The 128,630-nt window shown below is 40.4% G+C and overlaps 1 protein-coding gene across 6 annotated transcripts; it reads right to left on the minus strand.

Annotated features, from left to right (window-relative positions):
- Positions 1-29,258: 29,258 nt before the first annotated feature.
- On the minus strand, positions 29,259-114,466 carry gria3b (glutamate receptor, ionotropic, AMPA 3b). Of its 6 annotated transcripts, none has more exons than XM_023268779.3 (16): positions 114,203-114,465; positions 113,590-113,748; positions 88,949-89,188; positions 70,042-70,229; positions 57,110-57,163; positions 55,951-56,112; positions 55,135-55,302; positions 54,650-54,754; positions 52,552-52,656; positions 50,382-50,588; positions 47,299-47,672; positions 46,558-46,756; positions 38,277-38,524; positions 34,470-34,584; positions 32,767-33,014; positions 29,259-31,053 (listed from the first exon to the last, which is right to left on the minus strand). In XM_023268779.3, the coding sequence occupies exons 1-15, from the start codon at positions 114,279-114,281 to the stop codon at positions 32,769-32,771; spliced, it is 2,649 nt and encodes an 882-aa protein (XP_023124547.1). In that variant the 5' UTR covers positions 114,282-114,465; the 3' UTR covers positions 29,259-31,053; positions 32,767-32,768. The 6 variants fall into 6 exon arrangements, 4 of the variants coding, with proteins under 4 accessions (XP_023124547.1, XP_023124548.1, XP_035803389.1 ...); XM_023268780.3 differs by lacking the exon at positions 34,470-34,584 and adding an exon at positions 37,376-37,490; XR_002746073.3 differs by lacking the exon at positions 29,259-31,053 and adding an exon at positions 37,376-37,490 and having other exon boundaries at positions 32,874-33,014; positions 114,203-114,466.
- Between the last annotated feature and the right edge of the window lie 14,164 nt (positions 114,467-128,630).

A 128,630-nucleotide genomic window follows, 5' to 3' on the forward strand; every position in this document is an offset into this window, starting at 1 on the left:
AACTTCCCCACCTCAAAGAAACAGCAGTTCTGCCTCTGTAAGCTCTTCAGTGGAAATCTTAGAGCCCCTTACGACTACCTGTCCAGTGTGTCCTGACTCCATGTTTTTCTTTGTAGCTGAGACAGATTGGATTTGATTTTTTGAGGTTCAGTTCAGTAGCCTGTTACATCTGAGCCAGCAAAGGCTGTGGTTATTTATATATGACTTTAACTGGCATCATAGGATGTATTACCAACAAAATTAACAATCCAGTAAGTAAACCTTTGTTTCAGATTTATTACAGGTGCCACGATACATGAAACCCAAATGATGTAGCTCTCAAACTTTGGAGATTTAGTTCTTCTGAGCCCTGAGAGCCTGTTAGTGAACTGCAATGACCATAATTCATTGTACCTTCATGACAAAGTGCATCTGTACGTCAGAGCAGCCTCTGCTTTCTGCTGCAACCCAGGCTGAAGGGAGAGCAAGTTTGAAATGTGACCTGATGAGCAAATGGAAGCACAGCAGTCAAACTGTGTAGCAGTGTCATTAGCTCATACAAGTGGGCTTTGGCTGGAGCATTATGGGAAAATGATGTCATGTAGTTGCAATCTGACATTCCCCAGTGTGATTGAACAATGTCCTACTGGTTTCTTTTTTTGCTATATGGCCATTTTTTTAAAGGTTAGATTTGATGTAAATGTGTTCATTTTAGATGGAGAAGGTTAGGAGGTGTTATCAGCAAATTCCCAACCACAGCTTTGGGTGGATATTTTCAGATTTTCAGAGTTTTTTCTGCCTCAATATCTCAGCTTGACCTTGAAAAGTGCCTCAAACCCCAACTGTCACGTTGTGTTAAGACTTTTCTGCTGATGATCTCAGCTCCTTTACGCCCTCTATCTCCTTCCCTCCATCTCATTATCTCTCCAAATATCATAACTTATTCAGAAGCCCTTAAAAGGCAGACTATACCCTGACACAGCAATATCCACCAAGAGTCTGCCAGTTCATTAAAAAACCTCATCAAACATGCACAACACAAACACACAGAGACACGCACACCAACACGCACACACGCACACACGCACACACGCACACACGCACACACACACACACACACACACACACACACACACACACACACACACACACACACACACACATAAGCTAATTCAGCTTTCTGAGTGGCGTTGCCCCGTGGTGCTAACAAGTTTCTTTTTGCTCTCATATAGTGTCTTATCAGGGTGCCAGATCTTGTCCTTTCTGAAAGGCCTGAGTCGGAACACACTGCATGAAGTTTCGCTTGGCTTTAGTAAAACCTACTGTACATGTGGGCAGAGTGTGCCGTCCACAAACCTGTGAACAACCTGTGCAGCTCTGGTTTGTCAGAAACAGATCTGCTGACCTGAAAATTTTTTAAATTATGTTGTCAACTGTCACACACTGATAATTTTCCCTCCTGGCATCCAGCCTTTAAATTACGTGCACCTGGTTGCCATGTTTGTTGCATGTTTTTGATGAAAATCACTTGCCAAGAAGGAATGCTTTTCAATAGTCTCTCAGTAGAATAGCTCAGGGCTTTATTAGGGACCATACGCCTGTCTGACAACACACTCCTGATGTTGTGTTAAATCCCATATGCAGCTGTGTGTTACTCAGAGCGTCTTATGGTATGTGTGTGTGTGTGTGTGTGTGTGTGTGTGTGTGTGTGTGTGTGTGTGCTGTTGGGTAAACGGCCCTCTTCAGCTTTATTACCTGGCTATGAATCATGAGCCTTCATTACGGCCTGCTCATTGTGCTCTGAAGGTTAAGCAAACCAATTAGAGTTCCCCACACGCCGTTGGGGTTCTCAGCAACAACTGCATCCCCACGTCTTGCATTTTAAACAGGCAGATGAGTGCTAGGATTAAAGAAAGAAAAGGAAGTGAGAACTCGGAAAGAGGAGGTGGGCAAGGGTTAACCACTGGCAGCATAAGAGAGGAGAAGGGGAAGGCAGAAGAAGAGGGAGAGGAGGAAACAGACTATAAGAGAAAGAGAGCATGAAAAAGAAAGCGGCCCTATTAAAAGAAATGACACCGTCATGGTTCACTGAGCAACTGCACTGGGCGGCAGTACCCCTATGCTTAATGCTCTCTGGCTGTCAGCAGCACTGCCTGGCTGCTCCCAGGGGGAAGCTGTGTTGGTCTATGCTCTCGATTAACTCTGCTGCTTATTAGGATAGATACTGGGAAAGGACTCAGCCAACCAAAAAGCAGGTCCGATAGAGTGCATACGTGGCACACTGTAATCAAACTGTGAAGTGTAATTTTGAGAGTCCCCAAGCAAGTCAGATCTGTGGCTTAGATACAGCAACGATGTCATCAGATTCTTGTTACTCCCCAAGTTTGAACTCCTTATGCACTAGTTTTGACTGACACACCAGAGGCCCCTTTTAATTGTCATCACATTCATTTTCCTTTGGATGAATGTGTGGATGTGTCTGTCAGGGGGATAAAAAAGCCTGTGCACATCTGCATCAGGAAGATTTTGGCACCATGTGTTAAGACTGTGAAAGCACGAGTGTCTCTCATATTCTACTGAGAACCCAGGGGATTCAGGTACACTGAAAGAAGTGTCAAAGGAAGTTTTGAGAAACAGCTGAAATTGTAGCTTTCATCCACGCATAAAGCGGATAAAGGTGCCTGAAATTGGCTCTTTTCAGAGCAGCACAAAGAAAGGTCACTGCGTTGGCGAACTGTGACGAGGAGTAGTGTTAATAGTATGTGGCAGTTTTGTCTTTCTTGTCTTGGAAGATGCAAAATTTACATGATCGCTGACCTTCTCCTGCGTTTGTAGATATTTTAAATAAGCCGGAACTAAACTCTGCTTTTGTGCACACCTAGAGGAGGAGACAGAAGGACAGAGAATGGGAGAGAGCGTGATCTCATCCATGAGATATGAAGATGTGAGGCTGGGAAAGGCTGACGCTGGCGCACTATGTTGCCATATTAGCATTTCAGAGGGAATAGCAGAGGAATCAGCTAGGAAACTAAAAGGCTGGTTCAGCACTGACTGACAGAACCAAGGACTAATGTTCAGTAGGAAAAAAACCCTCCTCCGTCTGCTTTTCCTTCCAGCGCCAGTCAGCCAGAACACCAGCTAAAGATGAATGACTGTCGGGTTTTCATTGTCTGGTCCTTTTTAGCTGGAATCATTGTTGCTGCAAAGACTTATTCATATTCCACACATTCACGGCCATTATTGTTGTCATGAGGAAATTATGTTTTCTCCAATTTTTCTGTCTTTAGTGGTCACGAAAAAGTCAAGACCAGTTATCAGTGGTGAGAAGAACATTCACTGCTTGTGTAATTGCACTTAACTTGAGCGTGTTCATTTTATGGAACCTTATGTTCTTATTTTCTCTGGTGGCACAGAGTAGTACAGTGGTTAGCACAGTTGCCACACAGGGTTGGAATCCACTGGTCGGCTTGGGTTTTTCTGTGTGAACATGCATGGTGGGTTAACTGGTGATTCTCAGTTCACTGTAAGTATGAGTGTGCATGGTTGTCTGTCTCTTTGTGTTAGATCTGTGATGAACTGGTGACTTGTCCACAGTGTAGCCTCCCGCTTTGTTAGCTGACAAACGCTCCAGGCCCCTGAAACCTTCTACAGGATTAAGTAGGTTTAGCTAATGGATGTATTATACTATACTCTACTGTATTTCAAATGCAAATACTGTACTTTTTGCTGCATTACATTCTGTTATGTTTTTTTCTTTTTCTTTAAAAAAAAAGACAAAAAAAACAGCATGTGTAATTTCAGGTTTTCAGACATCCTTGTCTGAATGAATGAGGAGAGAGCAATATCTGCGATTCCAGTTGTCACCAAGAACATTACAACTGCATGTGTAGAATCAGTAGTTAAATCTGATTAAAAATAATAATAAGAAATAAAAAATGTGATAAAATGTGCAGATTTTGCTTGAAAGTAAGATATAAAAATCACTTTTCCTTACTGATTATACTTGTGCTATGCCTGGACACAGTTTCATGACAGCGTGTTTGAGTCTGTGCAACAACACGGTTAGTTGAATGTTTCCCTGTTTGGCTGTTACAAAAAATACAACTGTGTTTTTTTGGGCCATGTAACCGCCTTTTTTGGTGTTGGAATACATACTCTCTCACAGTGACAATTTCTTTCCTTATAACTTCTCTGCAATTAAGACTTCACACACAAATCATATGATCATCTATTTAAATATAATGCAAATGTTTCCAGAACAAAATAACCATCAAAAAATATAATATTACCATTAACAGTAGCATTGCCTTGACCAGCTGCAGCATGAAAATGCTGCTTACATGGCAATTCTTCAGTGATAATAATCTAATGTGATATGAATCTGAAGCACTGGTTTTAATGAGATCCTCATCATAATTTAGTCATCTCTTTGCTCTCTGCACCAAGTTTAATTAAAATCTGCTCTTTTAGTTTTTATCTTATCCTGTTGACAGACAATGAAAACTAGCCTTCTGTGCAGTCATTCTGCACAAAAAAATAGAGACTTTGTTATATGTTTAGGAAATTTGATTCATTTTACACCTCAGCATTATTTCTAAGTCGCTATATCGTGCCATTTTACTGTTGTTTTTCTTTATTGCAACCAGAAATGTCCTGCTCACGCCAAAATTGCATACCAGGGGAAGAATGTCTCTGTCTGTGTTTGTATCCACAGCTATTTACTGTGGCTGTATACATCCCTGTATGTGCGTGTTTGCAGAAGTATCTCTGGCTGAACATGCTGTTCTGTTCCCTGATGTGTGTAATGTGGCTCCAGGAGATGTCCTGGCAGTTAGACAGTCTGCTTGTCCCCTCATTCAGTCAGATTTCCTTGAAGCAGATCGGGGCACAGGGGTCCTGGCAGCTGCCCTGTCAGCTTGACCTGCTTTAAAACGCCACCATCATCAGAGCAAAAGAGCCTTGAAATGCTGTTGCTGTTAGTGCTGAGCTCTGGCTTCCCATTCACAGCCCTCTGAAAGCCCCACTCACTGCAACCTGATAACAGCTCCAGGTGTCTGGATGACGTCCAAATAGCTGCCTATAGTCTTCTCTTTGGTTACAGGGGCTCAGTCATATGCTTTCACTGTCTCCATCCTTCACTTCTTCTCTTTGCATTTTTTTTATTTTCACTCCTGCTTCCTTTTTCCATACAGCCACTGCTATTCCTGTCGCCTGGTTGGGAAACCTTTGTCAAAAGCTTTTTTTTAAAGGTTCTGCATTGATAAATATGGCTACTGTGTTCCTTGTCAAAGTGCCTTCAGCCTGTACAACATTCAGTTCGGTGCCTTTCAGCATCAGCTAAACTGCAGCCTGAGATGGGAGTCATATTTACTGGAGTCAGCAAGTTTTATTATGGCTTATATTGCTCTGGAAGCTGCAGTTTCCATATAATATTTTTTGTAATGTCACATCTCTTGGGGTGGTTTGTATAAGGCTAGGTAAAACCATTAAAGCTCTTTCTTTGTTATTGTATGGCTTTTGTGCATTATTCATGCATGGGTCATTTTGGGTAAATTACTTTGGGGCTTCCCTGTTCTCATAGTGAACCCATAGGATGTGGATATTCGTCTTATTTTTGCTCTGTGTTGAGCACAGCACAAAGTTCTGTTGCAGTTGTAAAATTTTGCATCTGATAACCTTGAGGCAGTGAGTCCTGTGGCAGTGGTAATGCTTACAGGTTTTTCACCCTCTTCTCCTTCCAAACTGCAGCTAAGTGGTCAGACTAACTCCCATGTCGTGCTGGATAACAGCATTCACTAAAGTTCATTTGCTGAATTTGAATTTTCTTTTTGCTATCTATCACGTCGCAGTACAACATTAAAAAAACATAATATAGCAAGGGATTTTAGAATCTGAAACAAAGCCCCCATCCTTCCGATCACTAGCAGAGTTTTGCTCAATTCCTGGCTGTCTATGAAATCATGACTGTGTTATTTGATCACTCAGGCACTCAAGTGATGAGTCAAGATAGTCTAATATTACTGTTTGGTATAACGTCAGACTACAAACATACAAGGCATTTATTAACTTCTCACTCTGGGAAAGTGGAAAAAATAATAAAGTTCTTCATAACTGCTGCATCTCTGAATTATGTCTTTAATCGAATAGCTGAACAGCCACAACATTAAAACCACCTGCCCAAAGACATCATGACTCAGTCAGTTCAGAGGTACATCAGTAACTCATTTAGCAGCTTAAACAGTAAGAGGACAGTGCAAGTCGGCCTATCGCACAAAAATTATGTTTCTGTACAACTATGCTGTATTCTCAATCAGGGAAATTTTGAGGGAAGCATACAGTGCCTAGAACAAGTATTGAACCCCCTTGAAAGTTTGTGTCTTTTATTGTTCCATTGCGTTTCAACACTGAATCATGGTCAATTTAATTTTTGACAAGAATTTTACACAAAAAGATTCACATATATATACATATATATATATATATATATATATATATATATATATATATATATATATATATATATATATATATACATATAGTAAAAACTGCATAAGTATTCACAATTTAAAGTGGCTCATCTAATTCTGCATAAGTGCAACAAGTAGTTTTCCAAAATGCAACCATGTTTTGGTGCCTAAACCTAACCAAACAGCAAGTGAAAACCAAGAGTGGCCTTAATGACGAGTGAAAAAGTGCAAGAATAATGGTCCCACACAGGACACAAATCCCAATCTCCTTATGCAGGCTTTTTGGCTGTTTCTATACCACAGTCTTACATTTTAAACAACATCAAAACATAAAACATAAATGAGAATGCATTTAGCTGTATCGGGCAAACTGAACCTAAACTGCTGTATGGGATCTCCTTTTGATAACTGAGCTTCCCCTGGAACTGATTTGAGCTAATCCAGGAACTTAGTGGGACCCACTAATCTGTTGTCATTAACTTAACATAAATATATACATTTTACTGACTTCAGGTTAATTTAACTTTATTTGTGTTGTTTTTTGTCCAACTACTTTAGAACTTTTTAGCACAACTTTTTCTGACTTTGGATTTTTTTGACTTTGAATGATGTTAAAAAGATTTAGATTAGACAGAGTGAATTTTTTCAAGAGGCTCTTCTTTTGGAATTTTGCAGAAATTGTTATACTTGCTTTAATTCATGCCAAATTGTTTGTTTCTAATCATAATTATGGAAATAAAGGGAATCATAATGAGGACTATTGAACTCAGTTCCTACCCCGTACACTTAGAATTTAACAAAGTCAAAAGGAAGTTCTTCATTTTTAATGAAGACCTCTTCAAACTCAAAATGTGAATGGAAAGCAGATCTGCCTGTAAAGATTGTCAGTGTGACTGAAGAGCTGCTGATTAATGTTAACTTTATTATTTCTCAAGATCAGTTAATTTTTTGCTCAGCTGCTTTTACTTTTTTATTTTTTGTGTTTTTAATTGACAGACTGTGAACTAATTATTCAACCTTCAGAATCAGTTGACTAATTTCTTAAAGGCAGCAGGGGAACTTGTGTTTTCAAACTGAACCACCTTGAAATTATTTACAGTGAATGCAAATGCTCAAAAGTTCTCCCTCCATTGAAATTATGAGAGTGGAATGTGAGAGTGGTAGTTTGACCCAGTTTCTCTATTATTACAAAATGTTGAACATGCAAAAATGGGAAGATGAGCCTTAAAATGAGAAGACCCAGTATATCCCTGAGGCATATGGCTGGAATGAAATCCACCCAAGCCAGGCAATCTGTTTGCCAAGGAAGGAGACATTCAAATATTTCTGATATATTCATGTTCCACTCATCCACCCAGCCCCTTCCTTCATCTTGTCCCTGCCTTCACTTGCTTCTTGGCTTCTTGTGTGGCTGGCTCTTGTCTCACGGGCCCTCTGGCACGCTAGGTAGTGGAATGGTGTTCTCAGTGTGCCTAAAGAGTCTAATGAGACGTGTCCTCGGCTTCCTGTCAACTCCTAACCTCCACAGTGTCATCATCCTTGAGAGGACACCTTCAGATGGTGGATAAGCTGATAAGGTAATGTCATTACCTATCTCATAATGTTTGGGCAGGAATAACACATTCTGCCAAGTTAAAGCAGCTGCCAGCTTTTTAATTTTGGGCTGTCAGTTCTGACTCTCAGCAGCACAATTAGGAAATGATTTAATGGTGCAATTAAAATACCGTCAATGATTTCCAGTTGTGTGCATTTGAATTCCATAATTGGCAGCTTAAAAGACAGTCGGGGCTCATTTGGGAGGAGACTCTTCTGTCATAAAGCTCAGCAAATTTGGGGTCAAAGCAAAATGATAGAACGGTGACTTTCCAGTTACAGCGTAGAACAACTTTAAAGGCACTGCATACGTTGGATTTCTCAGCAGTGGATGGTGTGTGTATTTTTTATTTCATTTTATTTTATTCTTTAGCTTTTTCTAGACCTACAACACAAACTCTACAAAACAATTATTAATCATTAGTCTAACATAGTGTTACTACCAAGGGAAAGAGTATTTCAATTGCTGGGTTACAGATAGAAGCCCTGTTTATGCTAGCACAGCCACAGTTCATATGTCTGAGTATAACTTTAGCGCCTTGGTCTGGATTGTTATTGGTTTTAGACCATATTATCAACACATTAACAAACACAATCCTAAATCCAATCTTAAAGGCGGGATACAGTTTTTTAAAATATTTACAACAAATAATAAATTTAATATCTAAATGAGTGATTTCAGAATGAGTAAAGACTCCCTTCTGACAGTGAACAGAATTACATAAACACTGTTGATACACGCTTATGATTTATGCCTTTCCCTCAGTCGATTTCTTTTCCAATCCTTCATCTGAATGCAGACTTTCTCTGTCATCAAGATCAAGATCTTCACACACTTTTCATGAATGCTTCCTAGTTTTTTTCCACCACACACTTCACTACACTCCTAGCTGTTGCAGCCAACTCCGTCTCTGTCACTATGATTGCTCTCCTCTTTAGCCGCTGCTGATTAATGCATCCTTACTGGTGTGCCAGTGTGGGCATGTGGAAAATCAGATTTAAAACTCTGGTATACTATGAAATACAAAGAGATTCACTGGGTGCTGACCCTGACTCATTTTGCATGGGCTTTACATTGATTTACAGATAGATAGATAGATAGACAGACAGACAGATAGATAGGTAGATTAAACCTTTTATTGATCCCACAGTGGGGAAATTTATAATGTAACAGCCGCAGCAAATAGAACAGAATAAAAAGGAGAGCAGCAGAGTCCTAAACGCTTGCTTTGCTTAATATTAGATGTACAATAAAACACAAGATCAACGCTGATTAAAATAAGACAGCTGTCAACCTATAGAAACTATATAAAGATGCATGTAGACCTGCATTCTTTCTAACAAACACTAGGGGGCTCACCTCTTGTTGCAAAAAGAAGTCTGACTGTATAGAAATTTATGAGAAAGTAACCCTACTTCTCACTTGATTTGTTACCTTGGTAAACATTTTCCTAATAATTTTAAGATTACAATCTGTAGTTTCAAGTCTTCTTTAGTACAGTATGGTGCTCATTGTGTAAATTATAGTCACATTTTGAGTAGAATTGACAAGAAAGCAGAGAATATCTTTGGGCCTGGCTCCTATGATAAGGTATCTTTTTACACTGGAAAAATGCCCCTCCCAAAACAAGAAAAAAAAACTCATTTCAAGAAACTTTTACCTTGAAATAAGTGAAAAATCTGCCGTTAGAACAAGTGAAAAATGGCTTTGTAAGATTTCTTGAAATAAGATATGATATAATAATATAATATTGAGATCTTAAAATTAGCTGGGAAAACTTATTTTAAGCTATATTTTACAAGGATTGTCAAGCTTAGGTGTCTTAAAATAAGCCAGACATGCTACAAAAAAGAGCAGTTTTTCACTCAAAAATAGATTTTTGCTTTCGTGTAACCTCCTGATTTCAGATGTATTAACCCTCCTGTTGTCCTCATTTACGGGCACCAAAAAATATTGTTTCCTTGACTGAAAAAAATCCAAAAATTCAGCAAAAAAAAATTCCCCAAATTTCTGAAAATTTGCAAAACCTTCAGGAAGAAAATTCCAGGAATTCCTTAAAAGTTTCCCTTAAAAGTTTATTTTTAAAAAAAAATCCCCCAAATTTGGCAGGAAAATTCTTGTAAATATTTTCAAAAAATGAGTAAAAATCTTCCAAAAAAATCCTAAAAATATCTAAAGTGATTCCATATATATCAGTAAAACTTATAATATTTTCTTTAAGAACATTCACAAAAATATCAACCAAAATCCAGCGAAATTTGCTGGATTTGGGTTGATTTTTTTGTGAATGTTCTCAAGAAACATTTTTAACATTTCTTTTTTTCCACCAAAAAATGTTCAAAGATTTCCCAAAAATGCTGAAAATGTGGACATCAGAAGTTTCACTGTGAAAATATATTTTTTCCACATTTTCAAACTTTAAAATTAGTTTTTTTGACTCACAGGACGATATGAGGGTTAAATTTATTCTGAGTTTTCTTGTAAAATTCAACTCAAAACAAGATAATTTAAAGATTGTTTGACTTAACAAGATTTTTAAGATGCATTGTCTTAAAACAAGTCCCTTCATCTGCTAAAATGTCACTTGTTAAATGAATTTATCTTAAATCGAGGGGGGTGAGACATTTTGACTAAAAATAAGACAAATAGACTTGGTAAGATTTAGAGTTTTTGCAGTGCAGCATACAGTGTCAGTGTTAGCTGGTTAGTAATTAGACGGCTGCTTTTGTCTACTTGTTTGAAATTATTGAACAGTTAATTAAAAAGTTACCAAGAATTTACAGTCATCAATATCCAAACCGTTGTGGCCCAAACAAGTATAAAAATGACAAACTAAAAAGATGAAATGCTCCTTATTAGCAGTGTCATGTGTGAGATTTGTGGAGTTTCAAGTTATTAGATGAAAATCCAACATTTATACTGAAGTAATGGATGGAGCTTCAGTTGCCTGGGAGAGATGGAAAGTCAATGTAGGCTAATAAATATGTGCAAAAAAAAAATCTAAAAATACCAAATCTCTGCCTGCGAATGTCAGCGCATGCACACACACACTCATATTTTGCTTCCTGTGATGCCAGCTGTAGGTCTCAGTGTGTGTTTCTGCTGCTGTTTATTCCCCCATCCCTCTCACTTATCTTATGCCTTTCACTGCAGATGGTACAACAAACAAACTGCATCCATTTGAGTCATGTTTCATAAATGCAAGCCAATTATTGAAAACATATTCTTTCACCCATTTGCTATGAATGACTTAAATTAAAGCGTTTCTGGTGCCTAGTTCTCTCTGCATCATAGAAATTTCTGTCTCAGGGTCCAATTTACAACAGGGTGTACCGATGGAGGCATTAGGCTTCCTTTCCGCAGTAGGAGGGTGGTATCATGATTAATTTAGGCTTGTTTTGTCAGCGCAGGAAGCCACAAAAAAGCTCATTACAATCAGCTGGGTTTTGTCACAGTCCGGGCTCCCTCTTATCTCCCATAGAGAAGCAGAGCAATACAGCCCCCCTGAATATGCATTGATGATGATTGCATGATTTATGCATGAGCGTCATGGCACCTTAAGACTATCCCGCCCAATAGAAGTCCTTGAAATCCTGAAATTAGAGCTTTTGACACTGTTCTTATAATGTTTGTTTTAGGCACTTAACTACAACACTCAGGCCATTCTGAAATGTGTGGGAACACAACTGAATAAATAGAAATATAAGATAACAGTGGCTTGTTTGTTTTAATATTTACTAAGTGCCTGTACAAAGCCATTAGGAAGCATGCTGTAAGCTGTCATGTTTCTGTGCAGGCTACATTCAGTATTCAGTTTGCTGCATGTCTCTGTTTGACTTTGGGCTTTCACTGACATTACCTGCAATTACGCTGTCATAATTGCATAATTGGCTGTTATAATTGACTTGGCAGCCATAGACTTGAATCGGGGCGGTGATTGATGGTTATGTGAGAGTCACAGGAGTGATGTGTGTGTTGACCTTCCAGGGAGCTCAGCTCATGTGGGTGTTGACCCTTCGATAAACACAGACAAGGCCTCCCAGACAGCCTGAGTGTGTGCGGCTGCTGCAACGTGCCCTAGAGTTTTCCTGTTAGCGCTGATAGACGATGATGCCATGGCCTGCTCGCTTGTCCTCCCAAGTTTTCTGCACAGTTTTTGCCCTTTACTAACAACATCTGAATGTGGTGCGTGTGCAGCTTGTGTGGAAGGAGTACTCAGACCTTATTTAAAGCAACAATACTGCAATATACGAGTGTAATAAAATACAACGCTTGTATTTAATAGTGTATTTACCAAAAAAACCCAAAAACGCTTTAACCATCAAAATTAAAAGTAATTGTTATGTAAAACTCATAATTTGCTAATTTTAGTAGTAAAGGCAGTAAGCATAGTAAAAATTGTCACTGTGAACATGCTGGAGTTAGCACTTAGCTAACTCCAGCTGGTTGTAAGTACAGTGCTATTACAGTTGGGTTTTTTTTTTTTTGTTTTTTCTGACACCAAGTACTAAGAAAGCAATAGGACTAGTAATTGGGTACACTGTAAAACATCCTAAAGGAAATGAGTCAGATCAACTTATCTTCTCTCGTTCACTTAATTTGACTCAGTTTTGCTAATGTCTAGTTAACTGAACATAAAATATAACATTTTTACTTTCAGGCCATTTTAGAACTAAAAAACAGAAGTTCTTATAACTTTTTTGACTGAAAATGATGAGTTGGTTGAATGAATAGCTGAGAGTTCACTCAACTCATTAATTTAAGTTCAGAAGGATAGAAATTGCACATAAGCAGACTTCCTGGGATGTATTGTTTGAGAGTTTAATCTCCACAGAGACTGCTTTTTGTAGCTTGAGAAGACAGACATAGTGAAACTTTGCTGTGCATCTTCTAACCCAGACAAAAGTCAGCACTGAATTCACCCACAGACTTATAATTTATAAATTTATGTAACTACGAGCAGCCTCATAGATTGTCTTTGTACTAACTTTGGTCAATAATGGCTTCAACAGCTGTAATCTCTCAATGTTAAATGGAAAAGGAATTCTTTAAACTTGGAAAATGTATTAAGAAAGAAAGTCTGTCACCACTATTATTGTTACTGGTTGATTCAAGTTCTCAACAAGTTTTTTCGAGGTCATTTAACTTAGTTAATTTTGACACTTTCACAACTTATACGATGACTTTTAACAAATTAATCATCCAAAGAGCAGTTAACTCATATCTTTAAGACAGCTTTGGGAACATTTGTATGCTGAATGAACTTAAAATGATTTACAGCGTGTGCCTGACTGTATTAATGCACTCAACTAAGTCAAGTTACAGTACAAAGAATTTAGTCTCAGATCTCTGGCAATAGTATCCACCCATTTGTTTCTGTCCAGTCTGTATCCATTATATGAATAAACAAGTAGACTCAGGTGGGCAGACACATAAGTCACTGACAGATTACTGAACATTGATTATTGCGACTGATAGCTCACTCCCAGCTCAGGATGAGTGATGGAGGGAGGCTTTCCCGACATCCTTGAAAAAGTTCAGCCTCTCAGCTAGCGTTCCGTCCATCCGTAGAGGAGCCTGTGCCAGTTAGCAGATTAGAAGCAACACAAAAAAGAGTACAAACCAATCCTGAGCCTTTGATGTCCGTTTGCATAGGAACTCTCTTGCCTCTCAGCGCAGACTCTTATTTTCCCTTCCACCCGATTTTCCCCTCCCACTCTCACTTTGCTCTCCAAACTTTCTTCTCTCTCTCTCTCTCTCTCATCTCCCTCCACTGAGCCAGATCTCTTTCATATTCCTTTTGCTCAGGTCCGCAGGCTGAGACAGACTTATTTAACAAGCGCCTGGCAGGCTGGGCGGTGGATGTGGCAGCTGTGGAATAGACGTTGATGTGGCCCTTTCTACCACAGGAGAGTGAATCCCAGGGAGGGAGCCTCCAGATGGGCTCGGTTTGAAGCAGTTCACCCCTGGTTCCCCTGGATGAACACCATACGGGACAACACTGCATATCTGAATACTAAATGCAGACTGAGTGTAATTAATTACCTGACAGCATTTAGGTCTGTATTTACATAATGAATCAGATTTCTTTTTTTTTTCTCTTCTGAATGTGCAATATTTATACTACATTTCTTATCAACGCTAATACGCTCTGGCACATAAATTGTGATTTTTTGTATATTCATGCACACAAGAAGCTGACCTCTGTCACCATGCATTCACAATGAGCGACAGATGCTTTGATCTATTCCTGCTTCAGTGCTCTTCTCTCCTCTAACTTGTTCAGGCTGCTGGTATTCTCCCTGCGTGCCGCTGTGCTGACACTGCTTTCCTCTGCATCCCATTGATTCAAGAGCCCTGAGTGATAGATGGGTTTAATAAAGCAAGGTGCAGTCCCCCCAAATAAATGAGCTTACGCAGGATTTATTACCAACATCTGCATTTTAAGGGGAGTAAACAGGCCCTAAGCTGGGAAACAGCAAGTATTTGGGGACTCATCTGGTCATGTACATAAGCACTCATGCACTAACATGCCTATTACACACACTCACCGATGCACATACTTCCACTCATTGCCTTTTCCCGTCCCCCTGTCTTTCGTTCCATCTGTCGCTTCATTGTCACGTCTTTTGCCGTTCATCTTTTCCCTTCAGTAAAAGGAGACCCCTTGGTTTGCTGAAGCTCTTCTTCTCTTCAGTCTTTTGTCTTTTGTCTTTCCACCCTCATCCTGACAACCATTCCCTCGTATTTGAAGATGCAGAGTAATTTCTCTTTGAACCAAAGTGCTCATCACTAGTTTGTCATCATATATAATGGACTTTTTTGTCACAAACAGCAGCACATTTCATTTCGCCCTCTCCATTTCTTTTTTTTCCCACCATGGCAGTGCTACAGGCTGCTTAGTGGTGGTGATTTATCCATGCACAGTGCCAGTGGAGCTAAATCTCTACTCCCCTTGGCACTGGAACAGTAGTGTGCATGGTTTAATTTCGGCTTTGAAAGACTGTCGTGCTGCAGTGATAATGCAGGCCTGTTTGCCAGTGATTGGACTAATTAATAGGCTCACAGATGATCCGTGACTGTCTTAACCAGTCACAGTGGAGGAAGGTGAAAAAAGGAAAGGAGAGGAAAAAGAAGAGTGCAAAAGCAAAGTAGCTTGACATGTGAACTCTAGAGCCTTTTTCAAAATGATAGGTCCACTCCAGAGCTAGCCTGGGCAATACGTTAACTAAGTAGAAATATTTGTAACTGTATACTTGTGCATTTTCCAACTCAAAATGTGAGTTCCATGTGATTTTTTAATTTTTTTGTGCATTCTGGTGATTATTAATTCAGTTTAATCATAATGTAACCTACAACTGAAATTGATATTTAAGACAAATATTAAAAATGTTCCAGAAAAAAGTAGTAGTTGATACATGCATAGAGAATTGATACACTCTAAATAATAGCAATAAAAGTCATCTTAAGTAGGCATTTTTAATATAGTCATACTATATTATAGATACAATACAATCAAAATATTGGTAATATTTGAACATCATCATTTCTAAGTCCCTTAAAGTGAGTCGTAGCACAGTCTTGTACTATTTTTCTTTCATTTATTGCAAGATTTGATGTGCTTGAGCGCTAATGATGTAAAATGTAGAATACAAACTCCCAAGGCATTTTGAATTTTTCCTGTAAAATCATTCGGCTGGTTCCCTTTTGTTGAGCCGGATGTTTCCAGTTATGGACACGCATTGGTTAAAATGTTTGTTGATTAGGGACAACTGTGCTGATAATTACAAACACATTCAGCAAGTCTTCCACAGGGCTGCGTTTTCACTGCGCACTCCCCATCGCTGCTTGCAAATCTGATACCCTGAAAGGTTTAAAGAGAACCACATCCCTCCCTCCTCTGTCCTCTCCCTGCAGATGACCCACTAAAGCTCCACTCAGTGAACGTTGCTCTGATAGCCATCCCTCTGTGTAATTACTGACTGAGCTGTGACTAAATGAAAGAAATGGTATGTTTATCACACTTCTTGACCATATCTTTCACAATGGGGGTGTGGTTTTTGTGCGCACACTGCTGACGATGACGTATGGCTACAGGGTGCACCAACTGCGCGATTTGTCCCCAAACGTTAATGCAATCTAGAACTTGTGTGAACTTAAGTGCCAGCCTAAATTGTATATATACACACAAACACTGGGAAACCTTTCACAAACTAAACAGACTTGAGGGTTATTTGTCACAAGTGTCATACACATGCTCCCGGTCTGGTTTTATATGTGAAGCTCAGTGCTTCAAGTGCACAATAAAAAAAGAAATATATGCACTTCAAAGAATAACTATTTAAACAAAGCCAGCAGTGGGGTGACAGTGTTTTAATCGAGGGCGCCATAATGCAAGCGAGAGATCCTCAAACGTGTGCTGAAAAGTACTTCATGCTCATTTGATTAACCCTGTTTATTCAGTCTAAAGGCACAGCATGGAGGCAACATGTAACAATTCAAGTACAGATGTGTTCAATTTAGCCTTGCTTGTGAGATTTTGTGAATATCTGTAGTGGCTGGGAATATTAGTGAATATGTGAGGCGCTTTTTGGTGTTTTTTAGCAAAGCTCTGCTCATCTGAAATACTGCACAATCAGAGGCATTGATTGCTTTAATCATTACTGACCCTCTTGCCTTGTCTTCATGTTTATACATAATCTGTTTTACAGAAAGCCATGAATGCTTTAAATGCAATCCTGCCATCTTCATCCTGCCAGATCCAACTACCGAAGTCATGGCCACATTTTCTATATATGTCCATCAAAAACTGAACTGAGGTTACCCAAAATTTCTGTTTAAATTAGTGTGAGTCATCAAATAAAAGATTTAATAAACATACTTTTGTCCAATCCAGATTTCCAGCATGCACCATGTCCCACGAACATGGCAGCTGACATATATGTCATTTTTATTTAAAAGACAACACAATCTTACAACAGGCCACACCTAAAAGTAGATTTACATCAACACATTCTGAAATGAAAGTATTTATGTATCAATGCTGTTGAGCACATTTGAAGGATAGATGCTGGCATCCATGAAATTTTGTTGATTTACTGTGCCAGTAAAATGCTTGCTTCTTATTAGATTTTACAGTTTAATACCTGCTCAGTGTCCAAACACTGGTCTGCAATGTCCTGTTTGTTTTGTTTCTTTTATGAGCCCTCCATCCACCCCAACTACCTCCCTGTGATCTCTGTATTCTACACAGATGTTGTACTTCATTTACAGTAGAAAACATACTGAGCACAATCCAGGCAGCAAACATGATGGCGACCTCGTTTCATACGGTTCAGTTCAGTTCCGTCCAGTTTTCATTTTAAGGCACTTCATATAGAAAGGTGAAGACCTTGCAAGAAGCCAAACAATTCCTTTTGAGCAAGCATTTGACAACAGAACAGCAAATTTGCTCTGTAAAAAAACATACAATAAATTGCCTCCAGTTCTTCATGCTTCTGTGATAAAACTCTGGCCACATACATGACCTTGTCTTGTCTCCTGTGGTAGATGCCAAATATTGTACCATGTAGGAGCATAAACATCCTGTCACATCTGAATATAGCCTCGAGGGGCGCTTACACAAAAGACACCTTTGTGTGAGTGACGAAAAGCCACCAGTAATGAGAAATGTTTCATATTCCCTGTGTGAAAATGACAAAATTGAACTTTCAGTCACTTTACCTCAGGGCAAATATCTGCAATGTGTGATTAGAATACAAGCGACTCTCCAGAACCTGTGTGCAGGTAAACATGTAAAATACAGTTCACAATAATAAGGGCCCAACACATAAGAAATTCAGTTCTAATATTCTCCAAAATGGGAAGAAATTTCACTTATCAGTCTTCAAACAGGGTTACATGTCTTTCTTTTTTATCTCTAACTCTCAGAATGTCTCTGTCCATTTCCTGGGATCACAAAGCACATCTGTAACAAGACCACCAAAGAACTTGCTGCATGCGTCTGTCCTAAGCAGCCAAGCCTAAACCAGGTCCAAAGCACCATCAGGAGAGGAAGAGTGCAGTCAGCCCTGACCCAGCACTAAGCCCTCCCGGTGGAGTGAAACGTGTGCAATGCTCCCTTAACTACATAACATTGCTTCTCTGCATGAACATCTGGGGTCAAAGTCATTGTGTATTCTTGAGCTGTTGGTTCAGGGTTGCTTCGGGGGGGAGTCCGAGAGCACAGCAGCAGTGTTAGCAAGCTGTTGGAGCCCGGCTGTAAATGATTCATATTGTACAAGCAGGCACGTTCATGCTAGTGCTGATTTTAGAGCAGCAGCTGAATGATGTCCTCTAACTCAAGGTCTGGGCTCCCTAAGCGGATATTATGCCTCAGGTTACTCCTATTAATGAGGAAGAAGCGATTTCTCCCCTTTCTCCGCAATGTTGTTCACATATGTTTCAGGAGACTTTTGATGAAATGTGGCATTGGAGGGCCATTAGTCCAGGCATGTTCAAGTCACTGCAAAGCTGATGGTAATCTGCTCTGGGACAATCTGTGCTGGCACCATTCCTCCCAGTGGGAATGTGTCAGTCTAGTAGCAGTGAAATGAACACCTCTCATACTTAACATTCCTCTCTTTCTTTTCTCTATGGGCGTCTCTCATCCTATCATCTGCTAGTCTTTCTTTCTTTCTTTCTTTCTTTCTTTCTTTCTTTCTTTCTCCCCCTATGAGACACTCATCTCCCTCCCTGGGCTTGTATTTTACCTCAGTCACTCCCCAAGAAGATGAAGTGGCAGGATAAGGTCGCAGCATCTGTAAAGGCTCTCATTGGGGCTTAATGAATGCCATTAATTCAATCGGGGGACTTGTTGGGATGGTCATGGCCTTTGTCCAGTCATGATTAAGCGATGCTATCAGTTATCAATTGTAATGAGCTTTTGTGGCTGTGGGAGACAAGCGGCGGCTGGTGAAATAATAACATCTTGGTCTGATGATAGCAGCTGAGGCCAGACACCTATCTCATCCCAGCCTAATGACATGACAGCTAGTGTGTGGGAGGCAGTATGGACATAAAGTATGTCATAGCTTAGCCCGAGTCACATGCTGTTTGTATCGACACTGTAATGAACACTTTTCATGTGACAGACTCTCTTGTTGAATTCATCAAAGAGTTCGTTTCCTGAAAGCGGCTATAATCAATGCATTTATATGAACACCAGATCCATGTGTTCGTGATCGGGATCGCACCTAATGAGAGGAATTATCAACCAAATCGGCAGCTTCCCTAGGCTTTATGGAGCATTACACTGAGTCTCAGCTCACTGGTAATGTTCTCGTTTACTCTCAACACTCTCGTACCTTTGTTTTCTGCCACAGCAGGCAGCTGTTTTCATAAACAAGGCTCTAAAAACCCACTCTTCTCTGCCTGCTCAGCACTAAATGGCAGACAAAGTTAGTCACCAGTCTTTGGCTGCTGACGGTTCAGGTATATTTCTCTCCGGAGTTGGTGACCAAAAATAGAATTAAGGGAGAGTTAATGTTGGACTTATTTTTTCCAGGTGGCTGCCAACATGGCTGCAAATGAAGGAAAATGTTGCTTCATAACTGCTATAACCCCTTAAGGGGTTTTGCTGGTTTTACCCTCCCAATAAGGACCTCAGAGGACTTTAAAATCCATGCATATAAGGCTATCTTTAGTAAACTTTGGCTCAAGTGTTGAATATTTGGGCCTAACCTGGGCCAGATTTGGATGACAGTTATTGTTTTTTGAGTTACTGTCACCCACTGAAGAACATCTTAATTTACAGGATGGTTCTTCACATTGTTCGTGTAGATTCTCTATTTTTATTGGAATTATTCAGCTTGGTGACAGGTAACTGCATAAAATTAAAGCTTCAACTAAGAATAATTTTCACTATTAATCAGTCTGCAGATTATTTTGTCAATCATTTGATTAATCTTTCACTCTATAGAAAGGCTCATCGCAGTTTCCCAGATCTCAAGTTGGCATCTCGCAATATGTTGTTCTGTCTGATCAAAAGCCCAGAACCCAAAATTTTAAATGTGTTATATCGGAAGGGACTTGACTTAAAATGTCCTATTATCAAAGGAGAACCAGATCGGTCCTTGGCAATGGTTCCTTAAAGAACTTACTTTTGCTAAAGTTCTCTGGAGGCACCTTTGGGGGTTCTTTAAAGACATTCTTGCTAAAAGGTTGTGTAACTAAAATGGATCTTCTATGGCATCAGTGCAAAGAACCATTTGTTGGATCCATTGGTTTCAGTTAGTCCCTTTGTTTTTTGTGTTACTTTTTCCTGTTAAGTGATATGACTGGTGTCACATTCATCTCTGTGCAGTAAATATGAAGCTACGCCCAGCAACTGGTTAGCATAGCTTAGCATAGCTGATGATTTGAAGGTAGCTAAATCTGTGCAGCATAGATTTTAAAGATGCTGGCAGGTTCATTGTATGGATTGTTGGTAACATGAGGCAGAATCAGGCCAACTGTTTGCTATGTGTTCAATCTTTATGCAAAGCTGTAAGCCGTTGCTTTCTGTTCATTTTACAAACATCAGAGTGGTGCCAATCTATCCTCAGGTAAAGAAACTAAAATAAATCCACCCACTTGCAATCTGAGGACCATTACCAAACTCAATTTAATTTTTTCAACCATGCAATAACTGCAGCAAAAAAATAACATGTGATTTTGTGTTTGTCTCTTTGCTCATTTTGTGTTTCACATCCTCATGCAATATGTCCATAATTACAACACAGTAATGGCAATGGGAGGAAGTTTTTCTCATGTGTCATAGATATTTAAAATGCTTCTGACAAATTTCTCCCAGTTCTAACCTAGATACAGTATGTAAAACCTCCCCTGACTTCTTTTGATAGTCAAATCTCAACCGAGTTTCTACCCATCACTTCAGTAAATGTGGGTTGCTTGTCATGTCAGCAGTAATGTCCATTCCCACACACATTCATTGAGAATGCGGCATCTGTAAGGTCTTTGCCCTCCAGATTTAAATAATTCACACAAAGCACAGTCTCCATTCAGTTTTTATGAGCCCCCAGTGGCAGTTCAAGGCATTTCAGCCTGTTTATATCACAATATCCCTCATGTGCCCTCGGCTCAGCCTTTCTTAATTTTGCATTTGGTGAAAACCTTGTGAAGCCTTATAACCTCTATGTTCTCTTCTTGTTTTTAATAACAAGCTTCACATATATTATAAGAATTCTGTAGCCTTTACAAAGAGGTATTGTCTTTGTAAACACCCAACACCATTATGACTCATGGCACAGGTTATTTAAGTGCACATATGACTTTTAAGATAAAACCCAAGGACACATTCCTGGATGGCTTATAGGAAGAATCAAAAACAAACAACCCATCATGCAGAGGCACCAGCAGCTACAGGAAGAGTCTATTGTACAGGACGGCTGAGCAGAGCTGCACCAGGCCTGGAGTGATGCACTATTCTCATCTCTCTCATAACGTTATTAAAAGTTTGAGCCTGGAGGCCATGAAGGTTTAGCAGAGGATTATTATTTCAAGCTCCCTGAAAAATAAATCAATCCTTTATCAAAGTCCGCAGTCCCCATGAACTGCGTAATCAAACTGAACACTGTTCTAGGCTAGTATCCTGTTACTGTTCTATTAAACTGAGCTATTGCTGAGGGAGATGGCTCAAAAATAGCCTTGCACATAAGACATGGGTGTTATGTGCAGACAATTGAAAAAATCCCATAAATTTAGCACTGTAACATTTTTCCTAAAGGATTCTTTCTTTGAAGTTTTTTGCTGCTCTCTTCATTACCTTCCAAGTGCAAAAAGTGTTTTGTGTCCCGTTTGCTGCGGTACCTGTATGTATTTTTAATATGGAGACATTTTACCTCAGCTCAGACCTCATTTCTTCAAAACTCCATTTACCCTTAACTTTGCATGAGGTAACCAAAAAAATGCCTCTCTGACATTTAGAAAGAATCTATTGACCAGGCCCATTTCTATTGTTCCTGCATCCCTGTAATGCAATTTCTGGACAACAATATCTCTCCCACTGCTCCAACCCTCTCCCGGCCTGTCTGTCCCCCTGATTGGACGAGGCCGTCCTGCAGCCTCTGCACTTCTATTGAGCCGGTCCCTGTTGAATAGTGGCCGTCAAGCGGTGGAGCAGATGAAGTGTTCTTGCTGTTATGGTCAATGAAGGAAATGACAGTGAATTTGAAAATATGCTGATGACTCCACTTGAAACAGTGATTCCTCTGAATCTAGACGAGGCAGTGTTTCTACCGCATCCCCCCTACCCCTGCCTGCTACCCATCTGCCCCGTTTTTCCAAGGTTTCCCATGATGTTGGCAGGAATTTCACATTGGAGATGATATGAATTACAATGTGTGAATAAGGCTACGCTATAGCAGAGCTTTTTCAAACAAGTCTGGAGTTTAGGATTTTTTTGTTGCAGTCAGTCCTCGGTATAGCATGGGAATACATAAAAAGGAGGATGTAAATATTTTACAGCAAGACAACACAATTTTCTTGCATAAGCAACATGAACTGTACAGACTGAATCAATTCCGAGGCAGAGAGAGAATCACGTCATGCTCATATTCTGGCTGTTTCCCTGACCTTATGGTTCTTGTGAGATATGAAAGTGTATAGCTTAGGAGAGAAGAAAAAACAGCACCTCATTATTTCTCAATTCAAAACTAAAGACATTTTAACATTAAACAACACCAACATCCATGCAGAGGCTAAAACAGCTAATTATAAGACTACTGGAATCTACTGGAATACCTGCAATGTCAGTATATAACAGTAGTAAAACAGTGTATGTAGAAATTCTTTGTAATTGTCATTTTTCTTTGTTTATAATGAGATTCATTAGTGGCCTCTGTGTGCATATGCTTTTACATGAAAAACACGCAGCACGGATGGCATTTGCACCTAATATCTCATCTACTGCAACCTAGCATGTGTGATGAGAAGCATGCGTGGAAAAGCAGTTTATAGTCAAGCTTTGATATAACTTTTGATGATTTCTCAAAGGTATTTTGAGGTGCATCGTCACTACATATGTGGACGACAAGTGAGAGCCACTTTGCCTTTTGTGCTCTAATTAGGTTCTAGAGGAGCGACAGTGACAGGAACATCACTTTCTCTTCAAAGACCCGGACTGTGTCGCTCATCCATTGTACGCAGACATTTTATTTCCACCAGTAATGAGCTGGGCACATCCGTTCTGTTTGTCTCATGCCGGTTTTGTTTTTTACATCCTCTCATTCAGAGGGTATATTTTATTTATTTGCTCAAGGGCTTGTCAAATTTAAAAAGCACTGCTATTATCTTGTAACTGCTGTCAGTTGTGAATAGAAACATCAAACAAGCTGGAGTATTACCGCATCTTTTCCTCTACCTGTCACACTTGCTTACAGACACGCAAACACACTGTTTTTCTCCTCTGATGCTCCAGTGAATAAATGAAATTACTTCTCTGACGCTGCTCATCCTTGTTATTCACATAAGGTCTCGGCCTGCACCTCGTTCGACTTTGCAGCTGGAGAAGTGGATGCCTGGTATTTTAAAACAATGATGGGACTTCATACACTGTCAGGCACTGACAGAATCTTTTGCTTTTGATATACTGTGCTTCTAATGGACTGGCACAGTTCTAATATGGAGCAGAGCAGACTATGTGTGGGAAAATATATTTTTACTAATTCATCAAAATACTAAATAAATACATTTTTCCCAGCAGGATTCAACTTAAAAATTCAAAACGAGTAGTATTACGATGAATGGCTATAAGCCGAGATCCCATATAGTAATAATATTCATTTTAATGTACACAGTAAACCATAAGAAGAAATAAATGTATTTTTTTGTGTTGGACCATTCATTATAATTTTGACAAATGTTCAAGATTTTATACATGTCGATAGTTTGACTGCTTTCAACACAGAAAAGGCTGTATACGTATATTTAAGTATGTATGGAGATGTTTTTTTCTGCCAAAACAGCACAGCATGGAAATACCTTAGTGTGTTTTTGTTGACAGCTGCTGTCAGTTGTCACGTCGCTAAAGGACCAAATCAACCTTGTAGTCTGTCTGTGTTCTTACATTCCATTATTTATTTCAGTCCTGTGAATTATTCTCCCTAAAAAAAATCAGGCTTTAAATCTCAGCAAGAAAATTCAATCAGCATATCTTCCAAAATGTCAAACTATTCCTTCAAGGCTGAGATCATCTCAGTGTGATTGTAAATCTATGTGCTACATTCATTTAAGCTTCAAGAAGCTGTTGGGAGGCATGGCCCAGATCAGTCCCAGATTTTACTGCAGTATGACTCACACAAGAGTCAACAAATAATAAAGTGACCTTCTATGGAGTGATCTGTTTATTTTTGAATATGTGAGAATGTTATCATTCCTCACAGTTTAGTTAAAAAAAAAAAAATCCATCATGTAGTTTCCCCTCAAGGACAAAGAGAGTGATTTAGGAAATGTTGTGCAACAACGTGCAGCTGAACTTTCATCAAAGCCAATCAGTGCTTTCTAGAGGGCTGGACCACAGCTGACTCATATTCCCTTTTGTTATTGCAGAGAGTAATCACAACATCATAGAAAAACTATTATGATGTTTGGATTACACATTAGACTGCAAGAGCCGACGCTGAAGACCAGTGACCAATGTGACTCAAACAAGTCGGCATCAAGGCGGTTTATTTTTTGAGGGCTAAAACTACTTGCTGCATTGACTGATGATGGTTTCGTTTCACGAGTGCAGACTTTAGTGTGCAATATATCTGGGTCAGCATAGATTCTAATTGAAAGGGTGTATTTTTGCAGTCAGCTGCATGCCAAAGCGATTCCTGCAAAGAAGTCTGCTGCCCTTAGCTATAACGAACAAGTGCAAGGTCCAGATGTGAAGTCACACTGAGCTGCTTGTCAGTTCTAATGGAGCTATTAATGAAGCTCTGCAGGCTTTCAGCCCCTCCTTCTTTTTTTCTGATCTCTCTGATCTAACATTGCAAATCCCTCCAGAGCTCCTCGCTCTGTCCTCCACATGTTTAGTGAAAGTACAAAACTACATGCATGAACAAATCAAAGCCGGTATAAATCATTTCAACACACTCAACAGCTCGCACACACTTCGCAGGTACCCAGGACTTTTCCTTCACCTCCTGAACAGAGGAATTCATCTAAGCTCTGGATTCAACGAGATGCTAGAAGTGCTCTGCAGGGATGTAGTTCCATGCTGACTTGTGGTTGTCAAGTAGAACCTGCAGATTTTTCATCCATGTTGTGAGGCTCTTGTTCTCTGTCATCCCAGGCTATTAGGATTGAGAGCCTGGAAGCACTGCACTGAATTTAAAGAAGAAGCCACCTCAAGATACAGTTTGTTGTCGTGTGTTGATGAGGAGATCGATCCATCTCAGTAATCTGTACATTACATTTAAAACTACTACCTGCAGCCAGTTAGCTTAGCTTCAGTATAAAGATTGGAAACAAGGGGAGCCAACTAGCAAATTCTCACTAATAAACATTACATGTCTTGTTTCTTTATTACGTACAAAAACCAAGGTGTAAAAATCACATCGGTTGCCTGGCAACAAGCAATATCCTGGTACATAACACCCCACAGAGCCATAACGTGTTGTTTTTTTACATTTCGGTTATGATTTGAAGATTTCATTAGTGAGGTTAAGAGGTGCTGGTGGAGGGATTTTGTTCCTTTTGCACAGAGTCGAGCTACTTTCTTCCTACAGTTCCAGTCTGTGTGCTCTGCTGAGCTTACAGATAAGGTGGTTTATCCTTTTATTTATCAAATAGATGTGAGAAAAATCTAGTTTCTCATCTAACTATCTAGTGAAAAAGTGAAAACACATATTTTATCTATGAACAGATGCAGCCCCACATGTGAATGATTTGCACCTTCAACGCATATGTTATTAAATACAATCAACACATGTCCTTCTCTCTGCTCAGAGCTGCAATCTATTGTATCATACTGCTTATGATGATGAATGACATGGGACCTATGTGCTACCAGTGTTTTTGTTGTAAACATTAAGGATAAGTGGCAAATTTGGAAGACACAACCTCACAGTACAGCCACAATAGTGTTTTATCAAATATCAATGTTTAACACACAGTTTTTAGTCCACGTCCTTCAGAATCAAAGTACAAATGCTTCAGACACTCATCATTTTGCACCAGCTTTAATACGGGGGTGTTCATTTCAGTGGAAGAGACACCAATTTCTCCACTGAGCCATAACAATCAATAATATAATGCAGCCGCAAGATAGTTTGTGTTTTGAGAAATGGGTTTACATCTCCTGTAAAAGCCTCCCTGAACACAACTTTTATTTTTGGATGGAAATGAGAGGAATCATGACCTGAGGTTTCACTGAGGCACGCTAAGGGAAGTGAAAACAATGCTGACGGTATGTTAAGGGGATATGGGAGCTGCTAAAAGTGGACTTTTTCTTTAGTCCATTGCTACATTCCTGAACCTGTAAGGGTTTGTAAAGTGAGACCGTCTGTGTGGCACGAACATGTCCTCCAGCTGTTAGCCACTGATCCAACAAGGCTCTTGTGTACACTAGTTAAAATGTTTATTCTTTATCCACCTGAATGTGGGCTTCTGTTGCACAAGGCTCCTTTTTTATATTCTGAGCTGCTTCTTGCATACGTGTGCTCTTCCCTTCAGCTTGATCAACCTTCTCATGTGACCTCTGGCTGCGAGGTGCCGCTGCTGTCGGGTCTGTAGTTGACTGTATGTGTCTTTTATATTGCAGCGTTCATTCTCTATTAACGGTAGACCCTGAGTGTGTCATTCACATAACTCCCATGAGGGCAGCTGTCTCTGCAGATGCTGGAGCTGGCACTTCCACTGCCGGCGATCACACTGTGTTCAAAGTCGCATCATGGGTCTTGCCCATTCAGGTTTAATCAAACAGTAACAGGATCCCCTGCATGGCTTCTATGAGTCACACCCGCATTATTCACTGTCTGGAGAAGTGAGGTTTTGCATATAAGCCTACAAAAACATGGCAAATGCAAATCTTTTATGTATCAGTTGATGCTAAAGAATGAGTTGTGAGCCATAGTTCATGTAAATCATTGTCTCCTGTTCAGTGTTGAATACGAATGGTGCTAATACTGTTTTCCTGTCTCATGTCAGTGGTGCCCCAGAGGCTCCACATGTGATCTCCATGTGTTATCTATGTCTCTGTTGTCTTTTGCATTCATTAAAATGTGCTTCAAAGAGCTTAATGAAAGCAAACAAGAATTTGGTAACGCTCAAAGAATCAGATGTGTGAAAAAAAACACAAAGAGCAAAGCGCAGAAGTAGCTGCACTTGGAAGAAAATGTAAAAAAAAGTGTTTTATTTATTACAATGACTTTGAACTGTTTTGTTAAATAATAGGGCAGATGCTGGGGAAGCTGATCAGTGTCAGCTGAACTTGTCAAGTGCAGGTCTCTTCATGTGCACTTGAAGATGGCTGAACAGCTAAAGTGGAGAAAAGAGGGAAATGGAACAACTGAGTTGGAATCTGATTTATTCATTGTGTCCTTGAAGAGAGAGATAGGGTGAAAGACTGCAGTGCGCTGCAAAGTGAGGGAGCTATTGAACCAGAAAGCTTTTTTTCCACAGCAGTAATCAAAGTATCCTCCCCATGACAAGTCCTCCTTCAGCCTTTTGAGTTTCCTCTCTCATTCTTTCTCACGCACACATCCTTTTTCTTCTTCGCTCACACACACACACACACACACACACACACACACACACACACACACACACACACACACACACACACACACACACACACACATAACCTTCTTCCCAGTAGTGACAGAGCCCATGTTAGATCAGATTAACTTTCACAGCCACAGGCCCAAAAAGGCAGCGAGCATGAGCAGCCAGCCTCCAGTCCCAGAGTTCGACACAAGAAGTGTGCGACGACACAGTGGGGGATGATTAGTTGTCCTCTGGTGGAAGGAAATGTGCTCTCCTGCTCCTGTGATTAGATTAACAGTTCCTTTTCCTCGTGTCACTTTCTGAATGAAAGGCCTCATCCTAATTGCTTGGTGCCCCCTTGTTTTTCTCCTACTCTCGCATGACAAACACTGCCACTGTCACCCTCCCTGATAGGTGAGTAAACTAATTCCAGAAAAAAACAGTCTCATGAGCATCATGTACTGCAGTGCGGTGCCATCCTTGCACACCACTCCCCCACGTTGTCTTATTCCTATTTGGAAGCAGTCCAGGCATAAGAAAAGACAAGAAAAAAACACAACAAAAGGAGAGGCAGTGAAGCAAAGGAAGAACAAAAAAGCAATATCCTTTCATGCTTTGTCAGAAATGGGTTGTTTGGATCGTAGAGTAACGTTTCATACAGCCCAAGTCTGTTCCACAGGACTGGTGCAGTGAATAAATCCTGAATCATAGTGTCTGCATCCAAAAATGAAGGAAGAAAAAAAAACACTGGTGTTTTGCCATGTTTGTTGGATTTGTTATTTGAGCTGTGGCAGGCTGGATCTCTGGAAGGAGGAATTCATTTTACCATACAATGCAGACCCAGAGACCAGTAAAATGACACAGACTGGGCAATCTATTGAGCATTGTGTTAGCTGACTGTATATGTGAGAATTTACACTGTGGGAATAAGCAGGCTTTAAATGATTAGCTGTCCCTTTGCTGGATTTACTTAAGCAAATCCTGACGAAAACATCCTCCTCAAAATGTAGTTTTGAGGCTTCAAAACTTGTGATGGAATGAAAAAGGATGCGGCGTGTGTGCGCAGTATGCTTTGTAAGCAGTTGGTGGTTATATTAATGCATTATTGATTATGTCACAAAAGATCTCATGAAGAGAGAGAGGGAGAGAAAGATCACATGGCAGATGAAGCTGTCAATGCAGCCCTCAATCAGGGGATGCATGGCAGGAGAGCCAGAGTGAAGCAGAGGGTGCTTGCTATTGATCTGAAACATGCACACACACTTCCACCGACTAACGGCTCAATATGGGACTATTATAGGAAAAACTCCTCGCTTTGTGTATCTGTCTGCAGGGGGCTGCTCAGGCCTCTGGTACTCCATCGGCACCATGCTTGACTTAAAGTATACGTTTAACCTGAGCTGAGCTCCGGTTTCCCTCAAAATCTTCTTTTGTGCTTCATTCAGGTGCAAATAGTGTTGTGACAGAACATTAACAGAGACACAGGACCCTTTCTGTACATTTTATTTACAAAATGTATTAAAATTCTCTGTACAGCGCCTCACTAATGAGCTTCAGCAAATTATGCATGCATCTTTTGCTCTTTTGTACCCACTACTATGCCTGGCGATTTTTGTTTTAGCAGAAGGTGAGATGTACAAAAAAGAAAAAGGAGTTTAGAAAAAAAGAAAAACTGAACAGAATTACCAGGGCTGGATTTCTAACATTAACCTAAGTTCAGTTTGTGAGTAGCAGAGCTCGTCAAGCATCAGTGATTTCACATGCAATTTCTTAGAAAAAAAGAAAAAAAAAACTAAAAGGGAGGAAAGGGAGAAAAACCAATCTTTCATCATGTAACATAAATAATTCTCAGTTATCTAAATGTACACATCTTTCTCGACTTACTCGTTCTTTTTCTTCACATTATCAGTTTATTTTTTTAAAATATAAAACTATCTGCCCATAGTTTCAGGTGATTAGATAAGTATCTTCCTAAATCCTATGGAATCACAGTCTTTTTGAAAGAAAGTAAATATTACAGCAATATGGAAATGTGCTAAGCTTCAGGTCTCTCCCTGGTATAACCTTGTATAAATCTATTTTCAGTTGTATTCATATATTTTTCATTTTCATTTACTAAGTGAAGTCACCAAACACTGTAATGCTCTTTAAAGAAAATCAAATTAAAAGCAAACCACAGCTCATTGTAAAATGTGCAGTCGTCAAAGAAAAGGGTAAGGTAATCCAAAATACTACAGTTTAAAAGCCATTGCTGTTATCCTTTAACTGGATTGCAGTTAATCTACAATTGAATTACCCTTTTAGTTTGGTTTCACCTTGATGTACAGAAGACTTGAATGACTCTAGGCTTCAGGGAAAGACTGTTAGGAGCAGCAAACCTTAGAAAGCCAGTGCTCCTTTGATATTTTACAAACTGTAAATCACAAACAGATTTTCTTTACTCAGTCATGAATACTTTTGCTTTACACACTCGTCCTACAAAACACACTCTTGGCAGTATTGGAAGTGCGAAATAAAACCTGGTTCTGCAGTGTGTGACAACTAAACCAGATCATCTTCTCATCTTCAGGAGTCCCATTAAACTTTCAGAAGAGAGTGGCAGCAGCACCAGAGTTTAGAGTACAAACAACACACGTCATTGTTTTGGGCTGAATGGCGTTTCACTCCAGTAAGGTCAATCTGTCTTTTAAAACAGGTAGAAGGTCACTAGGAGTGACTTATAGCAGTATAAAAGCTATTGTCTAGTAACCAGTGTCTTACAGTGCACTGAGTAGATCTAATAAAATAATTTGAACACATATAACCAGTGAAAATCTGGCAGCAGAAGCATGAAGGGTAGCCCGATCATATTGATTACAAGAAACCAATTAGACACTTGTCATGTAAGATTTGTTGTCTTTCTGGCACTTCAAGATGTGCTTAGGGTTGCAAATGATGGCTTTAGTTCTCTCATTCATGTTAAATCTAATATATATATATATATATATATATATATATATATATATATATATCACTGCACCATTCTTCTGTTTTGTATGGATTTTCAAGCAAAAAGCGATATCATTGTGAATGAGTTGCATTGATAGGACTCAGAGTTCCATAAGGCACTGAGAGGAGGGAACCATGTCGGCTCTTCCCATGACCAGTCCAGTCGTGTCGTCTTTGCAGATTATCATGCTGTCTGCCCCAGAGGATTTGGCTTGAAGCTCAATCCCCGCGATCCTGTGCCTTTCATAGATGTTTAGTCACAGTTGTAAGGGACCATGGAAATGTTTCCTAAACCTGTCAACATACAGAGCGGAAGCAAACATGGAACAATTATTTTTTGAATGTAAATGTAACTAATTTTGAAAATATACAGCTGTTGCTTGAAATTGAATAAAATGTAGGGGCTTGTTATATTTTAAAGCTTGGATTAAAAACTAGTTAGTCAACAGTTATAACTATTTCTCACCAACTTAGCTACAAAATTTAAAGTTTGAAAAAAAAAGACATCCTTAGTTGTTATTCATTTGGACTTAACCAATCTCCTTCATCAGGACTGTGTGGCTGTGGTTTGATCTCTGATAGTGTGTGTAACAAAGTCAAACAACTCCTTTATCTGTCATCAGATTTTGATTATTGGACATAGTTTTCCCAATTAGGTCCTTCCCAATTCAAACCAGTCATACGAGCACAGAGATAAAACGCTGCAAAAGTCGCTTTGTCCCTTAAATGAAAACTGTCTGTGGATTCAATCACTCAAATTAAGAATTGTATTGAGAAAACATGTTCTCAAAGCATTTAAACTCTGTTGACATGTCAACACTTTGTGTTTACGGAGAACACACATGCAACTAATCTCTTCTAATACAAAACTAACATGTATTTGTGTACTTATCAGTGCGTGCTTCATTTGTTCCGTGCAATTCTGTGGAAGTGCTGTACTAATATAAACTGCTGTTATTTTGTGACTTTCCATTTGCCTCTAATGATCTTTTCAAGTGATCTTTCCCTGGAAGTGCTTATTTAATTTCTTCTGTAGAAGCCTTAGTAGAAATAATATCTATGCGAACAGTTCACAGTTTGTTTGGTGGATTATTAAGAATGATTTAGTCTGTTTTTGGTGAAGTAGAATATCATAAAAGTTTTTTAAACAATGGATTCAATGACACATTCATAATGAACATGGAGAATTATCACACGACTGCAAATTTCTTCAGCTCTACAGAGTGTTTTAGCATCTTTTGGGTTGTTTCATTTGGTTTTTCAACCTGCAAATCAATGAAAATGATAAATCGATAAAATGAAAAATCAATGAAAGCATGCAACCATTTTTAGCCAGAGCAGTTCCTTGAAAAGCTTCCACTGTGATTAAGTTAATCAAGTGAATAATTTAGCATTTTATAGAAACAGTGTTGTCACTCAGGAGATGATTGAGACCAAAACTGAGCTAAAAGAAGAGCAAATTTCAGTCTGGTGTTCCTTCAACTATTAAATCAAACTCCAAATGAAGTATGATGGCTAATGCTCCGTTTCTAGCATGTTCTGCTGCTCTATTAAGTGGTATACTATCTAGAGATTAGTGGAAAAATATGTTTTTAAAATCTGAGAGAATAAATCCTTTAAACGTTACATTGCAGCCCCAGCTTTATACATTTCAAAGTGATGTATTGTTACACAGAACAAACATATGACAGGTGCTATACATTCTATGTTTGCTGCACAGACAAAAAAGAAGAAAGCACTTTTTTAACTTTCAAAGTCCATGCAGCCTGAGGCACAATCCATGCAACTATATGTTACAGGGCATCAACAATGTCTCAGAGTTTTGTATTTGAGTGGGCGTGTGTGTTCTCTCGTGTCCAACATGATAACCACAAACAATTTCACAGCCGCAGCACCGCAGCAAACACACAACTGAATAATTTACTCTGTGTGATATGACAAGAAACTAAAAGATTAATCTCTCACAGTGAACAGAGACCCTGTGGACAGAGAAAACAGGCGACATACCTTTAGATCTTAACGCTCTCAGTTCCGTACACGTTGTAGCCTTCTCTGTATGTGGCAAAGTTCTGGGTGTTGGTTGGGGGAGCCGGCTTAAAATTCTGGGCATTCTTGGCCAGTTTCAGCCGTTTGGTTTCTTGTCGTGATTTATAACAGAACTCTATCAGAGCCACCATCATGGCCAGCCCCAGCCCTCCAACCAGAATATAGAAGACACCAGCCACATTGCTTAGGCTGAGAGCACTTGTCTTGTCCTGGGGGAAAGTGAATAACATAGTTAAGAGTTTTGCAGTGGAGCAAGGGCAGCAGCAGAACAAAATGCAGCCTGTCTCCTTTAAACTGAGCCTTCTGTAGCCTCGTCTCGACTCAACAGTAAATCTGATTTAGTAGTTAAATTATCCTACTCCATCTTACTGATGCTACTAGTAGAATATTATGGATGCTAACAGCTACAAGCAACACAAATTAAAAGTAACGAGGTGCTAAGGGTATAATTTCGACCGAACTGATTTTCCTGTAAGTGTCACAAATTTCTAAGGAACTTCAGACTACCATAGTCAAACCAGTCTCCACTAAGGAGAAAGAAGCCTTAACTCTAAATGAACTATATGCTGGTGAATGTAGATCTTTTCCTGTCCTGCGCTACCTATACGTAAAAAATCGTTTCTGCTCTTGACCATGTAAGGAAGCTGGTCAGTATCGCATAGGTCAACAGCTCTGAGAATCCCTGTCTTTTCAATCCTCTTAACGACATGTACGTATAACTCTCATGGCAACACTGTCATACAGTACAGTCAAATTCATAATAGATGGATGATAGCTCAGTTAAAGTTAAAAAAACACTAAATATCAAACCATTTTGCTGCTGCTTACCTACCAAACATATTCATTAAAAATTTGTTCATTAGCGTTTTACTATTTGCAGTTTAACCCTATGAGCATGGAGATACCATGGAACTATCTAGCAACCCTAACCTATAATCTGAAGCTTAGACTGTATCTCAGAGGGTTAAATAGTGGGTTTATTACATTCCTCAACTTCTTGTACTGCACAAACAAAGCCTCTAACCTCATCTCAAAGCAGCCACAAGACTGAAGGACACCCTACGGCGCTCTCGCTGCTCAGAGAAGCAGAATTTGTGTAAATCATCACAATGAGAGGCTTTGCTTGTTCATCACACCACAGGAGGCCAAAGAATCTAATAGACACATCTTGATGCAAACTAGTAACAACACAAATAAATCAAATTTTCATTAACAGTTTGGTAAATAGAAACAGCAGCATAATGGTCAAAGTATCATGAATGTCAAGAATGAAAATGAGCAAAAATAGCATTTATCAACAACTGTTAACTGCTGTGATTCAGTTAAAATAGTATATCTGAAAGGCACTTTAATAATTTCCCCATGGTATTACCATTACAGTTTTCACAAAAAAAGAGAATTTCTACAGTTTGTATTGCATCAAAAAAGTGTCTCATTTCTATGGCATAAAAGAAAAAAAAGTGAATTTGGGGAGTCAGTGCCTTGGGTTAAAGCCACATTTAAACTGCATTACAGCTTGTGGCAGAAAAACTGAAAAAAAGAAAAATTATGTGCAGCAAATAAACAAAATGCATACTATAGATGTTAGAGAAGTCTTGTCTTGCATATGAACAGTACGTCAAAATGCAATTTGGAATCAGTACAAAAGACCTGCAGCGACTGACCTTACTTCCAGAGTCCTTGGTTCCACATTCACCCTTATCGTACCACCATTTGTTTTTCAGCTTGTCTAAGATGCCTTGTTCACTGAGTTTCAATACTGCAAGGTTTACAGGAGTTCTTCACGTGGGAAATAACATAAATAACATTATATTATGTTATTTTATGTTATTCAACTTTTAAACTACTACATACTTTACAAAGCGATAAAGCAGGGCACCTGGCTGTGTCAACATCACAAAGAGCAGGCATTCTACCTATTACCTTCATAACCCCTAGTCTAAAGCCAGGACCTACCCGTATCGCTTTGAGTAATCGGCAGACGCTGTTAACAGGGCGACACGCAGGTACTGAAAGTACGATCTGCAAGTCTATGAAGGCCAAAAGCATCAAGGTGTATTGGTTTGGGGGGCAGGTAGTCACAGAGGGTTTCTGTACAGCATTTAACAAATTCATTCCAATAGGAGCTTTGTCTTAACAAACAGGAAACTCTTCCTTTCCCTCTACAGTGTTAGTTTAGTCCTGTGACAACTCAAACTGCTGTCACTACAATGACAATAGTCAATTCTGGAGGTATTACAACCAATTTCAGATTCAAGTAACTATGCCCAAAAGTGAAAGCTTAATTAATTCTTACACATTCTATCCTGACATATCGCTAAGAGAACCTTATCTTCCAATTATGCCAGATTAGTGTCTGATGATTGTGTCCCAACCAAACTGCACAGAGCTGCAGGACTAAGCTCAAAAGTATCAGCGGAATAATTCATCTCACATTTGCCTGTAGCTGCATAATCTAATATTTGACACAGCTCTCTCTTGCTGTTTGATATCTCTAGAAGTTATATCATGACGTATAATATTGTATGTCAACATAAATTAGCATAATTTTCTATTGCGCTAAATTACTTCAGGCAAGAAACAATTGCAAAGCTAGACGAAGATCACATTTGGTAGTGGTAATATAAGAGTGGATCATTTGTGGTTTAGGTCAATCTCTGTCAAAGCGAAAAGCAAATTGGAAGCAAAGAAAAATAGTGTATCAATAAATGAGTGACCCGACTACTCCCTGGGAACAATGTCCCCCTAGGGGATCCATGCAATGCATAATACACTGATAGAAGATTACACCACTGTATATTCCTCATAGTCAATCTGGAGAGGCGGACTGGGAAGACCAGACCATTGTCTTGGCTTGGAGAGACATTGATTAACAATGCAATTACCCTGTAACATGCTCTCTGTCTGAAACTCAATCTAGGCTGCACTGTGTTGTGCCCGAGGGCAACAAAGAGCGGTGTGAACTGTGTGTGAGCGGATGTGCATGCAGCTGCGCGCATGATTACGCGCATCTCCTGATGTCATTGGATCATGGAGTTGTGAGGAGGACTGTGCCAAGCGATTCACTGTTTGGAACACTGCGCTCCAGGGCACTTTATTCCACCTAATCGGGCCTTTCCACTGAGTCCTGGAGAGCCAAAACAAGCCAGGAAACAGACAGACAGTACATACCTGTGCGTGATATTAGATCGATGGCAGCACAGGAGACAGATGCTTTCAAATGCTCTGAGCAGCACAGGGAGACCTGTGACTTCACAACATAGCAATGTTAAGAATACATTGAAAAATGTGTACTTTGAACAGCTAAAAATTCTCTTCAGCAATGACACCCCAGCATTTATCAATACTTTATTTGATATGTGCCACATGCAGCCTCCGGTGGGAATGTTTAACTGTTCATTGTGGTCCAAACCATGAGAGTAATGACACAATCTGCAGTCAACGGGACCTTGCAGATTGTCTGGAATGTAGCCAATTACCTGACACACATCATCACATGTGTGCTGACAGCATCATTTGTCATTAAATTGACCCGCATTGTAAAGAATGTATTGCTACTGCCTCATATGTAATTTTGTGAAAATAGCACAATGCTTAATGGCACATAATCTAAGCAGCATTACACCAAGTTGTCATGGTTGAGTGGGGTTTCACACTTTGCACCATTAGCTGCCATAATGGAAAAATCATTCATCATTTGAGCACAAAAAAGGATGGAAAGATCTGATGGTCAGGAGGGTCACAGCTGGGTTAGTAATTGTTGAACTGAGGAAGGAATTGCATGTAGTAAATCAAACCACAGGTGGTTTATCAGATCACACATTCAAAAAGAAAACCACAGGTCTTTGTTTAATTAGAATTCTCACGTTTGCCTGCAATGCTTAGTCCCCTCAAGACGCCGCTGTTCCCCTTGCTTTCCTGTCGGCCTCGGCTGAGCAGCTATTTTGAGGTTTTTTGCCATTAAGTAGAATTGGCTTTTAAGCTCATAGGTTCTGGGCCAGTGTCATGGATGTCAGGCAGCTGTGCGGTGAAGTACTGCAAAGCCATATTTTAAAGGATTAGCAAACCTCACCTTCATAATAGAAGTCTGGAGGTTTTGGCCTTTTCAGTACAATGTCACCGGCAAAGTCTCTTTTTGAATTACACCTGTGAGATTTCATTGGCTAGCTTGATAAAACCTTAATATCTACGTGATCTGCCCTGCACATGTGTAAGTGTCTGTAAGCAGCTCAACCTCTCACAGCTGCAGGGCAGACAAATTTAGCTGGTATGTTTTATTGAGACATTATCAAACAGAAAGAAAACTTCTATCCTGACTCTCATTTGTACCGTTTTTGTGTCCATTAATTTCTACGAGTATTTTCTTTCTTGTTGGATAAGCAAGAGCTCCGTAGTTTGATCTGAGCTGTTAAACCCTCTGGTCAAACATTTAATAAATTTGGTAATCTGCCTCGGGGCAGCAGCAGGTTGGTTGGGGTGGACAGTTGGTTTGGTTATGGTTGGGTTGTCGTAACAGCCTTGCCGATTACTCTGCACTATGGTACCCGATTGTGGTGACATCGAGGCTGACCTTGGAGTCACCTCCCCCGCTGCCGCACTCTCCCTTGTCGTACCACCATTTGTTTTTCAATTTGTCCAAGAGGCCTTGCTCATTCAGTTTTAAAACTGCCAGGTTAACAGCATTTCTTGAAACGATAAAACATAACTTGTAAGAAAATGCACAGGTCCGTGAGAAATCTAATGCAAAGTAATACTTGTATAGGCATCATAATAATAGGTAAATGGTAGTGAGACTACCACGGTCAAAGCAGGGGCTTATGCACAGAATGCTATCTGTTAATCAGAATGGTCTAGGAAAGGACAAATTGTTTAATAATTTAAGGAATACGGAGAGATAAGAAAAGGCTCATATAAGGTAGAGACAGTGTTAAATCTTGGAAAAGGTGGCATGAAGGGTTACGTAGTTTAGAACTGAAGTGTGCGGGATGGGGACACTTGTCATTGAGAAGAAAAGTAACAACAACAAACATCATGCAATTAACATTCGTCACAAGTGACAGCGCAGCTTTTAAAGGCTAAATTGAAAAACCATTGAACTGTTAAATTAAAAGTGACAACACAACAGTCAGGTAGGACAGCACACAGGACAGAAGGAGAGATCGAAGGAGGGAGAAAAGCAACAGTAAGAGAGACATAAATATGACATGATTGTTAGCTTTAAACCTTATTATCTAGATTTGATTCCTCAAGTATAAAACAGCAACTCTTAACACATTTATAGAAATACTGGAAAATATTAGCATTAATGAACCTTTGAATCCAAATGCATTGAAAAGCATACTACCGTTACCTCTGTGTCCAATAAAAAAAAAAAACAAGAAGAGGAAGAGAAGAGAATGACAACAGGGGGACATCAGGGTAGGTGGAATACTATAACAACATGGGGGATATTGTTATATTATTCCACCCACCTTAATGCTGAGCCTTTGGGCGTCGCCACACCGTAGCCTTTCGAGTCGAGGTTCCCTCCCACTTTCATGGTGTCGCACGGCTTCCGCTGCTCGATGTACTCGTTCATGGTGGACTCGAGGAGAAAGGCAAACTTGCCCTTTGACTTTCGTACCCGGGCTACGCCATCGGGTGTGGTCTTAACAAACACTGAGGGTTCAGCGGATTTCATGTATGACCACATCTTCTCATACACTGCTATTTTGGATCGCTGTGCAGAGAAGAAAAGGAGAAGAGAAGCAGTTTAAGAAAGTGTCCAAAAATTGCGTGCATGCAATGGATTTTGTTGAATTTTTGTGCTTAATGGTCGCACGATTTAAACTGGCATCGTGAAGTATTTATAGACATCTTAGTTAAGTGGCTGTGTGATATCTTTAAATACTTCCAGGAAATATAGCTGAGGGACTTTTACGAGATCATGAAGTACAAGAATTTACAAAATCCATTCCTCTTCATCAGCATAAATGTACTCCTCAAAAATGTTGCAAATTCACTGAACGTTAATGAGGATTGCACATCACCTAAAGTAAGTAATGTCTTGGTAGAAAAACTGGCATTTGCGGATCGGATATGCAAAAACATCTTCAGTAATTCAACTTTGGTGACAGTGAATTGCAGGTAATGATCATTTTATTTGAACAACTTGCAGAAGTTTTGGATTGGCTGACGGAAAATTCAGCCTGAGAGAAGTGAGCCTTGGTTTATGGCTCTAATCTAACTTGTACTACAGTCATTCGCTTCAACAACACCGTTAATGAAATATCTCAACTGTGACTCAAAGGCGATGTGCAGAAGAAGCAGGAGAAGTGAACAACAAGGCGACCCATCACAAAGTGACAAAGATGAGCCTCTTCTCAGCGCCTGGGGTCAGGCTTAGCGAGCATGTAAAATCAGGGGAAGTTGGGCGCTATCTATAATAAGCATCAATTAAATTATTCAATGCCCCTGGATTTATTTTGGCATAGGCATTTCACACATCGTGGTGTGATCCCAGTCCAAGCAGTGATGAGCCACAGTTCCCAAGTGGCACTGTGTGTACTGAAGACTGGATCCCACTTAAAAAAAATAGGCTCTCTTTTAAGTAAGGTCCAGAAAAAAGCCAACGGGTTTGGCTCAATTAAAATATCTGCTGTTGACCAAAAGCTTTATGGGTATAACTGATGATACAGCAACATCTGACACGTTCCTGTGGCGTTTTTTTTTTAGCTCATAAGGCCCCAAGTTATTAGTTTAGTAAAAGTCAAATAATTATAATGATGAGTCAAATAATTCAACAAGACCAAGAGTCTACAGGCACAGTTGTTTCTGGAGCTAAAAGACAATGCTAATGTGCAAAGATTTAGCAGGAATAATGAACCATTTTTACCTCGTTAGAAACCAAAAAAACCCAAGTATTGGATGAATCTGTTGATGTTGCTTTTTAGTTAAAGCAGTTAAAAAAAATATCAAACACTTGCTGCTTCCACCTTCTCCAATGTTTTCTCCTTGGGGTTTTGGGCTGTTTGACAAAAATGTAATGATAATTTCTCCACCATATCCTGATAGTTTAGAGACTAAACATGCTTAATTAAGTGCAAATAATTGCTAGTTGTACTGCTTGTTACAGGGTCATGCAGTCAATTAGAGACGCTACAACAAAAGCAAAGATCATCTGTTGTTAAGCTCTTTATTTAAACTTGAGTAACTGCACATACTGAGCTGTGTGGCTAACATGGTGATCGGTGCACAGGCACACCACTGCCTCGGATTGGTAAAAGCCCCCTTAACAAGAGCATATCCATCTCTAATGCATTTCTATTAATAAACAAAAGCATTAACCTTGACCTAACGAAAGTGCTTTTCTGGCTTTATGTAATCATATACAATTTGTTTGCAGGCATCCGTCACAGTGCATCAGGCCAAGGGTGAGGATGAGATGAGACAGGAACATAACACAAATGGAAAAGTCTGCATGATGAATGTTCCACGCTCAGATGAAAAAAAGACTCCAAGTTGGGGTGATAGCCATTCTATTTTTATGCAAATACAACTGATGGGGGGGGGGGAGCAACAGTCAGACTTAGATGTGATATTTGTGTTGACAGTCATGTTCAATGTGTTCAGTTTGCATGTGACAGACATTGTGAAAAGGACACGAGTTTTGGAGGACATTTCCCCAAAGACACAGGGCTCATCTGCTCAGCAGTGGGAAAGAAAGCTCCAGACGGCTCCTCGGATGAAGAGAAAAGAATAGATCTGGGCATTGATTACTGACGACAGAGTGTGCTGCCTCGGTGCTTTATGAAGTCAATTCATCAATATCAGAGCAGGGGAGAAGTGCGACCAAAACTTAAATAGGCCGATTCCACCGCAACTAAAGTCACCAGCGAGATGTTCACAGCAGACAGACAGAGAAAGAATAGAGAAAAAAAACAAGAAACACTGAGAAAGAGAGATATTTGATTATTGACTGCTGGTGCACAAATGTGCATACCACAGAAACACAAACACACACAAACACACACAGACACACACAGACACACACAGACACACACACACAGTATAACCGTATGAACACACCATAGTCATCTCCTTTAAAATGTAATCATTCACATTCTCATCTATGGCGGTCATTTAAAATTCAATTAAGGAATAATGACTGCAAAAGTCCATCATGAATGAACAGACAATTTGTTGAGCAATTTAATGCTGCCATAAATACAACTTTCTACATGTGGCGCTCCTTTACACCATATAATGGCCCTGTTAGAACATACCGCTGTATTCCAAATGAGCTGCCTGCCAATTAACAGGGAGTGGCTGCAGTTGATATCCATTGTGTTAAGTAAAAAGAAACATGGCTCTGTGTTGGGTAACTTGCAAATGGAATCACCCTTCTCCTCTAAACGGCTTTAAAATTATACTAAAGCAATCACAATGCTGCTCTCATCATAATGGAGCACCTAAATAGTCCATCTCAGCCAGCCCTCCTACCTACGAGACGCTGGTTACATCATCTGTGTAGGTGTTCCTCTTGCAAGTCTGTCTGAGCTTCCTGCCGTCTTGTAGTAGTCATAGAGACAAACTCAGGTCTGTTATTCAAACCTGCCGACTTAAGACGAGAAATAAAAAGGAACAAGACCTGCCGTGAGCGAGATGAGGTTAGAGGAAAAACTGGTGAAACTGGTGATTCTTTTAGCCCTGTTTCAGTCTCCGGTAACTCCACAGGGAAATATCTGGCTGTTAACTGTTTTAGGACTGAGTCTGAGGGCAGATGTTATTTTTCCCAGCAGAAGTAAAGCGCTAATACTTAAACTGTAAGTGCTAATAAATGACTCATAAGGTAATAAATACTCCATGTTGCACTACAAGGTTTAATTAATAGCCTATCCACACATGATATACAGTGGCCTGCATCATTTATGCTCCAACGGAAACGGTGTTGTTGTTGCTGCTACCTGGGGGAAGTCTTTCATGTTTTAGACATCACCCATTTGTATTTGCTGGATCTAAACTTTATGTTCTGTTGTGCTAAAGCTAAAACTAAAGTGTGTTTCGACTCACAGGGCAATTGTTTCATTTAACAGTGTGGAGTAGATTTATTTATTTAGATTTTTCTTATTGCAGCCTCATATATTGTAACTTATATCTGAGCCTCTTCCCCTGGAGGTCCTGCCTACGGAGAGCTGAAGTGAAACCTGAATTTTTGGGTTCTGTTCCAGAAGTAAGAAAACCTCATTTAAAATTCCACCGAGATTTGTAATTAAACAATAACAATTAAAAAAAAAAAAAAAAAAGCCTCAGTACAGAGCATTTTCTCAACAGTATGCTCATTTCATGTGTTCAGATAACAACTGTGTGTCTTTTTTTTTTTTTTTTTTAGAAATGGTGTAATAATGTTGTTTATTAACAATTTATGTGTTTAGCTGCTTTTCTATTCTATAAGTCATTCTTGGGATAAAGATCACAGCTAGAGAGGAGAGGAAAAACACATGAGCAAGTTGAAGGGCCTGTGGTTAGTTTAAAACCTGTCAGTGATAACAGCAGGATAGAGAGGACTGAAGGCTGTAGAATTATTTTTAAAAAAGACTTTAGAGGAGAGTGTTGTGAATTTTTTCCTCAATTTAAGAAAGTACTTGCCTCTCTTTTCTCACATTAGCTGTGCTATCAAAGTAAAAGCTGTTTAATTTTGTTAAAATTACCAGGGTTTTAATTTATTACAGCAACTGCTGCAGCGGATGATGACTTGTTTTCTTACAACATGGACAGAATGCCCCAGGAGTACTCTTATTTTTTCCACAATCTTTAAATGAGATTGCACCGAGTTGCAGAAGCTCCTGGAAAGGAGCCTAATTTGGATTTACATCAGTCTTGTATTTATGCTGTTATCTGCAGTGGATTCACAACAAGTCCCATAAAAGTTTTGATCAAAAACTTTAAAAGGAAACCCATTAGCGTTCATCAGCCACTGGCATCTATTTGTTTCCAACTGCCTTGGAAGACACAAGTTTTACCGTCTTCCACTAAAACCGAGTACCCTGTAGGTTGATCGTTGCGGTCTAGAGATAAAATGCTTGTTGGCCTGAAAAAAGTCTCTAAAGTCCAACTGTGACACAGGAAAGAAAAGAAAGACAAGAGGGGTTTACATTTCTGTGTTTTGTAAGATCACTGGTGAATCTACCGTTTACAGATTTTATTGTTCCAGAATCTCCAACAATGCCATTAAAATGTCTGAGAAGAGACAAGTGATTAAAGTCCCAAGTCAGAGAAATTGACCTCTCTATTCTAAATAACCACTTAATCTGTATTGATTGGGAGCTACGCAGCATTTCCAGACCTCTGTCCACTGCCCTCCGAACTGCAGCCTGTTTTTTATTCTTCCTTTGGCATCTCAGTCTGCTTTCATTATAGCCTCTCTCCCATACGCTCCACTGCTTGTGTATCGAAAGGCCATCTCCAAACACCCACTACTACATTTCGTTCGACTTTACTTCCCTTCCATTTTGTTTGTAGGCCTCGCTACTTTCCCCCAATATCCTGTATGCCGGGACTACCTGTATCTCAAGTATGCAGAGATGAAAGTTGAGGCTCTGGGGGTGTACTTTGTCATTGAAGTGCCACATGCTACACCCTGAATACCAATTGCTCGTCTTTGATGCTTCTTGATGGACTTCCAATAGCTCCTCTCGCGCCTGCTGTTGCTGCTCATCTAAAGTTCGACGAGGCCCTCTGAGGACAGCGCTTTTCCTCAGAGGTTACGCCTAGCTTGCATTAGTCACTTTTGTCAGCTTTCTCTTTTATGCAAACTGGCTCTAATCTTTATAGGAGCTTCCTCTTTGCTCTGCCCTGCATTGAAACACAAAGTGACAAGAGCTCGGGGAGTTGTGTTACAATGTGGTGCATATGATTGCAGGGCAACCTCAGGATTCCTTGTAGAAATCTCCTCGCTGGCTCTTCTTCATGCAACCCTGCCCTAATGCAGGTCTGCTCTGCATAAGAAGCTACTTATTAAACATTGTGTTGGACCATGCTGAAGCTATAGTGTCTGTGCCACAATAGCTGAGACGTGAAATTGATTTTCATGCTCAGTAAAATGCATTGGTGACTGCACTCAAGCTGTTGTTGCCTTCTCTACCACACCTGCAGATCAGTAAGATGCATGATGTTTGCCGTTGAGGCTTTGGGTGATGTATAATCTTTTGAGGAGAACAGAAAACAATGCTGTGGTCTCATTTCTCTATGCAATTATCATTCCTTCATTGTTACGCTGTTAAATGAGGTGCATGAAGGGACAGCCGTGCGGTTGTCTTTGATGGTCTCACCCTGGTCTTTACACGTAATTAAACAGCCACATCAGCTCATTTTATCATCTTAGCCATTATCACGATCCAACTTCTCCTTCCATGTAGGTTTTCAAAACGTAACCATGCCAAGTCTTTTGATGGAATAAAACCTCATCAAGAGGATAAACATGGTCTCACTGGTACAACTCCTCATTTTCTAATCATCCAAAACACAAATATTCAACTGACTTGCATGAAAAGATCCATGACAGGAATTAAAATGATGAAACAAACCACAGTGGTGCAGCGGTGCATGACAGCTGCGCTGTTGGGGGAAGAGCAGCACAAAGCTTGAAGCTATCTCGCATTGTCTCAAGGTAAAGCAACAGACAGGCTGGAGACGAGGGGAGAGAAGAAGATGCCCAAACAAGCAGGGGAGTCTGGGGGACGAGGAGCCAAGACTGGGTAGAGAGGCGCTGCCAAACGCCGAGAGCCGTGCAGGCTTCCACTGGGTACGTCAGCGGGCTCCCAGGCCAGCTGTCCTAGTAGGTTGCGAGTAGCAGAATCAGAGCTTTCTTGGGGGATCTACTCTAACACCACTCTCTTTGAAAATTCCTCCACAGATTCTCGACAGTCTCATCGCCAAATGAAGACACACACGGTGATGGGAATATTTTCCCTGTCAGGTAAAAAGCCGTATGTCTGAATTTATCAGGAGCTCAGAAAAACTGCACCACAGGAAAACAAGCTGAAAGTAGCTGTTTGGAAGCTCAGTATTACCAGCGATATTCATGTTTCTGTGTATATTATTAATTTTTGCTTCAGAAAGCAAAAGTTTTTAGCAGCACTAAGTTTGTGCAGAGAGATCCTGAAAATCAACCAGGTGAAATCATGAAAAATTAAAGGCCAGCAGTGTCAGAGATGGTGACATATGTCTTGTTTGAAACATTGGACTTGATTTAAAATTTCCAGCTGGCTGATGCCGTATGGGTCTATTAAGACTGAATGTATTTCCTGAAAACAGATCTGAAATAGAACTTGAACTCCTATTAATCAGTGTTTTTTTTTCTTGTCAGCCCTCTACAGCTTTAATTAAAAGTCCCCTGGAATAGCAGTTCACACATGTCATTTCCTATTTGAAGACTTCAGGATGTAACTAGGACGATCATTACACAGAATACAGGAAAAGCGGCCACTTCTCGGATTGTTCTACCAGGAGACCTTTGGTGGCTCCATTGTCAGGCTTGAAACCTAATCTGTAATTGGCATCCATCGTGTCTGTGATACAAAGACATCATACTGTATATGCACCTGTGCAGCCTCCCCAATGAAAGGGAAAGTGATGACAGGCCTTGCAAGGTGTTCTACGGGGAATAAAGGAGTGCTGTCGAGCATGTCATGTGCCATGTTTCCAAGAATATAGGGTGCTATCTTCACAGCATACAGATTTTTGTAAGCAGCCACAGACAGTTTACAGACTTTAAACAAAAGGACTTTAAAATATCAAGCTCTGCTATCTTGTCCCTCTTTGTCTGAGAAAACATGGATTTGATTGTGCATTTTGTTGTGAGCAATTCAACCCAGGGGTAATACAAATGAAGTGCTCTTTCTGCCAACAGGCTGCAGCTGTGAAACATATGAATTGTTTCTCTCCTGCTGATGAGTAATGAGGGAGCGTAAGATAAAAGACTGTCATATTGCCTTTTCGTCATCACAGGCAGAGTGCTGTTTCATTAATTCTTTTTCAGCATCGGACTGCCAGCGCAGCCGCGCCACGAGCTCAGACATCTATGGATTTCACAGCAGAAGGTTGGTTGTCTTCTAGATATGCAGCGCTGCCTGACGCCTGCATACTGAGCATGTGTTTGCCTTTCGGAGACTATTACACTTTCACTTCAGATTTTACTTAATTTATGACTTAATTGCTGGGTTAGTCCCTCGTACCGACGGACATATTGCTTATTCCATCTAAAATGTCTTTCAGACTGCTCTGTTTGACCTACAGGGCTCTTCTTCATCAGGTCCAATTTGCCAGCCACGGCCAGCTAGCTAATTATGCTTCATGAACTGACCCTTCTGAGTTTCAGTCTGATGTGGGTGCTTTGATTAGCCTCCTGTTTTTATCACCTCTGAGTCTTCCATGTTGTTATCACGCTTTCTGCTGACAGCCCCGGTGCCTCAAGGTTGCTCACTGCAGTACTGCTGCATAAATTTCACGTTCATGTCATCAGAGTTCAAGAACTGCTTCTCTGTCAACATGCCTCATTTAGAGCAATCTTGTGCAGGTCAAGAGTGCCGTGCTAAAGGTACAAAATGGAAAAGCTGCAAGGAGGAGTTGATCAAGGACATTACACTGAGTAGCTTTTATGATTCAATACACCTGAATGTGAAAAATTTAGCCCTTGTTATGTGTGATTTGAGCTGAACGAAAAGAAGGCAGCTACTGATTAGGCGGCTGAAACAGTTTTCTGACGCTACTCACCCTAAAGAACTCTTTTGTGGAGCCTGAGTCCAGCGTGCCGTATGCTATCTCTGTCTGCTTGGCCAGATCTTCGGCACTTTCTATAGGAGAGACCATTCTTTCCACAGTCAGGAAGGCAGCCAGGTTGGCTGTGTAGGAGGAGATGATGATGAGGGTGAAGAACCACCACACACCACCGACGATTCGGCCTGACAAAGACCTGAGAGAGGGGAGGAGGTTGATGACAGGGAAACACAGAATGTAATTACACAGTGACATGTGGTGGCGATCAACCCGCTAAGATCTACCAGTTTTGTTTAATGTATGTAATTGCATCAGTCATCAGAATTTCCTTGTAAATTGCGTTGTGTAAATACTGTGTCAGCACTAAAACTGCACATTTCCAAGGAAAGCGGCACACGTTTAAAATGTACTCTAGCGCAAGTCTTTAATTGACTGTGAAACAATCAGGGTCAAAGTTGATTTCTCAGTCGGAAGAAAGCATTCATGAAGTCAATTTGGTGGTGATAATTTAAGCGTGTCAGTTACACATATAATAGCTGCAGTAAATTTAAATTGATCTTCGCTTGGAATAATGAGCACCTAAAGGACAAGGACATGAAGCAAAGGTGTTTGAGTGACTCTGTGTGCTTAGTAAAAAACACATCTCATCCCTTGCACTTAAAATTTCATGTTGTTGTGTATTTTTTTTGTCTGTTCTACTCTGCTGTCCACTCCTGGTGTCTGCTGGAGCTGACCCACCTGGGGGAGATGTCACAGCCCTGCTGCATGAAGGCGCCCAGAGAGAACCAGAGGGAATTGAAGATGCCAAAGTCATTGGGAGGATCAGGGGGAGTCTGGGGGTCTTTGGTCTCATCCTGTTCCTCGAGGTTCCACTCATAAGGACTGAACCGACTGACCAGGAACAGGACCACGCTCACCCCAATATAGGCAAACACTATACACATCCAGATTTCATAGGCCAGTGGGTCCAGGAAGGAGAAAACACCAGGCTTGGACTTTTGTGGCTTCTTTATCATAATGGAGATGCCCAAGCTCATAAACGGCTTGGAAAAGTCTATCACCTCCTCTCGAACCAGAGTAATGGTGAGAGGTGCAACGGCTATATCTGCTCTCTGGAAACAGGGACATGCACAGCAAGCATTAGTCATGACCTGCATAAAGAAACAGGTCATTTCAAGTATATGTGTGAATGACTGGAGCTGTTTTCATCACACAGTCATACAAAACATTTTCAGAAATAAGCCACCAACTGCCACATTTGAAGGCATGCTGAAAAAAAGCACACACACACACAGACACACACACACACAGGAAAAGCAGAGTTTCACCTGCACGACTTGAGATATTAGATAATAAAAATCAGATTAGAACAGCAAAAGTTTGAATCATACACCAAAAAGTTGTCACATTTGGCTGAACAAAGGAGAAAAAAGCTCACAAGGGTAGCCCACCTACAATTTCTTTTGGATCTGTAAACGTTCCGAGAAAGTTCTAGTAATGTTTTTTTTAAGCAGGAATCTTCCTTTTAGTTCACAGAATGTTCTTCTAAAGACACCCTAAAAGGTTCTTCAAACATCTTCCAAATATTGCACTGAGAATGTCATTCCTTTGGTATCATGTAACATTGTAGGAATGTTTTAGAGAACGTTGTCAACAGCAACATCATCAGAATATTGCAGGTAAAATTTGTCAACATTTTAAATTACAGAAACATTTTATTAAGACACATTCTGAGGCCTCGATGACATCTTGAAAAAATTTTTTGAATGTTAGTTTGAAAACATTCTTCTTTTGTTACCTTGTAACATAATCTGACAACGTCCCCCAAACATTTTCTGAATGTTTAAATGATCCTGTCTTAGTTAACTTTTGACCTCACAGGAACATAATTTGAAATGTTAAATATCCTCAAAACCTTTTTTGAACAATAGATTCAAATGTTTTCTTTCAAACATTATTAGAACTCGTAGATAATGTTAGCCAATATTGTTGGAATGTTCTCTGCTTGCTGGGAGTACAACACATTGAGAGAGGCAGCTTGGAAACGATCCACTGAGACAGAAGGGTATTTGAGTCATGTTTAACCAAATGAGGCACGGAGGGAAAAAAGTTTTCAGTTTTTTAAAGCACGAAATTTCATAAAAAGTTACACAGTAAAATGCTGAAATGAACTGTTTGCATTACAATATAAGTGTTAAATGTGTGTTTAATTAAAAGTGTTTAGCTTTAATTTTCAGAATGTAAAGAGGTTGCCGTAGTCATGCACACTTCCTCACATGCCGTTCAGTTTGCTGGGTTTCCCAAACGCAGCGTATTCTGGTCTGGCACTAGCTCTTTTTTTCCCAAGCTGTTTCTCTTTATCTCCCTCCTTTGCTCTGCTGCTTCAATCACATTATGTTATCAAAACATATCCATGGAGGTGGTGCTGCCTTTTTAGAAATCACAATGGGTTTCTCTGTAAAAGCAGAAGAAAATAATTAATCATGTTAGACAGTGTTACTGCAGCTTGTGTGTGCGTGTGATTAATTAAATAACTGCTCTCTTCAAAGGAGCCACGACGTAAAAGACAATTCTTTCTATTGTGTCGTGTTGTCTTTATATGTCCAACTTCGAAAACATTGGATTGAAGCAGCGCGAGGCAGAAAAAGGTTTTTCTTACAAGATCAGACGAGGAGCACAAATAGAGCCAATAAACATGACTGTTTTCTTTACCCTGTCAACACAACACAGTGACGGGCTATAACCATTTAATCCTTGTGCAGGCGTAAGCAGCACTCAATCAATGGTGAGAGAAACAAAGCAATAAAGAGCAGCCTCAGGCCTAACCTTTAAAAGACAGCTAAAATCAAATTATTTTACTGGTCAAAAGGTCAAAATGTACGAAACTATTAGTCCCGGCCCACCTGCTGTAAAATTACAGGCCTGGAAAGACTTGACATTGATGTGATTGTGATATTTTTTTCCCCTTCCATCTGCAGGGAGTGGACTTTTCCTATTTGAAAGATAATTTGGTGGCGATAGCACATCAAACCAGGCAATCTCTTAGGTTGATAGTTAGGAAATTGAACAGATGAGGAAGCCTAACCCTCATGCATTTTGTATTTGGCCCCTGTTCAACTATTGTGGCCTCGGAGAAAAGGCGAGCGGGTCGAGGAGTGAGGAGGGAGGAGGGGGACAATTTTGGAATGCTCGAGGTGTTGCGAGAGCCGGAGCACTCTGTCAGATGTAAAACACGGCATGACCCTGCGCTAATGTGAGAGGTTCAATCTTTATGGAGCGCCACACACATGGATCTTGTTGTTTCGAACCACAAACCACCATTTAGCTGTTGATTCTGAAGCAGATTTTCTCAGCTGTGAATTTACAATGTGGCATATTCATCATACACATGAAACATTGAACATAATTACACAATCACTTCAAAGGCATACAATCTTTCATTCATCAAAGTGATTACAGGGTGTTTGCCATATGGACTCAGTGTTTTCATGTACCTACCTCAGATTTCGACTGCAAGAGAGAGAGAGAGAGCTTTCTAGGCTAAGCAAAAAGGATTAATTGCAATGAACAGCACTGAGAAATGATTTCATTTTCTCCATCTCAAGATGATCACCAACTCCCCCAATGCTTGAGGCTGCGTTTGACAAATTCACTCACAGCTGAGCTTCCTGAGACAGCATCAGACTTTGAACTGGGCAAGAGCTGATGAGTTCACAATGGGTTGGTGATAACCTTAAGACAGAAAAATGAGATCTCCTCTCATGTTGAAGTTCCTTGCAAACTGTCATGTAATCAGTGAAATCGAGACTCCCAGTACTCACCCCATAGACCAGTTCACCCACCATCCCGTTCCACGTCTTGGTCTCAGGGTCTCGGGCTCCGTACTTTCCATCCATTACTATAGACAGTTTGTACTTAATTCCAACATGTTTGGCAATCTCAGATGCTAAATCGACGCAGTAGCCTTCATATCTGTCATTCCCCTCCAGATGCATATAATTTTTCTTGTACATCACATAAGGAGCTTCCTGTTGATTCAAACACACGCTGGTTTATTCACTCCCATGCCCTTGCACAGATTTAGTTATACAGAAATATGCATACATGCACTCACATGTGTCCGTGCACACACTCACACACCCACGCCCGCACACACCGTGTCATAATAATAAGAATATTATAAGCTGCTATGAACACATCCATGCAGTCGTGCATACACAAATGATGCCCTGCGAATGCACAAATATGTACTGATAACAGCAGTGTGATCATGTGGTCGCACTGCTTTCATCAAGCTGTGGCAGCCAGCAGACACCAAGCCCAGTAGAGCCAACCCATTTAGAGCCCAAGGCTGCAACTCTAGCGTTAACAAAGAGGGGTAGTGGGGAGGGTAGAGCAGAGGGTTTTTTTTTTTTAAATTTAGTAGGAGAGAATAAAACATAGAAAGTTTTTCATTTCTGTTGGAGAACACAGAAGGCCGGAATGTGTTTTAATAGGGCTCAGAATCATTGGTAGACAGGGTGTGGGTCAGCTCAGAGGTGGGTGGGGATGGGAATGGGGATGGGTTTCATAAGTAAATGCCAGTGACAGGAGAGGGATCAGAGAGTGCCCATACTATCTCAACATATTCAAGCACATTGCACCAATGCGCAGTTAAAGGCTTTTTCATTCCAAAAAAAAATAAATAAATAAATAATTAAAATTAACAATTTAAAAAGTTAAGAAAAACACATAAATAAAATAAAATAAAATAAAACAGAATGAGTTGTAATTTGCTATCTGGAAAAATGCAAAAAAAAAAACAAAACAAAACCAAAACTCCATGAAATAAAATAATTACATCAGGAGAGCAGGAGCGTGCTAGTGTTCCTCTCCTTTTCAAAACGCTGGTGCAGCTCATCTTTTCTCTTACTGAGCACATCATCATTATCAAACAATAGGACTGCTCAGGAGAGGAGGCATTGTCATTACAGCCACACACAATTAGAGTGCAAGTAGGAGAGCAATGGTTTGTTTGTTCTGTGCTGAACGTATCCCCTCACCTCAGATCCAGTGTGTATTTCCCTCTAGTTAACACGTGTTTACCTCCTGACTGTATTTCTCATCAAGAGATGTTAAATGTTTCCTCTTGCTATTGAGTGTTGCTGGTTTACAGCTGGGAATACAAATGAAAATCTCGCCGTGAATAAGCTCCAAAGATGCTTATCGCTCTCCAAACATTTTTCTTTATCATTTTGAAATGTTTGTTTACAGAGAATGAAGTACTGCATCAGGTAATTATACTGCCATTATACAGTCAGTAAAAGCATTTGCAATGGAAGCCGTCCAATAAGCCTGAAACATTTAGTTGAGTAAATACAATTAAAAGAAAAATAAATCTAAATATGTAGTTTGTTTGTCATGCTTTGGTCTGGGAAGATGCCTAAGAAAAGATCCTCTTCTAAAGCTGGGACAACAAGTTATGTATACTTCAACACAGAACACATGGAGGAGCAATACAAAATAGATTGGAGAGGCGATAACAAGGAAAAATGTCGCACCTTCGTATCCCACTCCAATGCTGTTTATTTTGCTTTGCCCGGCTTTAGAAACCATTGCAGTATCATTCTTAGTCATTCTGCGGCCAGTCTATCCCAAGTGTCATTGAACATTTACTTGATGAGGACAGACAGGTCTACTTACGTATGCATTTGTATGCTTTTTGTAATTGATGGAGTCAACCATTATCATTTATACCATTATTGTGATGTCACTGCTACGACAGGCCACTGAAGTATGGAAAATCAAAATGCTTTGACACCCACACGGATACAGTTGAAACACTCCCCCGCTTCGGACCGACTGTTTCAACGTGTAGTGAGTGGATGGAAAGCAACACAAAAAAGATGTGGTTCTACCCGCCCAGGACAGAATGTATCACTCATTGGAATCAACACCATGACCTTGAGTGGCAGAATACGTGACACATTTAAAACTGCATGGAAAGTGTACCATAATAGTAGTGACCACAATCGTTCGGTTTTCCACTGAGGAGTCGTTGGAGACCTGCGGGTCCATAATATTTACAAATCGCGAGTACTCGTTCCAGTACCCAATCTGCAAAGAGAAAACAGCGGTTAGTGATGCATCCCACACCCGCTGACAACTTATAAATAAGCATATAGAAAGGACACATGGAAGTATTACTGGGAGCTGCAGCGATGCAGTGCTCATTAAAACAATACTGCATTTCCCAGAGGTCTGCTGCCTCTGCTGTGAAGTTCAAGAGTACTGAAACACAGCAGGCAAACAGAACTCTCCCAATAAACTAAACACAGAGTAGACAGTTTATATTTCTACATTCAACATGCAGCTAAGCATCGTGATTGCAAATATACACTCAGCTTTTATGATCTGCTCCAGTTCAAATAGCTAAATGTGCAGGAACTGAAATGCTGCTGTGCAATATACGAGCATATGGCAGACAACTTCAATCCTTCCCACCTTCAGGTTCCCAGGTTTTATAGTAAATAATTGATACTGGGGCCTGTGAACTGCATACACATTTAATAATTTAGCATAATATTCCAGTGGCTCCTCACTTTCGTCAACCACACACTCCTGCCATTGCAGTTGCTCTGTATTCTGCTGTACAGATGCTCAAGTCAAACCAATGTCAAGTGTTTGTTTGCCCGTCTAAAATAATGGCTGCTCTGGCTCACGATGAAACGTGTTGCATATGTCGTTGCCAATAGTCTAACTGTTGCTGGCGAGGATTTTCCCCTTCACATCTGGTCCACATTTTTAAAAATTTTTTTTGTCACAGATCTTTCAGTGTTTGGGACAAACAGGTGTACGGCAGTGCAGCGAGTTTAAGCACCAAGTGGAGGCGCTAGAAAGCAGCAAACTTCCAAAGTTGTGGACGTATTTAGCACATTTGCCAGACTAGGGGAGAGCTTTTAAATGTTCATTCCCTGCTCTTGTCCGATATTGATATTTGAGGAGAGCAGCTCGGGGGACGAGGCTGCAGGAACCCGTGTCATGGAGTGCTGCTCCTGAGGCAACGTCCTGATCTCACCCCAAGCAGCTGGGACAGATATCAGCCCATACATCACCGGTGACAGCCACAGCTAAGAACCTTCATCCTCTAACTGTCAATGGGGTGACTGGGGCTCCAGGTCCTGACAAAGTGCTGCCCGGCTTGTCTCATCTTCCCCCGCTCCCTCACACTTTCTCTCCCTCCCGCTGACCTCCTTTCTCCCACTCACTCTCCATCGCTCTCCCTGCTCTCTCCTCCTCTGTTTGGATGTGCTGCGAGGGATATGCATTGCTAATTGAAGTGTGGGCTTTAGAGGCCTGGGAGGCAGGCGGAATAATCACGCACCATATCAGAATGAGCCCACACTTATCCAGCTAACGAGAAATTCACAGCTGTCTCTTGGAACTCAGTGAGGTTATGAAATAAAACCAGAGGTCATCATATGGTACTGGTTATAATGTGAATGTACCGCTGGGAATTACCATTTTGAAGAGGAGCCAGAGGAATTCTTGGTTCCCCTTTACAGTAATTGGTTATTTGAATGGTAATTACTGTCAGGAGAGGATCAAAAATCATATCTGCACTATCCCACGGCAACGAAATAGTCTTTTATCATTCTTCTGATTGGACAGTTCCAGCTATCAGATTGCAGGCTGTCTGTGATTTGTGGGGCTTGTAATACTTGGCATAGCTCATCAGGGCTGCTACCTAACAGAGGTACAGAGAGGCAATCAACATCGCTCTGTGCTGTCCTTTCAGCCCTGCTGGTCCCACATGACTGCAAAAGCTCTCGGTGATTTAATAAATGGAGGTTTGTCTCTAAAAGGTTTAAGGCAATAGTTCTGGGATTCCCAAACATGTGGCCAACATCCATTTCATTTTGCTTTTTAGTAGACATGATAAAGAAATCATTCAGAATTAATTGTTGGCAGAATTCCACAATTTTGACAAGCAGATTGTGATGTGTGCCAGCTGTCAGGTACGTCTTGATGAAGACCGTGAGTTTTTTGATCAGCTCTGGGTTTGACAGTTGATGGATGAAAGCTGAACGAGGTCACAGAGTTGCCTTACCTTCCTCGGCCCACCTGTTTTCATCTCATAAACATCTATGGTGTAATTGGTCCTGCGGCCGTAGTTGTCAAACTGGATGTTCCCAGTCATGCCCAGCACTTGGACCTTATGGACAGACAGACAGACAGACAGACAGAAAGTGTAATAGCCATCACTCTGCATATATAGCTGGTCTTAAGGTGCTCGTGTCCACGGAGCTACTGGAGTGCAGGCAGTCTGTTAATCAAATGACGAACTGGATACGCTTTAATAAAAGATGTAGTTTTATGGTAATGAGGGCCTGGATTTGAGTGAGCTCTGTGCAGAGATATCTGGAGGCAGAGGGAGGAGAATGGCTCTGCACTCTCTTCCCTTCTCTCTGTCACTTTCCATCTTTATCACACTCTCACTTGCTATCTCTGCTGCACTTCTTCCAGCCTTTTCTTTAGTATTTAACTCGCCACGCTCTCCCTCTCCTTCTCTTTTTTCCTCTTCTCCCCCCCTACCGTTTTGAGAGCTCTCTCGATGTCGATGCCTTGGCTCCAAGGTACGGCGGGATTGGCGAGACAGTCTCCAGCGCTGCCTCGGCGAGAGACATCCACACGTTGGCGCCGCAGGTACCTGAAGGCCTCTGCAATCACCAGGATGGCGTCGTGGGTCAGAGCTGAAGTGTACTGAACAACAAAAAACAGCAGAACACACAGTGAGGCAAACACACGTGGTGGGAAGCAAAATATCTGAGACGACTGCAGGTTTTGTGGGAAAAATGAGACAGTTTATGTGTTGTGTCTCGGTGCCTGCAGGTCATCTCAGTGTTTGTGAACTCTGGTGATGAAATTAGTTTGATTAGACAATGTTCTTGAGAAAAGTCAAGACTTTTCCAAGGGCCAAAATCTCTTTCAAAACTTTAAGCGCAGAGTTGGGGAGAAAAAAAAAGAGAATTAATGTGTGATTTTATCTCCCACGCACTTCCCCTCCAACTTGGCATGACCTTTCCACCGCTGAGGGTTGAACCACTTGTTTGTTGACCACTGCACCATGACAAAATCTAATTAAATGCCATTCAAAATCCATTTCTTTCTTGATCATTGTTTAATTAGATGTAAATTGAAGCTGCAATATAACCTTGGCTTGCACTGCCTATCGATCTATTGATTGCTCGGAGGGATGCAAAACAAAGACGGAGGAAATGAAGGGGTGGGAGGAGGAGCGGGAGAATGACAAAAGCACACAGAGGAAGAGAGGAGGAGAAGAACCGATAGAAAGCACTTCAGAAGGGATGGGCGTTGTTCCCACAGTGAAAGGCCTTGTAAGCACAGTACCTTCAGAGGAGCGTTTCGGGCTTCTGGGAATTCTCTTTCATCTAGTCGCTCCCAGCGCTGCATAAACTGCTGCACAATCGGGTTCTCAGGGTTGACTATCTGAAACCCTGAAATGTTGGCTCCCCCAGCGAAGACTTTGTCCAGGCTCACATTGGAAAATCCCTGACATGAGACAAAAGGAGGAGAATGAGGGGAGGAGGGAGGAGGAGACACATGTAACTTGGTTTTTCTTTGAGGTGTTTTAATATAACCTAGGGCAAAGCACCAGAAAAATATCAGCAGCGAGTCTGGCAGTGCGCAAGGTGCATTTTATTAAGAATCCTATGCTGTATCAGAAAAGCAGCATGTGTTTGCCATTACACTGAAGCAAATGTTTCTCTTTGTGGTGCAACCTGAATTCATTTTCAGATAAACAACCAGCCAGCAGATACTTAGAGTCTGTGTCATATCATGTAACGACAAAATGCTTTACTTGAACCAGCTGGCCTACTTTCATTCAGAAATGCCATGTTTTAAAAAAAACAACAAACGCTTTTCAATGCATTTAAAAAAAAAAAAAACTTATGCTGCTCCAGCTGCCTTTAAATTTCCTTTTTCACCCCAGAGCCATGACAGTTATTTCTTTTTATGGTCAAATTGTTGTTTTTTAAGTGCAGCATTGTGTCATGGTGTGTAAGGACATGTGTCTGACTGCTGCATAATCACATCTTCTAAAGTCGGGGAAACGGCAGCAGGAGATCAGTGAGTGAGAGCGGGGCTGGCCTTCACTTTAAAACTCTCATGCTAATATCAAGGCTAAACGAACATTTCCGTCCCCAGAGTGTGGGAAAAGATGGCTGCCCTCCAAAGAGAGTTAAAAAAGGTTAAATGCTGTTTATTTATTACGTAGGACACTCATTTATAACCAAATATGTGTATATTCATTTAAATAAATATGCAATGTAGTGTGACTGTGAGATTATGATTTATAAAGCATGCAAGCCCTATATATATAGAAAAATAAAACACATACAGGCCTGTTCTTTTCAGACTTCATACAAAAGCCTATAATCCACTTATTGTGCACGCACATTTGTGCTCAAGGATGAGACTAAGTTCCATCACATGTAGCAAAAAAAAACCTACTTAGTCCCAGGGGAGCAGCACGGTCATTACTCACCAGATTGGCCAGAATGTAGTGGTAACCACGACTGTTCTTCCCCAGGGTCACAACCTAAAGGAGAAAAACATACAGTAAACCACCCATGAGATGAGAGCTAAGAGCTGAACAGCTATACAGCGGTCTCTGTAAGTGCAGTGATGTCCTGCAAGCACACAAGACGCCCCAAAATTCAACACAAAGCAAAGTCCTCTCATGGAATAACAGGAAGGGGAGCAGTAAGAGGAAGTGTTCATTAAGCTGGAATGGATAATGAGGGAGAAACAGGAACAACGTGGAACATCCTTGAATATTCTGCTCACTTTGAAGACACTCAGGCATGTGAGTCTTCAGCAAGAGCTGGACAGAAGGTAGAAATTGGTGGAAAAAAAAGAGAACTATTTCAAAGGAATTTACAGTGAGACAGTAAGATGTAGATCTCTCTCAGCTTTTGAAAAAAACATCACACCTTTGGAGCATAACAGCATGTTTCAACCCACGCAGCTTGTCTGAAAATAGTAAGTGGTGTTCTAAGCCATTCCATCACTGTGGCACTAACCATATGCTGCCTTTTTATTGTAGATTTTCTTCTTCCTTTTGTTCTGGGTCTGCAGATAAATCTAATAGCAAAACTCTGAATTGACCTGGCTTTCTGTGCATTACATGCTGGACAGGGTTTTCGACTGGGCCTCGTGAGGTCTGTTATTTATGAGTGCGCCGTCTGTTGCCGATGGACTTCTGAGTGGCTGCCATACAGAAACCTGTCAAGCATGTCTCGGTTTTCATCTGCCTTCTACAAACACAGCAACACAAGTTTACAGCAAAATCAGCATGTTTGCACATGTTCTGGCGCTGGCTCTGTCACAAAAACAAACTGTCAGTTTATCATCTGTTTGTGTGTGTGTGTGTTAGGCCAGGGACGCTGGATATTTGTTACTGCGGATCGTTTACGACGTTCCCGCTGAGTAGGAGAGAGTGATGAAAAGCACTCTTGTATCTTCACATCTCAGGGTGCAGAAAATGTTTGAAGAACATTTTCAGTTTCACCCATTTTAACTTCAATTACAGCGATTCATTTAGCAATGCTAATTTTATCTGACCTGGGTGCTCGGTGTGCAGTAGCAGCAAAACAATGAAATCTTTGCTTGGACTGACTCACAAATTAAATAAACCACTAATGGGTGTCTGAAGGTTGTCCACAAAGGGGGCAGAAGTTGTTGGTATTTTTCACTGAGAGGGTTGCACAAACACACAAAGCCCTTCACTCATGCTATGAAGCTTGCTTGGGTGGCTCAGCATTCTCTGACAGTTCCCCCATCATTAAGGCTTTAAACTTCCAACGCTGTAGGATGTCAGACAGAAAGGAACAAACCAAGAAAGTGAAATAGAAACAAAGAGGAAATGAGCTGATTATAATGCAGACATAGCAGGAGTTGGCTTTTAGAATCCATCAATCCTGATTCTAATGAGTAAGTGACAGAAAGCGTCATGAAAAGAAATCTTTGCAACACTTTTACTGCAGTGATATCAGAGCTAGACACTTCACAGAAATTGCTCACATTTTTACATTTTTTTCTTTTGGACTTTAAGCACTGCTGCATTTTCTTAACCAAACCCCGCAGCTCTGCTCTTTCACCGTGCGCTAACCTTGACTCTGGCTCAAAGCATCCTCACACCTGTCCTGGAGCAGGCCAGAGAAAGACCTCACCACCTGCCTGCAGCCTGCAGCTCACAGCCGGCCTGGCAACGGCTACGAGCAGCAACCTTGGGATGAAGCACAGCGAGACACCGATGACACAGAGATGTTCAGTACCTCCGGCCAGAACACGCAAACCTTTCACCCCCAACTCTTTAATTAGCCAGACGGCAAGACTCGCTCCAGTTGAGACGGACACATTTCATTGTTGCTCGTCGCGATGCCCTCTCCCCATAAAACCCTAATAACTATATTTAGATGGTATTCATAAGAAATCATTCTTTGCTAAACTTCACTTTAATATCCAATTGATGTGAGTAACAACACATTATTATCAGAAACAATATTTGGCCAGATTAGAGAGGGGGAAAATAAATGCTGGTTTATTTGTGTAGATGAATAAGCAGCTGTTGTGGCAAAGCTTTGTATTTGTTTACTTTCCTTTTCAAAGTGACAAAAAAATCAATGCAGCATCTCGTCTACGAGCTTGGAGTCGGGATGTGACACAACTATCAACACCTAAAGCTACTTGTTATGTGGTGTTTTGTTTGTATAAAAGATATCTGATCCCTGTAGGTGCTTAAATACAATGTAAAAACAAACAAACAAAGAAAGAAAATTCTAATATTATAATATCAGATATCTAACACCAACAATAATAATAATATATTGAGTATAGAGAATTACACAAAATCTCTATCATTTACCCAAGAAATCTACATAAAATTACAAAACTGATACCTGTTTTTTCGTGTTTTAATTAACAATAATTATATCTTATTTTATATAATATACTGAACTTGAATTGAACAGTTACACTACCAGTCAAATGTCTCGACACACCTTCTCATTCAATGCTTGTTATTTATTTCTATTATTTTCTGTATTGTAGATTAACACTGAAGCTTAACACCATTTTGTTTCCAACATAATTCCATATGTATTTATAGTTTTGATGTCTTCACTATTAATCAACAATGTATAAAATAATTGAATAAAAACCATTGAATGAGAAGGTGTTTCCAAAATTTTGACTGATAGTGTACATCTACTAAATAAAACGGCAATATTGGTTAAATCATGATAAATTTGTGAACATATTTTAACGATAGTTTTATTCAAAAAGTTCTTTAAGAAATGTTGTGGCTATTCACATTCCAGGTTTTTAATGTCTCTTTGCCTTAGACATGAAAATTTACAGTCTATTATTGTAGTTTTATTGATTTTTTTGTGGATATTAAAAATACAGGAAAATCTGTACAATACAAAGATTTTTTTTAATAAACTGATTTTACAGTGTTAGTTAAATGCTATACATTTACTGTACATGACCTTTTTAAAAAAATAATTTAAATATAACTGTAGAGAATCAAGTAAATATACGGTGGTTTGACTGGTAAGACATGAAGATGACAGTTTGTGTGTCACTTGAGGCCAGACCTGAGTTGCTGAATTCAGTATAAAACAGGAGAAAATGTTCATTTCCACATTCAACTAAATCCACCTACCAACAGCCTGTGGACAGTTTGAACAAATGACTTACAGTGTATTAATTAATGAGTTTTGGAGGTGTTATGAGATGTTTTGTTGTTTCACTTTAGTCAGTCTTGGTCCTGCCCACACCCTTTTGTTAATCTGAGCTAAACACATGAGAGTGGTATTCATTTTTCACATTTCCCTCCTATAAATAAACAGAATGAAGTGAGTTTCTCTAAATGTTTAACATCGCTGCTATAATTCTGCTGATCATCATCAGCCTGAAATTGGCATTTTCTGAAATCAAGCGTGATTTTGCATCCTCATATCATCCTCCCCCTCCCATCCTGCACGAAGCCATTTCTGTTGCTGCTGATCGTCTGTCGAGCACATCCACACAAACACAAGCCCACTAACCAATTATTCTGTTTCGCAGTGACATTGAGGAGAAGAAATGTGTTTAGCCCTTCAGTAGTGCAGTTCCTGTTTTTCATACAGTCTACCTCTTGTGCATCGATCCACTAGCTGGCTCCACCACCTTTTGTTCTGCAGCTGAAGAAGAGGCTGCACTTTGCAGACTGGGGTTTTCTTTAAAGCCTGATTGGGACAGACAACCAGGATGACCTTGGCTTCACCCTCATCCAGCCTCGGTCCCACCAGACGCAGGCCCTAAATGTAAAACTACGGCTACACATCTTTAATAAACGTTTTCCTCCACGTCTGACCTTTCTACTGCACAGTTTGCCACAGCACAGGAAGAGGCAGACTGAAAATGATAGGTTCCCCAGAGTTTGTAAATATCACACCGTTCACTGAGGCATATAAAAGCCGAGCAAATAATGATGCAATTATTTTTAGCGTCCATCTGAACTATGAAAACTCCACAACCAAAACACAACAACTCTAAACAAAATTGGTAAACTTTATTTTGCTTGGATTAAGGCTTCATCTAATTAATATCTTCACATTGTGTTCGCTGGTTGATTTTCTTTTGAAATTAAACAACAGACTTATTTTCTTAAATTAGAAAAAAAAAATCAAAGCCAAGGGAAATGTCTTTGATTAGTTTCTCTTGTCCATCCAACACTTCATACACCAGAGATATTACATTTACAATCAAACAAAACAGAAAGAAAAAGCATCTAATTTGAGAAGCTTTTCTTCGCTTTGCTTTTTGACAAACTTTTCTTTGATAAATGAGTTTTAAAAAATAAACAACAGCAACAGTTTCGAATTTTCTGTCAGTCAACTATTCTATTAGTCAGTTATTGATTGCAACACTAGCTAATGCAACTAGAAACCATGTTTATCAAAGATTGTCTGAGAAACAGGTCCAGAAAACAGAACATTTCCATAAGTGTCAGTGTTTCCTCCAAAAGGGAAAAAAACAAACAATGCAGTAAAAACTGTCTATTTGTTGTGCGCTACAGAGGAATATTAAATTGATTAAACAAAGCAAGTTCACTTTTCAATGCACTAAACAAATTAGAATTTTAGTAAATTGTATTGAAAAACATGGTGAATAAGAGAGTGCACTCTGAAATAATTCAATCCATATTAAGACTGAAGCAACCTTCACTTTTCCTTTAAAAGCCATAATCAGGAGCACGTAGATACGTCATGGAGCGGCAGCTGATAAATGCTTATTGATCTATTTAATGACACTCACTTTTAGTTATACAATAGCTGCATCACAGTGCCGTACATATTGTCTAAATTGAGTATCACTGCCGGTAAGCTGCTTACAATTAAAGCTAAATTGGTGCATTTGGCAGTTGTCAGTCTCCCTCTTGGCTGCTGAGTTGACATTAGCCAACATTTTGAAGCAAAAGCAGAATAAAAAGCTGCTGTTTATTTGGTGATCAAGACACTGATCTATTATCTAATGACCACTGATGTTCGATGTTGGTCAACTGGTTCAGGGCTGGAAATGAAGCACACTGTAAACTAATGTGTGATGCACAAAATAAGTAAAAAAATATGGAGCATTTTTATATTTTAAATACTATTTTTAAATATCAGCAACATACAGAGCAACATCTGCAACATGCATAAAGATAAAACTCAACAGTGTCATTTTATAGCCTGGAAAACTCATTAAATACACATGTATGTTGATGCAACATATAAAATGACTGCGTAGGACTTTGAGGATAGCGAGGCACGATACTGAGGTTGTAGACACAAATTGCACTCCGATGAAAACCCTTCGAAGCAAAAGGACAATTCATATGTTGACTATTAATCAGACTGTTCAGATCAGCTGTATTAACTGCCACATGTCATCTTGTGGCTGCACAGAAGCCAAAGCACTCCACTTCACATAAGATGAGACAATAAGGTAAATTTGAGCTCTGCTTTGATGCAAAAGGACTTTCCTCTTCTTCAGTCTCCAGCTTTACTTCAAGGCTCTTGCTGAAGTGCTTTTGGTGGAGCTCTCCCTAATTAACAGCCAGCAGTGGCTGAGCTACTTTTCTTGGCAGCGCTGATATATGCCCCTGAAGAGAGCACAAGTGCTGGCCTTCCCCCAAATGCAGAACATTTTCGAAACACCTGACTCATATTCGGATGATTATGTCTATCATTGCTCAGAGATACGAGAACGATTTGTGACTCGATACCTTGGGAGGAAGGAATCTCTCTCTCTGACACTGCAGCTGAGACGCCCTCAGGTTCGCATGCCAGAACTTTGAAATGCTGACGGCCTGCCCTGTTTTCACTGAAAATGATCGGGGTAATTTTGCGTGACTGATAAGGTGAAAAGGGTTTGTGGGTTATTCGCTATGTTGCTACACACGGTATAAAGTTATAACAACACGTCAGAAAAAGGTAAAATTAAAAAAAAAAAAAAAAAAAAAATGTCACAGTCGCAGCTCACCGGCCTCGGCCTCTCATTGAGTCACTGAGTCAGCAGGTCACATTCTCCACCCTAATGATAACACTTTAATCCCATTTAATTCTGTAATCGCAGTTAGTAACAGGGCCCTCAGCAGCCAAGGTTGGTGGCAGGGATTTAAAAGCACCACGTATTCCTGGCTTTATGGGAAGGATTCGGCTACATTCCTCTGCAGCAGCCCGGGGCAGTAAGCTGATGTCGAGATCAGAAATGCCTATCAGATCAGCCGAGACATTAGCTCACTTTCTTCCCGTTTTCCGTCTCTATCTTTTAGAGCAAATTGAAAGACGTGCCAAGCGGTGTTTCTTGAAAACAGTCAAAGTAATCAAGGAGCTCTGAATGCCTGAGAGGGTTTTATGTGGAGGATTTTTGTGCTGTAACTCTGGGAAACCAAAGAACACCAGAGTACATTTACTTAGATTGTATTTCAGTCCTAATAGCTTTCGTTACATCTGTGTTCGCCGGTATGTTTACAGAATGCTGATACTGCTTCCCTCCTTTTTCACTGTGTCATCCACAACATTGATTGAGGACCTTCTTTTTATTGCTGACATTTTTCTTTTATCTACTGTTGGCAATCTGTCGTCCATTCTCTCTCTCTTGCTACTTCTTATCTCCCCTCATCAGATTTCCTTCCCTTTCTTAAATTTGATATCGCACAAAGATTTTGGATTCTATAATACATCCAACTGTGGATTTTCTCAGACTTCTCCATTCAAGAGCAGAATGAAGGATATGGACAATCTCCAATTCTCCATGGGGAGGCAATATGGCCACCATTAATGCCTCTACAGGCGGCAGAATGTTGTTCTAACAAATCCCCAGATGCACCTCTCCTTTTTCCCCCTCTCTTTTCACTTCTTATTGTTTTTTTTTCTCTCCCCTGTATGAAAATGCAGCTTTGCGGCTGGCAAAGCGCTCATTGCCTGTCTGTTTTTGAACAGCTTGCTTGCCCTGGGCCTGTCCCAGACGCTGTTCTTTTCTTTCCTTTCCTTCTTTCTTTTCCTTTTCTTTTTTTTTTTTGTTGCCTGCCTCTCTTTACACTAGTGATGAGCAGGTTGTTGCCTCTAAGCAGACTCCAGCACAGAAATCCTTGGAGGAAACAGGGCCAGCGAGGAGCACAAAGATAGATATGAGCAATCCCGTAGATGGATCAGATTAGACATGACAATACATACATACATATATATATATATATATATATATATATATATATATATATATATATATATATATATATATATATATAAATATATAAATATATGGTGAAGTGCACCCACATACACTGAATACATGTAGTCACTATTAAAAACCACGATTATGACAAGTGGTGGAGACGCAAAAATGATTACTTACACGTCATTGTAGTTCTTGTTTACAGCCTTTCTTTAATGCCACAAATATTTTCTTCAGCATCATGAGCTGAGATGATTCAGTGAAATACATTGATTGGATATGTTTGAGAGAGCAGAGCTGGCGGAGACTCTCCCATTTTTGTCATAAGGGAAGGACTGCCACAGAGTTAATTTATCTGCAGTGCAGTATTGATGGAGAAGTCCTATAGACGATAAATCCTGAGTGGTTGTTACAGCATAAAATGATAATGGCCCAGGTGTAGCGTTCTCCTCAGCATCCCAGAACAAATTTGTCGGGAGGCTCGCTCTGCTCTTATACGACTAAACAAAACTCGGCCTGATGCAGCAGTATGCAAATCCTTCTCTTACCGTGTTTTTACATCATGTCCAATGAAAAATGAAGCCACATAAAGGCGACATTTAGCTGGGTGTGCTCTAACACGAGGAGAGGCACATTGGGTGTTTTGTGTGCGTCTGATGAACCCTTCATCGGGTGAAAGGAGTTGGGATAAGAAGAAGAAAAACTAGTCCATTAATTGATTAGGCTACCAGAAAATTGACGAGCAGCCACTTTAATAATCCTTTAATCTTCGTCCTTTAATCAAGGAAGAATGTTGAAGCTTTTAATGTGAAAAGATTTGCCATTTTCTGTGTCATATATGGATGGCCATGTGTTTTTAAATTTAGTCTCTATGCCTTTTTCATATCTTCAATGGCCTTGCTGCTGAAAGATGCAGTTGAAAGAATATTTTATATAATCAAATAGTTATCCAGTAGAACTAATCAATAATTGAAATCATTTTCCTCGATAACCTAGCATCATATAATGAGAAATACACTGCAGAATTAGACTTTTAGAAATTCACATAGAACACAAAGTCTTTTCTCTTCAAGAAGACAGTTAAACCTGTCTGTTTCTATAGCTAATGGTACAACTACTATACAGAGATATTTGACTTCTGGAGAAATTCTGCTTCACACAAGGCTTTGCACTGCGGTTCATCAAACTCTATGATCTTGAAAGATTTTCAAGTATCTTTGGAGTTTAGAATGTTTTTTGACAAATTAAGGAATTTCAGTTTTACAGTATGGTGATCCAAACACGAATGCTATATTTGAGAATTTTATTTTATTTTATTTTATTTTTTTATTTATACTTTATTTTTATTATATATTTGAGAATTTTAATCAACTTAAAGTTGGGGTAGGCAGTATTTTCTGGCATTATAGGGCCAGCATTCCTGTAATTTAAGTGGTCTGAGAGGAAACTAGACTTCAGCACCTCCTCTTGGCTCCATTTTCAAGTGTCATTTACCCCATGATGGTACATTTTTAGCCAATTACAGGCCTTTTCACCCACAAAGAAAAGCAGAATGTTGGGGTGCGATGGTTTAGATGAAGGACTTTGACCAAGAAAAGGGGCTTGGAATCCAAGCTGAAACCACAACGGATGTCGACCTGCGGTTTGACTATCAGGAAGAAGGTTATACATTTTCTGACTTCTGCCAACTGCAGCTTTAATGATCAACCAGTTAACTGAAAATATGATCAAATAAGATTCATGGATAGTAAAAAATATAGATATCTGATCTCTCCAGTGGTAAAGGAAGATCCTCTGACATCCCCAAGTAAAGATGGTAATAGCATAGAGTAATAAAGCTATATAAAACACTATATAACATATAGTACAAAGTTAACAAAATACTGTACTGCATGTATCTACATCAGAAGTATTTTCTGTGCAGAATGAGCCATTTTGGGATGTATAGAATATTCTTGTTCTTATTGTTATTATTGATGATGTATTAAAGATGTGAGCAGCATTTGTAGCTGAAAGATAGGTCCAAGTACAACTAATATCGCGGTTTATTTGCACAGAAAAGAAGTAAACATATAGCTAAATAAATGTCACTGACTAAAAAGTAAACCTTTCCTCTGAAAACCAAATATATAATTATAAGGAGGCAGGCAATAAAAGAAGTTTTACATTGCACTTAATTTCAGTGCTTAAGTGAATATTCTGGCCCTTTATGTCCTTTTAGCCATTTAGGAAGATTTCTAAAACACTGAAAAACTGCAATAGTTCAGAAAACTGGCCTCACCAACCCAGCGGAACCAAAGCACGAGCAGCACCTGGATCAAAAGTGGTACAAATGAAGAGATTTTCTTTCTGTGCAACAATTGTAGAAAATTGTGCAAGCTCAACGCTCAGCTATTCAAGATAACGCCACACTCCATGAACTTCATTGCCTGGTATAAAGACATTCATTCTGCAGTGGGATTACTCAGACTGAAATCATAAAACTAAGCCACTGAGCTGATTCCCATTTCCCCCAGCAATCAGCTAGCTGGATCTGCCTGGCCTCATGATCCTCTCTCAGCAGGCAGCGACCTTGACGGATTGAAGCGACATGTCGACATTACGCCTCGCAGACGCCGGCCAGGGCACAGGTTCTGTTCAGACCATCCCACTAGCTCATAACAGATGAAACTCTATCTGTCTACAATCATTGGTTAATAGAACTACAGCAGCAGGTAGAAGCAGCGGGTTTCCACATAGCTGACAGCGGGTGCCATTTTTGGTGTGATTGCCCTCATGGGAGCCGGTCCATTCCTGTTTCGGAGTATAATGGTATGACCCAACAGGGGGCAGCTGCAGAGTGAAGTCCAGCAGCTTCCCTGAATGCCTATGACTCATCCATATTGGCAGCACTGGCCAGATTATTTCAATTAGCTGCAGCAACAAAAAATAAAAATCCCACGCTGAGGTTGTCACTGAAACAAGGGGCAAAACTCAGCACACTGCTGCTTTGAAGGTTAGCTGCTGCAAACGCCTTATTTTCCCCCATCTGCACTTAAACAAAGTTTAGACAGAAAAATGTATGATGCTGATAGTGGGGAGAAAAGAGCTCACCAAGAAAAAGAAATAATTCAGTAATGGGAACAGAGATAGGAACAGGAGAACATCAAAAAGATTATTGCCCTGCACCTTATTATTGTTTGCGGGGGGGATTAAAGATGCAACCATTAATATGCCTCACATGTGATTTGTAATGAATATTCTAAGCATTTCTTAAAAGCTGATGCATATTCTTAACACAAAAAGGAAATAGATTTCAATATGTTCCCTGGATTGCAAAGGGAGGGAATTTTGTAGCTCAAGAATTAAATTAGACACAGCAAATTAATACTAAAAGCAATTCTGCTTTAAACTATGACTCTGGGATCAAATTAGATTCATAAAAAACAAGTGAAACTAACAGTCATTGAGGGGATATTGTGAGGCAAAGAGAAGCCAATATCTAAATGAATGTTAACGAGCAGAATCCAATTCTGGAACTGATTGCCTTATAAGCAAGCAGCGGCAAGTGGAGGTTTTGGGTGGAGTGAGGCAGGCGAGCAGAGGAGATGCATGGCATAATAGCCACTCATCTATTCATGGTAATTGTGTTTCCCCTACTACAAGGGTTGGTGGACCTTTCATTTCCTCCCCAGGCAATGGACGTGACAGAGGAACGGAGGGGTTTGGGGTTGTTAGAAGAGGATTAAAAGGGCTGCATCGTCAGTGGTCTCTCCAAATGGCTGCTCACGCTCAGATCTCTCCACCTCAGGCTCTCCGGCAGTTTCAACGTACACTGATTTTCAAACAAGACAGCCTCAAAGTTAGCAACACCAAATGGAGTTCCTCAAACGTGAGATTTACTGCTGTGTTCATGTTCAAGATTCAAGGCGACTACACGAACTCGGCTTGTACCAGTTTGTTCCAAAATTAGTGTGTTATTAAAACTCACATAAGCAGCAGTTCAGTACTTCCAACAATTTAGGAGTTCTCCTTTCACTCTCTCTCTAATTTTATTAGTGTGCTGCACAGTCATATTTTGGAGCTTTTTTTCTAAGAACAGCTGCCCTTTGCAACTGAAAACAACTCTAATGAGAGTAAAATAAAACAGTAGCAATGAATTAAAACTTTAAAAAAGGCAGAGGAACTGTAGAGTCCAGTGATAATTCTCTGTGGATTAGTAGCTATGAGCAACACCTTTTAACACCTTCAAAATATACTGATTAGGAAGCTTAGAGTGGAAATGCGATGCTACAAAGGCCAAGGTATTCTGACCTTTAGCTCTTATTATGAACGAAGCTTCAATGAAATGGATCCTACATTTCCCATAATTAAAATCATTCATTGTTTTGTCCCACTGACTGTGTATAAAAATGCATAAACCCTCTGTGACAACACCCATAGGTTTCCTTTAGAGCGATTTTAAAGCTTAGCATTGTTGCTATAGCTATTGCCATCACGACTGCATCAAGCCTTGCATGGCCAGACTATTCTACAGCGTAGAATTCTGCAGCAACTTACTGGCATTTTGCTACAGGGGACAAAAATGCTTTGGCTTTCTATCTTAATTGTCAGATGGTGAAGCTACACGGATCCACTTAAACTGGTGGAATTGTTTTACATGCAGGGAGGCGAGCACTATGATGAAAATGGCTAATTCAAAGAAATAAATGGCTGAACTGACGTAGTGTACAATCCAAACCCTCTGCAAAATGTAAAACTTTTGGCATGGTCGTTTGTTAGCCTGCAAACTGTTGATGTTGTTTCTCACAGTGAAAGGGATTTTGAAAAAGGCAACATATACATAGCAAAAGGTTTAGGAGAAATCCATGTGAAATCCTCAGCCAATGGCAGATTGATAACAGGATCCTACACTGGGTGAGTCAGACTAGGCAGTGCCTGACTAACCCCTGTCTAATCCAAAAATGAGCAAAAGAGATGTAGCAGAAGTGGACCTAAGGTGGTTCATGCAAACATCCCTGGGCTATGGACTGTCCTAAGAAAAACACCCACCTGTTACTCCAACAGATGTACCTTTAATTCTATGTTTTTAACTGTAAGTCTGAACATAAATTAAAAATAAATAAGAATAAATAAATAAATAAAGATGTGCTCTCTGTACAGCTGTCATAAATGGAAAAAAATAGCTTTAGAGACCAAAACTGTGTTTGTCCCAGGCTGTAAATGTGTTTACTTCTGCTGTAAAGTTGGACATATTAACATGGCGGTGTGTGAGGATTGACTCAATTCTGGTCATTTGAGGAACTGCAGTTTTTGACACTTTCGTTGTAGCTTCATCTTTAATCCCTTGAGGTTGCCACTTTTTCAATTCGCTTTGCCTCCTAAGTGAATCTGTCTTTCTTACTGCCCAGTTTCGGTTATACAGTTGTAGTGTCAAAGCCCAGGTTTAAGATAATTCAGGTGATGTAATCAGATTACTCAGATTTCAGAAATATCCTCTAGAGTGACAGAAGACAACACTTTCCATAGGTTGAGTGATCTACAACAAATTAGCTCTGGCATATAAACCTGCTGGCTTTAATATCTGTTATTTTCTCAGTTAAATTTGCATGGCAATTATGTGACTAAAGCTGAAAGAAAAAAAAACAAAACAGGGCTCGATGAACAGTGTAGGTGTTTGGTTATATAATCTACATGCGTTCCCTCATGCACACCGAGTCTGACGCTCACCTGTTCTAATATAGTGTTGATCCTGTCCACCTCGCAGTCAATCACGTAGCGCTTCTCCTGCCTCCTGTCCATCTCCTCAATGATGCGCTTGAACTCTGCGGCGTCTGTTGTGCTGCTAACAGAGCGAGCGGTCACCTGCCAGTTGTTAGCTACTGCTGCCTCCATAATGGCCTGCAGTATAGAGAAACCTAGAGAGAGGTGGAGAGACAGAGAGAAAGAGAGAGAGAATGACCGGGAGGATTAAACACAAAAGCGATGGGCACACAGTAACAGTTATGCAAGAACTGAGTGGCCACTAATTTATTCTGGAGAGGTTTTTGCTTGAATCCAAAGGTTAAAGGCCATCTCATTACAATCTAAAATAGCATTCTAAAGTCTCCAAGCCCACTAAAATATTATCTAGAGTCTAGACTTTGTGCGCCAGTGTGTAAGTGAGTATGAATTCACATTTGCATATTGAGGAGGCAATATCATAACGAAGTGAAAGGACAGAAATCGTATCTCCACAATATTAAAAGATCAGCGGGTGATGTTATTGCGCTTGGCATCAATTAAATTATGGCATTTAGCTCAGCCACATGTTACCTTTGACAGTGTGGAGATACATGCTGCGGCCCATGTCTCCTTGGAGAATTGTGCCAAGTCATTTAAAGATAAAGACAATGAAAGATTCCTCCAGGCCAGTGGTAGAAAGAGATCATTATGCTACCAGAAGAATGGAGACTGAGCCTTTCTAATGATTAATTCACACGTGAAATATTTTCATTTAACAGAGCGCTCAGAAACACTATGGTCAAATCACATACCACAGAATGAATAATGTAGCCCTATTTCTGGAGGGATAGATTGCATGTAGCGCAAGCTGAAATAAAAATGGCTTAACTCTTTTCCAATGTGCAGTGAGTGAGAATGAACATGAAGGTTATTAATGAAAATCAAACACACTGCTGGTATTTCATTAAGCCAAGGACAATGCAATTGCAAATTGTATGTACAATAAGCTTCTTTTCCATATCTCTATTCATTTTTCATTGTCTATCGTGTGAGTAACTGATACAGAAAAAGAAAAAACAAGGTTGCAACAACAGCAAATTCTGGCACACAAGCAGACATATACAGATTTTATAAGGCGATTATTATAGTTTGATGTGATTGAGTATTATGCAAATTGTCTGACACAGTCTGAACAGCAGTCGGCAAAGTAAACATTTGTCATATATTTTTTTTTTTACTATGAGTCATTTCTCTGTACAACCTTATCTCCATGAACCGGCTGCAGACAGCCAACAAAGCCAGCACAGAGACCAAAGAAACAACAACAGCTATAACAAGAAAACCACTTTGTGACTCTCTTCATTTCTCAGCTTTTGCATTTCCCTTCCTTCCTATTCCATTTGAATGGTCAAGTAGTCTATTTCCATTTTCTTATTTTTTTTCTTAACTTGGGAATGCTCTGAGACCTCTGCACCGCATGAATCTGTGCTCCTGGTGTGTCAGCGCTACTACAGCGCACAGCCACATCTCCATCAGATGACCTTTTGGCAAATGGCACAGCAAGTAGCAGAGACTGACACACACTGTGTCATCTGTCCAGAGGAGCAGTGGCACTGCCTGGAGCCATCAGCCTGCCAGACCTCAAGGTTATGTGGCAACCTGGTTATCAGGTCACATCTCTGAGGAGTTAGCCTATAGTTTATGAATGTAACTTGTAGCACAACATTCGGTGCAGATGATACTGTACGTTGAGGTTGTGTAGCGATACTGACAGTCCCTCTGACGTTTCTGGGTCACACGGTTGTTTAAGAGCGCCAACAGCTGAACATTCAAAGCACAAGGTCTGAGGCTTTGTGCTTTACTGGGACAAAAACAATATCAAAGAGGCACAGATGTCTCACAAACACAAAATCATCTGAATTTTTCTTGGACAAATATCCCAGTGTCCTTTGAAAATGAAAAAAGAACTACAAAGTGAAACAAAAAACATCTGAAGCTTCTCTGAAGGATCATCATTTTTACATGAGCACAGCAGCAGCAGTCTCTCATGTGCTATACCTCCTCACATGTCCTCTACCTGAAGCAAAAAGTTACAGAATGAAGGTTTGAATAACATGGATGTATTATTCATTTTCCTGAGGCATATGCTCAGAACCTCACCAACCACAAGCCAGCTGGATAGCATGGCAGACTTCCCAGCATTAAAAGCTTCTCACATTAAGAGATGTCATGCAGATTAACTGGGTCAAAATGGTCTCTGTTGGTTTGCAAACTGTTGAGAAGGCTGGTAAAGGTAAAAATGCCAATGAACCACTTAACACATGGTACTCACATTGGGCGTACGGCGCTGGTGGGTTATTTGTTTCAGGGTTGCAACAATCTATTTGTTTAGTGAAGTGTGATTCCTGCGCTGGTTGAAAAATCACTATAATATTTCTCAGTACATTTTAAATGACAGAACAAAGAAATACAAATGCTCAGGAGGGAATTGGGGTTTCATATGTGGTGCAGTGTCTAAATAAAAACAGCCCGTTTTCATTTTTGAGGTATGAGGTGCAAGAAAAACACGACTTATGCTAACTCTTATGTGTGAGAGAGGAAACACTGCGCTGTCAGTCAGATTAGAATCACAGAGTGCTTTTATTTTGAAATTGCTGATCTGTGCAGCATTTGTCTCCTCCCTGCCTCTGACAAACCCTGAACAGTGTGGGAACAATTGGATTCATTTAAGATTCACAGAAGATTCCATGCCTGCCTAGTTTTACATTTGTATGGAAATTAAGAGATGGAATCTAGTGGTGGTAAATAGTCTGTCCAGAAATGGATTACGTTTGCTCCTGTTTTTTTTTCTAAAGTCAGCAGAAAAGTTTATGTTCCATTATTTAGACTTTAAAATCAAAAATGGATGAAATTCCGTTGAGCGCAACTTAATCTGACAGGAGTAACACGACTGACAGTTCCTACTTCAACTACTTCAGCAAGTAAAAGCAATAAATCATTTGTTGTTCCGTGCTTTTCTGCACTGATTTACATCTGCCACTCACTTTTCCTGGACCAGAGTCCATTTCTGGCTTCAGCCAATCAATGAATTCAACCTTCCAGCATTGGAGGCCATCACAAATGCTTCGTGATATTTATTCCCAACGTAGAGAAAAGCTATAAATCCCACACATCCCTTCGCCAACGTGAACCCCACAGCTGTGTTGCATCTGAAAATGTAATACAGTCAACTACATAAATAATGAAAGACAACAACAAGGTTTCCTTATCACCACCTATAAATCCCAGCGGTACAAATGCAGCAGCATGCGGCTGCTTCTGCTGATTGTGCTCCTCAGTGCTAATCACAGCATCAGGACAGGGAGCATTTTTGCATGCAGCTCGTTGCTGCCAGTCACATGGTGCAGTGTAAGCATAAAAACATACAGCGCAGTGCAGAACTATATGTACAGTTCCTATTTGTTGCATATGTGTTCACATTCTTATCAAAATTTTATGCACAGAAAATCACCTGTAATTGTATTGTATTGTATGAATAACAATTCATCATGACTTTTTACATTTTTATACACAGCAGATTTGTACAGTCCATCTGCACATACATATTATTTTATTTCTAAATTTTACCCTTTATGTGTTCTTTCCTATAGCAATTTCCATTTATCATAATTTATTATGAAGTCAACTGATTTCAGTCTTCAGTACAATAACAGTTTGACTGAATAACTGCTATGATGTGTCCTTCCAGAACGCATCCCCAAAGAACAAGGCAATGTCACACTGACTGCAAGTAATCCTTCAGGTTCTTTTAGCCTTAAAAAGCATCACTGTTTCTACTACAATATGTTGCCAGGATGTAGATACAAAATAAAGGTTAAGTCTGACGACTGAAGATTGCACTGAAAAAGCAAACGCACACTATACTTTGTTAAAGCTGGAACATGTTTGGACTTGCAGGTAAATGTGCATGTGGGGTCCTTCAGAGATGTTTGTGTGAAACGTCTATGTAACGTGTCTTCATAGATGCATCATTTCAGCTACAGACGGGGAGCTACGAAAGTGAAGAAGAACTAGAGTATCCCTGAGAAGGAGTGGTTCTGGGGTAACTGTAGGCTCAGGGATCGAGTTGTATGTCCAGGTCTGAGTTCAGTTTTTGAACATGTGAAGGGGGCTTTTTCAAGCTAGAATGGGATGTTAAATTTCTCTTTTATCTCAAACACACACTTGAAACAACTGCAATAGTTTGTGGAGCAGAGTATAAAACCCTGCGATTTGGTGAAAACTCAATTATTTCTGCATTTTTCCTGCTATCAAATCCAGACGGAGCCCAAAGACGCCCGGTGTGCTTATAAATCAGAGCTGTTGCGAATGAGATGTTGTGGCAGTGTAGCGTACACTGGCTGAGTGAAAGCTGCAGTCCTCTTCTCCGTCTGTGAACCGGATCTTAACAGGATGAGTTTTGAAGCGTCACCCGTGGCGGCTCAGCAGTAATTGAATTGAGTTGCATCTAATCTCATTGCCCAGCTCCTTTGGTTCCCTGCCTCTCATTAGGGTTCGGTGCAGAGTGTCACAGGCCTCCATCTCTCTCTCTCACAACAGTCTCTCATATCTTACAGTCGATCCAGCTAACTAGGAAATTCAGAGAAATATTGCAAACTCCTCCACCTCAGCTTTAGCGATAGCAGACTGCCAGCTTTAGAGACACGCAGCTATACCACTTGCTCATATTACACTGTATACAGAGTATTATCACTGGCATTACAATAATCCACATCTCTCCAATCCTAATCTACTAATCTAATCAAGTAATGAAATGTAAGCAAACAAGTCACTGTTAACCACACGAGAAGTGAAGGGAACCACAACCTGCTGAAAGTACCAGCTAAGAGGGAGAGATGACTGGCAAAAAAAAATAATATCTGAACCCATTTCTGAAGGATCAAAATCTCAGGGACACATGAAAAAGAGGCATTGGCTGCTGAGCTAACAGTAAATGCGGCTGCTCTCCCTCTAACTTGCCAATCCTTTCGTAAATGAGGGTCTCTGCGGGCCGAAACGCCCTGCTGAGCTCTGTCCAGGGTCTCAGGGGCCATCAGAAACAACTGAATTGAAGCTACAAAGATGATGTTTTTGATTCCTAATTGTGAGGTCGGCTCGATACTGAGTTCAGGATTTGAAGATCTGCAGAGAAATGGAGAGTCGACTTTTCAGATCTAACAGCTGTAACCACATTTTTATATTTCTGTCAAGTGTCTCTTAGAGAGAAAAATGATGAGGCTTATATGAATGTTTCATATACTGTATGCGCGTCATCTCACTCTGTTGGTATCACATAGTTTTGTATTTTTTTTATCTGCTTTTATCCAGATTATTCGATAAGTATCTTGTGTAGAAGTCATTATATTTAGCTCCATTATAGTGTGGTGGAAAAACCTTATACGAGGATACCTTAAAACATCCAGCAAAACTTTCTGCATAGCTGGAAATCACACTACAAGTTGTTTGTATTTGGGGTATTTCAACCCTTTGCATAATCTAAGCTAATAAGACCGTAAAAGACATTTGAATCTTGCAGGTAAAATGGAAGGTACATATATCTATACATACATATTTGTTCCATTCAGCTACAACATTAAAACCACCTGCCTAATATTGTGTAGGTCTGTTTTGTGCCGTCAAAGCAGTCTTTTAAGGCCTGGACTCCACAAGACAATGGAAGTTGAAAAGTTTCAGACTTGTTTTTTCATCACTTCTTAAAGATACTCCAACACATTGAGATCTGGAGAATTTAGAGGCCAAATCAACACCTTAAACTGTTAGTCCAGTTCTTTAAACTATTCCTGAACTATTTTTGCAGTGTGACAGGGAGCATTACCCTGCAGACAGAGACCACTGCCACCAGAGAATAATACTGCAATGAAGGGGTGTATGTGGCCTGTAGGTGATGTGTGTCCAGGAAATATAAGCCTGAGAATTCCCAGCAGAATATTGTCCAGATAATCACCAATGGCTCATCTTATTCCCATGGGGCATCTGAATACCTTATCTTCCCCCGGTAAATGATGCACATACAAAATGTGATTCATCCATGGTCCAGTTCTGCAGCTCATGTCACCCATTGTAGGTACTTTTACTTGTGGATGGGGTCAACATGGGAAGTCTGACCAGTCTGCCCCACACACATAATTAAGGTTTTCAGTAATTTGTGCTACAGTAGTGCTTCCCTGGGGTCAAACCACACAACCCTGCCTACGTGCATCAGTAAGCCTTGGGTACTCATGATGCTGTTGCTGGTTTGTCCTTCCCTGGACAACCTCTGGTAGGTTTTAGCTACTGCACACCAGAAAAAAATCACACAACACCTGCTGTTATGGAGATGCTCTGACCCGGTTGTCCACTTGGTCTTTGTTAAAGTCACCTACATCCTTACGCCTGCTGCCTCCAATACATCAGCTTGTTCACTTGCTGCCTGATGTATACCACCCCTTGACAGGTGCCCTTGTAATGAGATAATCAATGCTAATCACGTCACCAGTCAGTGCTATTAATGCTGTGGCCGTTCTGTTTATATTACATGTTAAATATGTTCTGTTGTCATACATATTTTCACAAATAACTTCACTTGTATAATATATATGCTTAAGTTGTGTTTATATTTGCTACTATTTTTGTGTGTGCTGGTCACTGGTTCATCTATTTTCATTATGATGGGGCCTTGGAACAACTTGAGAGGCCATGAAACGACAGTGGAGAGCTGAATTCACCGTGAGGACACTAAAAATATCTATTTACAATTCTCGAGCTGTCAGAATCTCACTCTTCATTAGCTGCGCCTCCACGACTGTTCTAAATTATAAATATTCCCAGAGATGCTTTGTCTCTGTCGTCTTTCGAGGAAGCCAGAATAAATACTTACAATATTTAGGGCCTGGTGAGTGTTTGCCTGTGGGCTAAGCATGCTCACAGGGCTCTGAGGATCCCTCCAGTGTTTCTACAGTGAGATCAAACTCTTGGGCTAAGGAGGGAGGCTTCATATCTCTTCCCATTAGTATTATCTAGAATAGGCTCACAACTTCTATAAAATAGGCTGTGGTTTGCTGGCATTTTATGACCTATGGTTCACCAGCAAACTGTATACAGCAAACACCAAACAGGAGGAGTCAAATCGATGTCCGATGTTTGTGTGCAGAAGGAATTTGTAGCAGCTGTAAAGACATGGCAACAGCAGCGCCTTTGAGGGAGGGTTTAAACTCCTGACAATTAATAGTGGGAAAAAATAGACTTACAAACAGATCGATTCAACTTATGTAATTTAAAGGAAAATGTCATAGAGAAAGTGTTACAGTTGATGTGGAATCAGCTGCAGTACAACCTCCTCCACTTCTCCCCGCCCACAGGAGGAGAATACTTTACAGCAGCGGTAGAAAACGTAACATTCACCGTGAAGAGAATGCTAAAGTAGCCCAAAACTGTGTCGCCAAGGCTTTGATGTGGTATTTACAGTAGGCCTATATCCAAAACAGCTTCACTGCCAAGTGTTGTCCTAATCAAAAAGACAGCACATGTCAAATCAAACAGAAGCAGCATGCCGTCTGTATCTTTAGAAGTGCATACATGCAGGAGGAGGAGAGTAGTTGCTTTTCCACTGTGAAAATCCACCCACAGACTTTTCAGAGCTTCTCCATCTCTCCCTGTCAGTCTTTGTTCCCTCTCTCTCTCGCACTACATACAGTGATATATCAGTGCATACTGTATACACACAGCGCCAACACACACACTGAGGTATGTGTGTGTTTAAAGGGACAGATCAACCGCTGCACCAACGTCTCTGGGCAGCTTTGGCTAATCAGGTGAAACAGAAAGAAAATTGACAAAGAGAGCGGCATACCTTTCATGAAAAAAGTTCAAATATTATTCTACTATTGTGTTAACTCTAGAGGACAGCATATAATTTTTTTTTATTTGTTGTTTCAAACAAACAAATTGGTTCTGTGACATAGAGTAACATCAAAGCAATCTACCTTTACTATGACTGCTTGAAGCAAAGGCCAGGACATTTTGTTATAATGAAAAAAAAGAAGCTCCCAGCAGTAATTTCATGGCTACTGAAGCTAGCAGTGGGTAGGTGGTAAAATGGCTTCAGTTAAGAGGACACACAGAGAGCATAGGGGTTTATTGTGTGCTTATTGTGACAGACGATGGCTCTCATATCACGCTTTTTAAGGTACAGGTGCTTGACTAGTAGTTTTTCAAGGGGCTGCTGAATTACAGAGGTTGCTGCTGCAAGTTGGACTATCTGTATATTGGGATGTGAGTTTGGCAGTGATACCAGTTTATGTGTGCAAAATAATATAAAAAGAAAGAAAGAATGCCAGTGATGCATAGCTTCATCCATATTTCTTTAATATTATTTTTCTTGTGCATTTTATGGCTTCTCTGATGTGCCCTTTCTTGTCAGCGTGTCCAAGCTGATTTATTCTCCTGATGCATGCATAATTTAGTTGTTATGAAGATGCCGTGAAGGAGAGGGCCACTAAAGCACAAGAGGCATATGTGTGTGTGTGCATAAAGTCTCAGCTGGGTGCAGCTGATGTGCCATTATAATGGCTGTGATGAGACCACAAAGCTGAGGAAACAAACTGCAGCCTATGATATAGACATGGCTGCAGCAGGGAGCTGGCATTCACACTTATTATCTCACATTGTGCGCGGAGAGTATAAATCAACAATTGTGGGTGACAAAATTGCACTTGACTAGACATTATTTGTGTGAAATGTGTCAGAGTGGCATAAAAATTACTTGTATAACAAATTGAAAGGCGAAAAAAGCAGCTGAAGGTTTGCAGTCTTACATGCAAAATATTGCTTTGGTTTTGTGGACATCTGCAAACCAGTGGTGGTTGAAGATAAAATGCAAATCAAAGTGCAAGCCTGCATTCAAACCACACCTTCTTAACTGGCTTCAAAGGGAGGGAAAAAGCAGTAGTATTTCATGTCTTTTATGTGTTGGATCCCTTTAGTTTGGACCATCCTTGGTAATGTATCACATCTCTTAATTTGTTGTGTTGTTTACAACAGTAAGAGCAATGCCAAACCACTACAATCAAATTAAAGGACAGACTTGATTTGGTTTGCCATCAAAGGCATCCAAGAGAGCGGCAGGAGGTGGTTATTGTTTGACTCTTTCAGGGAACAAAGGCAACTGTCTCTAGATAGCCAATTAGAGGGATTGCTGAAGAATAGAGAGCAAAGTTTGCTTTGGTTACAGTACATCTGACTCTGCCTGATTACCCCCCATCCCCTCCATATCTGTCTTTCTATCTACTGTAGCTTGGCAGGAACTAGGAGAGATGAAGCTAACTAAGCGGTCATCCTCCCATCCACAAGCCTCCTGGCCCTTTGGCACATCGTTCTGCCAGTTGTGCCAGACCAGGAGATATCCCGCCGGCCTGTTTAACAGCATTTGTGGTGGGTTGTAAGTATTTAATACAAAGCCACGTGGGCTTTGATCGATATACCGAGAACAAAATTCGTCTGACAGATTTAGCACGCTTGCAAATCATTTAATACCCCATAAATGACATTAGCAGCCATTTTAGAGGTAATCAGACATTCAGAATTATAACCAAATTGCCAAATAAGAGTACACGGATTGCAAAGTTTCTGAGACTTTATTCTGGTCTGCACCTCAGATCAAATACGCATTGTTTGAAAGTATCACAGCTCTTTCACATATAAATGCGAACTGTGCCTGGACACAGGCAAGAAGCACATATTCATTAACCGGTGAAAGCACAGGAAGGCAATTTGTCTATAAAAATGAAATAAAATGAGAGACTAAATATTGTACTCTGTTACGTCCAACACCTGATAAACAGGAACAGAAATTCAGCACACTTGAAATGAGTGGGTTAGGACTGCACTGAGTGATTCCTGTTAGTGGAAGATTAGACTTTGAAAGTAGTAATGAAGTCTTCTACTGTAGCTATCAGTCTGAACGTGCTGAAAAACTCAAATCTGTTCTGCTCTTTGAGACTGAGGATGATCTGGTACTGTGCAAAGTTCTACATGTTGCACAAGCAGCATGCCAGCAGTGTGACGGTGTCCTCTGTCAGTGTCACACTTGTTCCACTCAGTCATTTTTGTCACATGTAGTCAGCATCTTCAGACTGAGATGGCAGGCCCCCAACAACCCTCCATGTCTTACGTTAAAACTAAACATTAATGGAAACTTTAAAGCTGCCTGTTAGGTTTCTACCAAGCAGAATTGGTTGCAGGTTTAATATTTTGTGAGATGTGAGATTGACAGTTGTAAAAAGAGGCTTTACCTTGCATTCTCAAGCTACAGAGTTAAAGCAAATAGCATGATAGTGCAATTTTTCTATGTATTTCATTAAAAGAAATGTTAAAATCATAAACTTATAGAGGAAAAATATATAACTGTTCAGATACATATTCTTACTTTCAAATCAGATAAAACCACTTTAACAGATCAAAAATATTACAAAACAAATTCAAAAAATATCACACAGGACCGAGTTGGTTAATAGACCCAAAAATGTTAGGACCAACGTAACTCGTAATTAATACAACAAAGCAGGGCTAGTTAAAAGAATATACTTGATGAAATACTGCTAGTAATTAAAAATATATATCAAATAAAAAACAAAAAACCAAACACAGATGTACTAAAACCTTGACACTTTTTTGAAAAATCGGCTAAAACTGGCTCTGCAACTATTTGACTTTCATTTACACTTACACTCATTTGTTTTTCTTTGGCCATTTAACCTCACAGTTTAGCATTTTTCAGGTGACAAGTTTGGGTTGAGTTGGTCAAGAACACATTTCTAACTGAAAACTAAAAACTGATGCAGTCATATTCAACAATAAAACAACGGAGCTCCATGATTTCACTTATTTTATATCACCACATTTTTCTTCAATCAAATTATCTGTTCAAAAACTACAGAAACTAAACATTGCTCCCATTCTGGAAATCCCAGATTGGCTTGTTTGATCTGGGTTTAGCTTCAGACTGTTGTCTGGGAGACAGCTGCCTAAGCGATAATGAAAGAACGCGTAACTTTTTTTAGAAAGTAAATATATTTCTCTTGAGGACAACTAGGGTGTAGTTCACCTTCTTCCTGTATTACATACTGCTGTAAGGGCTTAGCTGTGATATATTTTACTTTTCCGCCAGAAGCAGTTCAGTTTTAATTTAATATTGAAAGCTGTAAACGATTCAAATAAGCATCGTATGAATGCCTGCATATACTTTGGAGACCATATAGCAGATCTGAATTTGCACATATTTGCATGTTTTAAGACAATCCGTTTCCACTGTGGTTGCCTCTACTGCAACAACCACTAATGATCAATACAGAACATGCTCCTTATTGTTCCAGTTCAGTTTGCTGAATTGACTCATCAGCAGCAGTTGGGGTCACTGGAAGTATTGCCAGAGTAAATAAAAGACGTGCCCTGGAGATGTTTTAAGACTGAATGCTGGAATACAGCTTTCACCTGGCAGTTTTTTGCTCAAAGAACATTTGACTTCCTGGTGCTATAATGAGGCTTTGACATCGAACACTATTTCAACTGGAGCTTCAACTGTCAGTGGTTAAATGATAAAAGTAAATAGCTCTGTACTTTCTGTGCAGCAGCTACGTGTTGGATCGTTTTCCTCCTAACTGTATCACATTCAGCATATTGATTGGTGGAGGAAATGATGGAAACAGACGAAAGGAGGCCCAGCATTGTTCTTAATATGTCATCAGTGCCTTAGTGTGGCAATGGATATTATGAGACAGGCTCAAATCCTTTGTCTCACAACACCGTGATAGATTTAAAGAGGTGGCAGCTCCAGGTCTTAGCGCAAAATATCACTGGAATTGCTCTCAGCAGATTGGTATTCACAAAACGTCAATGGAAAGCATAAGAGCTTTCACACTGTCAGACGACTCAGTCAGTCATATTTACATCTTCATCAGGTTTTTCTCATCTTGTTGCTCAGTTCAAGGTGAACCGGAGAATCTCAAGGCTAACGAATATAAATAAAGCAAAGAGGCAGCGCTGAGATTTAAACACCGACAAAGCACAACGAAAGAAGGATAAGCATTGAACTGACCTGTTGTTAAACCTGTCACCAGACAAACTGATCAGTTAGCAACGGTAACTAGACAGAGCAGGCCTGTCAAGCTCTGGATTTAAAGCTACATGCTGTACTGAACAAGTAACATTAGAGCTAATGTCAGTGTAATTTTGGCACCTATTTTTGATACAGTTTTAGCTTTGATGAAAATATTTTTTCAGTTTTTGTCAAAATTTTGTAATTTAATTATTTTTCGTCTAGTTTTAGTCAAATCTTTGCAAACAAAAAATAACCATATTTTAGTGTAGTTTTTGTCAGTGACATCTGTCATCAGATTATTGTTTTATATGCTTATACATTTATGTCTGTTATCATTTCCATTAATGTCACAGCAACTCGCCACTGAAAGCATCTCATTTAGTAGATGATTGACTCATTTGTTCACTTAAATCCAGTGTATTGTCTAGGTTTAGGTTGAAGAGAGGCAATAGGAGAACAATAATACACTCGTCTGTACCTGACATGACTGTAAGGACTGACTTATAGAAAACCACAATACAATGAGTCAAACAGATAAGTCTACGGAATAAGAAAAATGCGGGGCGGTACAGGAAATTTTGATTGGGAGCTGCAGTCTTTGACACAGCAGTTTATTTAAAAAACACCCTGTATTCAAGTTGTAATTAGTTTGTTGTGTGTTTGTACATTTTGTCATTGTCCCCGTCTTGAAATTTCGTTTCTGTTGAGAAAAACTGATTTTGTTCATTAAAGTTTTCATTGACAAAATTGACACTGGTTAATTTCAATGTAAACCATACACTGTACATAAAAAAATGAAAGTAGCCATCAGGTCTGAAAAGTGATGGAAACGCTGAGTGCCTCACACCTGCATTCTTTCTAAAAGCCAGCAGAGGGCGACTCCTCTGGATGCTGATAGAAGTCAGACTGTATAGTCGTCTGTGAGAAAATGGCTCCACTAATGCCTCTATTTGCTACTTCAATAAATATTTTCCTTAGGAGTTTATGGTATCTATTGCTTCTTTCAAGACTTTGTTAAAACAGCATGATATCCATTTAGTAAATGAATGTGCCATTTAGAGTGAAATAGATGATAAATGCTAGATAAGTTGTAGCGTGAGGCTGCCTGATTTATCGGCTGCTACTGCATGATCGTGCATTGTGTCCTTGAGTTCCCCACTTTTTCTCGTCACATCTGGTTTCAAAAGTGCAAGATGGTGACAACCAAATGCCTCGAGACTTCAAAACAGTCGTCCACAACCCAATGGGTAATGTCACTGTTGTTATATCCATCCTTAATATGATCTAAACACTTATTTGGGATGGTTGTAGGTTACATTAAAAAAATGCTCATCTCAAAAATAGTACATCTGCTGTGTTCTACTAACTCATCCTGGAACATTAACAGTGGTGCTATAATATAGCAGCTCTATCCAGCCTTTATTTAATCTAGACAAGTAGACAAACTCATTATACAAGAGTTTTGCCAAACACATTGGTTTGTCTTCACTCTAAACAGTTGACAGATGTGTACACTAAGCAGCAAACATGGTTGTCTTAGCATTAATTGGAATTGTTATCATATATATATTAGTATGACACTACACAGCAAAGCTCAATGCCCTCTGTGTTGCTGTTCAGTTCTTCTTGAAAGCCCCTTTTGCAGAGTTTTAAGATGAGTCAGCTGAAAACATCAGCTTAATTAGCTAGCTTCCACCAACAAAAGTTGCCAGAGACAACTGCCAGCAAAATTGCTAGTCGCCAGGAATAATTAGAAATCTGCCTTTGTATTCCTCTGTTTGAAATCAAGGACCACTTGTTTGAAAAATGACTAAGAGCACTGCAGCACTGACATTCTAGCTAACTGATCTTGAAAGTTCTAATTAGTTTTCTGCTGTCAAACATTTTCTAACCACTTGTTTGTTTCCCATTTCATCTGCTCTTGACCACTTTGCTGTAGTTGAGGAGGGAAAGCGTTGCAACAATAGTCGCAGTGAGCTCAAGGACAGACGCTTGGGAGGAAGGAACACATAAGGAAGCTAAAAGCATGTAAAAAAGAGGTATAGAGGGAAGTGAGAAAAAGAGAAAGAGTGACTCATAAATCAAGCAGAGGTGAGATTGCTGAATCAGGGTTGATTGTGCCTGGGAGAGACAATAAAGCCTGTAATCATCTGTCTCTGCTGCACAGACCTGGCAATTATCTGCCCATACCTGAGCGCCACAACAGAAAGGGCAAGATCCATCTACCTTCACCCTATCACCCTATAAAGCTCCAGTTTTTAAGGGGAAATTTGTGTGCTGACGCAAACTAAAAAAAAGGGTAATATTCACCTTAGAAGAGGTAAGAATTGAGTAAACGGATGATATAGTGAATAGGAATGCCGGCTATTTTCTGGTTGTCAGATATGATGTTCGGAGGTGAAAAGAAAGTTTGAATCTGCCATTTTTTGCTGCCCACACATATATTATCACACACGCACACACACACACACACACACACACACACACACACACACACACACACACACACACACACACACACACACACACACACACACACACACACACACACACACACACACACACACACACACACACACACACACACACACACACAGAAGGTAGGCTGTCAATATATTACTGCAGATTAGAGGAGTAGTCTCTCATTAAGCTGGTATAACACTGCCTACGGAGGCTCCATTTGCTTCCAGTGTAGCTCCTTCATCATAACGTCTGCTTTCAAACAGCTGTCTGATATTGGCATTTAGGGTACAAATTTACCTCCATTTCCCTCCAATAGATCTGAGCCTGAAGCATATGGACCATCACTCTCCGACTGAAAGCACTGCACTGAGGCCTAAAAGCATTTTTTGCCGGTCCAATAACGCAGCCAAATGAATAGTGTGGCTGTAATTAATCTTTTCTATTGACTGAATAAAACCTCTTGGTAGAAGTCGGTGATGTGAATGTTTTGGGTTTTTTTCGTCCTGCAGAGCTGTGTTTTTCCTCCCTAATAGGAGAGTTTAGAGAATAATTGCAGTTGCTTCCAGCATTGTGGATGAGCAGTGTTTTTATCAAACAGAAATTAAAAGGCAAAAAAGGCACTCAAGAAAATAATACATTACAACAGGTGCTATGTGGGGCACATCATGAGCAGAGGGTCATTTGTAATTTGGGCTGATTTGTTTATTTCACTGTCTCCTGCAGAATCACAAATCTGTCACAGCCACCTGCAAAAACAGGCTGTGTTGTTGTATAAATTTGATTTTTCATTCTTGCTTAGGTGAAGAATATTTAATTGTAAAATTGGAGATCACTCTCTACAGATCTGTTTTTTCAAACAACTGGTGGGAAATAAGAACCATGTACATTTGCTTTTTATCGACTTTTCTTCTGATTTCAATTCCATTCAGCCACATGTTCTTGCACACAGGCTTTTTAATCTAGTTTTAATATGGATTTTATCACAGTATGTTGGCTCACTGACATCCTAACAAACAGATCTCAGTGGGTTTGTGTTAATGGAATCCACTGGATCCCTGCAGAGCTGTGTGTTTCACCATTTCTATTAATTTTGAATACATACGAAAATCAGAGCAGTCATGGATTAAGATTTGTCCGTATGTAATCCAATGGCTGTATGTCTTCTATAGGATGTGGAACAAGTTCTTGGCCCAGTTTTGGATGAATTTGTTAACTGGTGTGATCAGTCTTACCCCCAAAAAACTGTTTCTAAGACCAAAGAAATGTTTATTGATTTTCAGAGGAGGCTCTTTATCTCTGCCCTGCACCAAGTGTGATTCAGGGTGAACTTGTGGCAGCAATGCAGCAAAACAACTATTTGGGCTCTGCTCTGTTAGAGTAGCTTAATTTTGCTGCAAATACAGATGCTATCTGTAAAAATGCAAATTGCTGGTTGTCTTTTAAGGAAGTTGTGAGGCTTTAATGTGGACATGAGGATGATTAAAACAGTTTTATTCTTCTTGTTCTTTCTTTTTCTTTGATTTGCTGGTTTAGCAGTCTGAGAGTTACAAAGAGAAGCAAATTGGAAAAAGATGTCAAGCTGAGCTGTAAGATTTCTGGCTTTACTGACCAGCGTCATCTCAAAGGTACCGACTGTAGTTCTGGACCCTCAACATCCTTTACATGTTGAGTTCCAGATGCCTCCAGCAGGGTGGATGTTTAGTCTCCCAGTAGGTAGCACTAATAGATACAGATCGTCCCACCTGCTATTAGCTGTTTAAACAAACTATAGCCTTGCATGTCATCGCGCCTCCCTTTCTTTTTCAAATGATTTATAGTGGCACTGTGGAAAATATAGATCTTGTAGTGTTTGTGCATGATGTATTGCAGGTATTTGTGTTGGACTGTATTGCATGTAAAGCAAATTGCAAAGCAATGTTATCATGATGGACAAAAAGCGAGCATGACAACATCGTGACAGAGCTCAAAAAAGTAACGGAAAATGATTCAGTCTTAAAGATAGACCCACAGATTGCAAAATAAAGAGGCAAAAATCTGAAATCTGTGTGTTTCTGGCTGATAGCAGAGCTTTTGTCACAATATAACTTGTAAGCCACCAGCTACATGTGGCTAAATGCACAACATCCCTTCAACTGTACATCAGTGCTTTGAAAATAGTTTGTAAGTAAGTGAAGGTTAAATTAGTTTGCTAAAAGTTTATATCTAGAAATATAGAAAACATTTATAAGAGGTAACTGATAAATAGCAATATATAAATTGCAATAAGTAATAATAGCTAAAAATTATGGAACATCACATAAAATCTTCGTTAAAGTGTTTACTTTATGGTACACTTTTTGGTACACTTTAACAAATGATTTTGTTAAGGACTGATAATTCTCATCCAGACATTTTTATTTGGAGTTACTTAACACCAACTTTGAAAGTGAAATACATGAATTTGCAAAAGCAGTGGGGGGTTCAGCTCATCAGTCTGGGTTGGGGGGGGGGGGGCACTGAACACTGAAACAGATAAAATAACTCACAGCAACACAAATGAAAGGAGCTCTCTGTCAAATTTCCTTTAGCTACAGAGCCAGAGGGTAAAAAAAATGTACAACCCCAACGACTATTTTTCCCTCCTCACTCCTCCTGGTTTAGCCAGCAGTCAGTGTCCATATTGCCAGGGGAGCTGCACTACCTGATAAGTGGAGGTAGAAGCTCTCTGACACATCTGTCTGCTTGATGAGCCAAGTGTCAAAGCCCCCCAAAGTGCTGGATGGAGTGCATCAATAAACGACTTTAATCCCCTCCTGGGGCCAATGTCCTCCCACTAATAAGGGATCGTCTTACACCACTGGCAGTAAGGAGAGAGGAAAAAGTGGCTTGGCATGGGCCTCAGCACGGGATGCACTGTACGCTGGGAATTGTCTGTACACAAGTAACAGGCTGTAAATCACATGCGCCTGCTGTTGCCTTAATTGCCGCACTGAATTGGTGTTTTCTTTCCTCCTCCCTCTCGTCTTCCCGCCTTCTTTTGCCCTCTGTCACCCTTTTTTTTCTCTTCTGAAAGAATATGTCTGTTTGTCATCACTGTCTCTTTCTATAACACCTCCTCTGTTTTTGTATCTAAGGCTATTTTCCCCACCTCCACCATGCATCCAACTCTGCCCCAGACAGTCTCACTTGCCAGACAGAAGTGGAAAAGCAGAAGGATGGGGGCCGAGCAGTATTGGTTGTGCTGAAGGACGTGTGGGTTGCTAGCATCCGCAGGGAAGATCCGGTGAGTGTCCTAGTCAGAGTGACCCTAATTAACCACATATTATCTGCAGGCTGTGTGGAGGATTAAGGCCCTCAGCTCTGGGCCCTACAGGCCTGGAGACCCATAGACAGAGGACTCTGCTAAAGCACACTTCATATTCTGCCTTTCAGCAAGACACACAGAGAGAGGCTGGACCTTAAAAAAAGAACCAAACAAGAAAGCAGAGAGCATGCAGCAGGGAAGGCAGGTGGCTCGAAGCATATCTGCAGGTCAGGACCTTTCTATAATGAGCGAGTAAACAAAGTAAATGCAAACTGCAATGTGCGGTGCAGGAGGAACATGTAGCCACCGTTTCTGGCAACCTCACAAAGAGGAGGACATAATTTGGCTTTGTCTGTCATATCATGAACACATCCTGTGCCTCCTGCCCAGGTGCTGTTTGAACAAATTGAAGTTTCTGTAGGAGGAGGGGATCATTATTCTATTGAGAGATAATGAGCTCATTTTCTCGTCTGACATTAGAAATCCCAGAAATGAACACTTCGCCATGTTGACAGGTTGTCATATACACGGCATCAACAAGGCAATGCAGTCTGGGAAATACACAGAACCGGCATTGACGCTGCACAATAAGCAGCCCCCACAGGCAGGCAGTGACTCTGATTTCTGTAGAAAACATTTTAGTAGCAGCTGTGACATACCTCATTTCAGATGAAAGACGAGCCAATATCAACAACACGATTAAACAGAAGATTAACTGACACCAACCAGCCAACTGTTAGAGGAATCCAAAGGTTAGAGCTCATAGAGCATGCCGTTTGTTTAAGTGTGTCGTGTTACTACAAGTGTTACGAGCTGCTGTTTAATAGATTTCCTATTTACATACCTGCCAACTACTATATAAAACAGTGCAGTGTTAACAGTTCAAACGTTTCCAGGGCTTTCATGAAGTATTGGAGAGTAAACTTATCCCTTACTAACCCCACTGTGCATCTGCTATTCTGAGTCAGTGTAACGTGGTTCCATGCTGTAATTCAAGCTCTGTGTCCTGACTCAAGGCTCGCGCTGTCACCTACCTCGGTCGGTGTCGTAGAGGTAGACAAACTTCTGCCATTTGTAGTGGGAGAGCAGGCTGAGGACAGCACCCCGGAGGGCGGGCCGCATCTGGATGACAAACTGCACCTCATTATCGGTGGGGTAACTGGGTGTGACAAAGGAGGTGTGCAGAGCGCCGCAGAACGAGGTCAAGGTGTTCATGGACTTCTTGTCGTAGAATCCGAAGATGGCGTACACCCCGCGGGAAAACTGAGAGCAAACTGCAGAGACAAGGCAGTAGGACAAGTGTTAGTGCAGTCGTCAGCAGTGTGTGCACTTTCACAAATGTGTGCCTCATCATTTTAGGCAGTAATGGTTCATGTGGGCGGTTTGACCCATCACTAACAGCCAATCAAGGGTTCATATGACTCCCAATGACCCCGAGTGAACTCGACAAATCATTTGCAGCACAACCAGGCAAACAGAACACATAGAAACCAAACAGCTGGCTTTATAATTTGGTTTTCTTGTGCTTTCATCATATACTCTAGCTTCTGGTTTAAACAAACTAAAACTTAGGTCATGTGTGGCTGCAACAAAATGATTTTTCATCAAATCATTTTTAGATTTCTCACTGTAAAGTATCAAAAAGTATTGTCTTACAATCCTGCACATTTAGCTTAACATTACCAATGTGGTTTGACATATTTCTGTCAATTCCTCCTCTTATAGGGTTATTTACTGAACTGTAAAGAACCCTTTAAGTTTGTTAAAGAGTCATCGCCCTCAGTACATCTTGGTTGTAAACGATTTGCAGTAACCTGTATTGAAATACATTGAGCTTAATTTCTTCGTACAGCTGTTTATATTAATGCAAATTTCTTGGTTTGTCTTTTTTGTTTAGTATGTACAGTACATGTCAACACATGCAACATAAAACAGATGTAGACCTTTTCTGTTTTGAGACAGTAATATTTACAAAATAAAACAAATATGGTTTCAAATAGTCTTTTAATTTTTTTTAGCATAAATGACAAACAAGCAATATGATGTTGCCATTTTGGACTTAAGAGGTGTATGATGGGCATTTTCTGTTATTTTCTGACATTGTACAGACTAAACATTCAACATTTCCTAAACAACAAAGAAATGCAACCTTATCAGGGTTACTGTAGCTTGGGATTAGACACAAACACTCAATTACAACAGAAATTGTATTTCAAATTGGGGGCTGGAGCTGAAAATATGTAGGCGTTCACCAGATAAAAACAATGTAATGAAAGACTCGAAAAGCCTCTGTGGCTACAATTACTACTGTACTTTAAAATCGCTCTCTTGTGAGTTCACAACAGTGTAGTGCCTCTTTGATTTAGAAAATAATCTGCAAAGCAATCGATAATGAAAATAATGTCTTGTTGTGGCCTAAACTGATACTCATCTTTTACGATCACAGCGCAAAATCCTGTTTTCATCCAATATTAACCCTGTCCACTGTGGAAGTCACTGTGTCAGGCTTTATCTCTTATTAAAATGCAAGCTGCAGCTGTTTTTAAAGGTTGCTGAGTTTGCTTTACGCCACTATGAATAAAGTAGAAGTCGCACTATTTTGCTTCATTTCTGCTGCATTACATTTGGTAGAATTGCATAGAATTTTTAGAGCAAGTTTGAACTCTTATTACAGATTTTAATAAGCAGAAATAAAAATGTCTCATTCCAGACTAGCGATGAGGACTGGAAGGCTTATTGTATTTTTGAATTCTTCTCATGTGTCACTTCTTCCTGGAGCCCATGCTTTTTCATTTTGGTCACACAGGGCTTAAGGGTTTAATATTATTCTTCTGCATCTAGATATGAGAAATGTATGTTAATGCACCGTGCACAACAAAACAACATGTATCAGACGGTGAACATGTCTGGAAGTAGTGTCTCACAAACACCAGCAGTGCAGTTTTGTGTGTTTGCGCTGCTAGACAAGTGGCAGCCAAAGGATGGCAACTCATTGGCTGAAGGTCTCCAGCTCCCACTAGGAGCTCCCACCAGTTATCGCTCTGCTCCCTCATCCACAGTGAACGGCTCACTGCAGCATTCGCAGCAGCTGTGAGCGCTACTGTTGCCTGTCGCCGTTTCTGTTGCCTCCCACGAAAGAGCTGAGAAAGACAACTCTTTCTGCCTCGAGTGAAAAGTGAATACAGATTCACTTTCAATGACCTTATACACACGTTTGTTTGTTTTGTTGTTGACGCCACGTCAGTTCCAGCTGCTGTGTTTTCATGGCTTGAATGACAAATGAGATCTAATGAGAACAAAGTCTGAACAGAGGCAAAATTGTGTTTACATATACAAATAGATTTCACATCTCGAACCAAGAAGGTTAGCTTCTGAGGAAAGAGAAACAACAAAGACATTAACCAGTTGCACAAAAACTAGTGAAATTGCAAACCGAGGCGATCAAAGGTTAAAAAAAGAAAACAAGCAGTTACACAATCATTGTTCATGAATCTGTAACAACCACTTCAGGGAAAGAAATCCTCCTGAGCATTTTTTTTTCTATCAACATGTGTATCTGATATTTCTTGACAGAGAAAATAAAAACTATCCTCTTGTTTGTGTATTCATCATGTGATCTAGAGGGAAACTGTAAACTGTTAGGAATGGGTGACTTCCATTCAGTCAGAAGCCATTAACGTGTAAACTAATATTCCAAGCTACAGGTGTGTTTTGCTTTTCCTATCCTATCATGAATGGCTGCTCACTTCTTCTGATTGACTCTAAAGTGTCCCCGCTGGGTAATCAAGCATTTTAACATCCGTAAACACTTTATACCAGTAAACACAATATTCCAGTGCTGCAGGACGCGGAGGACGGCTCTACTCACTCGTATGTAATGATGTTGAATATTTGATCCAGATTAAATGATAAATTCAAGTCATACGGATGCATACAGTTTAAATGCTGCTTTAAGTTAGTATGCTTTGAAGTGGAAACAATCCATCACCAACATGACAGTTTGTATTTTGCGCTTCTGTCCTAATCAAGCAATCGCAGACACATATTTACTGTTTTTCCGCTTTCTGCCTGTGAAAATTCATCTTCATCTGTGAACAAACATGCTACAGTATGTGCAAACCCTGTGTGATGCTGAGAGGCCAACACGACAGCGCTCACGTATTTGCCTCTTGAGCACAATTGCTCTGAGAATGAGAAGATCTAGTCACTGGTGGGATTTGCCTCATCCTTTTTAATTCTATTCCTTCCCTATCTGTCCTGGTACAGACACCTCTTCCAAGGTATAGGCATCCATTCTCAGTCACACACACACACACACACACACACACACACACACACACACACACACACACACACACACACACACACACACACACACACACACACACACACACACACACACACACACACACAGGATGCAGACATACAATCACACACACACACACACACACACACACACACACACACACACACACACACACACACACACACACAGGATGCAGACATACAATCACACACACACACACACACACACACACACACACACACACACACACACACACACACACACACACACACACACACACACACACACACACACACACACACACACACACACACACACACACAACACAACTTCTTGATAAGTGAATCAACAGATGGACAGCAGTATTGTGGGTAAGTGCTGCAGGGTGAGTGCTGCAATCTCCCATACTGAATGGGAGCCAGTAGGAGTTCCAGCCTTTGTCGAGGCCCAGTTTCCTCTGTACTCCCTCTTAATTTGGGCCAGTACTGACACAGAACCTATCCTAGGAGACCAGATCTGGCAGCCTCTTTCTCTCTGCTCAGCTGTCCTCTGCTTATTAGGTTGAGCTTTGAGCAAGCCCGAGCCTCAATAACAGATATGTCCACACCATCTCCTCTCGCTCCCCTCACCCGATTCTTTTTTGCTCTCATCTTCCCCGTTAGTGATGCAGTGCCTTTGTACTGCACCATTTTGATGTTCACCACCTTATTGTAGTGGAAATGTGTTGCAGTGATCCTATGAGCAACCTCTCTGAGCTCCAGGTAGGTTCTCCCTTGGCGGCAAGGTTTGTAAGGATGTTCTACACGAAAAGCTGATGTCTTCTGCTTAGGGGGCACGGGAACTGCACCAGATCTGCCAGCATCCTTCAGCTCTGCTCCTCAAACACAAGAACTCTTTTGCCTCAAGAGGTGCACACTCCTTTCTCCACCTTCTCCAGCGTCAGCCCTCATGAGCATCATTTGCGACAGGTTATAAGGCTCTCGCAGCCACATGCATGCATTACCAAAAAGATCCAACCGCGATTAGTGGAAGACTACATACAATTAATGGAAGCAGCGTTATTGACTTTCAGCGGAGTGCTATAAGCTGAGCTGTGCAGAAACCTCATTTTCTCACTCGTAATCACCACTGGCACATGTCCATGGTTGGAGGCCAAGCAGAAAAGCCACATCTTGAGGTTTTGTGGGTTCATAGGATGTTTACATACTGTAGCCTGGAGGTGATAGTAAATCTGAGCTGCAGAACCTTGGAGCTCAGCTACAGTAATGCTGTAGATCATGATTGATCTCATGAGTAAAAACGACCCTTCGTTCGGCACACAGGTGCAACCGTCATTTTTACAAAGTGCTGCAAGAAAATAGTGGAGACCAATTTGCTGTTTCACTTGGCGCTGGCGAAGTGAAAAACAGAAAGACGTGTTGGCTCTTATCTCCAACAGCAGAAAACACCTGCGAGGAAAGAGTGAGTCTTTTTTTTCAAATCACAAATCTCTGTTTTAACAGATCAAATTAATCTACAAATTATTTGTAAGCTGCACCAACTTGCTGCCTCACTAATTTGCAGGTCTGAAGCGTTCAAATTTGTAAAAAAATAAATAAATAAATTATTTACGGGTGAATAACTAGACAGCAGAACAAATGATTAAAGCATATACATGAGCAAGTTCATTAATATTAAATGGGAAAGAAAAAGCGCTCAGTAAAAAAGCTCAAGTTGAGCTGAATTCACAAGAGCCAAACACAAAATCGACAGTATTTCTGAAATCCTCCACATATGGAAAATTGTGGATTACCCTACAGCAGCTCAAAAAGAGCCATACTCTGTATATGTATGCATCCCCTCACTCATTTTTTCCTCAGAAATGTCTCTCCATGCAGTACTGATCCCCTCCTCTCCTTCAACACCTCGCCGTCTCTCTGCGCTCGCCTCTTCTTTATCCTCACCACTCTATTTGACCTCTTCTTTTGTTGCCTGTTTTTTGCCTCAGCCATCTGGTCACCCCCCAAAGCACACATCCTCTTCAAGCATGGCAGTATCTCTCTCCACCTGAGTGCCTCTTTCTTTCCCCTCTCAGATTGTTTCCCCCATAATATCGCCCCGCTCCATCAGTGGAGCAAAGATTGGACTTTGAAAAAATAAAAAAAATAGAAAAGCTTCATGGTAAAGTTGTGTGACAAAGTTGCTGTGGAGAAGAGGCCCTGTCGCCAAACATTATTTTTCACTGTAATTAAATAAAAATGAAACAAATGCTGTGCTCCACATGGAAATAAGGTGCTCGAACTTGTCACCGGCTGTGAAGGAATAACACATCAGTTAATATAATTCAATGATTCTGCGAGTGTCACCTTGAATTTCAATAATGTTAATTTACTCACGCAACCAGGGAGTCATTACAGGAGTCTGTGTGAGGACCTGAGTGGTACACAACACAACTTAGATAACCCTCTTCTCTTCTCCTTCTTCTCTAATCTCATTTGCCCTTTTTTTCTTCCTCTGCAGCTAACCATCCCTCCTCCTCCTCCTCCTCCACCTTCCTGCTGCAGGGAACCATGCATCCCATCTCCAGTTCACTGGTCAAACACACACAGTGTGCCGCCCTCATTCCCTTCTATAATCAGGACACTCGGCAGTGCTACGGGGATGTTACATTTCTGATGCATCACTTGAGATGGCTGGCCTGGAATGCTAGTTCAGAGGGATATGTGGTATCCTGGAGGCACGCTCAGGCTAATTCATAAGAAAACCTTTTCATGCACTCAGAGTATTTAGACTTCTATGCTCTACTGCGGCCCACTAGCCAGAGCCTTGCGCAGCCTTGGGAAGCAGGCCGGGAACAGTAAATGTCAATGATGATTGTATCTCTTTAGCTGTTTTCCTCGTCCTTTTCACAAAAGCCGTGTTCTCGCTTTCCCTCTTTGGCTCCGTTGTTTCTCCTCTCAGCCACTCGTCCTCCATTTCCTGCCTGTGTCTCGGTCTCCTTTTCCCTCTGGTCCTCGTAGCTCCTCTTGCTGGTACCCACTCCCCACCCCGACCACTCCACCATCCTCCATGCCCACCCCCGCCCCGCCGCCTACATCGGGAGCAGCCAGTCCTGCTCTAAGAAGGGATGCTGTCACAGGGAGATAGCTTGTAAGTGCCCTGGGGGATTGCATCAATTCTTGTCATATAGAGATGTGAAGTGCTTCAAAGTGTTAACTCAAATGGTAGACCCAGATTCAAGAACTACTCAACTGCAGTGGTGCCGTGAAACATTGAAAGGAAGCTGTTACTAGTCCCGCTGAATAAACTTCTACAATCTATTTATACTTCAAAATATCTGCTGGGTAAATGACACCACTACAAACACCGTGAAACAAGAACAGAAACACACATTTACAACCTACAATAAATGTATCCGGTGTTTAGAGTTTAGAATTAGAGCAGGGATCCAGTTTAATAGTATTGTTCACTGACGTTCAATGGAATAATGTGAAATAATCAGGTTATTCTTTAACAAAACTCTGCTTTGTGCGGTGGCCCTGAGAGCTCAATGTGCTGCAGCTTGAGAAAAAAACATGCAAATAGACAAAACACATGCAAATTAGGAAAACATCTTCTCCACAGGAGCAGCATTTAGATTGAAAAACAGAGCTGCGAACACATAACACAGACACAAATACAGGAACAGGCCTTACTGATAGCATGTCTTTTTTAAAATTCGGAAAAACTCAGTATAAGCGATGTTACCCACAAACCTGCAAATGGTTTCACACAATTAACAGTGGCACAAACAAAACACAACAATGTGAAAACAGAAAACAGGGAAGAAAAAGGCTTCAAGAAAGCAAACAGTGCAGGTTTCAAGATGTTAAAAAAAACAGCTTTGCAAATGGTTTATAAGACAGTAAATGAAAATCAACGCATTTGTTAGTCCTTGAGGATACACATAATGAGTTTTGGTAAGAAACACTGAATGTAAACAGTTATACTGTTTGCTTTTTTTCTACAGGAAGACTTCACAGTGTACCTTTATAAATATATATTTCATGTAAATCAAAGCAGCTCTTTTGCAGGTAATAACATCTGAAATACACTTTGTTTTGGGGAGCAGCGCTGTTTTAGTGAACTCTGAATTTCTCACCTGCACCTTAAGAGGCTGGGGTTTCCCACAGCTAAATACCACATCTGTTGATTGGGAGAGACACCAAAGGTAGAAGCGATCTGGTGAGTTCAGGGGAGCATCTGTGTGTGTGTCTTTATCCATCTACATGAGCGTTTGAGTGATGGAGCACATGATGGATGATGGAGGGGTAAAGAGCAGAACCTGAGGATGCTCCTTCACCAAGGATGGTTAGCCTGGAGATCAGCATCACATCATGTTTAAGACAGATTTCTGGCTTTTTGTTGTGTATTTATCTCCTATCATATATCTACTATTCTAAATGGTTTTTTGGGGGTAGCTGAATAAAAATATGTCTTCCATAAGTATGTACTATATTGTTTTTATATAGTGAACACAATTGCACACTGTAAACAAGCAATACATTCTCTTCTTCTCTAGATACATTAATAAAAGTCACACGTAAAAAGGTTACTGCCCTGTAACTTTAATGCTTCAAATTAGTGTGTCTGTCAAAGTGAGGTCTGAAAGGAGAAAGAAAAAGCATCTAAATCTCTGTTACTGCACTAACTACACAGACTGAGAATACAAGAAATATTAGCTTATTCCAATGCGGCAACACATGAGAATAGTGAGAACTTGATCCAAATGTATTTTGAGCAACAGAAGCTTATTCTGTGCATGTGTATGTTATTTTTTGACACCCCTGCTGCTCGTATGAAACAGTTAGCCTACTACATAGGAAAAAAACTCTGAAATATAACAAGCATCATTGGTAAAAAAAAAATTAATAAATGATGTCCAGTCATTTAAATGCACAGAGATTAAGTTGTAATTGAACTTTTACTTGGGTGTGGGTCAGTTGTATATCCCACTCAGCTGTTAAATGTTGTTAAATAACAGATTAAATGTCCTAATGAAAACAACATATTGAGAGAGATAATGATAATTCATGTTAATTTGTGTGAAATTATAATAACGATAAAATCTTTTTTCATTTTATTTATATTTTTGTCTGAGCTCAGTGCAGAGTAGTATATCCAAATAAGAACAGCATTATGGAAATCTGTATGACAGCATAAAATCCAAGCCATAGTTACCATTATTTACATTTTAAAGCTTCAAAAATTGGACCAAAATTGCATCCAAAGGGGGGAAAAAAACCCTTTTCCTTTATCAAACTGTGTGATGGCAATCTGATGGAACGCTAATATACAACCTAAAACAACCTAAGTCTTCAGCTTTAAAAAACAGAATTAAAAACTGAGAAATGACATCTGAATTAAATTATAAGATTTGGTTTCAAAGGTTTTCAGTTTTATCGCAGTAAGTCGAGGGACCAATAGTTATACATCTAGAATTGTTTGCTTTATAAATGATTTAACATTCGAGTTAAACACAATACTTTAGAACAACTTAGACGTGTTGAAATTATAATTAACATGTAAATGATATACCTTAATAGTATATAACAGTGTAATAGTAAATAGTAGTGATCTAGTAAAATAACATGGATGATATACAAACTTTAAGTATCTTTAAATAAGAAGATTTATACCAAAATATTTAAAAGCAGGACTCTATATGGACTGAAAAAGACGATACAAAATGAATCTTTACATGGCATCATTGTAACACTAATAGTAAAATTAACACTAAAAAAGCATTTCAACTATAAGACTAAACTTTTATTTATAATGTATTCAGAGTCACATTTTTATCAGCTGAGATGATTTAGTTCCTGAAGTGTTTGAATATTGGGCCAACAGAATTTCTTTCTTTATCAACATGTCCTTTCCTTCTACAAACATAAATTCTGAGGATTAAGTCCCATCTGTGATCTGCATTCAAAGCCTTTGTGTCATCATTAGTAATAACTGACACATGTAGGGTTTCACTGCTGCAAATTACTATAAAAATCCAGTGCTGTACTTGTGAAACTGACCCGAGGACCAGAGGTACTGAGATCAGATGTGGTTCACATGCCTCCCTATCACAGAGTTCATTTACTATTCTCTTTCCTCTCTTGTTTTCCACTGCAGCCCTTCAACCATCAGCTCCCTCGCCTCTCCACCTGCCATCTTGATGATATAGTCCTGTACTTGTGAGAGTGGCCGGTGAGCAATTCTCAAGGGACTCGATGACTCTCAACTCCATCTTCTTTTGACAGATATTTTCACCTTCAAGGTCCTGCCGTCATGCTTTTGTTTGAACACTGAGCAACACACTGGGTGGAAAGCATTGTGCAAGGCAAACAAACCTACACTGCACGGAGGACTCGCGCAAGCGGTGATGTCTTCGTTATCACGGTACAGCCATCTGTTCATTATTATTCAACGTGCCAAAGAGCAAGAGGTTTGAACAAGAAGGCTGTTCAAATGGTCTCTACATGGGCCATTCAAAAGGTTCAGATAACGGTGTTGTGGTAGAGCCACGAGTTTGGACGATTTGCTGAATAACTCTGGGGGAAATCGCTTTGATAGGATTCAACCGATACATGCAAAAATCTCGCTTTGCATGCCCCCTGTACGCTTCATGTCATTTCCTTGACACATGCAATTACAGACTATCTATGTGAGCTGATAGCGGACCTAAACCCTTTGGCCCTGGCTTCACCTCAACAGCCAGCCGCAGAGATCCCGTCCCATTACACTGAACAAATAACAATCCCTTCTTGGAGAGGCTCATGCAGTCCACCATTTGCTGCAATGCAGAGGCAAGAGGAGTGCTACAGGACTTGTCTTATTCTTTCAAAGATGATCACTCCTCTCACCTTCAGCAGGATGCCACCACAGAACACAGCAAGGACAGCTGCTAAACACTGACCCTTTCAGTATGGCTGTGTGCATTTTTAAGGAGGATTCAGCAGAGTATGAAACATGTAAGGCTTATGATAGTCTGTAATTGGATTTCCCAGAAAGCTGGTGACAAAGTCCCTCACACACCACTAATCCTCCCAATCAGCACTGTGGGCCTAAAGCGTGCTCTCCTCTGCACATGAATATGGAAGAAGAAGGAGAACGGTGCATGAAGTGAAGAAGAGCAAAGGGGATGAGGACGGGAGATTGCACCTCAGCTGCGTAAGCATGGACAGCCAGCAAAGGTGTGCTAATGAGTGCTAAAACACAGTCTGATCAACAGGAGTTAGAGGAGGCAAGGTGACAAGGACAGTTAGAAAAGGGAAGACAGAGTTCAAAATGCCAGATCAGAGCAGCACACATTTAAACTGTTGCTGTCAGTCTTTGCCTTCACAACAAACAGGGCTCTGCTGAATCACAGGAAACAGTTCACCTTGCCTTCAAGAAAAGCAGACACAGGAGAAAAATCTCAGCTCCATCAAAAAAGATTAAAGGAATAGTTTATGAAGAAGCCTCTAAATTATCCGACTTGACAACGGGAGAGCCGGGCTCGCCTGGGTAAAGATTTGTCGTAATATTTCAGGTATAGAGCACCACACACGACTGACTTGTTTTGAATCCAATTCTACACAGCAGGGAAAATACCTGGCAGCTGAAAACCTCTCCTGTTCCTGTTCTCATTGGGATGATTGAAGAAAAAAAAATAACACAAGAAGAGTAAACTTTGTGGGTGTCTGGCAGGCACATATATTTTTCCATCACTGTCAAAACGCTGGATTGTTTTCCTGGCCTCTTGTATACATCATTCTATCTGTGCCTCATAAACCGGTTTGTGATTGTCATTGTCTCTCTTCTCCTATCAGCTGCAAGAAAGGACGGCAAGAAATCTTGAAATTTCCATATTCCTGATAGAGTGCACACCATGTGAGTTTAATGCTTCCTGACTGGTTGTTTCTGTCCTTTAGGCGGATTTCAGATCCCTGTGTCTCATGTATGGCTTATATGCACATGGAAAGCCAAGAGGGGATGACTATCCGACGATCTTATTAGGTCCTCTCCCTGCACATGTAAACTAAGCCTTTGCTGCCGGTGTTGCTAATCAAATTACATATCACAATTCATATCCTATGGCAATGAACAAGGATGAGCCAAGCCAATGAAGGATTTCCATTGTGGAACTTCATTGCAGGGCTGAATTTTAAAACAGCACCTCTGCACGACCCGTCTTTCCGAGCCCTTTGTCTTTCTGTGAAGAATAATAGAATAAGTCAATGAGGACGGGAGATGGGACCAGTTGTTTAACCTTGAAGACATCACTTAAAGACTTCCCTCTCCTTCTCAGCCTCTATGCAGGCATTGTTAAGTATGTAGAGTCCAGCGCCACTTTTCATCTTATTAGTGTCCTTGCTGAGACGGTGCTCTGTCCCTGAATGATAATGCTGGTGGAGGTAGCAGAGAGACTGAGATGGAAAACAGAGAGCTATGACAGTGAGTGAATTGTAATCCTTTTATATTCCAGGGCCTCAGCATGCAGACCCTTAAAATATGCCTTACTTGCCTTACTTTTTTAAGACAAATTTTCCCAAGAAAACGATTTTCAGCAAAGGGCTTCACTTTAGAGCCACTACGTATAGTCACTTGAAAGCAAGAAAGCAAAAAGTTTTCTCACCATAAATGAAAGGATGTGCTCAACTGTATTCTCGGTGGACCAAAAAGGTTTGGTTGCAGTTTGACATCTTGTCTGATGTCATGTCACCATGTTCCAAGGTGTTTTAAGCTTTTAAAAATCCTGGTTGTAGCGTGACGAAGATGCACTGTAATGGTTGCAATCTTGGTGGCTAACTGATGAAAAAAGAAAATACTGATCATAACATTATGAAAATCTTAATGCAACATAAATTAACCTCTAAGCAAGATTTATTAAGCTGTCATAAAAATTTATTTTTGCTTCAGAAGGAAACATAACTTACCTCTAAAGGCATCTAAGCCAATATATTTTATCTTTGTTTAAACATAATTTTGAGCTTTCTGCCATAATATTCAAATACAGTGGAGACTAACTGAATTCTGCTTGGGTGACCACAGTGTTAAAGATGTTCATGTATTTTTCCAGGAAAAAGTTGCAGACCTTGCTGTAAACAATCGTTGCTGCAATTCCTTTCTAATAAGTATATATAGATCCTATAAAATGGTGAAAGGGAGACCGTGGCTTATTACTTGGGTTTTATTTTCATTTAACTAATTTTTTTGCTTCTGGCAATTGGTTCAGTATAATAGTTGAGATTCTGATAACATGGTACCTTCACTAAAAAATCCTACAATTATAGTTGGTCAAATTTGAACCGTGAAGTTGGGCTGTAAGCTGTGCTTAATGGTTTAAGAACTAATGGAACATTTTCTGACTGAGTACTAATGACAGACTTTGGCACATGGTGAAATTAACATCTTTGCTACTAGTGTTGAACAAATATATCGCCGATTAGCTGAGTCCATTGTTCAATTGTAGTCATTTTATTTTGCTAATTTATTAATCTGCCTCCAGGAGAAATCGATTTGGTAAATAATTAGGTTAAAAAAACGGTTTAAAGTGTGCACTAATAGGAACTGGCAGTTGGAGTTCGGCCATATAATGAACATTCATGTTATACTGATTTCCATCTTTCACACAACAGGGGAGTGACTAAAAGACAATTAAAATGTCTTTAGTGGTTGCTCTCCAATTGAGTTTTGCTGAAGAGCAACATCAATTTATAAATCATATTTCAAGAACTAGATCAAAAGCTGTGTGTGTGGTTGTGCACCCTAATTTATCTTCATCATTTAACAGCACGTTATCCCACCCACTTGTGAGCCTCATGATGCTTGCTAAGCTTTAACTAGTTTCATCCAAAATGCCGAACAGGGAACTAGCAGGCAGACAGAAAGTCTTCCAAGTACAGGAAAAAAGTTACAAGTAAGCTTGGGAAATTTCAAGAAAAATAGAATTTTTTATTTGTCCTCAGCTGATCCAAATTTTTGTGTTTACTGTGATGATAAACTCAGCTCTGATTTCAGGTGAAGGAAGGTTATGTCTATGAAATGAATGGCTTCCACAGCTCATTCCAGTGCTAAGCAGTATTTTTTTAAAATTAGAATTGTATTGACTGCTTCACATGATCCATGCTTTGTGATGATAAATTAGTGGCAGGTTGGGTGGCTTTTGGTATTTTGTGATTCTCTTGTTGACTTTGTCTTTCCAATGTGGTTCCTATATAAAAAATAAAGATCACTGACCTCAGAGGCTGAAAAATGAAGCTTTTACAGAAGTGCCAAAAACTGCTTGAATGGACATTTGAGGCTGCCTCCAAAAGTGAGTCAGTCCTCATTGAACTCCATCTTACATGTCCAACATTACAGCAGAAATAAACATGTTTACAGCCCAGTACGAAAAATGGTTTTGGTCTCTGTAGCTATGTTCCCCATTCATATCAACTGTACAGGGGCTGTGGTTTTATAAAATTTACTTGTTAAATTTGTATTAGGGCTTAAAGTTGCGCACAATGCGGACGTGTCTGCTTTGAGTGACAGTCCATGGCCCAAAGCTTCCCTCATGCTCCACCTCTTTGCTTTTGGATTAGCTGGGAGTTAGAAATAGTCAGGCTCTGCCAAGACGGTGATGGCCAGAGCCACCACACTGAGCTTCAAAACCGCTCATCCATCTTTATATACAGTCTATGATTTACAGGCTGCATGCTGAGGCGTCCTTCATTTGACTCTTTTTCAAATAGTGTCAGACAGCCGTTCAGAGTGGGAAGTGAGGACTCCTCCACTCTGCCCCCAACACACACACCTCCGCAAATACAGAATGTTGGCAGTCGCCGGTTTGCAGGACTCATGGTGGAAAGTCTGAGACTTTCAATTTATAGCCCCAACCCCAGCTGCTGCACAACTTCTGCAACAAGAAACACCTCATGCAACAAGAGTCTTCATTATTTCGTAATATTTAATTCAGTGACAGGGTGTCCTATGGCTATAAAGCTTTACTCAGAGACAAACCCCTGAAATTGGGAGTGAAATGTTCACTGACTTTTCACAAACTCCGGCCACTTGAGAGCAATTTCCAAACTTAAGCTTCTTTATGCATAAAAGACCCAAAGTTTATCTCCTTACAGCTTAGGGACGGTACTTGTACAGTAGCAGCAGGAGGGGCAGGAGGAAAATATGTTGCACAAAGTCTTGAGAAGAAAGCTAGAGAATATAAAGCAAGTCTGATGAAACTTTTCTGTGCCCTTGACATATATAAGAACAGCACGTTTAGTCTCTGTCCATTTGCACAAGAAGGCGCAAAGTGCCTTTTTGTATTAACCATTCAAAGACGTTGTGCATTCCGTTATGGAAAGTTCATTTCAAAGTGCTACTTTTGGCTTGTGGTTTTTGCTGTAGGAGGCTTGCAGCTCATCTGCAGAGGCGTATGAAACCTCACACATCATCTGACAGCAAATTCTGGACATTGGACTTCAGCATAAAAGACAGGTGTGCTGTGAGACGAATTTACAATCCAGCTCACATCACACGCGCATGCACAAACGCAGTGGCTGGTCACTTTATCTCTCCATATTTAGCACTGCGCCTCTCTCCTCCCCGATCCCTTCTTTTATAAACATAGCTAAGCCACTGAACTCGTTCATGCCCTTTTTCATCATATTCTAGTACTGTCAGGGCTGCAAAGGGCACCAGCATCTGAGAGAAGCTTTCCATTGAGGCCTTTGGAATGGATTCACTCCAAACGCCCTTTTCATTCTGCAGCTGCGATGGATTAGCTCTGTCATGGGTCCAGATGAGGTTTGCCTTCCTGATCTGCACGCCACGCTGCGGAAAATAAAGCCACACAACCGAGCTAAAGAAGGGTTGAAAAATAAAATTAAGGAACGGGAATGGCGCTGAAGGCTAGCCAATGGTTGATGATGGAATGATAGAACGCTTCAATATTTCATCACACAGTCATGCATGGACACACAAACACGGACAGTGGCCTGGGAGCAACCGCCCACAGGTTTTACGTAGCCATGTGTGAAATGGCGAAAGCCCACACAACAGCACTCTCCGAATTAACCATTGGAGGGAGAAACAGAAGAGGGTCATGGATGGAAGAGCACATCATGTTCACTTAATTCTCACTCATGAGGACAGTGAGTGCTAAGGACAGGAGAACAGCGGTAAGAAACGTAACGCAACACCACACCACAGTGTCACATTTAAACGTCTCTCTGTTGAGCACACATTCTTAATTTAAGTTGGACTAGTGAGGGCCAGCAGTGGCAAATACCTACTCTATGGCCAAGTCAAGGCACCAACAGAGCTTCATAGTCGCCTACAATCTTTTCAAAGTATCTGATTATCATTCTGCTCTTCACAGCATTCACACAAATCAGATTAAATTCATAATACAGTCTGGATCAGCGAACATTCTGAAATATGTTGCCGCTTGTTATAGTGACAACACAACTAAAGTGATTTGAGTGGCTTGGGTTTTTGTTCCTCAGCCTTGCCAGAAGATACTGCCGTTTCATTGTCATTAGGAGTTTATTCCATCACATCAACAGGCCCCTCTTTGACACTGCTGGGGCCTTGTTCTTCAACTGCAATCACAGTTGCAGTAATTGTCTATAAATTCACCCCATCTCCAGAGGTGTTGGTCCGCATTATGTCTTTCATTATATAAGATATGTTTAATATTAACCACACAGGCTGTTCATGGCACGACACTTCTTATTTGCATCTTTGTAACACTGCAAGGAATATGCTAATATTTTTTTCCCTTCCTCCTCTCCTTCAGCCTGTATGCTAGAGTGCCCATCCACTAGTTTCACAAGGTTATGATGCTTCAGTGGCCCGGCGACTGTGAACTGTCACAAGCAATCAGTTATGATGGAGCCCTTGTTTCTGCACAGACATGCCGCTTTGGCAGGGCTCTGCTAGCGACCGCCTCTTTTGAAACAGGCCAGAAACGTGCAGATCAATCTGCTCAGTCGGCAGACAGAGGGCTGGAAGCTGGAAGCCCTGTCGCACTGTGATCCAATATTTACTAGTTGGGAGAGTACATCGTGACAGTCCCTGTTGGTGTTTTGTATTCATCACAACACAACCCTGATGCCCTCCTCATTTTTGACTGTCTTTAGCACCGAAATTGCACTCCACCACACACATACAGAGGGAGAGCAAACAATAAACAGCTGATAATGTAGTCCAAGCGGTCGCACAAGATTAGACTCCACATAGGTGCCAATTAATGCCTTACTCCGAGTTCTTCCAAAACAACAAAAGCGTTTTGTTTTTTTTTCTTTTTTTGAGGAGCTGTCTGACCTTGGTTAGGACAATGCAGTCAGCAGCTCTTATTGAGGAAGACTACAGAGTTCTCTCTTTTTCTTTAGGACCCAGTGAAGCCAGACCAATGCAGCAACTTCCGATGAGGCACGATGCGGATGTGCTATTCCAGCTCAAGTAGGGGATTACTGATTCAGTGATTACCGGTATTGTAGGGGAGTCTAGTGAATGGCCAATAGCTAGCTGAGTGTGACGGCAACGGCTGCGGGAACATAGCTGTAATGGGCTTTGTGGGAGAGATTAAATATATATAAAGAAGGGGAGATAGAAATGAGAAAGACAGAGAGGGGAGAAAAAATTTTTAAAAATTGCTGACTGCAATGTCAGAGATCTTTGCAAGTGACAAGTTTTGAAAATGCTGTTCTTTTCTTCTTCCTTTACCTACTCTCACCCTGTCTTTTCACAAGTGGTGCATGAGAGTAAATGACATTTTGAAATGAAAAATAATCTCTGCCACAAACAACATAGCCCACTCTCCTTGAGAGGTTTTGCTCACTGAGAAAACAAAATAGAAAGCAGTCATCACATGGAGCTGGACTGCTGGCATAAATATCCCCGATGCACCTGAAATGAATGGCTCACAATAGCAGCTTGTTCCCTGTTCATTTTACTTAGAATGCACCACATGTAGACCCTTTTTTTTCTTATCAGAAACAGTTTTTTTCTGGCACAGAGCACAGCAGCAAATATACTTAATGCACCACTAAGATTTTGTGTCTCCTCCTGTGTGGCCCCTCATAGTGTTTATCGCTGCTTTTTTATATGGTCAGTCGGCTTCTCTTGTTCATCACAAGCCAGTGTTGATATCATCTTCAATAAGGGTACACAGACTTAGCCTGTCATTGTTGACTTATAGTCCAGAAACCACCCCATTATTTGAACAGTGGCGAGCAGATGTGCGGTGCATAGTTGGGCTGTCATGTTGCATCATGTCTGCAGACGGAAAAAGGGGGCTTGATCTACGCCTTGCATTCATGGCTTTGCCATAAAGCTCACATATGGGTCAGCGTTCCACAAATTATATCGAAACCTATTCGTGGTAGAATGGCAAATGGTAACATCAGGGTTTCAGCTGTGGCACAAATAGTTTTTATAGATGTACAAATCTATCAGTGGTAAAGCACCGCATATGTGCCTGACAGTGTTTTTCCTGGTTCAGAATGTGAGCCGATTAGTTCATATTCTCATATTTGACAGAAATCAATTCATATTTCAGTTTTGTTTTTTTTTTGGCCACTTGGTACACAAATTGACAGTTGCAATTGAGTAAATGAAGCTCAAATTAACAAATAAATGTAACTGCTATTCCAGTTTTGAATTGTTGTCATTTTGATGCTGGTGAAGTAAGGACAAAAACTCTGCCTGGTGCATTTAAAACTGGGGTAGACAACATTGTTTTGCATCATTTGGCCATGATGGGGTAGACAGAGGACCTTGACTTGGGACAGCAGCGTTCCATCTCAGTTGAAGCCTCAAATAAACGTCGACCTTTAGCTTGACTATCTTTGTGCTGATCTGGTGGGATGGGCTTAGAACAGAGGAGGTCGACCGTATTTCAGAATTTATCATTTGTTTGTTTTGCCTTTTGATGATCCCTGCCTACTGTAGTTTCTTTTATTTAATCATAGTATTGCTATGGTATGCATTATATAAAAACAAGAGTTATCATATGAATAAAATAAAAAGTGATTCTGGCTTGCTCTTTTTGAAACTACAAGCTGTAGGGAGACAACATCTCCAGGGTGCCTGACATTCCAGCTACAATCATTTCTCCTTAATCCCTCCTCTCACCTCCAATTTATGATATTTGCCCTGGAAAACTGAGTAGATAGATAAAGGAAATCAATAGGAATTCCAAAGACCGCAACCCAACATCCCCACAGAAGGTCTGAACACACCATGAAAGACACAACTGCCCGGGTTAGATAAATCTGTGCAAGTGCCAATGTTAATCCAGGATGTAATGATGTGATTTACTAATGTTCCAAATCAAAAATCTTTCCTTCCACTATGTACTTGTCATGCTGCGCAGCTGCCGAAAACGGCCAAATGCCCAGTGTTTGTGAAAGATATATGGAGATTTGAAGCCACCACAGTAACAAGGGAGTAAATCTGTTGCTTTACCAAACAACATCTGGCAGCCTCATTGATTCCAAGACAAATAACGCTCCGACAGCAGCACTTCTCCTCAGGTTGGGTTTAAGAGGATCTTTTGATATTCTGATTAAAAATTCATTGTGTTGAAGCTGCCTGGGAGTGTGTTCTATGTTTTGTATTTTGAATCTCATTACAGTTTCAGCTAGCTATGTGCTTGACTTTTAAAAAAAACACAGCTACAGTGGAGGGCATTTCATGGCCAGCAAATTAGGTCAAAATAACGTTCCCTTTGGAGGTTTGGCCTTTGGAAATTTCCAAGTCTTTTATGTGTTTGCTGTATGAAAAAGCTTTCGCCTCATACGGCCATAACAAACAGTACCAGTGACTGTAACCATGCCAGCAAGACTTCAGGAAAATTGTAGGAAATTTAAAGTTAGTCATTAGTACTTCATCTCCACTAAAATTTAGCAAAACATGCACTGAAGTATAATTACTGTAGCACTTGTTTTAACTTGTATTAATGGATTTTTTGACACTTTAGAAGGAGTTCCTAAAAATAATGACAATAACTTACCATAAAAAAAGCAATTATAACACGTGTCTGTGCCCGACTTAGTCACCAGCCTTTCTGTGCGTCATCCTTTTCGGTCTAAACTGAGCTGTCAGTCATCCCCTCCTGCTGATGTGCTGCTCCTGTCTCAGAGGCCTCGTAGCTCCCAGAGCATGTAACCCCATCCCAGAACATTTCTGTACCACTCATCTGACTGAGGCCCGTATCGAACCACCTCGACGCTCCTCTGAGAGCGCCTGGCCTGCTGGCCTCCAAATCACACCATTGCATTGCTGTACTGTGACTCGTGTTTCTCTCAGAGGCTTCTGCACTGTCATGGTGTTCATCAAATACACTTTCTGTTTCATCTTTTGCATAGTTTGTTTTTCACACGAATCCTATTCTGCATATATATTGAAAATGGTACTTTCTAAAATTGTGTTGTTTGCACACAGAGACACAGGGTGAGACTGCGATATTTTCACCATGACCTTTACTTTGGATGAATGATGAAGTGTGTCGTGGGACATTCAGTACAAAACGCTGAGATTTACTCAGTAACAAATGGGAGGAGGTGGAGAGGAAGTGTCTGTCTCTACATAGGATGTGGGTGGGTGTGTGTGTGTAGCAGTTCTGTGCATATGTGTACACACGTGTTCATATGCACATGCCTGTGCATCCATAAACAAGCCTCCATCTGTTCTTCCTACACAGCTGGACTATGAAGGCATGTCCCGGTACAACCCCCCATAGCCTGGAGAAGTCTCTCTCTCTCTGTCTCGCTCTCTCTCAAACACAGCCATAGACTCATGCACACACATACTCCAAGCAACCTTAAAAAAATCCTTACTCAAATTGTTTTTCTCCTTGCTTTTTCGTACTGCAGTCTCTATCCTCCCACCACTCCCTCCCTTTCCCAGCATCCCCTGCCATGTTTCCCTCGTCACACCTTTCAAGCTGAGCAGCAGCCTTTAAGAACTACGTGTGGCACCACTACAATCACCTGAGGAGCTTCTCTCGACCATAGCCTGTCTCTGTCAGGACAAGCACTGCAAAAACATGTCTCCCTGTCGCTTTGTTTACCATCCATTCACACACCACCACAATAACAACAGCCCCAAAAGCTATACTCAACAATACATGCGAAGACTTTGTAAGGGCCTTTTTGTCTGTGCTTCACAACATATGCCATTTGCCACATGTGCTCAGTCATAGTGTAGGCCGCCGGTGTAAAGAGACTGTTGGTGTTTCTCAGCAACATGTGCAGAGCTAGCAATCTGGGTGGGCAAAAAGGTCAGCAAATAGGATGTTTGTAAGGACGCATCTAGACAAAAATTAGGCTTGATCACTGTGTTCTTGGGTAGGTCTGATAATCCTCATCAATGCTGTTGATATCCCTCATCCACATAAACACAAGCATCTGTTGGAGCATTCTTCTAGACCATTAAATGAAATGTCTTAATGGGTTCCACACCGTTTCTGATCCTCGACGACACAGCTCACATATTATCACCAGAGATCATCCTGCATTATGCACAATATAACATCGAGTCAGAGTGCAATGCACAAACATTGTGTGATGACAGTAATTAATTTTCTAACCGACAATATTAATGCTGCAGTATGGAATTTCTAGCATCATATTAGTCAACAGCTATTCCCTTCTGCCAAACAGGAGAAGAAAAGATTTATATCATCCTTGTGTTGTAGCTAGAGCCAGCAGCCAGTTAGCTCAGCTTGGTATAAAGATTGGAAACATGAAGAAACAGCTAACCAGGCTCTGCCCAAAGGTAACAAAATCCACCTTGCTGCCCCTCCAAAGCCTGATAATTAACACATATTATGTTTGTGTAATTTGTACAAAAACCAAAGCCTGAAATGGCTGTTTCCTTCCTGGACTTATGCAGTGGACCGTTTCTTGGCTGGGACCAGTAAATTCTTGCAGTCTCAGCTGGTTGGTGCCCAATAAATAATCCAGCAAAGTCTTTATGCTAAGCTACCTGGCTGCTTATTCCAGCTTCCCACGGACGTGAGTGTAGTATCAATCTTCTCCTCTAACTCTTGGCAAGAAAACTATTACCAAAATGTCATACAATTCTTTTACCATCAGTATCTTCCATTTACAGTATGACACATTGCACCTCACAGTTATTCAGCTTTTCTTTCTTGTCCCTTTCCCCCTCCTTGCCATTGGGAAAGACAAATGCAGTCGCAGTGTCTTGTTTTATCCTGTGCTCTTTTCCATTCCCTTGAAGTGAAGCAGTTTTCTCTACAGCCAACAACAGTAGGAGAGGGGTGGTGAACAGCGTAGCCAAAGAAGCATCTGCTGCTGCCAGAGTTTAAGAACCTGGAGGATTCAATAAAAGAGGGGTAGGCACATGTAAGAAGGCTGGCAGAGGGGATACAGACCATTAGCTTAATGACAGAATGAGGAATGAGGAATAGTGAGATGAGATTCAAAAGCCAAGCAGTGCAAAATTTGCCTTTAACAGGAATCAAGGCGAGTAATCTAATAAATAGCGTGGCAAGGGGGAGGCAGAGCGGGGCTTGATGTTTTTTTCGCCTCAGGTAAAGGAGGAGGAGGAAGAAGAAGAAGAAGAGTAAACAGGAGAGAAAAAAGGACGATAGTGTCATTAAGTTGGCTAGCTGTGACCATCAGGAACATTAATGCTGTCTGCTCTGCTCTCCTCAAACTGGTGCCCCTTGCTTTGAACTACTCCTGCCTTCTCAGTATACCTGACTCCTAGCTTCCATAGCTATTATGGACCCTGCACTGGTAATTACACATTTCACGAGTTCTGATGTCACTTCAAAGCAACAACAGTCTTGCCACCAAAGCACATACCAATGCTGCTGCACTACAAAGCCAAGCCTTAAGGATTACTGAAGCCATGCATTGTTTTCCTGACGGTCACTAATTCAATTAACAGCATGCGGCTTTAAAGTGACTTGAAAGAAATTGTTCTGACACAAGGCTGTTCCTTCATTATGCCGGAGGATTTCCACATTTTGTTTCTAAAAAGCTACATAAACACAAGTTTATTTGACTGTATGCACGCCTTTGAGTCTTCTCTCAGTATTATATATTTAATGGATGTACAACAAATGAGGGGGAGTGATCTTTATGACGAGTCACAGTAGACGGCTCTCGCACTAGCTGTCCCAGAGCAAAGAGAGAATGCAACACTGAAGCAGTATAACACACAAAAGAAGAAGCCAGATCTCATCTTAATCAAAGCAGTGAAGGTTGTCTCAAAATAGATGTTCCCCCCAAACTCACATAAATGCCACTTTTGTAAAACCTTGTCCAACCATAAAGTAGACGTGTGCTTCTGCTGACAAAGGTCTGAGTCATTCACATGAGGCTATGGATGACACAGGGAATTTGAATGTCCACTAAATAATTGTGACAGCTTGCAGAACAAACAACAGCGCTGACAAATGTAAAACTCAGCGTACAGGAGGTCTTCATTCACTGGAGGCGAAGTCTCAAAGGCCTGGAAGTCAGCAGATAAGTGATTTTTAATAACCGTCATCTCTATTTTGCTCACTACATTGGTAGAGACAATCCGAGGTGCTTGTGGACTGTTGTAAGCCCAGCATGAGCTGTCTGCCATTTGCGAGCTCAGCTTGACAACAGTTTCAGGACACTCACTTGACAAAAGTCTTAGATCATACATTAGACACATTAGATTCAAAAGAACGCTGCATCTCGTTCTGATTGAAGACCATCTCAAAGTTTGTTGATTATCCTACAATTAAGGAGGAAACTTTCAGTGTATTAAGCATGAAACTTTTCTTTGTGCAGTGGAGCAGGTAAATCTTCCAGCAGAACAGCATATTAATATGCACATCAGAGGACCAACATTGCAATGACATTTGACGATCGCACTCCTATTTCTACATTAGTTTCTTTGCATTATAAAGGCTCAGTTTTCCTATTTGAAGTTTATTGCAGTATTGAGACAGTACTCATGATGGAGATGCTGAGACATAGCAGCAAGAAGCAAGAAACGGGGTCACGCCTCCCAGAGGAACCACTTCTTTTTGCTAAAGCTCTGTCTGCCCCTGAATTTAATTAGATTCTGATATCAAGCCTTTTTCTCCTATGCTTCCCTTCCTCTTCAACATGCGTGAAATTGCACAGCGCTATCTATTATTTATTCACTCTCATTTGCTTATTGTTTCTTATGGATGCCTTCGTTACGGCACTTGCGGCTCTGCTGCCTTGATATGATGCTCTGCTTCATCTCCCTCACTGCTCAGACCCACCTCCTCTGCAGGTCTGAGCCCGATTCATTTGCTGGCGTTGGTTGGGGAGCTATGGATTTTTTTTCCCCCTTTCACCCAATGACAGCACGGTGAGGTGCTATGAGGGCTGAGTGCTAATGAGCTGACTCTGCAATGCTGGGGGAGATGCTCTGTAACACAGGGGGAGTCAGAGGACGGAGCAGGCGGAGACGCTCTGGCACACTGAGAGTCAGAGAGGCCATTATGACCATGCCACACAGGGGTTAGAGGGACTCAGCCACACCAGCCACACAGAGCTGTGAGCACACAAAGTCGGCCATTCAGCCAAAGTGAACTCATCATTTAAAATTACATCACAAAAGGGCACTCTCGAGTCCATTTCTTCCCATTTTGTCCATCTTTGTTCTCCGTCTGCTGACTTTTTAAGAAACTGCAGCAGAGTATGGAAAAAGAGATTTTTTTTTCACCATCAGCTACAAAGCAAAGTTACACCAGTTGCACCATGAGATGAACAGAACCACATAATGACACGAAAGCATGGAAAAACAGCACACCATAAATTATCATTTTGTATAATTTCTTCTTGATTAGTGAATCACTTGTGTGAGAAAATGATTTAGATTTAGTTTGAAAACCCACTACCTCCATAGATACAGTAAGTTGCAGACTACAACAGGCTGTATGTTTGCTGCATATTGCCAAACTCAGGCACCATTGCTGTAAATGTTGTAACAGCAGCATGGTTCCAAACTATATCTGCTGCATGCAAAAAATGTTACTGCCATGAATGAAAATGTTTAATAGGATTTCTACATTTTGTGCTAAAACAGAATAAACATCTAGGATGACTTGCAGGAAGAAAAAAGCTGCATATATATATATATATATATATATATATATATATATATATATATATATATATATATATATATATATATATATATATATATATATATATATATAAAGTGTTGTTTCTTTCAGTCCCACTGAGACTTCATCTAACAGAATGAAGTGAGAACTTGTCTGCTTCTCCTGCATTGAGCTGTGGCTTCTATAAGCTCCATATGAGTTTGACATAAATAATTCTTGCTCATTCTTGGGGGACAGAAGTAGTGGGAATCTGGACACGGCTGGCAAAGAAGCACACTTACATGCATGGGTGACCGAGAAGCTGTTGGACGACTCGAGGTTGTCGACATTGTAGTTGAGGTGGAAAGGCTTTTCAGTGGTGTTTTGGTTGGTGTTGTAGAGTTGGACGGCGAACCTGAACGCGCTGTGCTCCTGCACCGTGGAACGCATGAACAGTCCCCCTTGAAGAGATGGAAACCAAGATCAGACATTCGCAACCAGTCTAGTGTCAGCTTTGGCTCTTATTCTATTAAATGAGGATGAACTCTATTGTGATAAGGAGCAGCTAAATGGAATTTAAAAGAATAACTCATGCATTTTTTTGACCGGCGCGCATGTACGTAACTCCTCGGATCGAGCCGGGGAACTGACCGTCTATCGTCCTCCTTATAAAAAAAAAAAAGGCACTTATTTTCATGCAGGGATCACAATGACACAGTTAGCAGAGGTTGCAGGTTTAATTTAGTTCTCTATAATCAGCCGCTTTGAGCTGGCAGCGTTTCGTAAATCAAGTTAGTCTCTTATCACTGCGCAGAGCTCCGCGCGCCGTATCCGGTATAAAATTGCAATCTTGCATTTCGTTTGTCCTCACAAAACCGAAGTCTGCAGCTGTCCAACACAGCAAAACACACTTACCGATATTAATCTGGTTGGGAAATCCTGCGAATGAGCGGTCAAAGAGCCACAGGAGAAAGAAAACCACGCGTTGTGCCATTTTCACCGACCTATCTGTTCAACTCCTCAAAGGGCTCTGTCTGAGCAGATTCATATGTTCTGGATGGAAGCCGGGTGCAATGGAAATCCAGAGGAGAGATGATGGTCGCTCACAGTGCACCGATTCATTCATTGAGGTGCAACCCAGCTGCAGAGCATTTTTTTGCAACTAAGAAAAGAAAGATAGATGGAGAGAGAGAGAGAGAGAGAGGGAGGGAGGGAGAGAGGGAGGGAGGGAGGGAGGGAGAGAGAGAGAGAGAGAGGGAGGGAGGGAGGGAGGGAAATGGGGGCTGGTGGGAGAAGAGGGAGCTGATCTGAACTCCGATTGGACCCGTCTTGGCGGGCCAATCTTTGGTCAAACTTGATCTGACATTAAATTAAAAAGCCTCAACTCGCCGGATTACAATAACTCGGAATAAACGCAGCACTTGTCAATATTGGCCTACAGTTGGCCGAATCAATAAAAACACTGCAATCTCAGGTGGCCAATGATTCTGAAAGGCTCGGCCACTTCCAGCTGTGGCTGCTGCTGCATCCTCGGAGAAGCTGCCGCACATGAGACGAACAAGTTTGTTCTCCATGTTCTTCCTCAGTTCTTCGGTGTTGGTCTGTTTTAAGGATAGAATACAGGGAAAAAATAAATAATTAAATCTTTAATTACACTGAAAAACACACACATGCTGCCAGAGGGACCCAGAGCCAACAGAACTGTCCGTGGTCCTGAAAATGATCCCAAAAAAGCTGAAAGAAAACTAAAAATAATTAAAATTCTAATGATATACAAATATAATACGCATTTCTGTGGATGCTTAGTGATAATAAACTCAGTAAACTCTGCATGTGATTTTATTTACTTGAAGTTTTACCCCTCCTCTAATGAAACATCTATCATTCCTGTGATTCTGCTTAAGAGAGAACAATTAAGGGATTACTGGCCCATTTATCACCCTCACCAAAGCGCTTTGAAAATTGAGTTTTTAATTGCATTGCAAATGGCTGAGGCTTCAGCTATTGATATTGCAATGCACTGAGTTCCCATTAACATAGACTGTGTGTCCTGTTTGCAACTTTTTTGCATTAAAAGGCAGCAACGCCATGTAGTCTGATGCTAAAGAAAAAACAAATGACTCAGGGCTCTGGGATAGTGATGAAAGCCCCACCAGCAAATAAACAATCCAGTGATAGATTCAAACAGGGATGTACAATGAAAGTACAGTAAACAGACATAAAATGATAATCTCTGCGACTTGAGAAACTAGGATGATGGATGAGTCTGATCATTCTCCACATTGACATTTCAAATCTAAGTGTAACTGGGTTTGTACATTTGGAGCCACACTGTTAATCAACCACGTCAATCAAGTAATGATGTGCTGTGACCTCATCATCACGGGGGGGGGGGGGGGGGGGGGGGGGCTTCCTTTCCAAACAGGGTCAGACTTGATACCTATTCCCACAACTCACTGGCTCTCTGGGGATGAATGTGCGATGACATCACATTGATTCTCTGGTCACCACAGCCTCCGTGTCAGAGTCGTGGCATGTTGGCTGCTTGACCTCAGTGGCTGAAGTCATAATGAGCAATGTCAAACTATGACCTGCTGACTTCTCTGGTCTGCTATTTCCACAAACCCTCATCACAGCACACCCTGATCTGAAACACTGATGATAGTCTGAGTGGAAATGAGGGGCCAGCTGTGATGTTTGTTTCCTTAAATACAATATAAAATGGTTAATTGAAAGAATACCAAAGGAGCCACCTAATTGGTCATTTACAGTGCTTGCTGATTCTCTGCATGAACTAAGCTAATAATGCGCCATTTCAAACAAAAGCCATAAAGAGAAAAAACATGATTTGCTACAAGGGGAGCCCAAGCAGTTGAGATAAGGCCTTGATATAATTGATATTAAATGACGATGATTGCGGAGCATTATTTTCAATTAGGACATTTTGGCCACGCTGCATTATCCTCTAGGCTCAGCCTCTGCAGGAACTCCTATCTGTGACAAGTGCAAAAATTCACAGATATGATCTATATGAAAACAAATAATGATATGCCTTTTAGATTTTAAAACACACTCACAGCAGTGCTACTGAATTGCAGGAGTAATGAAAAGACTGAAAAACAGATGGAGAGATGTTGCCTTTTATCTCATGATGCCGATGATTCATCGCCTATAGCTCAGAGCAGTGCAAGTCTCAACCAGCAAGACCTGTTCATTTGCTCCCTGCCTTCTCCTCCGAACACAACAGGAAGAAATCTTTACTTCTTAAAGGATACATGAGCAAAAAAGCCAGAAAATATAGCATCTATTACTATGTCTTGTCTTGACATAAGAGGATTGTGTTGTGTCACGATCACAAAATAATCTTGACAGGTGAGCATGTGTACTGTGGTAATCATCAATAATCAGCAGGTGCGGAGATTTTATTTATTTAGGGTTTATTTTTCAGCAACAGATTGCCTCGTGTCAATAACTCCCAAAGGTTTTGTTCTTGTGACTAGAGCCTGACTGATACTGGAGTATTGAGGCAGGTTCCATTATCCATACTTGACTGTTGGACTTATTCATTAAAGGCCTATGATTACTTTTATATAAAACCAAAGCATTGTTGATAACAATTCCTGGAATTTGGTTATTAAAGGATCAAGTCCTGAGATTTTACAGTTGAAAATTGTCCTTTTTGTCTGGTAATTAGGCAAGTAATGATCCTAATGTTTCTATGCCAGAATTATCAACCATTTCCAGCTATAAGATAATGCTGGTGGTACTGTGGTATTGTATGCTTTGTAAGCCATAAAAGACTTTCATAGAACATTTTCCTTTTCTAGTGATACAAATCTGTAAGAGGCCAGCCCAGATCATCACGTTTAAACATGTTACATGAAGGCTGCTGCTCTTTCAGGTGGCCAGAGTTGAATGATGACAAAAAATTATTCCTCTACAGTAACTTAAAGCAGTGGGACTTCAACATTATGCTAGTTTCAGCACTTGCTATGACTCTTTAAAGCGAGTCATGACCAAATGTGCACAGAAATCAAAGGTTATTGGTATTAACATTGATATGAGAGCGTCCTAGTGGCCTAACTGTTATAGTACAGGACTGCTGTTGCATGTTTTACCCCTCTCACTCCCTATGTCTCCTGTTTCTCCACGTTGTTACTATGGAACAAAGCATCAAACCGACAACATGAGGCAATAATAATAACAACCAGTAGCATTTAATTACCTTCATGTCAATAAATTTGTGTTCTCAAGAGGTGATCGAGTGTTTCATGGGAAAAAATACAAATATTGGAGAAACATTTCATTCAAAAACCAAGCAAATAATCCTTTCTTAACAGGCTGATACCACTATGCCTACTAAAGAGTTGATTTTTTTCTGGATCAGGTTTTAGGTTCTTTTATTTCTTTGTGCAATGAAGTTAAAAAATGCCCAAATTCCTGAGTAATTTAACACTAGTTGGCATTTGGGTCATGTAAAATACTCAGTGTCTAATATTCCGGTTTAATTTGTGGCTAAAGCTCCATAAAGCTTCCCTGGCAGAGCGCTTCATACCTGCACCGGTGACTCCTACTGGCTGATAAGGGCATCTGTGTGGAGATGTGTGCATCTGCAGGAGATAGTCTGAACCTCTGCATGTGCTGTGAATCTACTTACTGTCGGGTCAAAAGAAGCAGCTGGTGACTCCATGTGCATCGGAGACTGCACATGGCCGTCTACACCCTCCCCAGGTGAGCAGTGGGAGATGGCTCAGCATGTCCTGGGTTACATGGGGAGGTGGCCTTTACAAACTGGGGGAAGAAGAGGAGAAAAATGGTTGAAAGAAAAGCAACAAATAACACAAAAACGCTGCAGGTCTTGTCCCAAAAGAAAGCCATTATGCTATGAAATACTTCTTTCACGATCACAAGAAAACAAAGCTTGCTGTGTGGCAATAATGCAATAATTCTCCCGTAATCAAAAGAAAACAAAACGTGATTTGATTGGCCCATCGCGCTCATGTCCTGCTGTTGTGACAGAAACAAAACTGGCTCAGTGTGTGACACATCTGCTCAAACCCTCCTCCTGTATGATCAGAAGCTTGGCACCCAGTGACTTGCAGATACTGAACCAGGTGTTTGGATAAATTCTTAAATCTGGTGCAGATTACCTTAGAGCTTTCATCTAATTGGTTGCAATGCATCAAGGCCATACGTTTTAAATCAGCAATAATGGCTTCAATTTAGCAACACTCATTTCCCCCACAAAAATGGTTTGCATTGCAGAGAAAATTGCTTTTTATGTCAGAGATTTAAACACGTAACAGCTTGCAAATTCAATGTTTTTCCTACTTGTAATGTATGATCACGGCTGGTCACAGCGTATTTCGTTTCTTTTGCTCACATATGACTTAACTCACCTTTCAATCTCTCTTTTTTCTTTCCCTTTAGTATAGTGCCTCACATCAATCCCGCCCTGCTGGGGAACTAATTTCGGTAATCATAGAAATGGGTTCCTCTGGTGAAAGACACATAATGAGATGGAGTGAATTAGTATTGTAGCAAGGATGCAGTTAAACAAGCATTATGCAGCTCAAACTCAATGATATTTGAAGAGCTATTCAAGAGCCCATCAGTCTTGGCCAGATGTTGGAGGCTGATAAGAGAGCTTGCTCTCAAGGAGCTCTGCTTTATTCTGTCAGTGCCTCTTTCCATGAAAGAAACTGTGGGAAGGCAATGGCCTAAGGAGATAGAGAAGCACTTGCCATTGTGGTAGAGCGTCACACAGATGTAAAGAAACAACAAATCTAGTTGAACAAAACATTCTGTGCAAACACTGTACCATGTGGTTAACAAAGTGTTTAAAAAAAAAAAAAAAAAAAACTCCACTGGGATAAAACTCAGCATATGTCAAGTGGCACAACATTCTGATGGAAAGATGTTCAGGCGTAATCGCTGTGAGCTCCCCATGAGGAAAATGAAAACACATCATGTGGCATAAAATAAATGACGTGACACAGTTCAAGGGATGAGGAAAAAAGTGCCCACCCCAATTTCGCTATTTGAATGCTACTGCGTGCTGCGTCACAAACCCATCACTGGCTTTGGCTCCCCAGCAAACACTCTTTGGCCTGAGTGTGACAGAAGCAGTGTTATCAGCTGCGCAGGCTGACACACTTCACTCTCTTGCCTCAGGCTTTGCACAGTCAGAACCGTGCGACCGCAGCAGTCGGCGCAGTGTGGCAGGAAGACATCTTCACCACATGAGGTTGAGCTATACAGAATAGACTGGCTGTGCACAGAGGAGCATCCCTCCACTTCACACACAAATATGTGCAGGACAAACATGTTTATTCACAACATGCATGCAAATCAAAGGACAGCCCACGGTAATTATGCTAATACTGAATATGCTTGCAGTCAACAGAATATGTCACTTGACTAGTAGATTACACAATTAGTGGGTCAAAAGAAAGTTTATGGATAACAATGTGGTTGCTGAACACTAAAATAAAGATAAATCCCACCCCCAACAAAAGACATTTTAAAATGTAAGCTTTGTTTTCCAACAAAACTAGTTTTAGCCAAAAAAAAGTCTTATTAGCTAGCCCAGTAAAATGTTGGTTTTAGCTAGATATACTAGTTTTAGCATCTAAAATCTTTCAAAACATGTTAATTTATTTATCCTGTGTTGACAATGCCAGCAAATTTGAAATTTAAAATGTAGCTAAACATTTACTTTGAAGTCTATAATTCTAGTTTGAAGTCTGGACATGCTAGCTTTGTATTAGCTACTCCACAAAAAATGTTGGTTTTATAACATGATAGTTTAATATCCAAAATGTGAATGATGCCAGTTTTGGCTGCAAAATATGATGCTTTTGGGCAAAACTATTTCAAAATGCTGCATTGTTTGAACTTTAAAAATGTGTGTTTTGTGTCTAAAAATGCTAGTTATATTTTCCAACACCGATAGCTTTTGCTGAAATTGCTAATACTGTATTAGCTACTTCAGTTCACATTTTGTCTAAAAACATTAGTTATACCTTCTATGGATTTTAAATATCTTAGTATCCAAAGTGCTTTGGCTTCAAAACACAAGACTTGCAGCTACAAAATAATTTCTTTTTTTATTGACAAGTTAAACGTGCTTGTTTGAAGTTCAAAAAGGCAGCCTAAAAATGCTAATTTTAGTTTTTCAGCACTACTGGTATAGCTAAAAATACCGATACTGTATTAGCTAAAATTAAATTGAAAATGTAATGCTAAAAATAAAAGTTTTCACATTTATAATGTTGAACATGTCAGTTTTAGTGACCAGAGTGCTACTGATGCTACCTTTGATTTCAAAAAATGCTACGTTTCGCAAGAAAATGTTTTTAAAATTTTTCATTTAGCTAATCATGCTTGTTTGATGTGTGAAAAAGGAAGTTCAAAGTCTAAAACACTAGGGATTAAGAACAGAATAAAAAGCTTAGCTTCTCAAAGCTTCAATTTGTTGTTGCCAGACTTGAGAGTGTGCTAATTTTAACTTCTTTATATTATTTTAAATTTAAAAACAAAACTTTGGGGCTTTGACAAATTGATTATAAAAACAAATCTATGTATCTGAGAGATGTGTAACATTTTTGACAATGTGGAACATATCTATGTGTTTATACACTCAATCATAAAAGGCTAACGGGATAAAACTGAATCTCAGGCCTTGCGTGTGATCATTTTAATGAACCTGTCTGATAATGAAATATCTGCTTAATTTACAAATTACAATCAGAGCTACCTGTAAGACAAAAGCTCCGTCAGCAAATCCATTTTTAACTCAGTGTACAAAAAGGTAAAAATTTGATGGAATAACAATTTAAAATGGAATAGAATATGAAGGTAAACAAAAAAGCACATCCTGATCAACTCAGGTCAGTCTTCAGACCAGGAAAAGGGAGTGGCAAAGGTTTAATAGAGGAGCAAGTTATGCTGGAGAGAATTAAGAAATGAAATGCAGCCAAGAAAATGCTTAAACAATCCCTCAGCAGCAGTAACAACAGCCTGTTATTTTCCCTTCCCCCATGGCCTCTGATGCCATATCCCAGTAATAGGAGATGGGTGTTGTTCACTGCCTGCGTGCCTAATTGAGAGGAAAACAAACTGGTTGCTACAGATAATGGGAAAGGTGAGGTAAAATACCATTAATAGGCAGCGATCCTTTTTAAATAATTACCAGTGGCCACTGTGCCACTTTACGAACACCGTTAGCATGATTGATGTTCCAGCTATTACGGGCATTAAGATGAATGTGTTAATGCAAAGAGAAATAAATCTTACATATTATAATACATGATAGATTTCCTATGCGAGTAAATAATACAGTTTAAGGTGATTTAACAACACTGTTACATAAGTTTTTGCGTAGGTTGAGCAGCAAATATGACGGGCAGCTCTAAATATACATGTTCATAAATTGTGTGCAAAAATTGATAACCACAGGCATATTAGGAATGCAAGAAAAATATTTATCTTCATATAATAGACACACATATTTTCAGGCACATTTGGTATATGATATTAGCCTAATGGTATTCCTTCATGTCTTCAGTTGTAATATAGCAGGGTGCATGAAAGCAGAATTCAAGGTCAAGCATTTCATAGAAAAAAAAACACTAAAGCCAGCAGCACATGATAAATGCTAAACATTCTGTAGATGGTCTGCACCATATTTCTTAATAATGCACTCAACATCTCTGTAGTTATAATGAAACATTCAGCAGCTGGGAGAGTTAATAATGCATATCATTAATGGATCAAAAAAAATCAAGCGGTCAGGAACCAATGTATGTTTTTTTTGAAGTGTGAGTGTCAGTGTATGTCCATTGTGGTGTGTTTTGCATTTCTATGTGTGTGTTCCGGTGTTGTTTGTCAGGAGGGAGCCTCCTGCTGTTTGTGAGTCCCTCACAGACTGCAATGCTTCAGTTATCCCATTGTTAGCCGGTTCTACTGTACCTGCAATTAAATTTCCAAAGTCAGAGGAGCTTAACTAATTACTCCCAGCAAATGCCCCATCTTTCCAAATAACATTACAATGCGCTCTAATAGTGCAGGAAGCCATAACATGGGCACGGTGAATCGCACACTGTCAATCAATACAAAATTGGATTTGCAACATAATGTTATGTCAGCTATTTCTGTGCATTCATTTGACAGATAAAACTGTAATCACTCTAATACAATGCTCTCATCAGAACAGTTTAGCAGTGCAAGTTAAAGCGACACCACTTTTCCATTTTTCTGTCCAACCGCACTGCAGCTCCACAGCAATATTTCTCATGTATGATACGGACAAGTGCTTGACAAGGCCACGGCCAGGCAGCTTGTCTGCACACGAATGAGAATGAAGCACATTTCAAATCACAAATCACCCTAGAAACAGCACCTTGGAATATGAAGTCTAATGTAAATTTTCTCCATTTTGAGGAGTATTTGCATATTCTTGTGCAGTGTGCTGTCAGTGGCAGCAGCGGGTGGCACCGGAGCACAGGAAGGCGTCAGTGTTCAGTTCAGCATACAACTACTGCTATAATTAGATTAGAAAATCTGCAAGGCCACCATCAACATCACTATAAACATCACCTGCAGAACACAAGGCCTTCAAAACTCTTTGCACTATTATGTGAAATTCTCTAGCTGAGTCCGAACTGGAGTCATCTCAGGAAGTCTACCACCAGCAGTGACTCGTACAAGACAAAATAATGTGAAAGAGAAAGTGTTACGTTCTGTGGCAAAAAACAAAACAACATCGAACTCACTGATAGCCTTCACCACAGACTTTGTAGTAATGGACCGCAATGGAAAAGCAGCCGGATATCGGGTAGACAGGCACATTATTGTTAGTAAGTACGAACAACCAGATTTAGATCGGGGAAGAGGCTCTATTATTAAATGATCAAATGGCTTACTCTCTGCAGGAATTGGAGTCAAAGGCACTGGTTTCAGAGACTGATTTGGTTTACTGGCAACCTGACAAGTATGACATGTCTTTATGTAGCCAGCAACATCACGTTTTACACTAGGCCAGAAAAAATGTTGCAACACATGATGGTAAGTCTTTTTGACCCCCATATGACCTGCAATATTATCATGTGCCGTCTGAATCACGGATTTTCTAAATTTCTGAGGCAGTACCACTTGCAGAATAGGATCTCCACTAATCTCATCCCCATGAGGAGTCCAAATCCTCAACAGAAGCTCATCCTGTAGTACATAACCTTGTCTCATATTTCCCACCTGATTGGATGGCACCACCAACGCATACAGATCTTTCAAGAATGAATCCTTTTTCTGTTCTTGCACCAGGTCTGCACGAGAAACACAAAGATTATTTGGCATAGTAAAGGAATAGACTTTGCCTTGTTGCTTAGATATACCACCATAAGGCAATGCTGCTGCCATCGCACGAGTTACAGCACACACAGCAGACGAAACGTCTTTCCCCTCATCTGGCTGCTGTGCCCCCACCGGTGCCACCACAGGACCTAGAACAATGACCTTTACAGGATCTAAAGAACAGGAGAGATCAGTCTGCATGGATACAGGAGTTTCAACCACGCCCCCTAGAGGCGCTGCTACCGGATGACATGGTAGCTGTTGCTGCTCAATCTGTACTAAGGTGGGATTTTGAGATGCACATACAGGTCTTTTATCATCGGGCCAAGTACGACCATCAGGTACCAGATCATTACCTAAGATGATATCAACTCCCCAGACTGGAAGTTCTTCCTGAACAGCAATCTCCACCTCCTTCTGGAAGAAACCACATGATAAAAACATTTTATGCACCGGAACATAAAGAGTTTGGAGCGCCAAACCTCGACAGGGCACACAGCCCCCGGTGTCTGACTGTGGAGAAAAAGGCAAAACAGCTGCCTTTACAAAAGAGTGCATGGCTCCTGAATCCCTCAAAATTTTGACTGAGGTTTGCTGGTCTCCATCCCTTAATCTTACAACTCCATCAGAGATGAAGATCTGAGAGCATGAATCAATCTCAGAGATGCTGTTTGATTGAACTGTAAAACCAGAGGGTTCAACTAAGTCTGAAGGCATATTTTTGCATACTGGTGCCACTAAAACAGCGGATTTAACCTGCATCAATTTGCCTTTCCCAGCCAGCACGGGACAATTTTTTTTCCAGTGGCCCTTTTTGATGACAGTAATGACACACATCAGACCCCCCTTTACTGGGAAACTGTGGTTCCACTCTCGGAGTCCTCCCTGTCTCTGACTTTCATCCCCATTAGAGAGATGTTTGTCCCAATGAGAGCGCTCCCCAAAGACACGCTTGTGAGTTAACAAATACTCATCAGCTAATACTGCTGCTTCACCCAGAGTGGTAACCTTACGTTCAGTGACGTACAGCCTGTTTAAACTGTTCCACCAGCATCAGCTCACATAACATTGGAAAAATATCTACCTCAGCTGCCTTACACCAATGAATAAAATGCAGTTCCAGATCTCTTGCAAATTCCACGTTTGTTTTCCTGTTTTCTTCCAGCTTCTGAACTTACGCTTCAGCGACCAGCTCATAAGCTTTCAGAATAGCCTCTTTTACCTTCATGTAGCTTTTGCATTCCTCTGCTGATATAGAAGTATAAACCTCTTGTGCTTTTCCTGTAAAGACACACTGTAACATTAACGTTCGTTCTTCATCAGGCCAACCTCTAGCATTAGCCACACGTTCAAACAGTACAAAAAATGTATCAACATCTCTTTCATCAAATTGAGGCATCAACCTTAAATTTTTTGTAACATCAAAATGAGTAAGTGTTGCACCCTCACCAGTATCCATAGGCAGTGCCCCTGCTTTAATCAGCCTCAATTTCTGTTGCTCAACTTCTAATTTCATTTCTTCCACTTTCAATTTCATTCTCTCCAACTTCTGTTCATGTTCTAACTTTAACAATAACAATTCCTTTTGTTGTTCAAAGGTTAAACCAGGTAAAGAAATATCACTCTTACCTTCCTCTGTTTCCAGAACTCCTTCATCTTGGAGGTTTGCTTTCAGAATATTCTTGAATGTCTGCTTTGTGCGTCTGGCATCCACATCAATTGCATAATGTTCTGCTAGTTTGAGCAACTGTTCTTTTGTAAGTACTTCCAAAGCCTCACTGGACGGAGCCTCAACAAACTCATCAACAATAGTAGCCATAACTTAATCCAAACCACATGATAATTCAAATACTCAATGGAGATAAAAAACACAAGTCACCGACACACTGGTTCCCCCCCTACTAACTGGTTATCAAAGACACTAAATAAACTCAACCCTAGTCTTCAGTGGCATTGCCGAGTTCACCAGGGGCCCTCCCGGAGTACCACCCAAAACCATAAAAGGCAAAAAGAAACTGCAGCAGCCCCTCTATTAGCGACTGCTGCTACACCTACCAGAGGGGAACACCAGCGAAAAATTTCACGACAGTACAACACCCAGTCCATCTCCAATTTAGACAAATCTGCAATATACTAAACTCTGGCAAACTCTGGTCCCAGCATATATCTGAAACTTTCCACTAATAATCACACTATCACAAAAACTAGTGCTACAACAAACTGGCTTCGGACGAGCCCCCATTTTGTTACGTTCTGTGGCAAAAAACAAAACAACATGAGAAGACTGTAATAAATAGAATATAAAGTAATTTATTGAACAAATAAATGGATGTAACAAAACAAAGAATTTAAGAATCTATCAAACACAGTCCACTAAACAGAAGATGAACCAAACATACTTCTCTAAATGGAAGTAAAAACCCAAACTACACGAGGTGTGGGAGATCCAGCAGGGTGGGAAGCCAGACAAAGACCGACTGCCCTGAGCAGTGCTTTGCAGTCCCAGACCAGGGGTCACACCCACTTCCTTCCAGGTGTGGGCAATCCTGCCTGATGATTCCTTCCACAGCACCAGGACTTGGAGGAACCTCCTCCATCCATCACAGAAAGTAACAACTTAAACAAAAGTAGAAGATTTGTGCTATTACTGTTTGACACTACATTTAATCTATTTTTTTAAATTGTTAGATTGTTAGATAAGATAGATTGGGTAATGGAGGTGAGGGGCAAAGATGATGATAATAGTGCTCTCGACAAAACACAAAACAAACTCGCAAGCCAGAAGAATGTGAAGAACAAATAAAAGTCAACAGCAACATATTGTGTTTGTTTTACAGTGTCCTCATCTATTGCGTGAATGACATAAGGGTTGCTTCACTGCATACGTTGTGTGAATTATATATTAGGTCAGGCTGCAGATGCACAGAAGTGCATTATTTACTGATGACAGCAGAGGAAACGCAGATGCATGACTATATGTCCAGAACATACAGCAGTCTGCAGCTGGCAGCTGGAGGGGTTATTCTCTTCATAAGAACACTGCTTGCTTTGTAACTAATAACCACAGAGCTGTCATGCAAAGAACGTGTGCATGTTGTGGTGTGAAGAAAAATGTTTTACTTGCAATCCTGAGTCATTAATAAAGTGAGGGAAATAAGACTGAAAGCAAAATATGAACCACTGACCATGCTAAAACAAGAGTTTTAGCCACAGTTTCTGTTTTATTTTTAACATCCTGTGCTTGTGACATTTTTTTTTTGAACATGCTGCAGTTTATCACATCGCTTTTCCTGAACACCGCATTCCTCTTACAGTCATTAAAATTTCACATATTTTCTCGGGGTTTTTTTATCCAGATAAAGTGCACTAGATGTGTCATCCATGTGATCCAATTCGCTCTGACAGAAGCCTTTATTGCTCAGCCACGTTTACTCTACATGTACATATGTCCTTGCAAAATAACCCTTATTCATTTCCATTTATTTTGACCAGTGGTGGAGCCGCTGCAACACTGGCAATAAAACACCTCATTTATTTGACATGAAGGCTGATGATTGTTAAGGACCGCTAGAGTGGTGACAACAAAGGCAGAGGAAATCCAAAGAAGACAGAGTTGGATTGATCTGTCTCGGATCAAACAAATGGCCCTGTCACCGAGGGGAACAGCTATTGTCTATCGCCTGTATAGTAACCCCACTACTTTGTTTAATGTTATGTAGAAATAAAGCTTCCAAACTCAGCACAAACCTAATATGACAAATTTCCTAATTTCTCAAAAAGTCCCGGACAGGTGGCCGTTATGCAAGCCCCCAGATGGGTCAGTTCAGCTGAGTGGGAGTTCTGCTTTAAAAGGGATTTCAAGGAACATATCTGAACTATAACAAATTGCTGTGGGCTGTGAGATTCATCACTGTCAGACCTTCTTTTCTTCTATAGGTCATCATTAGTTGCCTAAAACAGGGATTTTCTGAGAATATGGCGTACTTATTTTAAAACCTCTTTACCTGACATTTTAAAAGGTTAAGCTCCAAGAAAATGGCAAGCTAATTAAATAAATTTTTCTCAAAGAGAAAAACTATCAGCTAATCACTGTGGGGATGTATCTCACAAATATTAGATCATCATTTAGGAGTATTTTAGAGGAAGCATGGGAGCGTGTCAGATCATTCTATTTTTTCCATACGGTTTATATGTAATGTTTTTCTGTATGTTAATCAGGTGTTTTCATTCAGAAATGAGTCGACTTCAAAGCTCCACAATTTACTAAAATTCTTTCCCCTAACAACAATTGTCTAATTATAGCTTAGTTGCTATAGCTAAGCACAGCAGGCCTGGATTTTGCCACACATTGAAACAAAATGAATGGAGATGCAAGAGGGACCATCTGCATATAAAAAGTAGTCTGCTCTTATTGCAGTTATTGAAGAAAACCTCTACATATTTTTCAGTGTTGTCATCATTCAACATTACATAGCAATTGCCAGCAGATTTTTTCAAATAAATTCCATGTGTCATTATTTTGTAGGAGATGGCCCTTTTCACTCCAAAATAAGAGTGCTGGCTAAAGTTAGCTGCTCCTTTTTGCTCAATCAGATTTAGGGAATTTTACACTCAAACAGCAAACAGCAGCCAAAGTCATTGTCCAATACAGTGCTCCATTTGTCAGATACAGAACGCTGGTTATTTGTCATCCAATGGGCTTCGTTTCCTTGTTATATTAAAAGTGAAACATACTGTTTGATATTTCAAACACTACAGCATAAATCTAACCTCTGTTCCATGTTTCCAAGCATATAAGATGATACATACATTTTCCTTTATCATGCTTAAACACATACTTAGAGCTCTTGCACTATCTAGGTCTACTTTGCATTAAGAGGAACGCGGTTTCTTTATCTTTCAATTGGATTGTGAGCTGATAAGGAGGAAGTGCCTTGTGTTTTAGCATGATATCATATATGCAGCCATCAAGTATATATAAAAGACCCCA

The sequence above is a fragment of the Amphiprion ocellaris genome, chromosome 13 (genome assembly GCF_022539595.1).
Source record: "Amphiprion ocellaris isolate individual 3 ecotype Okinawa chromosome 13, ASM2253959v1, whole genome shotgun sequence".
NCBI lineage: Eukaryota > Metazoa > Chordata > Actinopteri > Pomacentridae > Amphiprion > Amphiprion ocellaris.

Bases quoted from the DNA above. Each gene is read 5' to 3' on its own strand.
- gria3b (XM_023268779.3), bottom strand. From the start codon at position 114,281: ATGGCACAACGCGTGGTTTTCTTTCTCCTGTGGCTCTTTGACCGCTCA. The intron at 57,164-70,041 runs GTGAGCGTCAGA...TTTCTCCTTTAG, and splicing joins TCAACACTATATTAGAACAG to GTTGTGACCCTGGGGAAGAA. The intron at 46,757-47,298 runs GTGGGTCAGCTC...CCCCTCTCTCAG, and splicing joins GGCTGTGACATCTCCCCCAG to GTCTTTGTCAGGCCGAATCG.